The sequence below is a fragment of the Thamnophis elegans genome, chromosome 2 (genome assembly GCF_009769535.1).
Source record: "Thamnophis elegans isolate rThaEle1 chromosome 2, rThaEle1.pri, whole genome shotgun sequence".
Taxonomy (NCBI): Eukaryota; Metazoa; Chordata; class Lepidosauria; order Squamata; family Colubridae; genus Thamnophis; species Thamnophis elegans.
This window is the reverse complement of record NC_045542.1, coordinates 34,703,320-34,847,498: the sequence shown is the minus strand read 5'-3', so window position 1 is coordinate 34,847,498 and position 144,179 is coordinate 34,703,320. Positions and strand designations below refer to the sequence as shown.

General features: G+C 39.2%; 4 protein-coding genes across 5 annotated transcripts; 3 read left to right on the top strand and 1 right to left on the bottom strand.

The window, feature by feature from the left end:
• The first annotated feature begins 4,559 nt into the window (after positions 1–4,559).
• CRLF3 (cytokine receptor like factor 3) lies at positions 4,560–40,060 on the top strand. Its single transcript, XM_032211883.1, has 8 exons — positions 4,560–4,765; positions 16,346–16,553; positions 20,895–20,982; positions 22,626–22,803; positions 24,374–24,596; positions 26,746–26,878; positions 36,113–36,225; positions 38,935–40,060. Exons 1-8 carry the CDS (start codon positions 4,649–4,651, stop codon positions 39,189–39,191), a joined length of 1,317 nt encoding a protein of 438 aa, XP_032067774.1. The 5' UTR covers positions 4,560–4,648; the 3' UTR covers positions 39,192–40,060.
• Positions 40,061–45,130: 5,070 nt separating this feature from the next.
• SUZ12 (SUZ12 polycomb repressive complex 2 subunit) lies at positions 45,131–69,846 on the bottom strand. Of its 2 annotated transcripts, XM_032210281.1 has the most exons (16): positions 69,257–69,846; positions 67,599–67,645; positions 67,448–67,512; positions 61,838–61,906; positions 58,459–58,508; positions 56,945–57,030; positions 54,908–55,139; positions 53,799–53,901; positions 52,269–52,374; positions 51,585–51,762; positions 50,754–50,845; positions 50,153–50,296; positions 49,691–49,848; positions 49,199–49,397; positions 47,635–47,714; positions 45,131–47,326 (listed from the first exon to the last, which is right to left on the bottom strand). In XM_032210281.1, exons 1-16 carry the CDS (start codon positions 69,618–69,620, stop codon positions 46,978–46,980), a joined length of 2,322 nt encoding a protein of 773 aa, XP_032066172.1. In that variant the 5' UTR covers positions 69,621–69,846; the 3' UTR covers positions 45,131–46,977. The 2 variants fall into 2 exon arrangements, with proteins under 2 accessions (XP_032066172.1, XP_032066173.1); XM_032210282.1 differs by lacking the exon at positions 61,838–61,906.
• Positions 69,847–75,719: 5,873 nt separating this feature from the next.
• On the top strand, positions 75,720–105,844 carry UTP6 (UTP6 small subunit processome component). Its single transcript, XM_032211383.1, is given in 19 exon segments — positions 75,720–75,906; positions 80,571–80,655; positions 85,192–85,233; positions 85,320–85,412; positions 87,267–87,314; positions 88,009–88,072; positions 88,924–89,042; positions 92,524–92,605; positions 94,413–94,494; positions 96,357–96,541; positions 97,914–97,993; positions 99,924–100,001; positions 100,133–100,312; positions 101,987–102,067; positions 103,265–103,374; positions 103,482–103,548; positions 104,320–104,392; positions 105,128–105,214; positions 105,217–105,844. Coding segments are annotated over 19 exon segments (1,716 nt in total). The 5' UTR covers positions 75,720–75,814; the 3' UTR covers positions 105,285–105,844.
• Positions 105,845–107,835: 1,991 nt separating this feature from the next.
• COPRS (coordinator of PRMT5 and differentiation stimulator) lies at positions 107,836–123,491 on the top strand. Its single transcript, XM_032211757.1, is given in 5 exon segments — positions 107,836–107,850; positions 114,175–114,259; positions 116,928–117,044; positions 117,047–117,142; positions 122,253–123,491. Coding segments are annotated over 5 exon segments (486 nt in total). The 3' UTR covers positions 122,426–123,491.
• Positions 123,492–144,179: the final 20,688 nt, after the last annotated feature.

Below are 144,179 nucleotides of genomic sequence, written 5' to 3'. Positions count from 1 at the left end.
AGACAGGTTCAAATCCACCCTCAGCCACAAACTGGGTGACTTCAGAGCATAATATGTTAGTTACATAGAAGAATCAGAGGAGGGACCATTATGTTCATTGCACAGTCAGCCAGATGCTCAGATTGGATTCTTTTATCCACCTATCCAATCTTTCTCAAAGACCTGGGATAGCCAGATATTGATGTTTGATGGTGTTTACGAGTATCATCACAGGATATAAACCTGTTCCAAGTAAAGCTGCCTTTTGCAATTGACTGGTGGTGAATTTGTTTCAATTATTGTTATATATACAACAATGTTGAATCAAAGCTGCTTGTTCTTTAGCTGGTGTTGGCCTTCATAGACATCAAATTATTCCCAGGAAGTTGGGATTTAGTATCAGCATAGTAGATATATAGATTCAACTTGTATAGCCTTTTGTAATTGACAGATGGAATTTTTTTTCAATGTACAGATTTTCTAAGTGCTGTCCAAGACTTTTTGGTAGGGCACCCAGTGTACTGACAACCACTAGGACCACCATAGGCATCATACCATGATCTTTCAGCTTTGATTTTTAGATCAAGAAGATAACAAACTTGGGGGTCACACCATGTCAAGTAGTCTGGGGCTCCCTGCTCAACTATCACAGATTTCAATGAAATTTTGTGTGAACATGCATACATGTTCCCAATAAACATGAGTAAAGTGTTACGTGTGCCAATGCAATACTTGCGGAGATATAGTCATTTCAAAAAGGCAAATCTCTGACTTCCTTCCTTCTTTCCTTAAGTTTTCTCCAAATAGAATAGTTTGACCCCATAACACAGCCTTCTACAGTATAACCTTGAGGGTTCAGCAACTTTGAGACATAATATCTTTGGCAATACTTAGTTGAGAGAAACAAAACTTGGCCATCTTGTACAACTTGTGTTTTATTAAACAAAATAATAAAAGCATTTTCATGAGCGATCTCCATCTAGATAAGTTGGAGCAAAGTTGGCCGAAAATGACTGCGGCTCGAAAAAAGATTAAAGTTTGGCTTTTTATATCTCTGGAAGGAAAGGTATGAGAAACATAAAACTGTGCATAATAACTTAGCAAACAAGGTTTTCAAACATAAAATTTCAATTTCTTACTGCTTTCCAATAGTTCACAAATTGAGTGTAAAGTTGATAGTTTTTGTAATTGTAGTTTTTGCTTTTACCAAAAAAAAAAACCCTTCTGGAAACGCTGTTAAATCATTTTCATTAGAGCATGTTTCAACCCCCCTAAAAAAGTAGGGTTGATTTTTCATCTCTGATGTATAAAGCCCTAAAAATAGGAACAAAGTTGAGGACGTATGGCAACATCACATGCATTCTATTATTGTTTCGTCTTTTTTGGTTTATATAGACATCATTACTACTATTATATTGCATTGGCCCATGGTGACATTGTCACTACCAGTTCAGGCACTTGAACTAGCAACCCCATCACCATTGTACGGCCCAATAGCCGTGCAATACCAGCCACAGGTGGGTTTCATAGTTCAGGATCCCAAGCCTGTAGTTTGATTTCTTCCTCAAGGTTTCAAAGCCTTATGTGGGTAACTGTCTGGTTCCCAAGCTGACAATTGGGCAGGTTATCCTAGGTTCCCAAGCCTAAAGTGGGTATCTTAATAAGAGCCGAGGTGGCGCAGTGGTTAGAGTGCAGCACTGCAGGCTACTTCAGCTGACTGCAGTTCTGCAGTTCGGCTGTTCAAATCTCACCAGCTCAAGGTTGACTCAGCCTTCCATCCTTCCAAGGTGGGTGAAATGAGGACCTGGATTGTTGGGGGCAATATGCTGACTCTGTAAACCGCTTAGAGAGGGCTGAAAGCCCTATGAAGTGGTATATAAGTCTAACTGCTATTGCTACTGCTATTGCTATATGGTTCCCAAACCAAAATCCGTACTGTTTGTACTGCCAAATTCCAATGATCCCTTATTTATTATTGAATGTACGCGCCATGTTCTTTAGTGTCGCTTCTGGGAATTGATACTGTTGACCTGACGATGTAACTGAAGGTGCTAGAAGCACGCAAATAAGATGTGGTTCTGGAACTCAACAAACACCTTGTCTTTTAGGCTAATAAAATGAATGAGCAGGGCCTCGTGGATGCATAAATGTTACCAATGCATCATTTTGTTTGATGGAAATTGGCACAACGTTGCCTACCTACCATTTTTTGTCATAAGTGTAGGCTACATAACAACCGGGAAATTTGGATCGACAGTATTGGGACATTTTGGACACAAAATTAATCCTGTCATTTGAAACTTTGCTGACAGAAATCGAAATCAACTAGCACAAACTGGTGATGATCTCTTGTGCCAGCTATTGTGCTGCTAACTTTCCATCTTTCTTCTTGCAGCATCCTGCTTTCTTTGATTTCTTTCTTCGGAACGTATATATATTTAATTCTGTGAAAGTGTCACCATGTGATTTTGTTTCACGAAATCACCATGCAATGGAGTTGGCAGCACGACTAAACATTTGGCTCTCGAGCCAGCCTCCAGCAATCATCAACCAATCAAATATTGACGCCAACAGATCAGTTCAACTTTTGCGACAGAAACATTCACATAATTAAATATATATACATTCTGAAGGAAGGAAGAACCCTAACTCCAACCTTAACCCATGTACCTGCATACTGGTAGTCCTTGACCTACAGGTTTGTTTAAAAAATGACTTATGACAGCTTTTCACAATTACAACTAGTGGTGGGTTGCAGACGGTACGCCCCAGTACGGGCATACCGGAGCCTGCCCGGAGCACCAGGTACCATTCCGGTACGGTGCTCCGGAGGGCCCATCCGCCCACCCAAGGTCCTTACCTGTCCTTTAAGCCTTTGGCGCTTCCGTGCATGTGCATGGCACGTACGGTGCCTGTGCGACGCTCCGCCAAGCAGCTGACGCGTCGCAGTGGCTTGCGGAGGTGTTGCAGGCAGGTATGATGCATGGATGTGCTGTGCACATTTGCATGTGCGCTGTGCGTGTCAATGTGGGTGACACCGGGCCCGTTCCAACCGTACCGGTTGGAACGGGATCTGGAACCCACCACTGCTTACAACCATTGCTGCATCCCCATGGTCACATGATCAAAATTTGGATGCTTTGCAACTGACTCCTTTATGATGATTATAGTGTCCCGGGAGTCATGAAATTATCTTTTGCAATCCTCTGGCAAGCAAAGTCAATGGGAAAGCCATTAAACTTAAACTATTTTATTAACCTAAAAATGCAGTGCACAACTGTGACAAGGAAGGTCATAAAATAGGACAAAGCTCACTTAGCAATTATCTCACTTAACAATAGAAATTTTGGGCTCCATTATGGTTGTAAGTCAAGGACTACCTCTGGGCATGTCAATTTTTTCACCTTTCGATTTCCAAACATTAGGGGTGTTCAAAAGTTGTGACATACCTTGGGGATTGTAAAGATATTTTGGTTACTTTAATGTTATTTAGATGTGCTTTGTAACTACCGGTAACTACATAAATATGAATACAAGGGAATATTAGGACAGGGATGATAGGCACACTGGTGTGCTTACACACGCCCCTTAAAGACCTCTTAGGAATGGGGTGAGGTCGACAGTAGACAGTCTAAGGTTATAGTTTTGGGGGTTTGGGGAAGAAACCAGTGTCAAGTAGTACATTCCAGGCAGTGGTGGATTGCCAATATTTTTACTACCGGTTTGGGCACGCTCCTCCCCGTGTGTGCAGAAGCTTCCATGTATGCACAGAAGCGTCCGAGTGGGTGGGCGGAGCCTCCTGCCACCGCTATTACTGGTTCTCCTGATCCGGGCCGAACCGGGAGCAACCCACCTCTGATTCCAGGCACTGACAACTCTGTTACTGAAGTCATATTTTCTGCAATCAAGTTTGGAGCAGTTTACCATAAGTTTGTATCTATTGTGTGGTCATGTGTTGTTGTGGTTGAAGCTGAAGTAGTCATTAACAGGTAGGACATTGTAGCAGATAATTTTATGTACTATGCTTAGGTCTGATTGAAGATGGCGAAGTTCGAAATTGTCTAAGCCCAAAATTTCAAGTCTGGTGGCATAAGGTATTCTGCTGAAAGATTTGTATTTATACTAATTACTTTACAGTAATTATTGAAAGCTAGTGATTTATATTTTCTCTAGCATCCTTCTCTATGGTAACATAACACTATTAGCTCTATAATGGGTTGATGGATGGTGCAAGTCCCGAGTGAGAATCATAACTGAGTCATGAAATAGCTTCTCGGAATGACGAGCCTATTCTTTTTAACATGTATCTGCCCATCATCTACCGTAATTTGGTTTAAAAATAGAAGTCCTTTTTGATGTAATTAAATACGTCGCTTCGGTTAAAACCAGTCCAGAAAACAGCTATGGATTACAATCTTCATTCATTCTTCAGAGTTAGGCAATTGGAATCGGTGATCACTCCGAAAATAAAAAAAAATTAAAATACGGGATTCCCCGCACGAGCCGAGGTCCTCGGAGACCCCGCCCCCTTTCCTGTCTCTTGCCCGACTGAAATGCCCGGATGTCCTTCGCTTCCGGTTCTGAAGCTGCTGCCAATAGTAGGCTTGGCTGAGCGGAGGGCCTGCGGCTCTCGCTGCCGAGTGGCGGTGGGTCGTCATCGGGGGTGGAAATGGAGCCGGAGCCGGAGGCGTTGTTGCAGGAAGCGCACGAGAGCATCGAGGCGGCGCGTACCTACAGCCGGGAGCTGCAGCAACGCCTCAAAGGACTGCACCTGGCTCGCCAGCAGGTAACGATGCGGGGCGTGATTCCGCCGGCGCCCGCCTGGAGAGCCCCTGTCTTGCGGCGATGGGTGTGTGGAGAGCGGATGTGCGGGGGAAACGTGAGGAATGTGCGCTGTGCGTTGCAATGCATTGCTCTCCTTCTAAGCTGGGAATAGCGGGCTCCCTGTTTTGAGTTTGCCAAGCGCTGCGGCGTTTTACTCGATCCGAGGGGCAGCTTTAGACTCCCTCTGCAAAAAAAGATTGGCAGAATGGCACGGCGGCGCTCCCCCTTTGGCGAAGCACATAAAGCGTCGATTGCCTTGGCCCTTCCGTTCTGCTTCTTAGCGAGCTAGTTAGCAGGGAGAACTCGCCTTGGGAGCTTAAGTATTGCTTCTTTTCGCCGTGTACAGTAGTAGAGTAGAATAGAATAGAATTCCTTACTGGCCAAGTGTGATTGGACAGACAAGGAATTTGTCTTTGGGGCATATGCTCTCAGTGTACATAAAGAAAAATAGAATACATTCATCAAGAATCGTAAGATACCACTCTTAGTAACCTATGACTATCACTAATAAGCCATCAAATTATACTAGGAAACAAATGCAATATAAATTGTAAAGATACAAGCAACATGGTTAGAGTCATAAGTGGGAAGAGATACTAGGAAGGAAGAGAAAAATAATAGTAATTCAGTCTTAGTAGGTAATGTGACAGAATTGTGGGAATTTGTTGTTTAGCAGAGTGAAGAAACTGTCCTTGTGTCTAGTTGTTTTGGTGTGCAGTGCCCTAGAGGGTAGAAGTTGAAACAATTGATGTCCAGGATGTGAGGGGTCTTTAGTTATTTTCACAGCCCTCTTCTTGACTCATGCAATTAAAATTCATGTAAGTAGTAGTGGCTGCTTCCAGCCTGACCCAGAAAGAGATATTCCGTACAATTCTAGAAAGTTAGAGTACCTTCTGTTATAATTTGAAGCATGCTTGGGTCCAAAGGAGTGGACTGGAAAGGCAGAAGCGTTATCTCCTAATAGATGAAGTCTTGCTATGATGCTGGCAAGAAATAATAGCACCAAAAGGAACTTCCCCTTCGGGGAAAAGGGCGGCATATAAGTGCAATAAATTCAATTCAATTAAACTTAGCTCCAATTTCAGTGGCCTTGTCTCTAAATGGCAATATACCCTTGTTTTTATTTGTGGGCTGAAACTTGCAAGCCTTTTAGGTAAGTTTGTGAGAAGGAGCATTGCAGAATGAATGATGTGGAAGGATAATATTAAATGAAGTAAAAAGCTCCAGTACTCCAGTATTGTTCTCTCTAGTTAGTTTAGATTTGTTTTTATATTTTGAAATAAATTACTTATACAGGTAGCTCTCAACTTAAAACCATTCATTTAATGACTGTTTAATTAAAATGGCACTGAAAGAAGTGACATGATAGGTTTTCACACTTACTACAGTTACAGCATCTCCATGGTCATGTGATCCAAATTTAGACTCCTGGCAACTGGCTCCTATTTATGAGGGTTATATTGTCCTGGCGTCATGTGATCACTTTTTGCAAACTTCTGACAAGCAAAGTCAATGAAGAAGCCAGATTCACTTAACAACCATGTTACTAACTTAACTGCACTAATTCACTTAAGATTTGTGGCAAGAAAGGTCGTAAAATGAGATAAACCTTAGTTAACAATTGATTTGAATGGAAATTTTGGGCTCAGTTGTGTAGTATTAAGGATTACCTGTATGTTGATTTTTATTGCAATGTGATTTCCAGGTATGATTGATACAGTTTATAAAGAGAAAAATGCAAATTGATTAAAATTTCTGTAGTTTATGCTAAGATGATTTCTTTATTAGGATTAACTCGTATTACAAAATACCGTATGGATACTTTCACTTTATGTTTAGGTACACAAACATCAGACAACATATTTTAAAAGTTTTTGAAAGTGCTCATATCAATCGAGAGTGTCTCAGTCTCTCCTTTACTCACAAGTTTTCATTTCCTTCACATATTTGTTTTACAATTGGATTTTCATTTCTTTTGTCTGATGAAAGATCTTAAGGTGCTTTTTCATGTGGTATTCAATCTACATTCATTCAGCACGCTATCATTCAGTCTTACCCAGAGGTGATATTCAGCCGGTTCTCTCCGGTTTCGGGCGAACTGGTAGCAGCGGCTGTGGGAGGCTCTGCCTACCCGCCCTGACATAATACGTGACATTCTGCGCATGTGCAGAAGGCGGTGAACATGCACAGATCCGGTACGTGTAAGCGAAGCAAGAGCGTGCGCATGCACGCACACATTTGCAAACCAGTAGGGAAGGTAAGTGAATCCCACCGCTGGTCTTACCCTCTTTCTTGTTTTAGGGCAGACATGCTAAAGCCATCCCCACTGCTTCCAATTTATTTTTATGTTTATCCTGATAACCAATTCTCCCTGCCATAAAACAGAACTTATAGAAACCTATGAAAGCCACTTTGCTTCTTTAACATTTATTCTGTAGAACATGCCACATACATACCACTGCCTTTCTACAAAATTTCCATGTTTCCATACAGAAACCTGGATTGATTTTTGACTTTGTATGTTTTCGTATATTTTTGAATGTATTTTTAAACACTGTCTATAACTTGCAGTAGTTCATTCTATTTCCACAGTCAAACATAAATATCTTCAGTCTTCAATATTAATGCTGAGATTCATATATTACAGATCTGAGTCTATGACCCATGAATTTAATATTTGCTGTAATCATTCAAGTTCTCAGTCAATATTATATGGCATAGTCATGTTCAGAGCTACATACGTATTCATACTCCTAGCCAAGATAATTTTAATCACAAACATTTTACATGTTATATTAAGACATTCATTAAACAGTCAAGGGGTATCCTCTATTCTTGTGTTACTCTATGTTTGGTTTTGAAGTATGAAAATCTGTATAATACTAAAGTCTGTTTACTCCTTTCTTTGAATAATTATCAAATATCCATGTAAGATACCAGTCTCCATGTTTTGGTAATACCAACTAAACAACATTAAAAATTATGTGGAGGTCCGAGGGAAACATCTTGCCCAGACACCCATTCTTACACTTCTTACAGTTCTTATGAAGACCAGGTAGATGGGTTCTTATGAAGACCAGGTAGATGGGTTCTTATGAAGACCAGGTAGATGGGTTACGTACAATTCGTATGAAGACAAGGTAGATGGGTTACTTACAGTTCTTATGAAGACCAGGTAGATGGGTTCCTATGAAGACCAGGTAGATGGGTTCTTATGAAGACCAGGTAGATGGGTTCTTATGAAGACCAGGTAGAGAGGTTATTTACAATTCTTAGGAAGACCAGGTAGATGGGTTTTTATGAAGACCAGGTAGATGGGTTACTTACAGTTCTTATGAAGACCAGGTAGATGGGTTCCTATGAAGACCAGGTAGATGGGTTCTTATGAAGACCAGGTAGATGGGTTCTTATGAAGACCAGGTAGATAGGTTACTTACAATTCTTATGAAGACCAGGTAGATGGGTCCCTATGAAGACCAGGTAGATGGGTTACTTACAGTTCTTATGAAGACCAGGTAGATGGGTCCCTATGAAGACCAGGTAGCTGGGTTCTTATGAAGACCAGGTAGATGGGTCCCTGGTTCGACTGAACTGGTAGTGATTTGGCGGCCTGGGTTGCTGGAACCAGCAGCGACCCAGGCCTGCCACATCTCCGAACTGATTCTCCTACGGGGCTGCCATTTTGATTTTTGATTCTGCGCACGCGCAGAACAATTGTAATTGCACAAATTTAATTCCTCCCCCCTTTTTTAAACATTTTGTCCATGTACAGATCTATTTTTGTTCAAAAAGGTGTGCACCAAACCGGCAGTAATGCCAGAAGCAGCCCACTCCTGCTATGGTTCTGAATGTTAGGTTTCCCCCCCCCCCCAAAAAAAAAATTATAATGGAATGGAATAGGGAAGAGGATAGAATAGACCACGGAGGTCTTCAGAGTTGGAAGGAACCAGGTTGGACCTCTCTTTGATTAGTTTCCATCTGTTGTTTCTTGCCTTGCCTTTCGGTGCTTTGGAAAATAGACTGACCCACCTCTCCTTGGAAAGAACTGAAATCTGCTTTCCGATAATTTTTACCCACAGGTTCTTGTTTGATTCAACTCCTTCTTCTGTGATGTCCTTCAGACATTTTATGAAATAAATATATTTAGCTATTTCCATTGTTTCTCTTAGAGCTTTTCCAGACACTCAGCATCCTGATGACTTTACTTTGAATGCATTCCAGTTCTCACTGTTCTTAAATTGTTGTGCCCAGTGTTTTAAATGCAGCCTAATTAACATGGAATACAGTGGCATTATTATTTCCTCAACCAGTGCTTCTAGGACTGCATAATGCTTTTTAAAAAAATAACTGCATCACACTGCTGACTCATATTCTCTCTCTCTCTCTCTCTCTCTCTCTCTCTTTCTCTCTCTCTCTCTCTCACACACACAGAGACTTTTAATGTCTAAAGTGCAAGATTTACATTTCTTTCAATTACATGTCGTTTTAATCACAAACATTTTACATGTCAGGAGTTTCAGCCCAGTGATCTTTTCTAGAGTCTGTCTTTTATTAGGTTGACTATCTCTATTAGTGTAGAGTTAATCTCTCTTTCCAAACTTTTTAATCTAAACTATAGAAAATGTTATATGAACTCTGCTACGTGAGTGTTTAAACTGTCATTTATGTCTAAGAACGCTGTGTATGAACTCGACCAATTTAAGATTATTCAATACAGTACACTGTAGACTAAATAATTGTTGAGTTCATGGGTCAACAGTAGGGCCAGAGAGATCCAGGTATCCCCTCTCAGTTATGGAGCTGATAGAGAGATTTTGGCCTAAGACATAATGTACATCAATAGTCCTCAATTAGTGACCACAGTTGGGACGGGCAGCTCCATCTTTAAGCACTGCAATCACTAAAGTCAGGTGACCATCATGGATTTACAAAATCATTTCCCATTTGGTCATTAAATTAATCACCCTGGTTGTTAAAACTTCAATGTTCTCCATCGTTGCATGCTGGTTGGGAAACATGCAAACTGCAGTCCTCCGACCATGGGATGCTACAATGGTCATAAATGCATGCTGGTTGAGAACTGTTGGAATGGCAATCATGACCATGGTATGCTACAATTGTATATAATACTATAATACTATATAATAATAAATATCAGGATTGGTTGCAAAACATTCTTTACACCCTTGTGATTTTGAGCGATCACTAAACAAGGCAGTTGTTGTACAGTTGTACAGACTTCCTGTACAACCTATTCATAAGATAGTTGTTTTGAGAACAAAATTTGAGAATGTCCTTCTTATGATGGCTGCCTTAAACTCCCAGAGGCTAGATCATGGGACATATATGCTATAGATATTATTAATTTGTTACATCTGTATCCTGTCCATTTCACCAGGAACTCAGATAGTGTATATGGGTATCTCCTTTATCCCTTAGTACAGTGATGGCAAACCTTTTCGGCACTGAGTGTCTAAACCAGAACGTACATGCATATGCGTGTGCTGGAAACCCAAAGACCAGGTGGCTGGTGTGCATGTTTGTGCTGGAGCACCAGAAACCCGAAGACCAGCTGGCTGGCGTGTGCATGCCTGTTTTTTGGGCCATTTTTCAGGCTGGTTTTAGGCTGGGTTTTTTTTGGGCTCTTTTTGGCCGAAGAAACAGCCTGGAAAATGGCCCAGAAAAGGCCCGAAAAACCGCCTGGGTTTTTTGGCCATTTTTCGAGCCGTTTTCAGGCCATTTTCTGGCACTCTGGTGCCTGCGAAGATCAGCTGGCTGGAAACCAGAAGAGTAGCTGGCGATGGTGGGCGTGCCCATAGAGAGGGTTCTGCGTGCCACCTCTGGCACGCGTCCCATAGGTTTGCCATCACGGCCTTAGTAGATTGCCTACAACAACCATTAAGGCTGGTCTAAGAGAGAAGAAGATTGGAGCAAAAACTTCCATGGCTTAGGTAGACTTGAATCCGAGTTTCCCCATCCCAGTTCAGATTTTAACCATAACAGTAAGTGATTTTGTGAATCTGATGGGTGTTTGTCTGCCTGGTTTTCTGTGTGCAAAGCAGAGGCTAACAAGTTCCGGTTGGCTGCACCTCTTCCAACAGCAACCATTTTCTGATTAGTTGTGCCCCACTTCTCCACTACGCTCATTTTGTGGTTGTACCCATCATAGTTTTTCAAAACGCAAAATGCACTGATTGAACCCAGTGTTTTGGCAGGACTTCTCATCTTCTGTGTATTAAATAGTGTTGCAGCATGAACTTCAGCGCAGATTGCACTTCTGATAGCCTTTGCGATCTGCACGGCGAGTAAAACCAAAAATTTGTGTTCCGTGTTATATAAAGATGTTCTGATCTAAGAAAGGGCAATGATACGATCCGTTTTTCATATAACTTCATTATTGTTATGTGCTTCCTTGGTGGTTTTTCTAAGGGGAAGGAAATACAGTGTCAGCTTCTTAGTAAAAAAATAAATTGTCTTCATTTTGCCTTAATTTTTTAGAGAAGAGATTGGCTATGCTTGCTGACAGTTTTAGCCCCGGTACATACTGAGGACGCCAGACTGAGGAAGGCTGATTTAATAAATGAATTTCAATAAGTCTCATCTCTGGCTAATGAGCCCGTTCTGTTTTGTGTTATAGAACATTATAGATAGAAGGACGCTTACTTTTATTTCAATATCAGTATCAGAATGCATACTGTGTCTGCAGATAGCCTTAACCTCTCTGGCATCACCCATCCGCTTCCAGTCACTGTAAAAGTTTCTTATAATCATTTACAAATAGTCCTCAACTTACAATGGTTCATTTAGTACCATTCAAAGTTACAAGGGCACTGAAAAAAAAGTGACTTCTGACTGTTTTTCACTTTACAACCATTGCAGCACCCCCATGATCATATGATCAAAATTCAGACGCTTGGAAACTGAGTCATATTTATGACGGTTGCAATGTCCCAGGGTCATATGATCACCTTTTGCGACCTTTTGACAAACAATGTCAATGGGGAAGCCAGATTCACATAACAACCGTGTTACTAGCTGAATAACAACAGCGATTCACTTAACATTTGTGGCAAAAAAGGCTGTAAAATGAGGCAAAACTCACTTAACAACTCTCTACCTTACCAACAGAAATTTTGGGCTCAGTTGTGGTCCTAAGTTGAGAACTACCTATATATCCATGTCTACATTTCAATAATAAGGCTCTATTTGTATTTTGAGTATGATGTGTGAGCATATCCTTCCAATTTGAGCAAATCAGTCTACAGAAAAAAATCTGAGTATCATATTTTCTATCAGAGTGGTTTATACTTGGATGGAAAACCACAGGAATTTCAAGGCTACAGATAGGCCAAAAGGTTAAATAAAAACAGAGAGGAGATTGGAAACAAATAATTTCTGTACTGCTGCCAGAAAATTGGATGTGTTATGAAATCACCAGGAGTCAGTCTTGAGTCATCTTTATCTTCTATAATTTTACCAACTGATTGATCAAGGTTGGGGTTAAGGATAGTTGAAATTCTGGATTTTCATTTTTAAGACTGCACATATATTTTGTCTTAGTGTTACATGCAAAAACACACAAAAACCACTAGTACTAGTAGTTTTAATCAATTGTATGACATGTCAGGACACTTTTCAAAGTTTTGTAATTAAGTGCCAATCACTTGCAGTAAGCAGAAGATGAAAAATCAGAGAGAATTGGAGAATGTTAGAATGTTTATAAATGTGACCTGTCTCAATTCTGGTTACTTACAAAGAGTTTCTTCCATGATGCCAATTGGCATCCTGTTCTTAATCATTATCTTGTCATCTATGAAGAGTAGTGTTAAAGGTAAAGATTTCTCTGGTCAAGTTATGAGCGGTGCTCACCTTCGTTTCCTAGCCAAGGAAGATGACATTGTCCAAAAATGTTTCCGTGGTCATGTGGCCGGCATGACTACATGCTAAGGCACACGGGATGCTGTTACCTTCCCACTGAAGTGGTACCTATTCATCTACTTACACTTGCATGCTTTCAAACTGCTAGGTTGGCAAGAGTGGCAGCAAGTAATGGCAGCTCACTCTGTTGCAGAGCGCTCAGGTCTCCAACTGTCGACCTTCTGGTTGTCAAGACCAGTTTCTTAAACTATAGACCACCATGCCCTCTAGGAAGAATATGTACATACATGCATACTATGAATACATACATGTGTTTTCAGATGATAATGATGGTGTAGATCAATAAGATCCTGATCACAGTTGCTAGCATAACTTTGGTTGTTCTTCCTCCATTATCTTTAGTCCTATCTCTGCATTGTAGTCCAGTTCATTATGACTAATTCCTGCATCCTCATACTTGCTCCAATCACAACTTGCTCCTTAATGTCTTCTGCTGATGCTCCGTAGCAATGGGACAGGGATTGATAGCAATTAGAGAGAAAGGAAACCTAGCTGTACTTTTCTCTCCCACTCTTACAGAATGCCACTGTCATACATGCCCAACCCTATAGCTTTTGTTATGTGATGCTCTATTTATCCATCACAGTGTGAAGACTTAAATTCATGCAGTCCAGATCTAAGTCCCCAGTGAGTCCTCCAGGGGTTCTAATATCCACCCTTCCTAGCACCCGTTTCATAGTCTCTCTTTCAAGACTTAAAGATTCATTTAAAAAAAAAAAAAAAGAGAACATAATTATTTTATCTTTCCTGCCACCTCTGTGGGTTTTTTTTTAACGTACAGAGGCATAGACTTCCTTCTTTGAGTCATGGAGACTTGAAATAACAAAACTAACTGCAGAGGGACTACAAAATCTTACAAGTGTGACATAAAGAGGAAGTCAGTTTTGCATAACCTGACCAATGCAATGTATCCTGGGTTGTTTGTTAGTACTTAAAAGAGATCAAGGAGCTACTTCTGGTTGGTTTTGCTCAGCTTTTCATTCTTTTCCTCCTTGTAACTTTTCATGACTATTTCCTTTTTAATCAGAATTTTTAAAATGGACTAAACCTTATGATGCTGACATGCCCTGCCTTTGCACTTCTGTACATGCTCTGATTTTGTTTAGGTTCCTTCAATTTTTTTTTAAAAAAATAGATATATGAAAACTTTTCAGGTTGCAGGACACTTAAGTACAGTCCAGTATGTTTATTTTTTTCTTTTATCCAGAGCCCCACATATATCCTCTTAGGCCAGGGGTGTCCAACCTTGCCTACTTTAAGACCGGTGGATTTCAAGTCCTAGAAGTTCCCAGCCACAATAGGCTAGCTGGCTGGAGAATTCTGGGAGGTGAAATCCACAAGTTTTAAAGTTGCCAAGGTTGGATACTGCTGCTCTAGGCGTTCTTTGAGTTTGGAGGGGAATGATGAATGACTGCTCAGATAAAATGACAATTATAAGTTGAGATGCTGTAGATGTAGATGTTAATGTATCCAGAACAGTCAATGGGGAGAAAACTTTGCAGTTGCAATTATTCATCCTTGTAGGCATTTTGTGATAGCAACACAGCATGCTGGTGAAGTTCCAAATGGTAAGAAAAGCAGCTTAATGTGTATTCTTTCTGCATGATGGCCTTTTTGCACTAAGTTATATCAGGTCCATAGATAAACATCTGGGGGGAAAAAAACCTGACTCATTTTCAGATATACATGTTATTGTTACCTGTACTCCTAGGTTTGATTTATGGTCACTCACTCACACACTCACAGGTTTGGCAGCCACTCTCAAATTACTTTCAACCCAACCCTGAGGCACAACCCTTTTTTTTTTTTTAATACAAGGAGATCTAGTGAATTTAAAATAACACCAAAATTTTACTGGTTGCATTATACATTTGCTCTTTCTGACATGCACACACACACACTTACCTGTGTCCTTCTCAACTAGGTATTAGCCAGAAGGATGGAAGCCACCAAGCTAAGATCCAAAGATGACTCAAAGAGTGGGCTGGCTTCAGGATGCCTTTTATCCCCCCAAATCCTCACATTGTTGATTCTCAAGATTGGCAGCTCCACTTGACTTGATTTTGAAGTTTGGTGGCTGTTGATGGGATTTGGGGAGAGAGTTTCCCATCATGCTTAGGCCCAATTTCTTTCCAGGTGATATTTTTCCTCTGTTTCCTTAATGGATTTGATCTATCTGCTTCTCACCTATCTCTTGATTCCTGGCATAGACTCTGCTTATATTTCTGCTTTATCTTTAGGTATGGCTGCTTCAGCCTAGTCTCACACTATGAAATCTGCTTCCTTACTTTTAAATTGTTTTGGCATTAGATGCTACGCCACAGGAAAGAGTGAAGGCCGATACTTGGGCCACAATCTTTCCCTCCCTTTTCCCAACCGAGTGTGGTCCATTAATTAGACTTGGGGGTTAACATGAGTTTTAAAACGGCTCCTTTTTTGGATTTGCAAAAGTTGGACTTTGAAGCATTGCTTTCTTGGAGGTTTCAGTTCTGATTTCATCTGAAGCTGTACTGAGTTCAAGGCTAACTCTGGTCCACGAGAAATGCACAATAACTCGTTCCTGTGGTTTATATGTCATGAGAACCTGGCCTTGCTAGACTGGATCTAAAGGAGCCTGTGGGAACCTGGAACTGACTCTAGGATAGACATTCTTTCTGGAAGATGTTTTCCAAACAATAATGAAAAATTACTTCAAAATACTTGTTTTGAAATTAAAGTATTATTGGAATTCATTCCCTGTTGTTTCCTACTCTGCATTATCTGTTTGCTTCTTGAGTTAATATTGAGAGGAGAAACATATGGAATCCGGCATCATGCCAAGCTAAAATGTGATTTATTTGGAGGGGATTTTGGGATGCAAGTAACAGCTGTTGTGATGTATAAACCATGATTTATAGCTTAAAGTGAAAGATCTCCAAACTTAGCAATTTTAAGACTTGCTGGCTGGGGAATTCTGGGAGTTGAAGTTCCTAAGTCTTGAAGTTGCCATGCTTGGAGACTCCTGGCTTAAAGCATGGCACTGCCAAAGTTGTTAAACTGCATCTTAGAACAATAGTAGTGAGGGATGTTGGGAGTTGCAATTCAACAACATCTGGAATGCTAAAATTTCCTAATTCCAGGCCTAAGTTGTATTAATTATGTGGCTTGTTTCAGTAAACAGATAATTTTATGGCTGAATTCACACATCATGCAAACCCCCAAAAGTGGTTCATTTGGTTCTAAGCTTAAAATGTTAATCTGACCTTTATTACTTGAAAATGGTGGGTTACAGCAAGGCTGTTATAGAAAAAGCTTACTGCTATAATTGTGAATATTTTTCATGTGATAAACAAGGAGGCAGTTGGAGGAAACAGTCGAAAGAATTCAGACTTTTGTAGGGTTGTAGAATTTTTGGAAGAATCTGATTTTCTTCAGTTACTTTATGAGGCCATGGTTTGGTGAAGCAAACCCATTCAGTCCAAGATACGTTTAATTCACCTGACGTGAAGTGGTTGATAAGATCAAGGAGGCTGAGCAGTCTTCTTGCTAGCAAATTGAGTGTGGCAAGAGTCTTCTTTGAGCCATTCTCCCTCAAGGCCTTACAGATTCCTTTGTCTCCCTTCAGATCAAAAACAGTGCTGCACAAACCCGGGAAGTGCTGGAACAACATTTCAGTGACTTAAAAGGGACCTTGAAAAAGTTGCTGGATGAAAGATTGGCCTCCTTGCTCCAGGAAGTAGACAACATAGAACAGGAAAGCATCAAGCCCTTGGATGAGTGCCAGAAGCTCATAGAACAAGGAGTTGGGACAGCCAATGAACTTGTCCAGGAAGGTAGGAGAATCTGCTTTTAAAACATTTTTTTGGGGGGAGGGGACCATAGAGGATTTCTTTCAACCTAATGGCCACTGGAAATACCGTATTGTATTTAATAGTTCCACCTATCTGCCAAAGATATATTGTGTGTGTCTAGAGGTCTAAATTAATCCTTTCTGCATAATGCTTCTACATGTGAAGAGGTATGGTTAAGACTTGCTTGGACAACAAAATGGTTTATACCCGTGATGGTGAACCTAGAGCTAGGCACCCCCCTAACGCCCGTTTTTTGGTTTCAGGAGGCTTCAGGGAGGACTAGTATGCCCAAAATGTGGTCCAGGTTTTTTTTTTGTCACACACATGCTTGGGGGGGGGACGACGCAGGGGAAATCACGCACATGTGCGGGGGGCAGGGGGAATACAGGGGGTCGTGTGGGCATGCATGGGGGGCACATTGCATTATGCGTGTGGGCACACACACACACGTGCAATTTTGGCACGCAAGGAGAAAAAGGTTACCCATCGCTGGCTTATACTTTAAACAAATAAGATGTTAGACAAGGTTGAGAAGACTCAGTTCAAGTCCACCCTTGAGGTGTAAAAGGTGGTTTGGTAAAATTGGTCAGGCTGATATAATTTAACTGATCCTTTCTCATGATTGTTGGTGTGGGGCAATCAAGCAGAGAATACTGTGTTTGCCAGTTTGAGCTTTTGTAGGAAAAACAGGACATAAATCAAACAAATGGTAATTATGCACAGAATGAGCATGCATATAAAGCACATTCATGAATCATTGTTCAGAAATAAATTGCAGATGATATGTCTATTGTTGATCCAAAGGAAGGAGCTCTTGATGCATCTCTCTGTCTTTTGTTTTCCCATGCATACTACACATTGCCTGGTCTACATACTATGGTTTGTTGTAACAATATAATGTCTGTGAATACATATACACAGCAAGATGTTTTACAAGCCATAGTGTCTTGGTTTACATAAATCAAAACTCCATAAAGCATGTTACAGAACCATGGTGGTGCAGTAGTTAGAATGCATTATTGCAGGTTGACTCTATCCACTGCCAGGAGTTCGATTCTGATGGGACTCATGGTTGACTCCATCTTCCATCCTTCTGAGGTTGGTAACATGAGGACAGAGGTTGTTGGGAGCAATACGCTGATGTTGTAAACTGCTCAGAGAATGCTGCAAAGCATATGATTATAAGTCTAAGTGTTATTGCTATTATGGCTTCACATAATGGGTGAACCCTACTCTTCTACCAATATGTTCATTTTAATTCAGTGAGATAAGTTTCAGAACAATTTGCTGGGTGCGCAGAACATTATCACGACTATCACTATACTGAGAAATTGGAGCTGGAATATCTTAATCCCAAAAACAAATTAAAGATGTCTGTTGAATTGTTTTGACTGTTGAATAAGATTGCAAGAACCACAATGAACAGAAATGGGATAAGAATGGACTATGTAACTCAGAGCCGTCAGCAGACTTGCAACCGCTTGTCATAGCTGCTCCTGGGCCGCCTTCTGAAAGATACACAATAATACTTAATTAAACAAGTTGTGATGCCATCCTAGTCAGCATTTTCTTGTTCATTTCTTCCTTCACCCAACCTCAGGGATGAAGGGTGGGGAATACTGAGCATAAAGAGATTGTATCACGTATCTTGCATAGCTATTGCGGAGATGAGAACCAGCATGTTGCTTCAGTCTTGCAATTTGGTAGTGGTGAAATGATTTAATTGAAGATATTTACTATTAGAACTACAATATCAAACTAGCTAAATTTGCTTCTTTCTGTAAGTAGAATCTCCTTGTCTAAGAATGAACTCAGCGAAGCTTAGCAGTTGCTCTCTGGTCCTAGATCCATGATGGCAAACCTATGGCACATGTGCCACATGTGGCACACGGAGCCCTCTCTGCGGGCATGTGAGCCGTCGCCCCAGGCAGCTCTACCACACATGCACGCGCGCACGCCTCTCACCAGCCAGCTGATTTTCGGGTCTCTGCCACGCATGCGTGGGGGATGGGGATGCATATGTGAGCCGCGCATGCAGGGGGTGAGGCACATGTGGAGGCATGCATGCATGCACAGCGGGCAGGGGGAGCATGTCCCCCACCCTGTTTTAGGTCCCAGGAGGCTGCAGGGAGGTCTGCTAGGCCCAAAACAGGGCAATGGGTTCACGCACAAATGCACGGGCGTGTGTGTTGCGCGTGCATGTACAGGGGGGCAGGGAGTGTGTGTGGGGTGTCACGTGTGCATTGCATTATGGGTGTGGGCACGCACGCATACGATTGCACGTGTGTGCACACTTTCGGCATGCAGCAACAAAAAGGTTTGCCATCACTGTCCTAGATGATTAAATAAAGACTGGAAGTTTTCATTTGGCAAAAAAACCCTGCTTTTGTGAAGTCTTTGGTGCTCTCAGGACACCTATGCGTGCGTACAGGGCAGCTGCTCTTCCGGTATCCAGTGCGCGCATATGCACTAGCCAGCCAGTCTTCATGCACACATGTGTGCCAGAAACTGGAAGACCAGGTGGCCGGTGCACATGCGTGTGCAGCCGCTCAGCGCATGCATGCACATCATGATGGCTGCTCTCCTGGTTTCCGGCATGTGCACCTGCGTTTCCATTTCGGCACTAAGCGCCAAAAAGATTCACCAACAATGCCCTAAATTCTTCCCCTTTCTCAAATCTTTCTGAATTGTTTGGAAAATGGTGGCAGAAGATAGAAGGGAGGAATGAAAAAAACGATTGAGAAACCTCTGGTTTTTGGATGTAGAGCAGCAGCTTCCTAAGCTTGACAGCCTTAAAAGAAAATTGTGGATCGTTGGGTGAGAGAAACAGCCTCACCCTGCTCTTTATGGCAAGGCAGAGGACATCGTAAGACACTGGCACGTTTTTTCTTCTTCCTTCAGCTACGTCAAGAAGTGTAGACAGAGATGTAGGAGCAAAACATCAACCCAGGTTTTGTAGAGGGGGAAGAAATTGGTAATCACCCATATGAGCCCATGGAATCACAGAATTGTAACCTTCCAAAAGAGTTCTTCTTCAAAAGTCCTAAAAACCAGCCACCAGTAAAGCAGAATTAATAACAGAATAAAAGAGTTGGAAGGACTTTGGAATCTTCTAATCCAACCCAATGCACAAGCAGGAGACCCTACACCAAGGGTGTGAAACTCAAGGCCCAGCGGCCGGATTCGGCCCACCAGGTGCTTAGATCTAGCACAGGAGCCGCCCTGGAAACAGGGAAGGACCAGCCCACAGTGCCTCTGCCAGCAAAAATGGAATGTGGCCCTTTTGAGTTTCATTTTCACTGGCAGAGGGTCGCAGGAGGCCGTCACAGCTGAAAACGGAGCTCAGGTGCCACAGGCGCCCCCGACATGAGTGACATCGAGATGGCCATGCCCACCCTGGCCACCCCTCCCTCCCAGGTCAAACACAACCCTGATGTGGCCCTCAATGAAATTGAGTTTGACACCCTTGCCTTACACCAGTGATGGCGAACCTTTTCGGCACCAAGTGCCCAAACCGGAATGTGCATGCACACATGCTCACGAGAAACCTGAAGACCAGCTGGCCGGTGCACATGTGTTTTCCGGCCACCTAGTTTTTGGGTTCTGGCGCATGCATGTGCGCAGACAAGCTGGTCTTCATGCATGCCGGAGTCCCAGAAACCCAAAAACCAGCGCACACATGCGCATCAGCGAGCTGATCTTCAAGTTTCTGACATGCATGTGCGCATTCTGGTTTGGGCACTCGGTGCTGAAAAGGTTTGCCATCACTGTTTTATAGTGCAGCCCAACAGTGATATACAGTATACCTACATGTACCTGTTTTCTATATTCTGACTCAAGACACTTGACTAGATGATGCACTTGTGCACCGGCCACGTGGTCTTCGGGTTTCCGGCAGTCCGGCATGTGCAAAGACCAGCTGGCCGGCATGCTTGCGGGCCTCAGAAACCAGAAGAACAGCTGATGAGGGGCGCATGCCCACAGAGAAGGCTCTGTGTGCCACCTCTGGCACGCATGCCATAGGTTTGCCATCATGGCCCTACACCATTCTAGACAAATGGCTGTCCAATGTCTTCTTAGAGACTTCCAGTGCGCTCACCACTTCTAAAGGGCAAGGTGTTCCACTAGTTGATTTGCTCTGTGCTCTGTCTCCACTGTGATCAGAATTTATCTAATCATCCATAGCATTTGGACCTCATGTACTGTTAAGGTGGCCGATATACAGTTTGGATGAATGTCTGCAAAGGAGAAGTGAATGTCACGGAAGCCTGTCCTTGGCTGTGACTCCCTTCTTAGTAATAATCGCCTGCTATTGCATTACAGGTGAAAATGCCATTTGTGGAATTACAAGGGACAACAGTGACAAGCTCTGCAGTTTTGCAAAAAAGGCTTTGCATATTCAGCTGGACAGGTAAGAGGCCACAAATTGGGGCTGGATTTTCACAGTCGGTGGCTGACAGACGTATCCTTGGGTTGTAGAGGCCCTTTCCCCACTTAGGATAATTTATGTGAATGACGCAGAAATTGCCGTTTCTAAGGTACCGTTTAGACAACTTGATCTATTCAGATAGCAGGATTGAGGCTCATAATAGCAACTGTCCAACCTTCAGATAGCATTATTAGGCGATTGACTTACATTGGAAAGTTTTCCTTTGAAAAGGGTAACCCTAAACTAATCTTCAACTAGAGTTCCTTTGGATAGTGAGATCATTATAAATCTAACAAACAAACCAAACAAACATGCAGAACTATTCCAATGGAAAATCTGAGCACTCAAAAACAAAAACTCACAGCAAAGCTGAAAAGAATGTTCAAGTAGTCCTTGATTTATGACTATAATTGAGCCTGGAGTTATGGTCATAAGTTGAGGCATCAGCTAACCAGACCTGGTTTGTTTGTTTTTTTTTTTACATTTTTTGTGGTGTTTGCTAAAAGAATTTATCCTCAATGGGCATTTTTTTTTTGCCAGCAAAACACTTGCAAATTGCAGTCATCGGATGGTGTGCAAATGACTGGTGTGCAAATGATTGCAGTCATCGGATGGTGTGCAATATGAACTGGTTTCCAAGCACTCCAAATACTATCACATGAACACGTGGTGTGCTTGCCTATTGTAACTTTAAGTAGCTTTTGTGTGGGGTGTGTGGGTGTTATAACTTTGAATGTTCGTTAAGTGAGCGATCGTAAATGAAGGATCACCTGTGTAAATTTGTGAATCTCAAAATTATTATTTTAAGGGAGAAAATTGTCTTCATGGTTGGGATAGACTTCAATTAAACCAGCCCAATGAATTTTCTGAATATTTCCTTGGTGAGAAACTTAATGAATCCAGAGTTTCCTTCATTCCATCTTCACCACCTTTCAAGTTTATATTTTTCTATTTGGGAAACACCAGGTGCAGAGCTATGGGTACAGAGGAGGTGGTGCTAGAACCCTGCCTTCAAACTTATGGAGGTAGGGTTGGTGAATAGAAATCTATAACCATCATTTTATACCTGTTCTGATGTGCTTCTTTTTATGATATAAAACTAGTTGATAACCCCGCATTGCCCAGGTATTTATTTATAGGGGGAAAATGTCTGGACCAAACGTAATTTTTAATGTTGGATTTCCCCCTTACCAGAGGGAGCCCTCTTGTGGAGTACAGTGAAACCGTTACCATGGCAACTCCAATGTGCTGTACAGTAGAATTCATTTTAAGGTACAACAGGCTGTATCTTAACAGAACACTGCCAAGGGTATTAGGGGTGTCTTATCCCCACAACATTTGTTTCCAGAGACTAAGCCATCTGTGTACCAAGTTTGGTTGAAATTGCTCGAGGTGTTCCAGAGTTATGCTGGAACACACACACACACACACACACACACACACACACACACGTTTTTATATATAGATGATAAAGAAAACAAGATATGGATTGGAGTGGATAGAGAAATTAATATAAGACATTTTTCTTAAAAACATCAAATCAAGAGTTCCAAGCGTCATTAAAGATTCTGAATGAAAAAAGTTCCTTGCCTGCTATGTATATTGATTATGTTTTCTCTCTTTAGTTTACCTGAAGTGCCATCGCTGGTTGATGTGGCTAGCTTGTCTGCTCAGTGGGATGACTCCTTTTTTACAATTATGAAAAGCTACATCTTCAGCCACGGAACAGTAGCATCTCGACCGCCGATACAAATAGAAGAACTGATCGAAAAACCTGGAGGTATCTTAGTACGGTGGTGCAAGGTAAGTTAGCAGCCTTTTCAGGATCAGATGCCACCTGGGCTTTTTCTTTTGCCTTGGGCTTTAACCCAACAGCCTGATGGTGATTTTACGATGGACAGAAACACATTACAGGTAGTCCTCTGCTTACGACCACATTTCAGCCCAAAATTCATGTTGCTAAGCGAGACAGTTGTTAAGTGAGTTTTGCCCCGTTTTACCACCTTTCTTGCCACAGGTGTTAAGCGAATCACTGCACTGATTAAGTTAGCAACATGGTTGTTAAATGAATCTGCCTTTCCCCAAAGTCTGACATAGACTTTACTTGTCAGAAGGTTGCGAAATGTGATCCCATGACCCTGGGCCACTGCAAATGTCATAAATATAAACCAGTTGCCAAGCATTTGAATTTTGATCACATGATAGTGGGGATGCTGTAAGTATTGTAAGTGTGCAAATGGTCATAAGTCACTTTTTTTTAGTGCCATTATAACCTCGAAGGGTCACTAAATGAAGTTGAGGACTAAATATAAGTGGTAGAGCAAGGATGTCAAACTTTATTTCATTGAGAGCTGCATCAAGGTTGTATTTGACCTCGCGGGGGCCATGGCCAGTTTGACATCACATATGTCGGGGGTGCCTATGGAGGCCCGAATGCTCTGCTAACAAAAACAGGCGCCTGAGCTCCATTTTCGGCAGTGACGGCCTCCTACAACTCTCTGCCAGCGAAAACGGAGTTTGGGAGGGTTACCTGTGGCCCTTCTGAGCTCTGTTATCACTGGCAGAGGCACCGCAGACTGGTCCTTTGCTGTTTCCAGCATAGCCCTGTGGGCCAGATATAAGCAAATCCTGCCGGCCCTTGAGTTTGACACACCTGGGGTAGAGATTTGGGATATTCCCCATCATATGAAAATCTCTTCCTTGATAATAGCATGCAGATAGTAGTTAATACAACGAATAGTGGTTATTATGTGGCTTATTGGTTTCTGTTTGAGATAGCATTCTTTTTTAATTGGAACTCGTTTAATAGCTATCTGATAGCTGGCACATTGTGAAATGGATTCTATGTGATTGTTCCTGCCTCTTAATATTTATACCCTGTTTACCCCAAAATAAGACCTCCCTGGATAATAAGCCTGCCAAAAATATTGCAACACAGCAGCAGCCATGAGATGACCACACTTGACGCCTCCTGCACCTCAAAAATAATAACACCTCCCCGAAAATAAGGCTTATTTTGGGGGGTCAAAAGAAGCACTTATTTCGGGGGGTCAAAAGAAAATAAGACCATGTCTTATTTTCGGGGAAACATGGTATCACTTTTCCAGATATGTTTGAACTGGAATTCTCAGGATACCAACACATCTGGCTGGTGTAAGACTGGAAAATATGATTTGTGTCTAACCACTTGCCCCACAATAGTAATTTTCCGATTGTGTCCTTTGCACTTCGTGATAATGCCCAGTGTGCTTCTAATCCCAAAATCCTGGGGAGTTTCGAGCCTTCGCCTTTTTAGAGAACAAGTCAGTTAAAACAAATGTTTAAGGAAGGAAGAGTTTTAAGATATGCGATAAGGTAACTTATCTTTGCTCAGGTTGAGGAGGACTTCATCCCGCAAGACTACAGGCTTCAGTATCGCAAGAGTACCACTTGCCATTTTGAAGATGTCTACGTTGGTTCCGACACAGAATTCATGGTGTTGCACATCGATCCCAACGTCGATTATCAGTTCAAGGTTTGTGCGCGGGGAGACGGCCGTCAGGAATGGAGCCCATGGAGTGTTTCTCAGACCGGGTGTTCCACATTGGTGCCTCATGGTATGCATTTCATCATTTTATTCTGCGATTAAAAAATATTTCAGTCTTGCTTCATCTCCTTTCCCTGACCTGTAAATCTAGCCCAGTGATGGCGAACCTTTTAGACACCGAATGCCCAAACTGTGTGCACGCACGCCCAAACAGAAAAGTGTGCACACGCGCATCCATGAACATCTACGTGCATGCACAGCCATGTGCACATGACAACAGAGACCCAAAGACCAGTTGGCTGGTGGGAGACGGGGCATCCCAACACTAGCAGCGCAGCAAGAGGTAAGATCTTTTTCTTTCGTGAGCTTCTGTTTCGTCATTTGCAGGGAAACAGAAGTTCACGAAAGAAAAACCATGGAGATCTGACCTGGGGCGACAGTGCGCATGCCCACAGAGAGGGCGCTGCATGCCACAGGTTCACCATCACGGATCTAGACTATTGCTATCATGTAGTTTGCTCTGTATGATAACTTTTCATATTCAGGTATCCTTGTTTGATGCTAAGGCCGTTTCTTACACAAACGTTTAACTTTATGGAATGTTGCTGCATTTTCAACTGTAGAGCATATGAAATCAATTAAATTAGGTTTTAAGTAACTCTGAGTTCTCCTTTGAAAACATAAAGTTTATTGATCCTAAGAAGGCTTGTAGGTTTGTATGTGATCAGACTGTTTGTGAATTACAATTAGTCCTCAACTTATGACCACAGTTGAGCTCAAAATTTCCATTGCTAAGCAAGATGGTTAAGTGAGTTTTGACCCATTTTGCGACCTTTCTTGCCACACTTGTTAAGTGAATCACTGCAGTTGTTAAAAGAACCATCCAGTCATTAAGTAAATCTGGCTTCCCCCATTGACTTTGCTTGTTGGAAGCTGGCTGGGAAGGTAGTGATCACAGGACCCCGGGACAGTGCAACTGTCACAAATACATGCCAGTTGCCAAGCATCCAAATTTTGATCACGTGACCATTGGAATGCTGCAATGGTCATAAGTATGAAAAACAGTCATAAGTCATAAGTCACCTTTTTTCAGTAATGTAACTTTAAGTGGTCACTGAACAAAATAATTGTAAATCAAAGATTACTGTGTACAGGTAGTCCTCAACGATCACAATTGAGCCCAAAATGTATGTTGTTAAGTGAGGTTCCACCACAAAACCGCGTTCGACTAAACCGCGCTCGACAAAACCACGTAGCTGACGTCATCAACAGCGCGGAGACAGAAGCATGCTGTAAACGCTAAACCTAAAATTAACCCCTAAACCTAACCCCCCTAAACCTAATCCTAAACCTAACCCTTAACCTAACTCTAAACCTAACCCTAAACCTAACCCTAAACCTAACCCTTAACCTAACCTAAACCTAATCCTAATCCTAACCCTTAACCTAACCCTAAACCTTAACCTTAACCTAACCCTAAACCTAACGCTAACCCTAAACCTAACCCTAAAGCTAACCCTAACCCTAACCCTTACCTTAAGTTGAATCGGCTTGCTTTCAAAGCGCTATTTAAAGCGCCCTTCTTTCTCCACGCTCGCTGTTGTCGCCCTGTTGATGACCTCAGCGACGCGGTTTAATCAGGCGCGGCTTAGTCGAGCGCGGTTTTGTCGTGCCACGGTTAAGTGAGAAATTTGTTAACTGAGTTTGCTCCATTTTACGACCTTTCCCACCTCATTTGTGAAGTGAATCACTGTAGCTCTTAAATTAGTAAAAGAGTTGTTAAGTGAATCTGGCTTCCTCCATTGACTTTGCTTGTCAGGCAGTCGCAAAAGGGGATCACACACGACTCCATGACACACCGTAACCCTCATAAATGTAAGTCAGTTGTCAGTCATCCTAATGTAAATCACCTAACCACGGGGATTTTCACACTGCGAAATGTGAAAAACGGTCCTAAGTCACTTTTTTCAGTACCGTTGTAACTTTGAACATTCACTACATGAATTGTTGTAAGTCGAAGACTACTTGTACATTCTTTGCACGCTTTTCCTATCTTGGAATGTATACAAAGCCATAACTAAAAATTGAAGCAAAGCATATTTTCTGAGAAGGCTGGGCCTGTTGGTGTCAGCAAACTTAAGAATATAATGTTACGTTTTGTAGTTTGTTCAAACTGGGCGGGGCCCCTGCATTATTACTCTTGGTTCTTCTTTCCTTAGAATGGACTCCAGGTATGGAGGGCTACAGCTTGAGCAGCCGAAGGAACATAGCCCTTCGAAACGATTCGCAAGCGGGTGGTGTGCTGTATTCCAAGGCTCCAACTTATTGTTGTGGTCAGACACTGACATTCCGGTAAGAAAAGGTGGATCAATCAATCATCTGGTTGTATTTTCCCAAACTAAATTTTGATGCCATTGATAGCAATAGCACTTAGGCTTATATACCGCTTCACAGTGCTTTAACAGCCCTCTCTAAGCAGTTTACAGAGTCAGCCTATTGCCCTCAATAATCTGGGTCCTAATTTTACCCACCTCGGAAGGATGGAAGGCTGAGTCAGCCTTGAGCCTGGTGAGATTCGATCTGCCAAAGTGCAGTCAGCCAGCAGTTAGCAGAAGAAGCCTGCAATACTGCATTCTAACCACTGCGCCACCGTGGCTCCACCTGTGATTTCTTCTTTTGTTGAGCTAGGCTGTGTTCTAGTTACTCAGGATTGACTCACTAGGTGTCACTTCTGGTTTTTATGCTCAAAATAAATGAAACCTAGACTTTAAATTTGAAGGTTGAAGAATTGTGTGTACAGGTCAGGGGTGGGTTTCTTGCCCCGTTCCAACCGGTTCGGTTGGAACGGGGCCGGCGGCGTCCTCGTGCACACGCGCAGTGCACGCATGCATACTAGCGTCTGATCGCGCAGGCGCTGTATGCGTCCTGCGCATGCGTGGAAGCGCAGAACTCGTCAAAACCGGATAAGAAACGCGGGCGGGCGGGTGGACCCTTTGGCGTTCCCGGAAGTTACTTACTTACGGGTTCGCCGACCAACCGGTTCGCGGGGACCGCCGCAAACCGCCTGAAACCCACCCCTGATACAGGTAGCCCCATATGAAGGGTGTTCATCTGACAACACATAGTTAAATGGTACAGGAATAGGAAAGGATTTCCAGAAAAAAACAATTGCAGACTAAAGGATTCAGGTGATTCTGAGGGTACAAATAGTTCCAAGTGAACCCCAGCGACACTCAGAAAGAGGGCTAACAAGCACACGACTGCAAGGCAAGGAATAAAAATCCTTCCATTCTCCACCATTCAGTCAGAACTGAAGAAGCTTCTTGGATGAGAAGCAAAACATCTTCTAGCAAAACAAGAAAGTCCAGTTGCCTTTTGAAAGAAAGCACTTTTGGGACAACCTTGACCTGGACAACAGAATCTCCAAAGATATCTGGGAAAAGAGTGAAAAGTGGAATCAGCCTAGAATCCCTATGTCGCCACAAGAAAACTACTGTATTTTTTGGAATATAAGACGCACCTCCCCCCCCAAAAAGAGCGTAGAAATGTTGTTGCATCTTATATACCGAATACAATCATTTTTTTGCCTGAAGCCCTGCCCCCGCATCCCATTTTTACAAAAAATGGACTGTTTTTCACAAAAACAGAGATGTTTTTGCCTTCCCCAACCCCCAAATGCACTCTGCAGACTTCAGCAGGGCTGGGGAAAGGCAAAAATGCCTCTGTTTTTTGCAAAAACGGGCTTTCTGCCTTCCCCCAGCCCTGCTGAAGCCTACAGAGTGCTCCTGGGGGTCGGGGGGGGGGGAAACTTTTTTTTCTTACTTACCTCTCTTCAAAATCTTGGTACGTCTTATACACCGGTGCATCTTATAGTCCCAAAAATATGGTAAATCCAACCTCTCCCTTTGTGGGCCAGACCATTGGCTGAGAAGATTCTTGTGCATAAACTTTTAGCAATAAGCCAGTTTAATTGAATCTTCACATACAGGCCTGGTCTTTTTCACTTGATATATTTGCAGCTTTCACATCAGGTGCTCTACTCTCATAATCACTTCCCATGTTGCTGCTACTGCTTAGAGCAGGGGTCTCCCAACTTGGCAACTTTAAGACTTGTGGACTTCAGTTCCCCAAATTGGCTGGCTGGGGAATTCTGGGAGTTGAAATCCAATAAATCTTAAAAGTTACCAAGTTTGAAGATTCCTGGCTTAGAGGTATCCAAGGCCCCCCAACCAGGGCATATAAAACTGGATGACTTTTTAAAGCTTTTTTTTTAAAAAACCTACCCGATACCTTGATTGAATTTATTTTTCCATTTAAAAGAAACTACCTACAAAATGCCGAATTTCTTATTTTAAAATGGAGTCAAATATCATTATGAATATACAATACCTCAGTTGCGTTCTTTGAGTGAATTGTTTGATCACTCAGATGCAGGAAAGCTTTCTCTTTCTTTGGAGAAAGTGAGCTGGCTTTCTGAATCATTCCTCTGAATTAGATCTCCTAGTCCCGTGATGGCAAACCTATGGTGTGCATGCCACAGGTGGCACACGGAGCCATATTTGCTGGCACACGAGCTCTCTGCTCCGATGTGCGTGCCGGCCAGCTGATTTTTGGCCTTCCAGAGGGCCGGGGAAGGCAGTTTTTGCCTCCCCTGGCTTCAGGAAAACCTGGAGCCTGGGGAGGGTGAAACATCCTCCCTGCATGGGGGGGGGGTTTTCTCAGGGCTGGGGGTCACATGTGCATGCGCAGGTGGGTGGGATGCATTGAATTGTGGGTGTAGGCCCACGCATGCGCGCAATAGCACGCGCGCACACAATTTTGGCACGCTTTTACAAAAAGGTTCACCATCACTGTCCTAGTCATTCAAAGTAGAGTGGGAAACTGGTGCATTTCCAGCTTTGGTTGAATGACAAGTCTACCAGCCACCCAGCAGCCACTGGGAGTCCAGCAGCATCTGGAGGGTGACCAATTTCTCCCTTCCTAGGTGGCCTCTTCTACTATTGGGGTGCGCTTAATCACTTGAAATCAAAACATTCCTAGTTCAAGTGAAGTGCATTTCCTGTTTCTTCGTGGAAGAAAGATAGGCTTCGGTTACTGGCCAGATCATTCCAAGCTGACCCATCCCTTTGGTCTTAAATGTTGGCTTTCTCTATTACTTGGCCTTGAGCTTCGCCCACCGCAAACTTTGTTTTCCAGCAAAGAGGAATGTCTGTCCTTGAATTGTCTAGATTTCTCTGGCCAGGCTTTTTCCTCCTCCTTGTCCCCGTGGACTTGACTCCTCAAGGGCTGCCCTGCTCTTCTTTTGTGCTGGGGGTTGACAGGATGTGTGTCTGAAAAAAGAGGGAAGCCATAGCCTTTGCCAAACTCCAGAGAGACAATGAGGTCAATACTCAACTGAAGGAGGAAAAGTCTCCAGGGAAGCCAACGGGTCAGATTTCGTTTCAAAATTGGGGGGGGGGATATCAAAGGGAAATGCAAGAGAGTTGTGGAAAATGGCTAGAGAGATTTTGTCACAACCTAAGCATACAGCAGGAGTGGAGGCAGTCATTTTGCTCTTTTGTGGGTCTTACTGGAAGAGAATGATCAATGAATTGAGCCTCCTTTGTAATGATATACTGGTAATTGCTTTTGGAAACTGGAAAACACTTTAAACTGCCACTTTAAAAAGGTTGGAGGAGTCCGAAACTTTTAGCCTAAGGTTTTGTCTTGCCAAAGCTTGCGTTGGGATTGTAAGGGTTGTGTTTAGATATTGGATTGTCTAGTATTGGATGATTTGGTTTTGATTGGTTTCTAGTTCGTTTCTGCAAGACATCAACAAGCTTTTCTGGTTAAATGTTGGAAAATGCCCAGCCAGGCAAAGAGGAGAATCAAGTGGGGAATTAGTCTTGAATCATTTTGCAGCCACAAGAGATCCAGGACTGCCCTATTCCAAGCTCTATGAAACCTTCTCTATCTGTTCCCAAGGGAAGGCAATCTCTGGGGAGATTCCTGTATTATTAGGCAGAATACAATAGAAGAATTAGCTTGAACTCTTCCTGTGTGGCTCTGGTTACTTGTACTGCACAATAGGTCTGTTTGTGTGTGTAAGATATTTTACTTAACCGTATTTTTCGGTCTATAAGATGCACCGGAGTATAAGATGCACCAACATTTTGAAGAGGTAAATTTAAAAAAAAAAAGGTTTTGCACTCTGCAGACCTCCCAAACTCTCTGCATGCCTCTTTTTTTGAAAAATGGGGCATGAGAGTTTGAGAGCCCTGCAAAGTGCTCCTGGGGGCTGAGGGGAGGGGAATGAGCAAAAAATGGCCCATTTTCCGTGAAAATGGGCCTGTTTTTTTTGCAAAAAAACAGGGCATGCATAGGATTTGGGAGGCTTGTAGAGTGCTCTTAAGGGCTGGTGGGGGCAAAAACGGCCCGTTTCCCACTAGTTTTTGCCCTCCCCGGCCCCCAGGAGTACTTTGCAGGACTCCCAAACCCTCTGCACGTCCATTTTTTTGCAAAGGGGGCAGAGTTTCGGGATGCCAAAAATGCTGTATAAGACGCACCCAGATTTTCACCCTCTTTTTTGGGGGGAAGATGCGCCTTATACTCTGAAAAATACGGTACTTTTTTGAAGTACATCATGGCTCTACTGTAAATGCAGATTCCAAAAAGAAAGATGCAGAAGCTTGATGGAATCTGATTTGATATTTGGGTTTGTTTTTCTAGTAATGAAAGTTCTTCTTTTGATTAAGAAAGTTCACACAGGTCATAGAAAATAATTCTAAACCTTGAAAAGAGAAGAAATATTTTGTAGCGCGGCTGAGTCAATAAGCAAAAAGATGAAGTGGGTTGTAACTGCTTTGACATTTCAATAAGAAAGAAATGTTTAACAGCTGATTTAGTGGGCCACAACTGCCCGTAGCCGTTGCCACATGGCTATGCTGCGAAGAGGTTGATGGAGGTAGCAGAGAGCTGCGTGTTGTGTGGAAGTGCACACCTTGCTTGCTGATTGGTTCTGACTTCCTGCTGGGAGGTGGGAGGGAGGCAAGGCACATTCAAGCGGGAAATGTTAACATTTGCTGATGTATAAAAAGAAGGTCTATGCAACCATTCCCAGATGACAGCTGCTTACATTCTGTGCAGTGCTGTGCAGCTGAAGTCTAGTCCAACTTTTGTAATGTACTTAATCAGCCTCAATAGGAGTTGGAATTTTTGTGTCTTCCTGCCCCCCTAGAAAAGGCTGTGATAGTCCTTGCCTGCATATCTGGGCAGCATTGAACAGAAGATCGTGACAGTCCCAGCCTATGTATCCGGTTCAAACTCAGTCTCGTATAGGGTGTCCTATTTTGTATTTCAGAGAGTGTATTTAGTTGTGGTTCAACTTCACACAGGTCTGGAGTTCCCTTCCTCCTTCTGAATACTGTGTAAGCTACAGCACAGCTTTGTGAGGGTTCCAAATAGCATCCAAAAGTAAATCAGAGTCCAAGGCAAAATAGTGCTCAAAGTTCCAATTTATTAAGAGAGCCGTGTGGGCATATCTGGGAAAACCCGAATCTGAAAGCTTCCCAGTTTTCCCCACCTAGTTGAAAGTTCAAGATCCTGCCCCCACGCCCACAAGTCCATCCCATGGTCCAATTTCCCACTGTCATGCTGGCAGCTTCTACCCATCCAATTCCGGTCAGATGCAGAGGTGCAGAGACAAAGTATGACCTTGGCTTTCTACAAAGAATTTTGTTATGGCTACACAGCATCTTACTCCTTACAATTCCTCCCTCCCATTTTCCCACAATAGAAAATACATAGTAGAATATCAGAAAGTGTGGCAGGCCAAAGATCCAAAAGAAAAGATGACTGCAGGCCTGGCACCCCTGTTACTGGGAATCAAGCAATATCTAACTTCAATAAATAAATACACCTATATATACAAGTATATGGCTTGCTTTTCGGTTGCCATTTTATCCAGGGTTTGTGCTTTCTTATAAACTTGTAAAACATTCTATTTTGAGCTTCTGTATCTGCAAGAAATTGCTGGAGCATAAGTTAATCCATATAGCCAAATGGCATTTCCATGAACTGCAGTCATCCATCTAATAAAGATGCCAGGGTCACAGTTGGTAACCATTAGTTTCATGCTCTGCTTGGATACCTCCTAGAGACATCTAATCAGCTCCTTTTGGACATGAAACGCTAGCCTAGAGGTTTGTTCTCACAATGGATTTCTTATGTTCTTCCCAGCTAGAGTGGTAATAAGAACTAAATGTAGCATCAAAGGGGAAGGTGGGAAGGTGTCAAGCCTAATGCAAAATTTCCACACCAAAATATATTGAAGTCCACAGATAAAAGAACTTAACTTATAAACAGCCTTTTTCAAAAATGTATCAGCGAGCAACGTATAATTAAGGATGAAACAACTGGAGATTGTAAATCTTAGCTTTTGCTTGCTTTTTCTTTTCTTTTTTTACAAGTAACCTTCTCTTATGGATTGTTTCCAGATGTAGAGATTCCTCCTCCCTCTCCCCCATTTTGTAACATTAGCCCTCAGCTGAGTCTCTTCCTGAAGAAAAGGAAAACTGGCTAAAATATTAGCAGGACAATATGGTTCCTGTTTTGAGGTCTACTCAAAATCAAGGGGAAGAATTAACTCATTGCTGCCCAACCTGTACTCCTTAAAAACATGGGGAGGTTTTTTTTGTTTTGTTTAACATTTTCCTGTTTCTGAAATAATTGTGCTTAAATTGTTGGTGGTGCATATATTGTATCTGCTTTGTTTTAAACACAAACTGTTATAAATGCAATGGCTTCTAAAATAAACCTAGACACCTCCCCCCCCTTATGTTGGAAGAAAAATCTGGTCCGGGAGAAAGACATTGGAAATAAAATGGGGGGCACGCTGCAGAAAAGGTCTCTGTTTATTTGGTAGCCAGAAACTTCAGTGACAGCAGCATGTTTCTGGGGTAGCTGACAAAATGGGCTTGAGAGTAGGTGGGTTTTTATACATTCTTTGGGGCTTTGTGATTGAGATGCTTGTTCCTGTGCAAGAATATATCCTTCAGTATTTTAATGGCTGTTGTCAGATTTCAGTGGGATCATGTAGGGGTCATGGTGGGCTCTTCAGGCAAAAGGGGAAATGCAAATCCTAGGTCAGTGTTGGTGAACCTTTTTGGCACCGAACTACAGGGAACTGCTCTTCCGATTTCCGGAGCTTCCATGTGTGTGAAGACCAGCTGGCAAAGACCACCTGGAAGAGCAACAGGCGACAGCTGGCGTGCCTGGAGAGATGGCTCTGTGTGCCGCTTCCGGCACGCATACCATAGGTTTGCCATCATGGTCCTAGGTGTTTGAGTTAATCTTGTCTGCTTTGGTTTGCCTAATTGTGTTACTTATTTGGAGTCTCTCTGCTTAAACAAATTGGCCCAGTCTTTCTGAATGGATACAAAATCTCCATTTCTAAAGACCAGCCTCTTCAAAAGCTTCTGCTTGAGGCTGCTTTCCTATGGCAGGAAAACGGGGGCTGTGTCAGAGTGTGCTCATTGTGACTATGTGAGACAACCCAGGAGCAATAACATCAAATAGAGGTTTATAATAATAAATAGTGATTTATCTCTACAAAAGAATATACATGCACGTTCTAGGCAAAGGTCAAACAATCAATTCTGCCTTTGTTAAGATTTTTCTCATCTTCTCCTTTAGAAGAAATATTCCATCCTGCCTCTTTTTAATATTAAGAATAAAGAATATTTTAATCTGGGAGGGGCAGGCTTTCTACACTTGTACCAATATACCGGCCACTTAAAGGTTGGCTACCTTTAGGTTCTTATCTCCTACAGGGCAGATAACATTACCTTGTAACATCGAAAAAGAAGGAATAAATTTCTATCTCTTTCTCCTTTTTCCATTTTCTTTCCTTTTCTTAGCATTCTTTATGATTGCTACTTAATATAGGTAGTCCTCGACTTACAACAATTCATTTAGTGAAGTTACAGGGTCACTAAAAAAATTGGCTTATGACTGTTTTTCACACATGACTGTGGAGGTGTAATTATAGTCATGTGATCAAAATTCAGATGCTCAGCAACTGACATGTATTTATGATGGTTGCAGAGTCATGTGGTCACCTTTTGCATTCTGACAAGCAAAGTCAGTGGGGAAGCCAGATTCATTTTACAACCAGGTTACTAACTTAACAACTGCAGTGATTCGCTTAACAACGGTGGCAAGAAAGATCGTAAAATGGGGCAAAAGTCACTTAACAACCCTCTTGCTTAGCAATAGAAACTTTGGGCTCAACTGTGGCCATAAATCAAGGACTATGTCTCAGGGTTTCCTCAGAGTCATAACCATAGATTCCAAATGGTTAAATAAAACTTGGAAGATAATGCTTCCTGTTTTCCCTTGTGTTAATGTGTGTATGTTCCTCTGTTCAGGCCGTGACATCAACTTGTTTGAAATTTCTTCCCACATAGCAGGTTTCTGCACAATATGGTACTTCCGACTGCCACCGTTATTAATAAAGCATCTGAACATATTATCTGTTCTGGAGATTCTGACAGTAAATGCTTATTGGTTACCAATGAAAACTACTTTGAGTTTGTTTAAATAATGAAAAAGTGGGACATCTGTTCATAAATAAATAAATAAATGCAGGAGTGTTTAGTCTGAAAGTGGTACCCTGTAGAGAGAACTGAACAATTTCCCAAAGGAATGGTTGAAAGACAAATAAGTAGTTCTATTGAGAAGGAAAAGCAATAAAAGGTTTGACATGATAGCAAACATCTTATTAATTAATGCTGGCAGGCAGAATGTTACTTCTCCCAATATGACAGGAAGACGTAACTGCATGGCCAATAGCTAGATCAGGGATGTTTTCATTTGATTTCATTGAGGGCCGCATCAAGATTGTGTTTGACCTTGGGGGAGGGGGTGGGTGGGTGTGACCAGCTCGATGTCACTCGTATCGGGGTGCTTGTGGTGGCCTGAGTACTCTGCCAGTGAAAAGAGTTTGGGAGACCCGCACGCTGGTAGAGGCACCATGGGCTGCTGTTTCCAGGGACACCCCGTGGGCCAGATCTAAGCACCCCACAGGCTGGATCCATCCTGCGAGCCTTGAGTTTGACACCCCTGAGCTAGATAATAGGTTACATTGTTCATCTAGCTGTATTGTTCAGAGCATCAGGCATTGTTCTCCAACATCACTGGCAGAGATTTTCATTATTTGCTATGGTATCATTTTAGCTAAAGAGGCCACTGATCCAATGAAGGCCTTCCCTTATGCAAAACACGAGGGTGGTTGGTTTTTCCCCATCCTAGAAATTTTCCACCTTTAAGAAAGATAAATTGAGGCAAATTGAAGCTATCCCCTCTATGAGAGTAGCTTTCCCAAATCTGGTAAGTGTTATGAGCATCAAATACCGACATATATTGGGATGGTAGGATTTGGATTTCAGTATATGTGAGGAACACCAGATGGAAGAGAGCTGAATTGCAGATTCCTAGACTGTGAGCTTTAAAGGAGGGTGCATTAATCATCAAGGACGTGGTTTATATTAACATTTTTTCTAAATATAGCTGCTTTCCTCTCCCTTCCCCCCACCTTTCTCTTCACAGAATTGAAACAGTTGGCCAGCCGGACAAGAAAGATAGTATTGGAGTTTGTGTTGAGAAGCTGAATGGCTATGATTCTTTGCAACGGGATAGAGCTGTATGCATTAGTACCAATGGTGAGTTATAAAAAGATCTGATTTGGCCAACCCTTCCGATCTGCAATCCCCACTGTATCCTAATGTATTGTTATTTTAAGACCTACTGTATATAGCAGTGATGGCAAACCTTTTTGGTGCTGAGTGCCCAAAGCGCACATACCCCCCAAATGGAATGTGAGCCCCCCCCCACACGCGCTCCGTGCCCCCTTTTGGCTTCCAGGTTGGTGCAGGAGGCCTTCCAAGCCTAAAATGGGGCATGTGGTGTGTGTGTGTGCACTTGCACAAACCCTCAAAATGCAATGTGAGTTCCTCCGTGCATGCACTCTACATGCATGCGCACACCCCGTGCATGTGCAGTAGCGGCCTGGAGGCCAGCTGTGAGCAGGAGGTGTGCACGCAAGCGCAGTAGAGCTGGCCTGGGGCGATGGCTGGTGTGCCCTCAGAGAAGGCTCTGCGTGCCACGGGTATCACGGGTATCGCCCTCACGGGTATATAGTTTATGACATGCAGGAATCCTAAATAGGTGGTGGAAAATTATAAATGTGATTTCCCAAGATTGTCAAGGAAGGTGCAAAAAATCAGTATCTTGGGAAAGAGGTGGCACAGTGGTTAGAGTGCAGTACTGCAGGCCACTTCAGCTGACTGTTATCTGCAGTTCAGCGGTTCAAATCTCACCGGCTCAGGGTTGACTCAGCCTTCCATCCTTCCGAGGTGGGTGAAATGAGGACCCAGACTGTGGGGGCGATATGCTGACTCTGTAAAACTGCTTAGAGAGGGCTGAAAGCCCTATGAAGCGGTATAGAAGTCTAACTGCTATAAAGAGGCATGTCAAGACATGCTATCCATGTCCTAGCAGGCTTCTAATTTTCAAAAGCCTGACTGGGGCTAGAGCAAAGGTGCTCAACTACCCCTTCAATACGTACCATCATAATGATGATAATGATGTTATCCATTCAGTTATGTCTGACTCTTGGCATCTTCTGACCTTGCACTATTTCTTGGAGTTTTTCTATGCTCTGGCTGGTGTCAGCTTTGATGGTATCCAGCCATCGTGTTCTTTTGATGGCCTGGTTTCCTCTTAACATCATCATAATACACCCTCCTTTTCATTTGGCAGGGGGGAAATTATAAATACACGAAGATCAGTAAATCCTAACTTTTATGTCATTAGCTTCTAAAGATTATAAAAAAGGTGCCAGAATGCGTGGAAATTGATAAATTAATGATGGAACTAAGGGATAGAGAGGAAACAGTATTATAAGACATGGAATAGGTGGTATAATTGGCTAGAAAAGAGATACAAAATTAATGCATAATGAATACATGGAAAGCATAACAAAAGGAAATGGTATACATTTAGAGAGCAACAGAGGTGTAAATGTTGTATATATTATATAAATGAATAACTATGAAATAAGGAGGTATATGTATAAAACAATAGGCCTTAGAACGGAAAATTCAAAATTAGAAAAAAAAAATACCGATAACGGAAAGCTGTAAAAGTGTAACTGTGATTTTAATGTTTTAAAAATGTTGAATAAAAATTATTTTTTTAAAAAAGCTTTGTACGGAGAATGTAGCCCTTGATCACAAACAATTAGGCAACCCTTTACAACAACATTTTTTAAGATTTGCCATACCACTTGTAAATAAGAACTGTGAACTGAGAAAATAATTCCCCCTAATAATTGCTGCCAGTATGGTAAATGAGTACAATGGATGTGTGTGTCAGACACTATGTGGAATAGTGCAAAAGTCCTAACTATTTTGGGGGCAATGGGCACTCTTATAAAATGGTCTTTCTTGAGAGGTTTCATTATTAATAATTGTATTGGTCAGGAGACCAACTACCGTATTTTTCAGAGTATAAGATGCACCTTCCCCCCCCAAAAGAGCGTGGAAATGTTGGTGTGTCTTATATACCGAATACAGCCATTTTTTATTTCCCGAAGTTCCGCCCCCACATCCAATTTTTGTGGAAAACAGGCCATTTTTTGCAAAAACAAAGGCGTTTTTGCCTTCCCACAGCCCCCAGCAGCACTTTGCAGGCTTCAGTAGGGCTGGGGTAAGGCACAAACGCTTCCGTTTTTGCGAAAAATGCCCCATTTCCTGCCCATTTTTTGCAAAAACGGGGGCATTTTTGCCTTACCCCAGCCTTGCTGAAGCCTGCAGAGTGCTGCTGGGGGCTGAGGGAAGGCAAAAACTATTTTTTCTTACTTAATATGTCTCTTCTCTTTCATATCCAACTCCCCACATCAAAAGTGAATGGTGGAAACCATCCCGGGGAACTAGATACAGTAGCAGAACATTGTCATTACCGTATTTTTCAGACTATAACACGCACCGGTGTATAAGACGCTCTTCAAAATCTTGGTGCGTCTTATACACCAGTGCATCTTATAGGCTGAAAAATACGCTAATGACAATGTTCTGCTACTGTATCTAGTTCCCTGGGATGGTTTCCACCATTCACTTTTGATGTGGGGAGTTGGATATGAAAGAGAAGAGACATATTTGGGAATAATAAAATTGGAATGCCACCTTTGTTTTGCAAGCAAGCCAATTTACTGTCTTTAGTGACAAGAATGTAATTTAACAAGGTGTCCATGAAGTGTGTTGCAAATCATTAAAGAAGGTGAATTCAGAAAGCTCAGAAGTTTCATGGGAAATTGAAAACTCCTGTTATGTGAACAGGTAGGCTCACCAGCATTTTGTTCTCTATTGCAGGAGCTGTTTTTGTCAATGGAAAAGAGATGACCAACCAGTTGCCTGCAGTGACTTCAGGATCAGCTGTAACCTTCGACATGGAAACTGTGAATTTAGGCCCTTGCAATAATAATAATGGGGGGAGCTTCAAACTCAGAGTGACGATTAGTTCCAACAACAGGGAAGTGGTCTTTGACTGGGTACTTGATGAATGCTGTGGCTCTCTGTATTTTGGATGCTCCTTCTCCTATCCCGGCTGGAAAGTTTTGGTGTTCTAACTCTTAGACTGGGTAGTACTTGTCTTTCGGTGGCATCATTCAAAGGGTTTGGACTCCAATGACACAATTATTTGCTCCTTCAGGCTGTTCAATCTGTGTGTCTTTGGTATATTGCTCTTGGTTCAAGTGATCTGCTTGATGCCACTTTTCTGTAAGATAAACATTACTTGAACTCTGTCTTCTCTACTGGATTCACCTGAAATATTGGTGGAATGCTGAGTAACCTGGAAAAGTTATGTAAGTTGTTGTGTTTGCTATCGACATCATGCATTTTGAGTATTATTATTATTATTTTTTAGAACAGCTCTCTCTGTTTGGATGTTCTCCAGAGGGTCTGGACATGATCTTCCACAATCCCTAGTTGAGGACTTAATGAAAGGGGGATTATAGGAGTTGTAGTCCACCTCTGGAGATCTTCAAGAGAGAGAGCCTGGTTTTGGAATAAAAAGTAGAAATGGTCCTGCTATCAATGCTTGGTTATGCGTTACTAAAGTTTGCCTAGTGTTATTCTTTGGCTCAGGGTTAAAGGACCAAAATTGTACGCATGTTTTCCTCTTCATCAGAGTTCGGTACTGAAATGCTGTACCTCAACCTGCCAAAAGCTTTCTGTCCGCTGGGCAATAAGGCTTTTTGGCCTCTATGTTATCCTTTTCCTTCAGTGCCTTGCTATATTTTGCAGAAGAAATCTGAGCCGAAACGCTTGTTTTGGTGAGCCTATGATACCGACGTGCCTTAGTTTGGTGCTTCTGTTGAACAATATTGCAGATGTGAAATAGAAAATTTCATTCATGGCATTTGTCACTTAAGCCAGGGGTCTCCAACCTTGGCAACTTTAAGACTTGTGGACGTCAACTCCCAGAGTTCCTCAACCAGCAAGCTGGCTGAGGAACCTCTAGGAGTTGAAGTCCACAAGTCTTAAAGTTGCCAAGGTTGGAGACCCCTGGCTTAAGCGACATTTTCCCTGCTCCTCTGTGGTCATTGTAGTGCCTTTTACAGCTTGTGCCTTTTTCAACACAATATCACACAGTCCCAAGAGATATTTAGGGCGCAAATGTTTTAGATCTTTCTTGAATAACTTGTACGGAGCCTAGAGTTTTGTGTAGCAAGTAAATTGTCTTTACCTGGACTTGCGTTCAGATAAATTTTATAGAAACGGGGTCAGGCCAACAGGGTATACAAGCCAACTTGCAAACAAGGAGGTACCATGTAGAAAAGAATGCATTGTAGAAATCTCTTACCGTACTTTTTAGAATTTGGTTGACGTAACCAAGTTAGCAGGCAAGCCAGGTACTAATTTTAAGCAGAGAGTAACAGCTAAAGCATTCTTGCTCTCAACCTCTGCAGTTAATCTCCATTTTGCTCTTTTAATCTTGGGCACCTTTGTGTGATTAAACTAGCTGATAACTCGATCCTGTATTAGACAGGAAAAGGAATGAATTGTATCTATAGTGTCAAGTCAAAGTATTGCTGGAACAAACACACACACACACACACAAATCCAAAATACACACTATCATTGACAAAAATACTGTGATTTGACACTATAGATATAATTCATTCCTTTTCATTTCAGTAGCCCAGGCGTTCCCCAGTTATGCTGGAACACAGACACACAGACACACAACCCCGGTTGTCTTACCCCCACAGTATTTGTTTCCAGAGAGTAAATCATCTGTGTACTAAGTTTGGTTGAAATTGCTCAAGGCGTTCCAGGGTTATGCTGGAACACACAGACACACACTGCCATTTTTATATATATATATAGAAGAAGAAGAAAGAAGATTGCCTGCATGCCCATCTCCTAAAATAGGAAACCCAATCTTGGCAGCTGTTTCCTTGCAATAGGGGTATCCCGTTAAGTAAGATTTGCAACCAGTTTCTTTCTTAAACTTTAAGTCTTCAATCCTAGGCCCAGAGGCTTTCGCTGCAGTCCTTAGCTGCCATACCCCAGTCTGATAAGTTAGCAAAGAAAGGAACTGCTGATTAAAAAGAAGAGCAAAATTCCTCCCTTCCCTTCTTATACGGTGGGATTGCCAGCTAGGAGTTACTCTGGTTTCAGCACTAAGTAAAAGTTGTCACCCGGTGGTAGGTCCTTTGGTTCAGGAATATGTAACTGAGGAATATGTAACATAAGGAATATGTAACCTTATTTCATGGTCTATTGCGATCTAATGATTTCTAGACATATTTCGCTTCATTTCCTGTTGATTATCAGAATTATGGGGTTGAATTCCCAGTATATCTGGAGGCAGGATTTGGGGGAAGGCTAACGGAATACTCTGTGGAGCAGAATCTAAATAAAAATGGGTAGTCTCTTCTCTTTCCCCTCCGCCCCCCCGCATCTCAAGATATCCTGTAAGAAGATGGTATTTAAGGAATATAGAATCCTATCTCTGCCCCTCCCCAGTTTAAAATCAAGCCATACCAAAATTCTTCTCTTGTACTCAGATAAATCACCACCTTGCCTTATGCTTATGTGAATATACAGTGGAAAAGGATATTAATGTATCAGCGTTCCTCTTCTAGGAATGTCAGATGCAAACCAGATCATCCATATACTTTTTATCTCTCATTATTGATCTCTGTGAAAATGTATCCGAGCATAAAATAAAACTGGTACCAAAAAAAAGGAAGGAGATATTTTAGTTCACCTTTAGCTTTGTATGTTCATTATATAATGGTAGGTTGGAAGTTCTCCCTTCTTTTTAGAATGCTACACATAAATCGGGATTTGTGACGGTATTCAGACACGTATGTATGCAGTTCCCTCTTAAAGGATTGCCACAGGACAATTTGCGATCTCATGTATACCATACAAAATGCCCTTACAATGTTCTAAAGTAACTTTTTTTTAAACATACGGAATGGAGGACATAATCCAAATGTTCTACTTTTAGAAGATCAAAAACTGTAAATCCAAATTTAAAAGTCGGATTCTATCCAGATGTCCGGGTTTATAGTTCTTATCTTTCCCTTGGATAGAGTAAGATCTTCATTTTTGAATATACCACAGACCTCTGTCTTGTATGAGGAAGGCATGTTAATGCTGAGCTAATACAGAATTTTCCCCCTTAAAACTTTTGTAAAAGCTTTTTTGCTATAGCAATAGAAATTTGTTCCCCCAGCAAAGGCTGACTTTCTGCAGCAGGGGATGGAAGAGAAAGAGGAAATAGAGAGATTTTATCTCTTGAGAGTGTAAAGGCTGGTTTTTAAAAAAAGCTATGAAACAGGAAAGCTATTCAAAAGCTTACCTTGAACTTGATATGAGCAGCAAAAATGTTCAAAAGAAATCGAATCAGTATTTTAGAGCCGTAAGAATTCTGAAAAATTGGATTCTTTGTTCAGACAGTATTCATATGAGGTGGCAATACTTGGAGGCAAAGTTAGCATGGAATTATGTTTTGTATGCACTTGTATGTATTTACCTCAAGATACTTTGTATCATGACCTTTGAATAAAGATTTGACTTATTGTACCCTATCCAGTAGTGAAATCTTTTCTCTGGAGGTTCGCATTCATCCTGGTCATGGTTGCTCTAAAGGTGCTTTTATTTTAAACACAACTGCACTTTCTGATTTAAATTCTGCCTTTAAAATCCTTTGGGTCTTTTCTCTGTTGATCTTCAAGAGAAAAGAGCTGCGCTGGCTACCTGTTGATCTCCGTGTGCGCTTCAAGGTGCTTCTTACCACCTATAAAGCCCTTCATGGTAGTGGATCTGGGTACTTGAGAGACCGCCTCCTGCCAATTACCTCCTCGAGACCGATTAGATCTCATAGATTAGGCCTCCTCCGAGTGCCATCTGCCAGCCAGTGCCGGCTGGCCACTACGCGGAGGAAAGCCTTTTCAGTAGCAGCTCCGACCCTCTGGAACAATCTCCCCGTGGAGATTCGTACCCTCACCACCCTTCAGACCTTCCGCGCAGCCCTCAAGAGCTGGCTATCCCGTCAGGCCTGGGGGTAAAGATTTGATTCGCCCCCACCCGAATGCTGAATGAATGTTGTTTATTTTTTAATTATGTGTATGCTATATGTTACTGTTTGTATCCCCTCCCTATAAGTTGTTAGCCGCCCTGAGTCTCCTCAGGGAAAAGGGCGGCCTATAAATAAACTTATTCCATTCCATTCCATTCTATTCCAAATGAATAGATAACAGCAAATAGAAAACAGTTGCTTAAAATTATGCTGTAGAAAGCCCAGGAAAGGTTTTTTTCAAGAAAATTTGGTTCTAAATTTATTATTTTCGAAAGCCTACATTTCTTTAGAAATAGTAATGGTGTCATTGCCCTCATATCCATAAATTTTCAAGTTGTATAGTGTCAAAAGTTGGGACACAGAGTAAATCAGTGATGTTTTTAATATTTTTGGTAATTAGTAAATACAGCAACAGAAAAAAATGAAAAAAAAAATAGTGTATTTTGTTTCTGTTGTGCTAGGACCCAAATTCTTTGAAAGTGATTGAAACTACAGAAAATTAGGAGCCATTGTTCAAAACTATTAGTATTCCTTTCAATGGAAGTCAGGTAGACACCTGCCATCCTACTAAAAGTTTAAAAATAGCAAAGAAATTTAAATAATCATAATTATTTCCTTATTTTATTCGAAGTTTGAATACTGAAGAAAATGTTCCTTACCTTTTGCACCAAAACAAGATACCAGAGTAGCAATACACAGAACAAGCCTTGAGGGTTTAGCAGTTTTATTCCCCAGAAACTTTGTGCTTGAACATTGCATCAGCTCATAATGGAACATGAGTTCAGTAAATGTATGAACAAGAGGAATACTTATATGCCAACTTATATTTAACAAAGAAAATTGCTCTTGGAAATAGCTGATCACCACTCCTTAAAGTAGGGCAGTGTGGTGGTTCAGCGATTAAGGCGCTGATCTTGTCAGCTGGAAAGCCAGCAGCTTAGGTTCGAGACCTGAGTACCACACAACTGGGGGTAAGCTCCCATCCTCACTCTGGCTCCTGACAACATTATCACTGTAATTGATTTTCACTATGAACAACTTAAAATGATAGGTAAATGATGAAAGGGCATTATCTCTATATAGTTAAGCTAGAGAAGGAAGAAGCATGAACTATTGAGCAGACCAATATCAAGAAGTTTTTAAGCAATTACATTTTATGCTTTGAATTCAGCACATTACTAATAGCAGCTGAACTAAAGTGCTAGAACCATTTGCTAAATTCCCATTAGAAAAAATTGCAAAATAGTTGGTCCTCAACTTAAAACCATTTAACAACTGTTCAAAAGTAACAATGGTGCTGAAAAAAAGTGACTTGTGACTGGTCATCACACAACTACTGCAGTGTCCCTAGGTCACCTGATCAAAATTTGGGCATTTGTCAACCTGTACACACATACCTAGGCAAATGATCTTGGTAAAAAAAAAAAAAGTCAAAAAAATGATGTGATTCAATGACCGCCATCACTTAGCAAGGGAAGTTTGGGTCCCTCTTGTGCTTTCAGTTGAAGACTACCTATTACTCTGATTTCAGAGGGGCTGCACGTATGGCCCTGGTTGAATTTGTGTAGATCAGACATACATTTGGAAGTATGTTTTTACCATCTTAATTTTCCAAAAATTTTCTACTTGAAATTAATGTTGTGAAAAATAATTTTGCTTTTATATCTTAAAGATTGGCAGACAGGAAAAAAAAAATTGTTCCCTATCAGAACATTTAATCCCTTTGTGGTCAATCATGGCAACAGACTATCTTTGTGATACTATTGGTATGTTTTATCTTGATTTAACTGCAAATCTTTAAAAAAAGGATCTCCAGAATGTAGACAGAAAAAGGCCATTTCAAGTTCTATCACAGGCCACAATTAGTCCAAATGCAAATACAGCACACACACACCCCCTCCAACTAAATTTGCCTGCTTCTGAATTCACTTTGGCATATATATGAAAAGATTCAACATGACACCTTGGCAGATTTTACATATTGAACTTTATGTACAAAATTCAATTTCAAATAAACATTTAATGTAAAAACAAAAGGTTCATTAAACAATTCTTTATCTACTGTACCATTCAAATGTTCATCCAGTTTACATGATTTTTTCAAAGTCTCATTAAGAGTACATATAGAAAATCCATCTTTATTATAAATAGAAACAAAGGGATTCTCAGCTTTTATTATAAATGGACATGACATACAAAGTTTACTTGACAGAAGTAATTTGATTACTATTTTTGGGGGTCATCAACTTTTTGTGCAAAGAATGCTAGCCTCCTTTTAAGCATTGAGAGCGCAACTGCTTAAGTGACATAAGCAATAACTCTACATCTATGTCTCTCCTAAAATATTTCTTTACATATGTGCACAGCTTTAGCAAATTAAAGCCCAAGAGAAATGCTTGCCGGCTATTCAAAGGTGTAATTAGAGTTTGCTACAACTCAGAGCAGACAAAAGACATCTAATGAAAAACTGTAGTCTCCCTCTTTGCTATTGACACAAATCTGTGACTAAGAACTTAATACTGGATGACAAATCACATCCACACCATTAGTTAAATAGTCTCACAGTTAAACACACCTTTAGGGACCAAAGTCAGTATTTACAGTTTTTATAAAGTTTTGAAAATCTCCATTAGGAAGCTTCTTCCCCACCCATTCCAAAGCCAAAATCCAAAACAGGGAACTGCCTCCTTACGATGATGGAATGAAATAAAAACAAATGTAAATTGTATTTACATAACTGATCCTTTATAAATAAGGAATATGAAAAGTGAACTATTTAAGAATTTTTTTTAAAAAAATGAGGTGATGTCACTCAACCACAGTGCTTGCTGGAACAAACCCTTGGTGCTGATACTGTACCAGTAGTGAAGCTACTTTCCATTGGAAAAAAAGAAAATCTGTAAACATATGCTTTAATGTGTTAAGAGCAGTGCAAGACTGCACCAGACTTTTAGTTAGCATCTGTATTGAATGCAATACATCACAGAATACTTGCAAAAGAAGTGCAACACATTTTCTGGACCAATTTTACAGTGTATTTTCCCCCTTAAAAGTAGCATCTAAAAGTCCCAGGTTAACTGTGCTTTGATTCTGCAGTCTGTGTACATGCAAATATAGGCAAAAACGCCCACCATTACCTGAAGGTGTTAAAGCAGCATATTGTCATCTTCATCCACCCTAAACAGTCTGATCTCATATACCAGATGATATCAACAAATTCTTTTAGGCTACTGGCACAATTAATATAGTATATCCCTGTGTTTGCAATAGATAAAGCAATTTCCCCCCTATATGGACATTATAGAAGTGCAATATTACACTTGAATGTTTAAAAATGTATTTAAAAACTGCAGTCTTCTAATTTGATAGAATAAAAACAAAGGATCAAATTTAAATGAGACATTATTTTCTACAAAAAGGAAACAGAATTTTTAAGTACAAATGATAAACTGTTCCGATCTCTTCTCATTTTTAACTCCGTGGTAGGAAAGTCGACCATTACTGATGCAAAAATCTTTATATAAAAACTGGTTTACATATACTTAAGTTATGTAAATTCAGTACATCTCATAATTAAAATTTCCAAAAATTGTATTGCTCTTCATGCTCAAACTTTGAGTATTGTCATTACATCACTAGAACTGATATACATGTTGCACTTGCGTAATTATTTCAATAGGAGCCATATCAACACTATCTGTGATGAAATCCTTTGTTTCCAGCAGTGCCTGTTAAAATCTGTGTATCTTATTAAATTCCTTATCGAGTTCATGCATCTTAGAATATCACTTCATTTTTTTTGTCGGCTGGTCTTTTCAGATCTTCTGTTTTCTATTCTGTTTTGTCATACAAGATGTGTTATCTATTTCTGAAGACCGTTCCTTAGAATTAGCATCGCTATAGCCATTAGTTGCACCCGTCTGTTCTTCTGTAAACTCCTCAGATGAGGTGGCTGTAATGGACTCTCCTTTTTCTAATTTATGTTGCATTTCTCGGAGCTTAGTAACGGCTTTGTCTATTGACATAATGCTTATAAGATTAAAGTCGTGCATGCTGACTAGATGAAGCATAAAATTCCGACACAAGTTCTTCTTAATAATTTTGTGTCCATAATTTTCCACAAACAGCATACAGGCATGATTCATTTGATTGTCAGCAATAAATCTGTTAACATTAAAACATAAAACAAATTAGTACTATTTAGTTGGGCTCATAATCACAGCTGAAAAACAAAATTTGGATTGCTCAGAATTCTCAAAAGATCCAAGTTTTAAAAGAATCTTGCTTAGAAACACCATTCTTGCCCATATTGCCACAATTGCCAACATTTAAAAATTTTAAAAATTCTCAGTACATTAAAATAAGGACAGCAAAATATTTAATATTTTTTAAAATTTGAATTGAAAATATGAATAATTTTTCAGCCATATTTCTGTTGTTCTTGTCCATTTTAGATTTATTAGAACACATACCCATGTTTCATAACATGCAGATTCCATAATTTCATGACTTCTTTTTCTCCTTCATTAACATCAGAAAACTCTTCAATTTGCTACAGTGAGACAATTGTTGAAAGTTAGTTAAAGCAAAGGAAATAATAATTATAAGGAGACCACAACACTTGGTTGGATGGCCAATATTGAGGTCTAAGTACTAAGAACTCTAGCATCTCTGGAAACAATCACATCAGAAAGTTATAGAATGTAATATCTAATAAAAAGACCCTTTTCATCATGCTAAATTGATTTTATGGGGAAACCCAACTTTAAAAATTGGGGGAAAAGATGTAATATAGAAAATTGGATGGAAGTGGAGATGTTTTCACTTTGGACCAATTGACAGATGATAAAAGATTTTTAAATTTTTAAAATATGCTATGTTAAAACGTAAATAACATCTATCAGATGTGACCAAACAGCAATATTTACTGTTACATTTTTAACACTATTGGGACCAGTAGCATTTTCTAGAACCATCAGTTAAATCCTTAAAAAAAAAACACCCGCTACTACTGGTATTGGTTCTTATAAGTATTTATTATCAATAAATCAGTGATATGCAGATGCTAAGAAACAAGTGGAATTAATTATTATTGGGTTCCTATATTGCCTAGACAAATGAAAGAGTGTCTTTAACTCTTAATAGCAAGAGTGTCAGTGGACCTTGAATTATGACTTAAGCCAGCAGCTCTCAACCTTTTGGGATGCAGGGACTGGTTCCGTGAAAAGGTTTTTCTGTTGACTGGATGGGCTGTGATTTCGTGTGCTGCCTGCATCACATGAATGGGGTTCACTTGTTTACATGGACCAGTTCTGGTCCACGGACTTGGTGTTAGGAACCCGACTCATGCAACCAAAAATATTTAGAATTTATTGGACTCCCATTTACATTTGTACAAAAAAGGATGGTTTAAGACAGAATTTTGTTGGAGATGTAATAAAGATAATGTTTCTTTAAAACACATGCTTTTACAATGTCCTACACTTAACAAGTTTTGGGAGAAAATAGTAGACTACATAAACATAAGTGTGACAAAAGCTAAAACTTTCAAAGGATAACATTCTCTTGAAATATACACCTATATAAAATTTGACAATTGGACAATATAAATGGATTCTCTGGGCCCTTGCTATGGCAAAAAACCCTGATATTACATTTGAAAAATAAATGTATGGCCTCATTTTGTATCAAATACCTGAGTATATTTGCCATCTATGAGCCCCTAGTTGTAAAATATGGAAATCGTATGACCAGCATCCAACCTGAACATGAAAGGTTCTCTTCCCTACTATCTATCTATCTATCTATCTATCTATCTATCTATCTATCTATCTATCTATCTATCTATCTTCATTCATTCCTTCCATAGTAATTAAATTAATATAGAAGAAACATTTCAGAATCTGACTGACAATTTCCTGTTCTGTACATAATCCAGCTCCTTGCTATTTACATCAGCAATTGTACCAATCCTATCTACTAATAATATTAGCAGATTAAGAGAAGGCATCACAGTCTGCCGTGATACAAAGTTACCGTTATAGTTTTCTCCCGTAGCCATTCGGGATCTTTTTCATCTTCACTATCAACTTCCATTTCTTGTGGGCGTAGAGGTAGACAAGTATCACTGTGAAAGTATAATCGATTATGGCCACTGCTATATGTTCTTTGCTGTTCTACTTCTCCATCTTCAGATTCAAGAAATTCCGACATGCTGGCTTTTGTACGCTTTGGTCTGAAAAACCAAGTGTTAATTTTTTCAACCAGGTATTTAAACATCTGAACAGTACTGCAACCCTACAAAGACCACTTGAGGACTGAATGAAGCCTAGAAACCTACCGGTAGTTGTTTCCTGGCAACAATATATCCAGATTATCAATTATTGTTGTAAATTCATTTAAAAATACCAACATATCAAAACAGTAAGCTCTCATAATATCATAGTTATTTTCTCTAATGTAACGAGAGCATCACAGATGTGATTTTTACTCATATACATCTGCAGACGAACTCCATTTTCTACTGACCTGCATACAAGGATATGTGTTATTGGAGTTCGCTTGACTGGTCCGTTACGACTGAAGGCAAACCCAGGCTGACGATGAATATCCTGAGGGTTTCCTGCATAGGAGCCATCATAACACTCATTGATAGAAACATCTATCCTAGCACCTTTTGGATGATACTGCAATAAATAAAAGAACGAGTTTTCTAAATCTTGCTGCACAAAGATTCCAAATCAACTTTTAGCCACTATTTTTTTTTCTGAGTTACTGGGTACATTAAAAAGGATGATAGCACTTAATGTAGATTTTTCACTGTTGTAGCTACTATTGCTGAGTAGTATTGAATAAAAAGTATTAAATTTGTTCACTTACCTTCTGGGCTCCATTTACAACATAGCTTTCTATAATAGAATATTCTTCCACTAAGACAACACCAGTGGAAATAAAATATTAAATTCAAAGTGATTTTACTAGAATACTTACCACATAATTGAAAATAAACCGGCTGTGACAAAGCTTGAGATGTTTAAGTAAGCTGTAAAGCTTGCGACAGTTCAATGTACACCATGGGCAATGCAAGTCATCTCTAGCTTCAGTCTGTTGCCTTGTGTTGTTATTATAAAGAAACTAAAAAGAGAGAGATTGTTACCATGAGTTTGTTTAAAAAAAAAACTACATTGCAATTTGTTTTCTTTCCAGTATGCATTTTATGAATCAGTGCATATTTCTACTGAAAACCAAGAAGTGATAGCTAGTTCCTTCTTTCATAAAGAACAGGGGAAAAATTATTACAAGCCAGTTGTGCCTAGTGGTTAAAGCACCAAGCTAAAAATCAGATGATGAGTGCCAGTCCCACCTTAGGCATCAAAGCTGGCTAGGTGACTTTGGGCCAGTTACTTTCTCTCAGCCCGATACATCTCACTGGGTGGTTGGTGTGGAGAAAATAGGGGGAGGAACAAGTATTAGGTATGTATGCTGCCTTGAGCTACTTACAAAGTAACAAAAATAGAATAAAATTCTAACAGACAGATAGATGAAATAAAACAATGACCCATAACAAACAGAAATATTAGATAGTCAATACCTGATAAAATATTCTCAGTTTCTGGCGAGGCTCATTTGTAACATCTCTCTCTTTTCTTGTTTGTAGATCTGATGGCAAAGATTCCTTCACAGCTGAAATAGAACCTGAATAGTCAATGACTATATAAATAGTCTTAATACAATGTACAAGACTGAAGTCTTTTGAAGGCCATTTTTGCCACATATGCCAGTTACAGCAATTAGTAATTGAGCGATTTAGTTAAATTTTTATTTCACAAAGAGATGCTTTAACTAAGACAAAAAAAGATCAGCACCTGGCTGATTTTCTTTAGGCTACGAATCTAAGGAGGGTTCATCCTGATCAGTATTTTAATGGCAGCTCCCATGATTCCAGCTAGACTGTGATGTAAAAAAAAAATCTGAAATACCTACAATGGAGGATTGGTTGGTGAATTTGATAGAATGATAGACGATAGATCAGAGATGGCAAAAATTGATTTGTTTATTAGGGAAAAGTCTACATTTGATAGTGATTGGAAACTCTGTATGGACTTTTTGCTGAAAATGAACAAATAAAAAAGATAAACTCGTGTGATTTCAGAATTTTATGGTTAGAAAGGGTATAATGTGGAAGGGAGCCATTACGTAACCTTACAGAGAGAGAGGATAAATATAATTGTACAATATTTAAAACTGCTGTAAAGAAGATCAGAAACTTATTTATATTTTTTCTTTTAGTTTAATCTCAATATGACTCATGTAATATTTTACATTTACTTGAAATAAGAGAGTTTTAAAAATTATTCTGGTAAATTTACAGCACGCAAGCAGCACAACTTAACTAGTAATCCTGTTTCAAATATTCACCTACCTATAGTCTGTGTAGGTTTAACAGAACTTGACTTATTTTCTTGAGGGAGACTCTCTGAATTCCGTGTTGAAAGGGGCTTAGCTATAGGAGTGGCAGGTTTATCATTTGTTTCTCCTGTCCATCGAAGCGTAAACTGAAGTGTTGGTCCCTGAGAAAATGTTTCAAATGGTGGAAGCCTCTGAAATAAAACAAAAGGAATATTTTAAAAGAATTTTCCAAAGGAGTGTTTCATAAGGTGATACAATTCATCCATAAAAAATAATGAGAAAAGATCATTGTTAAACTGTTGTTAAGAGCCAAATAACCTTCACTGCAATACTGCAATAGTATAGGCTTATGTACTGCAAAGACTTATAGTGAAAACATACCATACTTTAAATCTAATTATATTCTCATGTAACAATTTGTAAATTTGATTTCCCCTTTAACTGTTCACTTTCAGCCAGCAAGACATTTCAAATGTGATCCCAACACACCAGTAATGGTCAGTCATTGTAGTGTAATCCTCTAAAGAAGTATTTATTTCAAAATATTTCATTTAGAGCATTGCTGAATTACAGAACTAAACTGTTTTTTCCCCTTCTACTCACTTGCCCTATTAATGAAATTTCCAGTCACTAACATCAAAAGCTAAGGAATTCATCAACTTTTGAGAGGAGTTCTGGTGGCGCTAGTGGTTCTTACCTTCCCATCAAGTATTGTTTCCCATGTTGCTCTTTTCTTGCTGATGGGGCATTCTTCCATTTCTTGCATGGCTACTTCATATTCTCCATCAAGAAGCTGCAACCGTCTGTTACAAAACATGTTATTATTCAATATTTAATTATGGTCACACTTCTTAATTTAATTTTTGTGTTTATTGATTTTTTCATTATCTCTAAATTACCCACGTTAATGTTGTTAAATAAATACAAATGTCTTAATGTGGAAAGGTAATAAACAATTATAATTGGAACAAGAAAAGGTTAAGAAAAGTAAAATGTCAAAATATACATATTAGGATAAAGGATGAAAAACCCTGATCTTGATGTGAACAAAATCATTCAGCTATTTCCAAAACTAAAATTAGTTTAAGGAATTCACATATTATAATACATTATATTATGATTCAACTGTTAATCATGTTTCTATGTTATTTGGAAGAAATATAGTATACTGAAATGTTAGCTGGCCTATTGTTACTTTCCATCTCCAAGTGTTTGGCCTTTTTCAGACTGGCAGAATTCCGGTATCAGAAATATCATAAACATTTTAAAAAAGATTTAGTGTTAGAAATGTGAACTGCATGCTATATGCCTTTGTCTGTGAAGATGATTTATATAAAATAACTTTATGTTTTAGAACGAAAAATGCTGATTCTTTAGTACACTGACCTCTGCTGTGTTAACTATGTATTCTAGACTGACTTATGAGTTGGCTTAATAAATAGGTTATATCCCAATAGTGTAAAGGATTCTTGATCTATTTTAGGATTGGCAAATACAGATAGGCTTCAACTTATGACCACAACTGAGGCTAGGACAGTTGTTAAGTGAGTTTCGGCCCATTTTGCAACCTTTTTGTCACAGCTGTTAAGCGAACCAGTGCAGTTGTTAAGAGAACCATATAGTCATGAAGCGAGTCTAGCTTGCCCCATTGACTCTGCTTTGTTAGAAACAAATTCAATGGGAGATATTTTCCAGTAACATTGTAACTTAGAACAGTCACTAAATGAATGGTTGTAAGTTGATGATCATCTGTATATATTATTGCTTCTATTATCTCTTGTATCAAGTTTGCTCTTTAAATTTGCTCCCAGATGATTGATATACACAGCCACCCACCCATGTTCAGCCTTTTCCTGCTTTTTCCCACCCTTACAACCGTAGATTTACTTCTCATGTTTGGTCCATTTGGATGAATTATATTGTTTAAACAACAAAAAAAATGTGATATTTCAAAATATACTACACATATGCTTTGTGTGGTCCTAACATAATACACACAGTTTAACACATCTTTTGCAGATATAACTTTTCAGTCTACTTAGTTGCCATAGCTACCATTGTAAATTGTGGTTAACAGAATTCTGGCAAAAAGATAACCCTTGAAGTCCAATAAAGGACCCTATTTTAAAGGTATTAAAATTAAATTTCAGGCTAAAATAAAATCCACATTTAAAAGGCTAATAGAAACATATGTCAGAAAAAATCCTCCTTTTTAAGAACACATTACCTATTTTTATCAAATACAGTCATTTGTGCTACAAAAGTCTTTTCCTCATCTTCACGGTTGGAAGAATTTCGTTTTCTTCGAGCTGGAAGCTCTTCATTAACATCTGTAATTAAATAGTTATATTAATTAATACATATTAACTAATATAATTCATTACTCGGGTAGTTGAGCTTGCTCATAAATAGCTATTTACAGATAAATAGTAAAAATAGAAAGCGATAAAAAACTAAAACCATACCCCTCCTTTGGTATAGAAATCCTTTCTAGGCAGCGAAGTTTTAATATGAAGATGATGATTTTATTAAAATAATTCACTGTTCCCAATTGCATATGCTCTAGATAAAGGGTACTAAGGTACCATAAAAGTAAACCCAATTTGAATTCTGCTAACATAGGCTCTTTGGATGATGCTGACAGGAAATCCAACTTCAAGCTATGTTAAAAGATAATTGAACTTGTAAATTTGAAGTCTTGTTCAGGTTGATCTTTCTTTTATTCAAAGTGTATCATTTCTCAAATATTAGCCAAAGTACTTTCATTACTCCTGTTTCAAAATGCGACTTACATATGCTATATGTAATCATTCTCTAGGGCAAAACAGATTTTAGTCAATATAGAAACACCAAACTACTTAACTGAATTGTATTTATTATAGCAATATGTTAAACTTTCTCAAACTACCTGCAATAAAATGATTGCATCAAGAACTGAAAACCTTGCCCTCAGGAAGTGGATTATTCTCCATTTATGTCTTTTTCCAAGTTGCTGTTCTCTCATGTTTAGATTTATAATACACAAGGCCAAGGCCAAAAAGCAAAGTTACGTTAAGTATTAGGTTTTTTAAAATATGTTAATATTCTATTGGACAGCTATAACAACGAATTTAGGCTCCTTTGGAGAATGAAAGATAGGAATAAATAGTGATGTGAGAATCTTTTACAATCTTTCCTGAAAAAGAAAACCTTCTCAAGGACACATGGGGCTGAGCCAAAACTGAACCTAGGCTGATAAAAGGCATGCATGAAACCTTATGCAATGAATGTCTACACATTCAAGAACTGGCTCCATCTTTTTATTTCAAGTGAAAATGAAATGGACTACACTCTTACCAATATTTTCATTTGTTTCACCATTTATCATTCCATTAAATTCTCTTCTTCCTGGACGAGTTACTCTGAATAATAATGAATAAGACTTCACCATGTGGCTGTTACTGGGTTCAAATTCATTGCTGGAAACGGCCAATGATGGAAAGTTGCCTGGCTTTATTTGGTTGGTGTCTGGATTCAAAGGTACCTGCTTTTTCCCTGTAGGTACTTGTCTTATGGGACAGCTAACATCCTGCAAACAAAGATAAGATGATTTGCTGAACACAACAGAGCAAAACCCAAAGCTACCCATTTATTTATTTTACAGGATTTTATATATTGCCACAATACATAATCTGAGTGGTGCACATTACTTCCAATCCACATTAAAACAAAGTAATAACTAGATGGTGTTCTAGAACAACCCACTATGAGCCAAAGATAGATTGTTTTTCAGGACCCTCCAAAAGGACAGAAGGATAGGGGATACTGAACAGTACCTCTAGTGGCAGCAAATTCCAGAGTGTGGAGGCTATTATCAAAAAGGCTTACATTTTCTTTACCTTCCATCTCTAAACATTTGAACCCGACAGGAAGAATCTTACTTTGGACAATATTTTTTGTAGTTAACATTGGTCAGGTCAAATACAAAAATGAAAACATTTTTACAGACTCTAAAGATCATTATTTTTAGATCACTTAATTTGAGCTAGCTCATGTTTGCAACTTTCCCAACAGATTCAGAAGAGTAATATTAGAGATGCACTGCATCTAAAATTCATTGTAATAGACAAACAAACAAGTTTTATATGGAAGCCTGAGGACTACTTCTACATTATGTCAAACACTAATTAGCAATGCAGCCCCATCTTTTACACTATCAGAAAATATATTTCATTTTAGCTAAAAAGAGACTCCTGCAATCAAGATTTTTTTTTTGCATTCTGACCCTGAACTATATTAACATTTCATGTTTCTAAGGAGAACAAGGATGAAATAATACACCAGCAGCATATTCACAATATTCAAGATAAAAAGGAGAAAGAAGAAATGAAACTGCTGATTTGTAAAACAGCACCTGAGGCTGAGCTAGGATCCATTGACAGGTTTTGTATCATTTACAAAATATAAATGACCAAAATAAAGTTATTAAGTTCACACATTTCACAATTTAGCTTTAACTAAAAATTTTAACAAAACATTTTCCTAACTTTATTATACCTTTCATTTTAAATATAAACTTGTAGCGCTATGCCTGAAATTCTGTTACATAATAATCTTGCTGAAATTCTAATTAACTTTAAAAAGTAGAATACCATGTTCTTTCAAATTAGTCAAAATGTTGTCTTTATTACATTCCTTCCAAGCGTAAAAGTAGAGAACTTGGTGAAAATCATCACTTAGTTGCTCATCACGTGTCATCATTCTTCCAGTGTTAAAAATTAGGTGGCAGTTTCTAACAACCCTTTCCCAATGTGTCAAGGGTTCTAAAGAGCCACAAAGACTAACAAGGAGGTTTTGGCCCTTCTCTCATTCTTGATCTTTTGTTCAAACCACCTTTTTTAAAATGTTAAATCATAGGCATTTTTGAGATTGCAAAGCAAGTAGTTTTTTAAAAAATTGTAAAAACCTTAAGCTACATTTTTAAAAAAACCAACAAAGAGAAAAGGCCATCCATCAAAAATGTTAAGTTCGAAGTTTTTAAATTAAGTCTTTATAATGTATATTAAACTCAAGAGTTTCAGGCAAAATGCTCCTTCTCCTTATAATTCAACTAAACAAACTGAAGAAAGTAAGAACTAATTAGAACTTACTATTTCATCTGGCAGCAAAACGTAAGAAAACCCAGTCCTTAAATGAGATACACGAATAAAACAACAGTAAAAGAGAAACTTGATAAAGCAAACAAATGGCTTACTTATTTGGATAATTTACAGCTTCTCATAAGAAACGGCCTAGTTTTAATAACACACTCTTCCTTTACCAACTATAATTTTGCACACATAATTGTCTTTTCTATTTTTTCTGTTATTTTAACATTTGCCTTCTAGTACTTACTTTTCGTTTTTTGTGGCAAACTTTTACGAGCAATACTTCCAGAGTTACAGAACTTTGTTCATTTTCTGAATTTTGCAATGGCTTATCTAGACAGTCAATATAGAAAGAGAAAGATTTAAAATCCTGAAAAGATTAAGAATTGAACTCTGCATGGCCAAGATATATTTACAATAAGATATTTTGCTGGATGCCTTAGAAATGCTCATTCATCCCTAACAGAAGGCTCTCATGTCGATAGGAATTGCCTAATGTAACTGCCATTTTTTTTTGCAGAGGAATTTCTCAAGACACGTTGTTTAAAAAACGCAGAATTAGGCAAACAGAAAAGCATTTGTCTAGTGATGTTCGTTAGTATACATTCTATATTTTAGAAGAGCCGAGGTGGCACAGTGGTTAGGGTGCAGTACTGCAGGTCACTTCAGCTGACTGTTATCTGCAGTTCAGCAGTTCTAATCTCACCGGCTCAAGGTTGACTCAGCCTTCCATCCTTCCCAGGTGGGTGAAATGAGGACCCGGATTGTTGGGGGTGATATGCTGACTCTGTAAACCGCTTAGAGAGGGTTGAAAGCCCTATGAAGCGGTATATAAGTCTAACTGCTATTGCTATTGCTATTTAAGCTTGACAAAAACGCATATTATTTTTAACTGCCTTAGTTGCAAAGCCAGACCTTTCTCAAATTCAAAAACATCCATTTATTACCCGTAAATAGAGCTGCCCTTGTTTTCCATCATCTATATTTTAAAATACTGAAACAAAGTCCAGTGAAATCTACAATATTCACCAACTAAATACAATTGAAACACAAAGGCCCAGAAGCTTTAGATTTAGGGAAATACCATAGCACACAGCATTCTTCTTGCAGCTCAGTTTCAATCCTGGGTACAGGTAGGCCTTAACACAATAGAGCCCCAAATTCCCATTGCTAAACAAGACAGTAAATGACTTGTGCCGCATTTTATAACCTTCTTTGAATATGAGTAACTTCAGTCGTTAAGCAACTTGTGTGTTTGTTAAGTGAATCTCGCTTCCCCCCATTGGGTTTGCTTGTCGGAAGCCAGCTGGGAAGGTTACAAATGGTGATCACACGACTCCAGGACGCTGCAACTGTCAAAAATACATGCTAGTTGTCAAGCGTCTGAATTTTAATCATGGGGATGCTGCAATAGTCCTAAACGTAAAAATAGATCATAAGTCACCTTTCACAGTGCCATTGTAACTCCGGATGGTCACTAAATGGATGGTTGTAAGACGAGGACTATAACAAATGTTTAGTACTCCACACTAATATACAGAAATAAAATCATTAAGATTGCCATTAACTTCAAGCTTTAAAGCCAATTAATTTGTCTGACAGATTGGACATAACCCATATTTTGCAGAACACAATAGTGTTGTATTAGTCAATTTTAAAAAGTATTTTTATTGTCTTTAGTTTTATTCCCCAATTCTATAACAAATCCAATTTGTCAATTGAGAGAACAGCACCACAAGAGGAAAAGAGAAAACTACTTACCATTTTTATGGAAGAAACCAGTAAAGGTTAGATGTAGATGAGCAGACAAGCTAAATTGAGAAAATAAAAATTTACTGATATGAAGATGTGACATTTTAAAATATTTATTTAAATAGTTTATGCAAACATAAAAAATTACATTTTATCCACTATAACACCACATTTACAAATAACACATGTACCACTATACAACTACTTATACGAAACACAGCAAGTGTTTTAAGTAATCATTTCGGCTCCTTTGCTAATATAACACATATATTATTCACTGGACATTTCAAGTAATTGTGATTAGATGTACAGATAGTTCTGAATGAGATTGCACTTTTCCTCTAGAATCTATTTTAATTATTGTTTGAGGTATGCTTAGTTAGCTGCAAGTTGGCATTACCTCATGAACTGACCTAGCATTAGTCTTTAATTCCCTAATTGTCTGGATTAATATTGTATTCTACATTAGAATGCTTAAATTAAGAATTTCTCATGCTTGAAAGTGTACTTTACTAATTATGAGTGTACTTTACTGTATTTACTTCATAAGTGCCAAAAATATTCTGGGTCCAATTCAAAGTGCTTGTTTTAACATTTAAAGGCCTCACCAGAGAAGACAAAACCTGGAAGATTCACTCACAAAGCTGGCAATATAATAATAGGATGGGGATGATTGGAGTTACAATGCAATATATCTGAAGTTATTAGTTGACCAAGTTGTTCCAAAAAATTTCAGCCAAAATTTCCCTTCCCTCTTCCCTTTATTATCTGGCTGTTTAGATTTTGAATAGAGTCAATTTGAAAGAACAATGTCATAAATTTATTTTGTTAAAATATTTATAAACATTTCTAGTTATGTGAATCAGTCAAAGTATCTTACAATATTTTAAAATTCAGTTTTGTAAAGGCTATACAATAGTAAAGTTGCTGAATAAGGAGACAGAATCAATAGTATCTAGTCAAAACATTAGCTTCAACAGCCTGCTGAAATCAAATGACCCTTAACAAGTACAAAACCACTGGAGGGGAGTCAACCTCAAGGCATTCCATGAGATGGTACACCTTGTAAAAACAGGTGACGAGTTGGGCAGTAATTACAAGAAAGTTATATGGTGGAAGTATTTTTACCCTAGCCATTAAAATGACTATGTTGTATACTAATAAGAATGCACTGCAAATAATTTTTAATAATACAGAGTTTTAAATTGGCTGGTAATTATATGATTTATTAGGTTTGCTTTGATTTCTTTCTAAAAGAAGCATATAATACTTCCTAGATAAGAAGTATTAATGATTGAAAGTCTTGTTTACTGAAATAGGATAAACTGGGAGAAAAGCATTGTCAGAATTTACTACACAATTAGTTTTTCTTTTCTTACAGTACTCATCAAAGCTTCACCCTTTCACATTTACTATAATACCAATGTTGATGATTTCAGGATAAACACTTCAAGAACCATTTTAACAAATATGATAAATATCTTGTTCACTGAAATTTAATCACTGGCATCTAAAACTTACAAATTTAACATCTTAATACTTTAATATTTTAAAGTATGTTTATACTTTAAAACATATAACAATCTGGCTGAAAATTTTATTTCAGAAGGACAAATAGGAAACTATCATCAGTTCCTAAAAACAAATAAACTCATCAAGAAAAGCCATTAGAATCATAAGTTATTTAAGCAATTCTTCACTTGGATTTTATTTTACATTATTATGTGTATGTCATTCTATGTCATCCAGGAAAATTGAACTGGCGGTGGATTCATGGAAAATAAAATTATTTCATTAGAAAATCAATTTACAGCCCTACCTAAGAAAAGATGTATTTGGCTTGAGAAATTAAAGACAAGCCTATGGTTGCACCTCTGCATATAATGGAGTATCTTTTTGTCCTTGAATTCAAAACACTGTACTGCTTAGCTTCAATGTAATCTAATCTGCCTATAAGCAAAGTTTGAAAACATATTCTGTACATAAAAGTACATGGCTCATTTTTGCGTTTTTTTACTCCCTAAAAAGCAGCAATTTAGGCATTCTTGGGAAATAAATTTCCCAGAATAGAAGCAATTTTCATCACTATTATAGGTTTGTACAATCCTGATAGCCTATCCTACATTTGCCATATTTTTTCACTACATAAAGAAATGATAAGTTATTTTGAATTAAATTCAAATTTCTAAAAACAATTCATTAAAAGCTAATAAAATATATAAAACAAGTGGTGTTTATTTCACAACCATTTCTTCAAGTGAACCATTTTGCTGCGAAGTGAAGCCAACAGGAAGTCAGAGATTATAGTTACATGAGGTCCTTGCTTAACAATGACAACTTAGCTAAGCAACACAGTCACATAATTTTTTGACTTATAACAATATTGCTGAATAACAGACTTTCTAATCCCATTAGCATCATTAAGCAAGAACTACCTTTATCTGGTTTTTTTCCTAACCTGACAAACCCAAATTAAAAAATGTATAAAGACATTATTGAAGTAAATAAAATTCCTTAAAAGAAACAGCAAATGTCATAGCAGTGTATACCTATCAATCTCAATCAAAAAAATGTATTGCCTTCCTAAAAAAAATAATTCATGCTGTGCCAAGAAACCAGAGAAGTCAGACTAATTTCTGAAAGATAAATAGGCCACTCAACAGACTCCTTCTGCTCTTCCAATAAACTGAATTTCTGATTATATAAGAGTTTTTCAAATACTGTATTATTTCAGCAGGATCACATCCAACCCTTTTTGAAATATGGAAGTCCAAAACTATGTCAATGTTCTGTGGGTAATAAAGTAGCACTTTAAACTGGCCCCAGAAGTCGGCTAATATAGCTATTTCAGGACGATGTAATATGCTGCTGAACATTTTATCTGCGATGTCACAATATTTTTGAACATTTAAAGGCAGCCAAAAAGAGTACATAGCAGACATGCAGGTGTGATGTAATTGAGACTTGTTGTTATCATTCTCAGCTTTGTTTTTTTGAGGAACAGATACAAATAGTGCATGGTAAGTGGAAATTGGACTACATAATGGAAATCAATGAAATTTCAAAAAAATCAATCAATGGATCCAGCCTGTATACTACCCAAAAATAAATGTCAACAGAAGTTTCCTTCTGCAGATGCAACATTATATATAATTTAGTGTTAACTGGGACAATACACTATCAAAGTACAAAACATATACAACTCTTTAACATAATTAATTTATTGATATTTTATTGTGGGAGAAGCCGATGCAAATTATCTTCATCTACATCACATTTCACTTCCATTTCTGCATAAATTTTATTGACACATTATTTAATCTATCATGTATTCATCGCAGTTGAAACATTGCTACTGAAACACATTGGTTGATAAAACAAATGTTACCTTTGCAAGTCGTGTTCTCCCTTTGTTTTCTCTACTTTCGTCAGCATCCCGTCTACTCTGAAAGTTTTCCTGCAATAAAAGTTGGCTTTTGAAATTGCACTGATTTCCATTATGTAGTACAATTTTGTTGCATAACAAATTTCTTCAAAAAAGTACCATCCTTCAGGAGCCAAGTCTCGGGCATTTCCCCCCCAAAATCATACTGAATTTATAAGGAGCATCCCAGCAATCCATGTTATTTTAGATTTTTTATATATTATTTTGTGAATGCAATTAAAATATCACGAGTATAAAACATTTACAAGATTTTAATCCAAAGAGAGAGCTCTGGAAACAGCTAAAGTTACAACTAAAATTCAGTTTTGCATTGATGCCTTTACACCATTTTACATTATCTACCAATTCCCCCCCCCCTCATTTTGAATAGCCCCCAACAGCCCCCCCCTCCAAATTTTGAAGTAAATATAAATAACTGCAGATAACTGTATTTCCTTAAGTAAGCAATCTTAGCATTAATTACCACAGGAAAATTATTGGAAACCATGCTACATTATTTGGGAGACTGATGCCAATGGCGAGTCACCAAAAACTGAGAAACATTGGCTCATCTATAAAACAAAGAACCAACATAGAAAGCAATGCTGTAACTTCCTTTAAGGTTTTACTTTTTCTATTAGTTTTGTTCTATAAATGATATAATCAAGCTGAATTTGAAAACTGATAGAAGAAATATTTGAGTTTGAAAATATTCACACAAGACCATACTGAAAAGTAGTAGAAAATGCTCCAAACAGCCTCCTTATATTCAGGAAATTCCCAGCAACAAAGTGGCAACATTTCACATCTTATCAGAACTGATGACATTAAATCAAGAATTTTTAACCTTATGAAATATTTTTTATTATCATGTACAGGATATTAAAAAAAAATCTAATATATCATACTGCGGCCACTGTTTTGAGATGCAGTTGTGAAAAATTACTTGCTCCTTAAATGTTTATATAGCTTTGCTGCTGAATGTTATAAGAGTTTCATATAGAGCCACTGTTATGTTATTGCTTAAATCTTTTTAAAAATATATATTACTTGATACTCATAAAATTATATATGAGTTTACTGGCATTTTTGAAACACTTGAGAAATTTTAGCTTTTTTTAGTCACTGTCTTTTTAGGTCTTGGGCTGCTGTTATAGATTGTAAACTGCTTTTTGGTTACTAGTTCTGAATGTGTTTCATGAAGAGAGACGATAGGTCTTTATTATCTGAGAATATGGAGAACAGGCTTTATTGTTGAAAAACAGCAACTGCCTTTTCATGATATAATGCCCTCACAACACAGCTTGCAATTCTTTTAACACACATAAAAATAGAAACCATAGATTAAAAAACAAAGAGAAAAGCCAAGTTAATAATCATCCTTCTCTTCTTCTGGCTCATGGAGGTCAATCTACCTTACTTTGTCTTGAGGAATTTGAATGGTGCACATCAGAAGTTGCTGAAGAATTCATTACTACAATAATGTGAACAGAATAGTTAAATCTGGCTTTATGTTCTGGGTAAGAAAAATTTGATTTAGAAATGCTAGAATTAGATAGTGGTTCCTTTGACAATCCCTTCAAGCAACTGTCCTTCACATTGTGAAAACTAAAAATATAGTCTTGCCTCTGAATTGCAAAGATCCACTGAGAAATCCACTCAAGAACATGATTAGCTTTTGGGAATCCTAGCATGGGGAGAGCTTTCAGCTTTCTACAGCATATAGAAACAATCCTCTCTATCAGTAGCCAAACTTAGCTATCAAGCTTAGTTAGTCAAACGGTGGGAGACTGCCTGAATCAGACTACTTACAAGTTATGGTTTCTGATCTATGTCCTGATCAAGGTCTGGGAATTAGTTTTACTTTGATCACACTGTATCTATTTAAAGGCTACTTACAGCCTAGCCAAAAGGAAAATAAATTGGATACAGTATTCTCAGTGTCCAGTTCATTAGCACAATTGTTCACATTCACTTTGATCAATACAATACAATAGCAGAGTTGGAAGGGACCTTGGAGGTCTTCTAGTCCAACCCCCTGCCTAGGCAGGAAACCCAGATACCATTTCAGACAAACGGTTATCCAACATCTTCTTAAAGACTTCCAATGTTGGGGCGTTCACAGCTTCTGGAGGCAAGCTGTTCCACTGATTAATTGTTCTGTCAGGAAATTTCTCCTCAGAACTGAGTTGTTTCTCTCCTTGATGAGTTTCCACCCATTGCTTCTTGTTCTACCCTCAGGTGCCTTGGAAAATAGTTTGATTCCCTCTTCTTTGTGATCAATAGCACATATTTTACAGCTGGTCTTGAGTAACACTAATGTTCTACCCCCCCATCCAATACATCTAAACATGTAAAATAATGAAAGATTTATACTATCTGAAGAGAATCCAGATTAAATTTGTACAATCTAACAATGGGTGTACAGTTTTATGGCAGAATATCCACATATACTTTTTTTGAATACTACATTATAAAACCACTGAAATTAAATTACAGTGGAAAATTTGTATTTGAGAATGACTGAGATTCTGATACTATTAAAACTGTTGGAAATATCTTTTGAAAACATCTTACTCAATTTTGTTCATATCAAAAACCAACTGACCTGGAAAAACACCAAACATGCTGTTATTTGGGTCCGAGGTAGGTCTAGAATGTACTGCTTTGCAACAGATGTACTATCTATTTAAAGGTAGGCTTTGATTTATGTGATGCAATTTGGCCTCCCATACTGTTAATAACTAGAACAAATTCCTGGATGAGATAATTCCAACAGCTAGATCAGGTACCACAATTATTTGAATACCTGACTATATTTCATGTACAATTTTTTGGGCACAATAGTGGAAAGCTAAACCAATGCTTGGGAATAACTGAAAATAAATTAAGGTATATTTCACATAAGGTAGAATTTTGTTCAAGGAATCTGGAAATAACTTATTCTGCATAAGAATATATTTCAACTAAACATTTATAGCCTGACAATGGGCTCTAGATCAAGCACTCGGGAAAAAGCTAAGGTAAGGATTCTTTCACATATATAATGGTAAGCGAGCTATGGTAGGAGTCATACAATCACCTGACATATTTTGGTCATAATGAGGTTAGGTCACTATAATGGCTATTGTGCAATCACTCCAAAAACTAGAATATGTTCCAGCAGAAACCAAGAGATCATCTCTTTATCATCTGTTATACAGTACTTGCCAATTTCTAGATTGAAAGGTGCTAACTTAAATCCTAAAATGTAGAACCAAAAAGCACTGAAATCCTATCAAAACCCATTCTATGAGTCAAGGTCTTCTGTTTCTCTGCTATTTAAGATAAATTGAATTGATCTTCTAACCACAGTGTTCAAAATGTATATAATATTTCCTTATCGGAATATATAGGGAAAGTTCATTTTCAATTTGTCATTTATAAAGGAAGTTTTATTTCAGTGAGGGTATTCTAATTTTATTTTGGTAATAATCACTTCGTATTAATTCATTAATCATGAAGCATCATATTACGTTTGACAGAATAAAAAAATAATTTACAGGACAAAAAATCACTTATGAATATTTTATTTTAAAAGAATATGGCTAGTTAAACTAATCATTTTTCAATACAGATGCTTATTGCATTATTTTGTGTTGTATCTCCCATAACTATTTAAAAACACTTTTAAAAAGTTTGTCAATAAATAGCTTTCAAAAATTCATCAGGGTACCTATGGTATCAATTTTTTTGGTTTATTAAAAAAGACATTTTATTGGGATTTATGGACAATGAATTAGAAAAGACTTAAGGTAGACAAGTTTTGTATATGGTAACTGCAGCAAGATCATTTATATGAAGAACAATGGAAAAATAATGAAATTCTCAAAGTGAAGAAAGAGATTGTGAAAATGTCAGAATTCACAGAAATGGCAACGCTGATTTGTTTGATCAGAGGGATTTTTTTTTTAAAGATTGGAAACCTTATATGGACTTTTTGCTGAAAGAAGAAGAAATGAAATGATGATTCATGGATTTGAAGATTAAAGTGGACTTGGATGAAATGAAGAGCTGAAGGAATTTGTATATCATCTAAAGGGGGGGGGACAGATAATATTGTAACTATCTTTTGAAAAGAAGTTCCGTTTATTGAAGTTTATATAAAGAAGTTTATATATTCCTCTATTTATTTTCTTTCCATTGTTCCTGTACTTTTTTCTGTTTTCATTTGTCTTTTATTCTATTAAAAATAATTTAATAAAAGTTATTAAATTTATGAAAGCTTCACTATCTAGCATCTTTGATTTGATTGCTTGTAGGTCAAATAATTACTTAAAAATATCTTTTAAACCAGAGTAGAGACCCTTGGATTGAAATAATTTATGATCCTCTCTAACAAATACTTTCAGAGTATACCACAAAATAGAAGGAGAGCTACACTAATCATGATGCACTTTTAAAGCAGAATGAAATAATTGTGTTATAGCAGTACAGGCTGGATACAGACTTTATATATATCAACACTCATTAGTCATGCTTTTTAAAATACTTCCAAAACTTTCAAGACTGATAATTATATTAATCTATACATCACATATGTCACAGATTCAAAACAAAAAAGTTAAATTATGGCTCAATAAAATAGACTCAGTCTCAATATTGAGAAAAATATTCCAAAAAATTAGTCTCTAAGAACGAAAACAAAGATTCAGAAGAAAAATTAAAGTCACTAACCAAGTTTTAGTTACATTGAATATTAGAAATTAATCCAAAAAATATTTCAGAATTAATCAGTGATTGTGTACTACCTTACACAAGCAGCCATTAAGTCATGCTCCAACATGTCTACATAATTTTGTCCAGTAACAATAGTGTGAAAGTATTAATTTTAAATTGCCAGAAATCGTTTTAATCACCGACACCTGTCTATTACGTTTGAAGAATTCACACTGTAGCTTTTTCCCTACTAAATATAACCCATTACTTCAGACTGTGTCTTCTTACATTATAATCCCTATATGTTTTTCATCATTGCCTACCATGTTACCTTATGTTATTTAAATGGCACTGCATCATCAATGCCATGTAAGTTACAAAATATCTGTAGCTTCTTACTAATACCACTGCAAAGAATCTAAAGAAAATTAAACCCATTAAAATACATTAAACCCATTAAAAATAAAGTTAGAAATGCTTACTTTAAAATAGCCAGATAAACTTTAAGATGTTTAAAAGTCAGCCACAATAAAACAGCAGAAACTAGTGTTATAAATGTGCAAAAAAATAATTAATGCACAACAATTGTTATTCAGCAAGCATTTCGAATTACATGTCTTGATTACTGGAATTCTATTAATTTATAAATAAATCACTGAGACAAAATACCCCAAACTATCACATAAAATATGGCACTTCAACAAGCAATAAATATCAAATTTCCTCTGGATAAATGCCTATATCAAGTTCATCGCATCATGTCAGAAAAATTTTAGTTTCAGCTTCAACTTCAATGATAGTTATTGATAAGACACATATACTATTTTGTCATTTATTGGAAAACAAAGCCCTTGTTTTAATTACTGCTTAAGTTACCTTTTAATATTTGTTCTGGAGTTTCTGTGAGACATATAAGTGAGAGTTCTATGCAAGAATATTGGCTGCAACAAAAACGGAAAAAAAAATCAATTCAATGTTGACATGAGAGAATCTACAAAGTTAAAGACAAAGATGAATTGTTACTTACAGCTATAAGATTGCGGGTACGTAGAAATCTATATATTTGTGTTGGTTCTGTGAGGACAAAAATGAAATATTCTTTACTCAAAGCTGCTAATCTGAGACTTCAGCAGCTTTTGTACAAGCACTACAAAGTCATACATAAAACATTCTCACTCATATCAAACCTGTGTGCATAGACTTCAAATATGAGATGGATAGGTGTTTTCAGATGGTAACCTAATAAATATCAATATCACTTTGTTGCAAAGTTCACAGAAAGTCTCTGGAGATTCTCAATCAGGCAGTCATGGTTGTCCCAAAGGTGTTTTTTCCCCAAAAGAGGCAACCGGATTTTCTGAGTTGTTTTTTTTTTTTTTATTTTACTTCTCATCCAAGAGGTTTTTTCAATTCTAACTTCTGGGATGAGAAGTGAAACATTAAAAAAAAAAACACTAAGAAAATCCAGTTGGCTTTTGGAAAAAAAAACTTTGGGACAGGTCACAGAAAGCTACCAGTTGGTAAATATCCTACTGTACAGCAATCAGGGACCTTAACATACACTTAGATTTATATGGAAATAAGAGCATATACCACCTTGTATATTGGAACCTGTGGTACAACAACAGCTAGAAGAGCCAAGTAATGAGCAACATTACTCAAGTAATGAAAACAACGATTCTAACAATTATTTTAAGCAGTTTAAACTTTTCAAAACCCAAGCTGGGTTCATAGATCACATTATGCATAGCAGCATGGTACTGTAGTTTGCACAAATAACCTAGTATATTATTTACAAACTAATCAAAGCTGTTAATTGTTCTATTAAATAGCTGGAATTGTTTAGGTCTAAAAACCAGTCAACTAAAAATACTAATCTTTCCATATTTTGGCTACTGTATGTCAATGTTATAAGGTATCATACAGTGGATACTCACCCATCTATTTAATATGCTACAATACTCTTTTAACAAGTTACTCTTTTTGTTTAGCTCAGAAGTGTGGACCTCTGCAATCCACTTCCCATGAATTAGATTATATCCTTAATTAGAGCACGTTATAAACGAATTGTTATAAGGCTACATTTAGTACATGAAATCGATTTACTATACAAAGATACCTATATTTCTATTTCTTAAGGAATATTCTCGAGGGTAGGAAGACGATACTGGAAACAACACAAGTGTCGCCCATACAACACCTCCTCAGCTCTATCCCTTTGAGAGAGAGAGAGGGGGACCCCAAACGCAACTCTACACCGCGGTGCGCAATCCCACGGGTCACGGAGTGGGCGTGCGTGCGTGCCGCTGGCTCATTAACGAAAACGATTAGCAAGGCACGAGTTTCCCCTAAAGAGACCTCCTCCCGGACTGACAAACCAGACACAGGAGCCGCAGCAGCGTTTTCCTCCAGCAACCGCCTCCCGCCCAAAGGTCCACGCAGGAGCTCCAAACATCCAACATCGACGTTGTCCCCAAAGGTGCCTCTCCAAAAGGCAAGAAAGTCCAGTTGCCTTCGTGGAAAAACACCTCGGGGCCCGATGGTGGGTCGCGGGGAGCCAAACGCCGCGGCTGCCACCAGCCCGCCTTGCCCCGCGCTCCCGGCGGCGGGAGTGGGGGGGGGGCAGAAAGCGGCGATTGCTGTGGCCCTTCATCCCCCCCCACCCCCACCAGAGCCCACGCTCACTCTCGAAGGCCTGAAGGAAGAGCTCGTGGTCAGCCTGGATCTGCTCCATCTTCGGTTTTTTCACCGGGGGCAGGGCCGCCGCCGAACCGGCCGCCGCGGAAGATGCCGACGAGCCCCCGCCGCCGCCGGAATAACTGCCTCCTCCTCCTCCACCACCGCCGCCTCCTCCTCCAACAGCACCGCCGGATTTGCCGCCCGGCGCTGCGGCTGAGGTGAAGCCGCCGAAGCTCCCGCCGGCGCCTCCGCCCGTGGCGGTGGCAGCGGCGGCGGCGCCTCCCCCTCCGCTCGGAGCACCTGAGCTGGGCCCCGCGTTGCCCCCGCCGCCTCCTCCTCCTCCGCCGCCGCCGTGCTTTTGAGGAGCCATGAGGCCTTTTTTTTTCCTGCGGGCGGGAGCTGGACGGCAGGTGCGGACCGACCGCGGGAGGGGAAAAGGACGCCGGAGCGCTGGCAAGGTGAGGTGGCGAGGAGGAAGTGGAAGCGCTTCAACTCTTTCGGAGCAGCCCCGCTCGGTTTCTCCTCAAGCGCCCTCTCTGCCCAGCCGAACCCGACGGCGCCGCCACCGCCGCTCCCGCCCCCTCCGCCGCCTTCCTACTGGCTCCCGCGATGGCGCCGTCCCGTTTTATTGGCCGACGGAGATCCCGCCCAGCCATGACGGCAGAATGATTCTGCAAGAGTTTGGTTGGACCGCGCGCTTCACCACCGGGAGCTTCCCTTTTCCCCTCCCCCTCGCTCTTCCTTTGAACTGAATTCGCGGGAAAAAGAAGCTGTTGCTGTTTCGTCTCTTCCTTCCTCCACCCCCCCACCCGGAGTGCATGATGGGAAAAGAACGCAACCGGGAGGTCTGGTTTTGCTCTTCTTCGAACCAGCGGCGCGTGTCGGATGGCTAAGAGAAGCGGCGGCAACGGCGGCGTGAACATTCCGTCCGTGCCTCGCGGAACGGATTTGAAAATCTAAGCGCGCGGAAAAGCCATCGCGCGCTAGTAGAGCTGGTCCCGCACGTGCTGCGGAGGGTAGTTTGGGGTGCCATCTTTGAGATTTTATCTCTTGGTCAAATTCTACCAGTAGAAATTAACATCTCGTTGGGAACGATCGATGATCCTTCCCCCCCCACACACACTCCTTGTTGCGCACATATTCTAGTTGCAGGATACCGTTTAACGCATCTATCCTTCCATTGTCTGGTGGAGAAAAAAAATACACTGAGGGGGAAAAAATTGTATTTGAGCCCTTTCTAACCTTCAAAAGTGATGGACATTATATGTAAAGGTTACTCCTTAGCATTGATGCTATGAAGCTTGAAAGTTGCAAAATGTTTCTCCTCACAAGATCTCTGAAACACAACCAAAATGCAAGTTTAAATAAAGCAATTACATGCCACAAAATGATTAAAGGATGCAATTTCTGTCTGGGGCAGGTGAACTATTGATAATGCTCAAACTACCATAAGGTAGCTGTTCTTTTTAGAGTATAAAACAAACACATTGGAAGAATAAATATAAAAATAAAAAATATTACAAATGCAGGATATGATTCACACCTTGGTCAGTATCTCTTTGCACTTCTACCATAGGGCAGAACACCTCAAAGCATAGCTGGCTGAACAAATAGGTTTAAAAATAGTTTCTATCCTTGGGCCATCAGACTCTTAAACAACCACAATCACTCCACACACACATGGAAATGTATGACTAGTTTTCCTTTTCTTTCTTTTTTCTTTTACCCTAATTACTTGCATTGGTATTATTCTTTATACTATTTATGTTTGTATTTGTTGTCATGGATTGCACCAGTGAGTCTAAAACTAATTTTGTTGTACTTGTACAATGACAATAAAGGCTATACTAATACTCATACCTTTACCCATAGCATACCATAGCATACCATACTATACCATATTATACTATACTATATGCTTTGAGTTTGTCATAGTGAAATTCCATGGAAGAGATGTGATTGCTCACTATGATTATGAAATTAATTTTGTCAACAGGATTGAGCTTTTGGATACCTGCATAATAAATAAACATTCAGATGTTTTTACTGTGGTGCTTAATAAATTTGGCGTGTTCTACGGACCTCTTACCTGGAGTGATTCTGCAGCTAATTAATACATGATAAGAAATAAAAGCAGCAAACGGTTTTGATCAAGCTTGTAATACAATAAATGTCACCTGTCATTGTCTAGTTTTTAAGAGGCTGGACTACAGCCCATGCTTGCCTGAGGGAATTGCTGAGTCTTCTGACAATCAATTTGTTTCAGCCTAATTTACCTTACTGACTTGTAAAGAAAATTAGTGTAGGAGGTGCAGTGTGTGTCACTTTGAGCGCTCGGAAAAAGATGGGATAGAGTTCCAAGAAATAAATATGCCATCTGCCTGATTTGGAACCTTTTTACCATCCATTTTAGAAACCAAGTATAGGGAAGATGATTCTTCACAATGAGCTTCTTTTTCTTTTTTAATGTGTGTATCATTGAGACAGTTTTTAATTCCTGGACTAGTTTTCTTGCCAAGATTTTTCAGACTTGGGTAGTCCTTATCTGCTTCCCAGGGCTGAGAGAGAACTGCCCAAGGTCATCCAGCTGGCTTTGTATGCTAGTTTTTATCCTGTTGTCTTAACCCTCACAGTACAGCAAACCAGCTGTCTTGACTTGATATTATGAGAGTATATAACTCAGAAATTTCCATTTTCTCCAATGTAAAAAAACTGTAATCAACTAACTTATGTATTCATACTAAAAGCTTGTTTTCCATGGAAATTCTAAGGTGTTGGGATAGTTCCAAACATTCATTATTTTGATTACATAACAGGTCTTTTATTGGAATAGGAAGATTAATTTTAGATACTTTATTGGGAATTATAGTGAAAAGAATAGGATTGGCAACAATATTTAAGTTAAAGGTTTAGGAGCAAGAGGGAAAAATACTGATTCCATGTAGATTAACAGAACATGAAATTTTCTAATATATATTAATATTAATGAATAGATAAAATAACAGGTCTCAGTGGCTTAATTCATTTGTGGCTAATATGAGAGATAAAATCTTACAAGTACATTTTACTGAATTCAGTGAAAACTGCGCTCATTTAAACAGGTATAAGATAACATCCTGTATTTCAGCAGTTAATACATGAATGATATTTGATTGGTATTTAAGGGAAAATTGACGTCATAACCTATAGAAAATGATTCGCCTACATACAGTACTTGTCCTCCAGATGGAACCAAGGCACAGTTAATTTTGGGTCTGAATGAATAATAAGAAAGATGACTCATAAAAATCCATGCTCAAGTTGTTAATATATAGTATTATATTATGTAAGATCTCCTGAAATCTAGTCTGTTCAAAAGGAGAAAAATCCACAATTTTTGGACTTAGCATTTATCCTGTCAGGATAGAAATAAAAAAAAACCATGTGTTATAGATTTCTGCTGCTGATATAAACACAAAGCTTGCTAATTTAAGTAAATAAGACATCATTCTCTAGAATATTTTTTTTCCATACATTTACTGCTTTAGAGTATTTTAGTGTTGCCTCTTTGAAACTGCTGTTGATAAGAGAAGCATGTTTCGACTAGAGATTACCTGATGCTTCTTGAAGCAGGAGGAGATTTTATAAAGAAAATACTGGGCAATAACAGAACTCTGTTTATATGATTATTTAGGAATATTGGCCCACTAATTCTTGTACCAGAAAAATAGTTAAATTTTTATTTCTCTTAATATAAAATGTGATATCTTGAAATAGTTTATATTACATTCAAATGGGTTAAAGTGATCATTCTGATGCAGATTAATATAGATAATTCATATTATTTATTTGACTGTGGACCCATATTTTTGTAACAGCTTAGAGTAGTAGACAGATGTACTTTAAAAAAATTGTACTGTAAATATCACATAGGTCTTGATACATTTGTCCAAGGTAAAAAAAAAACCTATTCTAAAATTAATATATGGTTAAAACATTGTAATAACAATAATGAATGAAGAACAGCTACTGCTATCTATTCATTATTTTTTGTCTAAGACTTTAGTCTCTGCTACTTAAAAAAAAAGATCCTTCACCCTATTAATTTTTGTTATATGTTCAAATGGTGAACTTAAGGGCACATGGGAAACATTTACAGGAGATTTTCTGAAGGAGGCAGGAACAAAAGACATGTCAAGTTGCATTTTAGTTTGCATTCCAAATCTACCGAACAGGGTTCTTACAAATCAAGTTCTTTCTTGCCTGCCGTACACTGCATTTGTTATTCAGGTCTGAATACTTTTGACAGTCCGTAATGTTAATTGTGTTAAGATAATTAGAAGCAGAATATTCTTCCCAGTTCTCAGGTACACTTAGATAAGTTATATAATATCATCTATATATTTGTCCCAGCATTTTCAACATCTTGGTTGTTGCTCATTATCTCTGTTTTAGCAATTTGCATTTATGAACTTCCAGAATAGAACATTTTAAAGATTATATTGTTTTGCCTGCAATGCTTGCTTTCTAACAATTATGGATCATATAGAATGGTTTCAGCTTTGCTATGATGGAAACTATGCCCCAGTTGTGGAATTGTTAAAATTCTGACAGGTTTTCACACATGGTTTTAATAGCCAATTGACCAACATTGCAATGTATTGCAATATAGAAAATATATGAATATAAAGCATTAAACAAATTTACTGAAGCAGGTTGCACAATATTACACAGAAAACATATACATATCTGGCCTTACAAAAACTTATGAGTAAATAAATAATGGAAACATGTTTATTGAATTGGGATATTTGTTAATCATGTTAATTATGGATAACTTATTATTGTGGAAGTAATATGGTCACTTGAATCAGTGAAACAACCCTAGCAGGGAAAATATATAGGTAGTCCTTGACTTATAACCATTCATTTAGTGACTGTTACAACAGCACTGAAAAAAATGACTTATCTACACTTAAGACTGTTGCAGCATCCCTGTGGTCTTCTTTTTCTTGTGCCATATCCGTCATCAGACATTGTCGATCATGTTGGCAATCCTATTTTTGTCAACAGCCGCATGAATAAGTGCTGCTGAGTTTTGTCCAAACCAGTCCCTTAGGTTTTGAAGCCATGATGTGACCATCTTCTTCTGCCTGGACCTCATTTGCCTTCAATTTTTTTCTGGAGGATTAAGTGAAGTATGCCATATTTTTCTAGGTGCTGCATCACATATCCAAAATGTTCTTAACTTTTGCTTTTTAATGGCTTTGATGATTTCCCTTTGCTTTCCCGGGTGGCTTATTACCTCATTTGTGATTTTGTCAATCCAGTTTATACAAAACAGCCATCTGTAAATTCACATTTCAAATGCTTCTAGTTTCTTCAAGTGATTTTCTGTCAGAGACCAACTTCCTGTGGTTGCATGATCAAAATTCAGGTGCTTGACAACTGGCGTGTATGTATGGTGGTTGCAGTGTCCCAGGGTCATTTGACCACCTTTTGTGAACTTCTGACAAGTGAAGTCATTTGGGAAGCTGGACTCAGTTAACAGCTGTGTTACTAACTTAACAATTGCAGTGATTCACTTAACAACTGTGGCAAGAAAGGTCATAAAATGGGGCAAAATTCACATGACAATTGACTGGCTTAGCCATGGAAATTTTGGTCTCAATTGTGATGAGTCTGGCTATCTGTAATGTATTAAAATTATGTGGCTATTGGTTTGTCCAAGTACTTTTTCTAATCTATGTTTTATATGATCAGAAAACCTCTCGCTTATCTTCCTCGAGCAGCTTCAGACAACCAACATGGATTTTATTCGGCTTTACCTGGCATGGGTTATTTTTGGGAATCCTGAAATTGGAGTTTTGCAATAATAAAGAGCATTGTCTGCTGAACATTCCTTATGATTTTGCCACTGAAGCAGAAGGGTGACAAACACAGTTTAGGGATGCTCTCTGTCTTGAGATAAATTGACTACAATGGATGCAACATTTGCTCCTAGCCTAGAACTGCACCAGTGCATAAACCAAACAGGGTTTTGACACTCAGAAACACAAAGCTGGAAGTGGAAAACATCTCATTGGTATGCCATTTTTTTTCCTTCCTGTAAGGAAGCGAGTTTTCTAAGAAAAGCATTAAGGATCGATTCCTTCACTCTCTGTCAATTCTATTAATAGTACAGAGAAAGTCTCAAATTCAAGCCCTGGTGGGACCGCGAAACTCTCCATCCCAAACAGATAACAGACCCTGGAAGGTAAAGCTGGGTTGTTCCCATTTCGAATTTTAGTGCCATTCTTTGCAACAAGTATTTTTTTCTTTTTCCTAATAACTTATATAGCCAGACATGCAGCACAGACGGCGTATCTCTGATATTTTTTTCCCCGTCCGAAACCAGAAAGGCTGCAATTATTCCAGGGGCCGCAAGGTGGAAGCACCGTAGATCCCGCGCCGCTTTTAGACGGAAGGGTAAGGAGCGGTCCGGCCCTTCGAGGTAGCTAGTCGATCGCTACAGGAAGCGGAGGGCGAGCGGTCCACGTGGGTTTTGGTTCTGTGTAGGGCTACGCAGCTCGCTTCTTGCTGGTTATGGCTGAGAGGATCGAAGAACGCATCGAGGACCGAATCCCGGAGCTAGAGCAGTTGGAGAGAGTCGGGCTGTTCACTCGTAAGGAAGTCAGGTAAAAAGCGGAGGTCTGTGGAAGAGGGGCGTTCACAGTACCTAGGGAAGGGTGGGAAGAAAGCATGATTTGGGGGGAGCGGAGAAGGAATCTTTCTGATTAAGAATAAACCATCACAAGGGTGGCTTTATACCCTCTTCTCCAATCTTGTGTCTTCCAGGTGGATTATCATTTCTTTTAGTCCCAATACAAAGGCATAAGATCACTTTAATGGAGGCTTCTTGCCGGACATCCTAAAAGTCCTCCATATACAGGTGGTCCTCGACTTAGGGCCACAATTGAACCGCAAATTTCGGTTGCTAAGTGAGGCACTTGTTAAGTGAGTTTTGCCGCATTTTATGACCTTGCTTGCCACAATTGTTAAGGGAGTCACAGCAGTTGTTAAGTTAGCAAGACTGTTGTTAAGTGAATCTGGCTTCCCCAGGGACTTAGCTTGTCAGAAGGTCACAAAAGATGGTCACAGTGTCCCCTGAAATGGTCATAAATATGAACCAGTTGCCAAGCACTTGAATCACATGACTATGGGGAGGTTGCAATAGTTGTAAGGGTGGGTTCCACCACAAAACCGCGCCCAACTAAACCGCGCCCGACTAAACCGCGTCGCTGACGTCATCAACAGAGCGACAACAGCGCGGAGACAGAAGCACGCTGTAAACCCTAAACCTAAAATTAACACCTAAACCTAAACCTAACCCCCCTAAACCTAATCCTAAACCTAAACCTAACCCTTAACCTAACCCTAAACCTAACCCTAACCCTTAACCTATCCCTAAACCTAACCCTAAAGCTAACCCTAAACCTAACCCTTACCTTAAGTTGAATCGGCTTGCTTTCAAAGCGCTATTTAAAGCGCCCTTCTTTCTCCGCGCTGGCTGTTGTCGCCCTGTTGATTACGTCAGCGACACAGTTTAATCAGGCGCGGCTTAGTCGAGCGCGGTTTTGACGGGTCACGGTAAGGGTGAACAGACATGTCACTTTTTTCAGTGCTATTGTAATTTTGAACAGTCACAAAATGAACTATTGTAAGTCAAGGACTGCCTGTATTTATATGTGGATACCCTTCCATCTTCCACCTATATTATGCCACAACTTGTCTAGGGTAATTGGTGGCATTAAAAAAAATCCATCAACTCAAACAATTGAAAGAAGCTGTGCTTGACAGGGGCGCATGGAGAGCATTTGCCTATAAAGTTGCCAAAAATCAGACACGACAGAACAGTTAAAACTGCTATTAATATAAATCAGAATTTACGAACACTGTCGGCTCCCCCCCCCTCCCCCGGACATGTCATCTCCCTGTTCCATCTCCCCATGATGTCATCCCGTTTGGTTGATGCCACACTCTCCTCTATTTTATACTGCAACAGAACTTTACTCCCTTCGGGAACCCCCCCTTTCCTGGGGATGGCCTTCTTGCCTATCAAGACACTTTATTAATGACGGATCTTGGGATCCCGAGAGGAGGCATGCGAAGAAGAGACTTCTTAGGGATTTCTTACAGGGGTTTTTAAATCAAATTTTAAGGGGAGGGGTGTTTGATCCAGATGGCTCATACAAGCTTTGGGGGGAGGGGGAGTCTGCCAGGGCACAGGCCAGAGCTAACTAATGGGCACGGGGTGGGAGTGCTGGGAAGGGTTGGGATTCCGGGTGAGACATTAAGCCATTCCATTGGGGGGTTTACCATCTCTAATGTTTGTGGGAGAGGCAGATATGGTGGGGGCCGAGGGCCAAATTATGTTTGGGGGATCGGGTTTGCTGTTTAAGAGCGATCGCGCGTTCCGACCCTCATTGCCCTTCTTGCACCCCCGGGTGCTCGGGATTACAGGATCCTGGTCTCAGGCTGGTGTCGGTTAACGCCAGGTCTGTGGTGCATAAGGTTCCCCTCATTTACAACCTCATACAAGAGGGTAGAGCAGACCTGGCATGCATTATGGCCTGGTTGAGCCATGAGGGGGGTGTTCCCCTTGGTGAATTATGCCCACCAGGCTTCCGGACATTTCACCAGCTGAGAGCCCAGGACAGGGGTGGGAGGGGTGGTGGCAGTTATTAGGGGAAGTCTCGGACCTCAGGAGGTCACTGTGCCTCAGGCGGGTGTGAGACCCTTTTTGTGAAATGGGGCCTTGGAGTTCAGGTGGGCCTTTTTGTTACGTACCTGTCTCCCTGCTACCTTTCATCGGAACTGCTGAATGTGTTAGCTGGATTGGCGGTTGTTTTCCCCAGGCTGATGATCCTGGGGGATTTCAATCTGCCTTCCATTGGCGAGACATCCAAATCAGCTTGGGAGTTCATGGCTTCCATGATGGCTATGAACCTAACTCAGTTAATTCAAGACCCCACCATAACATGGGACACACGCTCGACCTGATTTTTGTCTCTGGGCAGTGAATGAATGATCTAGATTTAGGGGATATTTCTATCCAATCCTTGTCATGGTCTGATCATTTCCTCATTAGGCTTGACTACCATACTGCTACCCTTTGCTGCAGAGAGGTGGAACCAACTAGATGGTTCCACCCCAGGCGCCTGATGGACTCTGAAAGGTTTCTGTTGGAGCTTGAGACTTTTCCTGAATCCCTTGCTCACAGCTCGACCAAAGCCCTAGTGGAAGCCTGGGATAGGGTGGCCACTGGGGTCTTGGACCGCGTTGTGCCTTTGCGGCCTCTGACCCGGTGTCGATCCCTGGTTTACCGAGGAGCTCCGGGAGATGAAACGCCGGAAAAGACGCCTAGAGAGTGGTTGGAGGGCCAGCTGGTCCGAACCTGATCGAACACTAGTAAGAATTCATATTAAATCCTATTTAGTGGCGATAAAAGCAGCAAAACGGCAACATTTTTCCGCTCTTATCGCGACTGCAGATAACTGCCCAGCCGCCCTGTTTAGGGTGACCCGCTTCTTACTTAACCAAGGAACTGGGAAAGACCGCTTGCAGGGTAGGGCTGAAGAATTTGTTCAGTATCTGCAGGATAAAATCGCTCGGATTCGGACAGGTTTGGACTCTGACTGGGTAGATTTGGGCGAGTTGACGGGGATGAATCTTGTGGAGACTATCTGGGATGAGTTTGACCCTGTGACCCCCGAGGGCATGGGCAGGATTATGGGGAGACTCAGTGCTGCCACTTGTGTGCTGGACCCATGTCCCTCTTGGTTAGTTTCAGCTTCCCGGGAGGTGACACGAGGCTGGCTCCAGGCGATTACCAACGCTTCATTGAGAGAAGGGTTCTTTCCCACCGCCTTAAAGGAGGCGATGGTGAGGCCCCTCCTTCAGAAGCCTTTCCTGGACCCAGCTTCTTTAGCCAACTATCGTCCGGTCTCCAACCTTCGCTTTGTAGCGAAGGTTGTCGAGAGTGTGGTAGCACATCAGTTTCCCCAGTACCTGGATGAAGCTGCCTACCTGGATCCGTTTCAGTCGGGTTTCTGGCGGTGATCTCTGGCGGGCCTGGAACAGGGGCTGCTCCTCTGTCCTGGTCCTATTAGATCTCTTGGCGGCTTTCGATACCATTGACCATGGTATCCTACTGTGATGACTCGGGTGGGTGGGTGGGTGGGAGTGGGGGGGCACTGTTTTGTGGTGGTTCTCCTCCTACCTGTCGGATCGGTCGCTGTTCGTGTTGACGGGAGGACAGGGATTGATCCCGAGGCGCATCACTTGTGGGGTGCCCCAGGGGTCGGTTCTCTCACCCCTCCTGTTCAACATATATATGAAACCACTGGGTGAGATCATCCGTGGTTTTGGGGTACGGTATCATCAATATGCTGATGATACCCAACTTTTCATCTCTACCCCAAACCACCCAAACGATGCCCTCGATGTGATGTCCCGATGCCTGGAGGCTGTGCGGATCTGGATGGGGAGGAACAGGCTCAAGCTCAATCCCTCCAAGACTTAGTGGCTGTGGTTTCCATTATCCCGATTTGTGCATCTTGTACCATCTTTGATGATAGAGGGAGAAATTTTAGCCCCCTCAGAGAGGGCCCACAATCTGGGCGTCCTCCTGGATACGCGGCTTAGTTTAGAGGAACACCTGACGGCCGTGACCAGGGGGGCCTTTTACCAGGTTCGCCTGATATGTCAGTTGCACCCCTTTCTGGATCGGGATGCTCTGCACAGTCACTCATGCCCTCGTCCTTTCTCGCCTGGACTACTGTAACGTTCTAATTATGACCTTTAAAGCACTCCATGGCTTAGGCCCAGGGTACCTGTGAGACCACCTACTGCCACCAGTAGCCTCCCACTGTCCAGTGCGATCCCACAGAGTTGGCCTCCTCAGGGTGCTATCAGCCAGACAGTGTCGGCTAATGACCCCCAGGGGGAGAGCCTTCTCTGTGGGAGTGCCTTCCCTCTGGAATGAGCTGCCCCCGGAGCTTCGCATAATCCCCGACCTTCGATCCTTCCGACGCACCCTAAAAAGTTGGGTTTTTCAGCAAGCTGGGCTGGCCTGAATAGAATAAAATATAGGATTAATTTAGTTGTTAATTTTAATTTAATTTTTAAATTTTTATTGTAAATATCAATTGGGGTTTTTTTGGATACTTTATTTAATGTCCCTTTTAATTTTTGTAATATGTGTTTTATGTTGTACGCCGCCCTGAGTCCTTGGGAGAAGGGCGGCATATAAATCCAATAAACCTAACCTAACGAAAGGATTCTGCCTTTATTTTTGCAGGGCTGTCATTAAGAAGGTCTCAGCTCTTGAATATAAGATACAGCGGAGAGCACTTCACAAGAAAGACTTCATTAGTTATATACAGGTAGTTTTCTCACACAGATCTTTTTCTGTGTATTTTTATCTGTTGATATGAATGCATCTATGATACATTGTTTATTCTGCCACTAACTACTTCAAATTGTTTCTTTCTTAAAGTGAACCTGCAATGGGATGCGATAAAATGTTACTTAGGGGAAAGGTAAACTTTCCATTAGTTCAGATATGTCACAGGAACCTCCCAAAGCATTTAAATTTTTGAAAATAGAAAACATATTTGAAATCAATTACATTTCATGAGATTTTAGGAAAATAAGGAACTATTGTAAATTCAGACTATTTTGCATGACTTTTTTTTAAGTTAGAAGTTTGGCACTCAGTAGGGAGAATGCATACGGGTAGTCCTCAATTTATGACCACAATTGAGCCCAACATTTATTTTCCTAAGCAAGGAAGGTGTTAAGTAAGTTGTATCTCATTTTAGAAAATTTTTGTCACAGTTGTTAAGCAAATCACTGCAGTTGTTAAGAGAATCTTGTCCAAAGCTGGCTGGGAAGATTAATGTTGATCACATGACCTGTGCAAGTATTATAAATACATGCCAGTTGCCAGGCACCTGAATTTTGATTGGGAATGCTGCAACAGTTGTAAGTGTAAAAATTTCACTTTTTGCACTGCCATTGTAACTTTGAATGGTCATTAAATAAATGGTTGTGAGTTGAGGACTACCTATATCAATCACAGAATAACGGATATAGAAGGGACCTTGGGGTCTTCTAGTCCAACCACCTGCTCATACAGGAGACTCTATATCCCAAATTGTCAGCTCTAGATTTAGATGGATTTTTTTGCATAATCTGCAATATCTGTTTGTTCTGACCTATTTCAGAATTCTATTGCATTCTGTCATTAGGATGTTAAGGCAAATGACTCCAATCTCAATTTTGTGGTATTCATAACTTTGCTGATCTTTGCTGCAACAAAGTTCTATATCTTCAGTGCCGGTTCATAGATTTGTGCACAAATGCTTGGTTTGTCAGAAATTAGAGGGAATGTTGCCTCCTGCCCTCTAAAAGCAAATTTTGTGAATAATTGATGAGGGCTCTATACCGGTAGTCCTTGACTTACATCAGTTCACTTAGTGACCATTTGAAGATACAGTGGCACTGAAAAAAGTGACAGCAACAGCACTTAGACTTATATACCGCTTCACAGTGCTTTACAGCCCTCTCTAACTGGTTTATAGAATCAGCCTATTGTCCCCAACAATCTGGGTCCTCATTTTACTCACCTCGGAAGGCTGGAAGGCTGAGTCAACCTTCAGCCTGGTGAGATTTGAACTGCCAAATTGCAGGCAATCAGCAGTAGTATCCGGCGGTACTGCATTCTAACCACTGCGTCATCAGGGCTCATAATCACTTATGACCATTTTTCACACTTATGACCACTGCAGCATCCCCAGAGTCCTGCGATCAAAATTCAGGTGCTTGGCAACTGGTTCATGCTTTAAGACTGTTGCTGTGTCCCAAGGTCACGTGATCACATTTTGCAACCTACTGACAAGCAAAATCAATGGGGAAGCCAGATTCACTTGACAACTGTGATACTAACAGTGTGCCACTTCACAATTATGGCAAGAAAGATTGTAAAATGGGGCCAAACTCAGTTAACAAATGTGTCACTTAGCAACATAAATTTTTGGCTCAGTTGTGGTTGTGAGGATTATCTGTACACCCATGAAGATAGGAGGTAGGAGAAAGCAACTATATTAGAATGGGTAATGTGTGACCCATCAGATTTTTATTGAATTCCAAATTCCACATTTGCTAGGACTGTTTGAAATTCAGCAAGATCTGAAGGTGTGTGAAAAATGTAAGAAACCTCCACCCAACCAAACCGTTGGCCTACTTTGCTGAATATTGCTTAATGTTACTATTCTCCAGACTTTCAGTCCTACCTAGAGGTATTTCACTGGGAGTTTATGAAGAGATTACTTGTCACTCAGCTATGATCCTTCCTTATACAAAATAGATTATTTGAGATGTGGCAGGCCTAACAGATTATTAATTGGATAAAATGGTATTACATTAAATATACTTATTAGGAGAGGAATACAGAAAATGTACATCCATTCATACAAATGAGCCACGCTGCAGACTGATGGAAGTAGATTGAGGAAAGCAGAGCAAAACTTGCCTGCCAGGGAATGATGGGTAGACCTTATTATCTTCTCCCTTACCTCCCCTTTGGAGAATCTGTTAAGTAGAGAATCTCTTGGGGACATGGACAGTATATAAATGTAATAAAACAAACAAAGCATGGGGATCTAAGCAGGTGAGTAACCTGAACAATGTCAGGGTTCCAAGTAACACCCCCAACAAAAGAAGACTCCGAGGTTTGACTTTCCTCAAAGTTCCATTTTATTAGAGATGTCATATTGGCACATCTGGGAAAACCCAAATTTGAAACCTTCTCAGTTGAAAGTTCAAGACCCTGCCCCAACACGCAGAAGCCCATCACATGGTCTAGTAAATAATTGCCACGAAGGAAGAGTCCTTCCATCCACATCCGTCCAGGTGCAGGGACAAGGCGACCTTGACTTTCTGAAAAGGAATTTTGTTATGGCTACATATCACCCATACTCTGTATAATCCCCCCTCCCATTTTCCCACAGTAGAAAATGTGGCAAGCCTGAAATCCAAACAATACAATTCAATATAAGCTGAATTGTTACACTTCTTTATTTTAGAATTCTGAATGATTATAAATGGGGGTAACAACTACATCTTACAGTGTGAATTACAGGTGGTCTTCAACTTACGATCACAATTGAGCCCAAAATTCATGTTGTTAAGTGAGCTTTGCCCCACTTTACAACTTTTCTTGCCACATTTATTAAGTGAATCACTGCAGTTGTTAAATTAGTACGGTAACATGGTTGTTAAGTGAATCTGGCTTCCTCATTCTCTCTGCTTGTCAGAAGGTTGCAAAAAAGTGTTCGCATGACCCCAGTCACTGCGACCGTCATAAATATGAACCAGTTGTCAAGTATCCCAGTGTAAATCATGTGACCATGGGGAATGCTGCAACAGTCAGAAGTGTGAAAAACGATTGTAAGTCACTTATTTCAGTGCCGTTGTAATTTTGAATGGTCATTAAATGAACTGTTGTAAGTTGACTACCTGTACTTTTGATCAGGCTGTTGATCACATAGTATCTTTTGAGACTGCTGGTTGATCCCCTCATTCCATTTACTTCTTAGCCTTCTGCAAACTTTGGGGTTTCCCAAATGGTATTAGTACTGGCCAGGAAAGATCAGGACAGTAAATCTTGGGCTTCTCTCCATCTTGCAAATACCTTCATTAGTGTGGATATTGTTCTGACCGAGGCTTCCCAAGAGCATGAAGCAAGCTCCTGGTTCAGACAAAAACCCCTTTTATTAATTTACTGTAAATTCTGCTCACTTACATCCAACAAATCTTTCAAGGGAGGATTTAGTCACAGACAGTATTTGGCTTAGACAGCTGACAGGCTGATATCTGCAAAACTTGTCAAAGAGTCTCAGAAAGTTACAAACCAATTAAGTGAACTAATTGTTTCCTGCAAACTCCACTCCCCTTTCGCTCTTCTTCTTTTCCCTCTGGAAGGGGCCATTCATTGTCACCTGTGGCCTTATTCCCAAGTCGACCCCTGTTCTTCACCTGTTCCCTTTTCCTGACAACTCTGCACATGTGCACACTGGGAACAGGCTCCAGCTGTTCATCTGCCTCACTGATGTCTGACTGTGAAGGCAGCTGATAACTGTCGGACAGCCCTGGCCCCATCTCTGCCTCCAACACAGAGCACTTGTAAAAGCCTTCCCCAGACTCCAGGACTGGCCCATGTTCCTCCCCAACCTCCTCACTGCCTGAATCTGCTGCCAGCTCTGCTGGCTGCTGACGGGCCACAACAGATAGTACTTGGCTGCCTAAGAATGAGCATTCAAAAATTACTTTGCTATTAATTTATTGGATGGGGGATTAGAGTAATTCTTGATTAATTGCTTGTGTTATTGGCCGTGGCACGACAAAACCGTGCTCGTCAAAATCGCGGTGATAAAATCGCGGCGCTAAAGCCGCGACGTCATCACCACTGCGACAACAGCGCGGCAACAGAAGGGCGCTTTAAAACGGCGCCACGGCAGAAAGCCGACTTCAATTAAGGTAAGGGTTAGGATTAGGTTTAGGGGTTTGTTTTAGGGTTAGGTTTAGGGTTAGGTTTACCGTTAGATTTAGCGTTAGGGTTAGGTTTAGGGTTAGGTTTAGGGTACTGAGTGCTTGGGAATGCGCGAATTTGCCCTCCGCGATTATGTCATCGCGGTAGGGTCGCGTTTTTCCTTAGCGCTTAGAACGGCGCGAATTAGTCTTCGCGCTTATGTCTCTGCGGATAAGGGCTTCGCGGATTTGTGGTGGAACCGTTATTGGCAATGTGCTTCACTTGTAGCTGTTATGCATTCAAGAAATGCTAAAAATGTAAAGCTTGGCAGTGACAATCTATTCAGCATGGTAATTCTTGAATTATTGTTGATCTTTTTTTCTCGCAGTATGAAATCAACCTCTTGGAACTGATTAAGACACGAAGACTGGTAAGTTATCCAGGGACTGATCATTTGAAAAAGCGTATGGAGATTTTAAAATCTGTACCCATGACAGCTCTGTTCTTTTCCTTTAGCGCATTGGATATTCGTTTAAGAAAGAAGAGATTGAATATTCAATTGTGCAAAGAATCCATGGCGTTTTCAAGCGTGCTACAACAAAATGGAAGGTAAACCTATTGCTATTGCAGAAATTGCTTTTTTCTAATTTTTGGATGCTATTAAAAATAAGCAAATAGAGTCATTTCTTTATGTATGAATCAAAATTCAGCAAGTGCACTCTCTCCATGTTTAGTGATTGAAATTAATTTCTTATCTCAGAAACAAAATTGTTGTTAAGCGAATACATTGCAGAGAAAAAGAGAGGCTGCAAAGGCTGGTTCTTGAGGTCACATTTAGATAAAGTTTTCTTGTACAGCTCACCAGTGTGTGTTATTGGCAGACACATGAAATTTGGTCAGAAAGTAAGTACGCTCATTGGTCAGAAAAATGATTATTTTTTTGTTATTATCATTGTAGTTGTGAACAATTGCTAAACAAGGTAGCTGCTAAATGGCTGTATCTAGTTTTTAGTACTGAATTTCTTGTTTTTCATTATAAAATATATGACATGGGATAATACAGGTATATAGCTAGTCCTTGCTTACAAGTCACTCATTCAATTACTGTTTAAAGTTGTGAATGAACAAGTGGTATTTGCGACTGGTCCAGATGTTTTCAATCAAATCGTGCTTACAATAGTTGCAGTGCCCTGCAGTCATATGATCACCATTTGCAACCTTCCCTGCCAGTTTCCCACAAGCAAAATCAATGGGAAGGCGGACAGGGAAATTTGCAAGTTGCTCTGGCAATTCCCCCTTTGCTTTCCTGCGCATTCTGCTATGCCTCTTTCCATTGGCCTCCTTGCACTAGTGTAGATCTCACATTTCTTCCCTTGGCCTCCTTGTGCTTGCGCACCACTGTTGCATCCCCCTTCCCCAATTTACATGAGACCAACACAGGACCTCCTCCACCTGGGGGGGGTGTGCATTCCCATGCTTCTTACCTGGGATTCCCATTGCTTTCCACTTAACATCCTGCATGTCTTGGGGTGACAATGGCAACTGGGACTTCCTGGATTACATCACTTAGTGGGGTCAATCCTGGTCTCAATTGCCATATTCTCCTCTCCCCCTCCAGAATGACAGGAGCGATGGAAACTGCAGTTTAATCTCATCTAGAAGTTTTGTAGAGTGTTACATGACATTGGTTGCCTTCCAGCAAGACCTGGGTGAAGCATGGAAGAGAAGCCTTAAAAGTACAGCAACTTCTATATAGATTGTAAACATTGTTAGACATTTTCCATGAGCAGCATAGTGGCCTAATGGTAAAGACTCCCACCTCCCATTTGGAAGGTTAAGAGTTCAATCCTAGGTAGCGGCACGTTTTTCTCTCCTAGGGTGCAAAGAAAGTGGTGGGAGTCCCAGGTAAGATTGCGGGAAGGTGGAGTGAATTTGGGAGGCATGGCATAGGCCACACAGGAGTCAAGGGATATTGGTGAAGGACTGGAGAAGCCCAGCATAGGCTGCCTGTGGGTCAAGGGAGGCTGGGGGAGGGTTTGGGAGACCCACTGCAGGCCACACAGACTTACCAGAGGGATTTGTGACCTTTCCTGTTGGCTTCTCCATTGACTTTGCTTATCAGAAGCTGGCAGGGAAGGTTGCAAATGGTGATCACACAGTTCCCTGTGAGGTTATAATCACAAGCAGGGTGCTATAGTGGATCGTGATTGTGTGATAGCAGGGGCTGGAGCTTTGAATATTGATGATGCTTTCATTTTTTCAGCACCACTAATTTTGAATGGTCCCTGAACAAATGGAAGTAAGCTGAGGACTACTTACATCTGCATAGACACCTCCCATTTCTAAATGCTTGCTTGGTTTGCTTCTTTTCCTCCCAGTTCCTGATGATCTAGAGAGCATTGGAATGAACGAGTGGTCATGAGTTCTCAGCTGATTCCTTTTCCCTTTCTCTTGCTCCAACAGGATGACCTTCAGCTGTGGCTGTCTCATATTGCATTTTGCAAGGAATGGGTGAGTGGATATAATTTTATTGTAATCAGCTTGTATTTTATTATTTGAACTGAGCTTCCTCCTTTTAATTTTTTTATACAGCGGTGCACTGTCCCATTTATTGGAATATGCAGCTTGAATGTAGCATTTGCAGTATAAAATGTTTTGGCTCTCCAGAGGAATTAGTTAAGGGCAGGAAGCAAAACCATCAGGTGTGGGCAAAATAGTCATTCAGGACAAAATACTTAATTTTGATACTCCATTTATGGGACTTGCGCTGTTAGTGAAGTATTCCTTTTACCCTTCTGGAAATTATATCAAGTATTGCCGTAGAATCTTTGCCATATGAAAATTGTAGAATCAAAATTGGTTTGTTTGTTAATTAAGCTAAGTCAATTAACCCATACAATCTGCCAAGAAGGAAGAGAATATGTACATTTCTGGGTGAAGGAAGAGAATATGTACATTTCTGGGTGAATAGGGATATTGTTTCTTTTACTTTCCAAATTTAGTGCTATTTAATTATTCCCAACCATTCCCAATCTTAATTATGGAAAATGTAGATATAGTGAGTTCAATCCTTGCTTCAATCCTTCGAAGGCTTGCATCTGTCTCTACTCTTGTTAGATCAACAAAATTCAAGTCCTCTGCGGTGAAAATAATTTGGTTTCATATTGAAATGCATAACTACAATCAGGTTTCTGTTTCCTTATAGAACAAGAAAATACAGTTGAGCAAGGTGTTTTCTTCCATGTTAGCCCTTCATCCCAACAAACCAGGTACATGGGTTATCTTCATGTTCATAGTTCTTGCAAGAAGCACAAATCTTTTTAATTAACAGAATTTAAACAGAATTTGGCTGATGAAGTTGAGGATATCTGAGAGGTTTTTCTGATATGTTTTTAATTACAGTTAGGCCTCAACTTGTGACCATAATGAAGCCTACCTATGGTCATAAAGCAGATTATAGAACTAGACCCAATGTTCTAATATGTTTTTGTGGCAGTTTTATTAAGTGAATGCTGTGGTCATTAAGCAAAATGTATTGTTCGCCATGGGGCTTTTTTTGCTGCAAACTGGAAGTTAACGCTAGTTTTTGACAAATCTGCGGTAATTTATAGCCATGTGATCGTGGGATGCTGCAAACTTTGGAACTGGATTGTAAGTATCTTTTGGGGTGGTCCGTTGTAACTTTTAATGGTTGCTAAGTGACCAGCCATAAGTCAAGGACTACCTATATTGTTTTAAATGTGGTTTAATTTCACATTTTTTAGACACATACAGACACACACATAATGGGAATTTTTGATAATTCTAGCTTTTGCAGAAGAGGCTTGACATGAATATATTTCAAGTGTTATGAAAATGAAAGACATGACCCATGCTGAAATATGATATTGGATATACAATGCATCATTTTGTCTAGGAATCATAGTAACATTATCTAGCACGGAATAGGAACCTCTGACTTTCCCACATTGCTGAGTTACAACTTTCCTCTTCCTTGGCCATGCTGGCTTGGCTGTTGTAAATAGCAAAGATTAAGCATTTCTTTTTGGGTTGATCTCTAATTTGATGCCCCATTCTTGTATTGGCTGTCTTCTATAATCTTTTCTGTCTCTTTGATCAGCTTTGTGGATCATGGCTGCAAAATGGGAGATGGAAGACCGCCTGTCATCAGAAAGTGCTCGGCAGTTGTTCCTTCGTGCATTGCGTTTCCATCCTGACTCTCCTAAACTTTATCAAGAGGTAGGCAGGTGGTTCTCCCTCCCTTCTCTCTCTGCAGTAACGTATAGGAGAAATACGATGATCTGTTCCTTGTCACGAAGAATAAAATATCATCAGGGTTGTTCATCTTTGCTGGGAAATTTTATCTTTGAGTTATAGATTACAAGGTGTTCTTGGGTGTAGAGGTAGACCTTGCTTAACTGCCTTGTTTAGCAGTTGTTCAAAGTTACCACAGCACTGAAAAAGCAACTTTATGACCTCACATCCACGACCGTTACAACGTCCCTGTGGTCATGTGATCAAGGTTCAGACGCTTCACAAGTGGTGGGCATTTACCACCATCACCGTGCCCCATGGTCATGTGAGCACTATTTGTATGTTTCATAAATGTCTTCTGACAAATAAAGTCAATGGTAGTAAAAACACAAGTTGTGGTAATGTGGGTGATTTGTTTAACGATCACAGCATAAGTAATGTGGCAAGTTTGGTCATATGATGTTTTGCTTAGCAACCCACATCATTTAATGGCAGAGTTGCCAGTACCAGTTGCAGTCACTAAGGAGGACTTCCTCTATGCTTATATGTTTCAGGAGAAAAAGAGGTAGATTAAAAAAAAAAATTCATCCCACTTTTTTTTCTTATACAACTCAAGGTGGCAAATATAACAGTCCCCCTTCCATCTCCTATTTTCCCCACAACAGGTCTGTGCTGTGAGTTGGGTTGAGAGGAAAGTGATTGGCCCAAAGTCACCCAGAGGTTCTTCAGTGCCATTTTTCATCAGCAGCTTGAGAGTATTTTTGACAATTATCCGATCATTGCTCTTCCAATATAGTACTAATAGAGACACACACCTTATATTGCCTCAGTAATGGTTAGGTAATGCTAGTAGCTGCTATACGTATAATGAAAAAAATATATTTTTTAGCAAAAATGAGGGGGGAGAAACCATGTTTTTCTTTGCCTAATGGAAATGCAGAAGAAATGTTAGTTTTTTTTAAAAATCCCACCAACCAAAAGACAACACATTTGCATTTGGAGTTATGTTGTCAGGTTGTCTTCATGCTCTTAACATTTGAACACCATGTACACTGTCCATATATGGCAGGCTATTGGCAGCAGTAAATTCCAATGATGTATTCCTATCTTTCAATTATATTATTTTTTCTGAAGGCTTTTTCTGGTTAAATGACAGTAGTTGGAGAAAGAGAGGCAGTCCACAAAACTGACCTAATTAATCAAGACAAAATGTGTGCTGGGGTGCATATATAATTTTGAGTCCTTGCACTCATTGTTAAAGGATGCGACTTGGTTAGTTACAGGATACAAATATCCTGTGGCATAACTATTTAACAGTGCTTTAAGCACAGTATTAATAAGGGCTGCTTTTTAACCAGGAAGCTATGATTGTGTTCTTTGTAATGTTGAATATCTTGATACATTATTAATTCTCTTCCCCTTCCCCATTTTCTTTCTTTTCCCTTCCCTTTTTCTTTTGCTGTGTCCTTTCCTAGTATTTAGAATGGAGCTGAGCATGTAGAAAAGCAAAGGGAAAGAAGAAAGAATTTGAGCAAGCAAACATAGATTTAGTAAGAAATCATTGTTAGTGGAAATATTCTCCTCTCTGTGTTACTTATTAATTTAACTTGTCAAGTGGAAGCATTCAGGTTAATGGTGAGAACAATTATTGCATATTGTGCAAATGGCTTTCCTGCACTTGCTATAGTTTAGTAAATGAATCCAATAGCACCTATTTGTTGTGTGCACTTGGGCTTCAAAGCAGATTGCCTGATTAAGAAGAAACTCTCCCACATTCTTCTTTTCTTGCCCAAGTTTTGATGTCCTTCCATTGCTAAATCAGAATGTGAAAACACAGCAGATAAACAGTGGAAGACTTTTATCCGTAGGCAGTGGTTGTTATGAAGGTGGGATGCAGACGATACTACAAAATTCATTGCTTCCATTTGCACTTCTAGAGATCATAACCTGTATAAACATGTACCAGGTGTTTGTTGTTTTTTAAAACCTATTTTCAACCCTCCTTTCATTGAATTAGAACCCATCCAATTCCAAGATTTGTAGCAGGTTAGCAATATGGCCTTTCCAATGCCTAAGCACCAAAAACCAATGAGGAAAAAATGTTTTACAATTGTTGTAAAAGATGTGTGGATCTGATCCTTAGCAAGGGCTGGAGTTTTGTGATAGGTCTTTGTTTTTAAAGCCTTTTTCTACCCTCAGTTGCTCATTGAAAGCAACTGTACCAGAAAGGTAAACCATGACTTTAAAATTAGATGTGGTAATGCTGTTGTTGGGCTATGTTAGAAATATTGTTTAAAGAAGAGATATTCATTTTTCTTAACAATGCCCCCCAATCAATTGCAATTGATTCTCATGGAAACACTGTAATCCCCCCCCCCCCCCGCGCTATTTCAGGCATGTTGTTTTTTTTTGAGGTATATATGGCAATGCTAATAAATATCAGGGAAAGAAGAATATGATGCCTTGATTTGAATCTCACTGAAAGATGGAATTGATTAGGAGGTACTTGAATATTAGAGTTCAAGATCTGTACCACCATTTGCTTTTATTAAGAATGATAGATCAAGTTTGACAGAGTATGATAGAAAGATCAGAATGTCACAAGGCTTTCTACTAAAGAAGAAAGCCTTTTGTGGATTATGACGTATGGTTTAATTCTGCCAAATCACCTTTATTTAAAAAAAGACAAAGGAAAGAAAATGACTATGCCAATTTTCAATATATGTAATCAGTTTGGAATATTCTCTTCAGTTCTGAGCTCAGTTAATTGTTTTGTATGATGGCCTTCCCCATAGATAGATAGATAGATAGATAGATAGATAGATAGATAGATAGATAGATAGATAGATAGATAGATAGATGATAGGTAGATAGATAGACACACACACAGAGAGAGACAGACAGACAGACAGATAGAGTTAGTTCTATTTTCCACAGCAGAGAACTTTCAGTATGAAAATAACTACTCAGAAGCCACAGCTGGGACAGAAAGCAATGGCTGGCCTGCTGATATATAAGAGCAGTTCCTCCCAAATTCCACTGCAGGCATTGTCACTGGGGTTATCATCCAAAATTTTGGGTTTGACCCTTAGAGTACCCTAAATGGCTTGGCCTTGAGGTCCATTCAAGATTGCTTTCTCCAGTAGAACTGGTCTGTGTATATGCTCATCCTAGATGGGAGCGTTGGGATTCCCATGACCCAAGAAATTGAGGTTAGTGGGGGTCTGGTTAGCGCTTCTCAGTTTTGTTCCTCCCCACGAACACCCCCCCCACTTCTCCAGCAACCATTCTGGCCTCATTCCAGAAGATAGCTGAGGGTTTTTGAAATCCGAAGTTGTCTTACATTTGTGGGTTACCTGTAGGGTGATTGTGTTCATGTTTTCAGACAATGCTGTAAAGTTTTCTCTGGAAAAATCCAAGAAAAAAACTGTTAATCATAAAAGAGTCGTTTTCTCTTGATTTGTAGGGTGAGTTCAGTTTTTCTGAGGACATCCTAATGGTGAACTGGCTAGAATTGTCTACCGAAATGCAGTTGAAAAAAATCAAAGGTAACCTATTACCCTTTAACTGTATCATACCCGCTTGTACGTGTGTTGTTCTTTTACTTTTCAAAATGAGTATAGTTCATCTCAATTTTTTAAAATATTTGATCACTTCAAGTCATTTTTGACTCCTGGCAACTTCCTGGATTGGTCCCTGCAGTTTTCCTTAGTAAGATTTCAAAAGTGGTTTGCCATTGCCTTCTCCCTAGGGCTGAGAGAGAGTTGACTGGCCCAAGATCACCCAGCTGGTTTCCTGTCTAAGGCGGGATTGGAACTCAGTCTCCCAGTTTTTAACCCGGTGCCTTAACCACTACACCAAACAGCTCAATGGTACCTTCTTGATGCATCGAAATCTGGTCACTCAGATGGTTGGTTAGACAAATTAGCTAGTCAGCTATCTATGAGTCCTAAAACTGCAGAAATGTGTAAGTGAGCAAATGCAGGTAGTCTTCAACATCAACAGTTCATTTAGTGGACTGTTATAAGTTACAACATCACTGAAAAAAAGTGACTTATGATCATTTTTCCCATTTATGTCTGTTGCAGCATCCCCACGGTTATATGATTACAATCCAGATGCTTGGCAACAGACTCTTATTTATGACAATGCCAGTGTCCCAGGGTCACATGAACATCTTTTACAACCTTCCGGCAAGCAAAGGCAATGGGGAAGCCAGATTCATTTAACAACTGGATTGCTAACTTAACATCTGCAGTGATTCATTTAACAACTGAGTCAAGAAAAGTCTTAAAATGGGGCAAAGCTCATTTAACATCTGTCTCACGTAGCAATAGACATTTTGGGCTCAATTGTGGTCATAACTCGAGGACTCAGTTTTTTCAAGCACTGGGGAGATACCTTTTCTCTACGCAATATTCGTTTAGGGTAAAAATGCTCTTACTTCCTTTTGTGGGTTTAGGTAGACATGCTTTAATTTTTTAAAACATTGATGTTCTTTGGGCCAATAAGCATATCTGGAATTTTAAGCATATGTCATTGGTTGGTTAATAAAGTGTCTAATGCTGATGAGACTTGGAGACAAGTAATTGGCTAAGAAAATGAATAGGAGGAATAGACAGTGTCTGAGGATAATAACTTGCATATTTGATATCACAAATTGCAACAGAATATTCATTTCAAAGAAAATCTAGTTACTGACACTTGATTTGCATCTAAGTAGAGAAAAATACCAATGTACCCGGTCCCAAAATGTAGACAGCAAACATACTTTAGATCCGTGATGGCGAACCTATGGCACACATGCTAGGTGGCATGTGGAGCCCTCTCTGCAGGCACACGAGCCGTCGCCCAGCGCATGCATGCACACCTCCAACCAGCCAGCTGATTTTTGGGTCTCTGCTGCACATGTGTGAGATGTGCATATATGCACGGGGGGAGCGCAAAGGGGTGCGATCCCCTCCCCGCACCCAGTTTTTGGTCCCAGGAGACTTCATGGAGGCTGCTAGGCCCAAAATGGGCCACGGGGGGGGTGGGGCACACACGCATGTGCAGGGGGTAAGGTGCATTGCATTATGGGTGTGGGCAGGCACGTGTGCACTGTCACACACGTGCTTTCAGCACGTGAGGACAAAAAGGTTCGCCATCATTGCCCTAGATAAAAATCACAGGGCCTGAATATGTTCTTGACAGTACGCACAGGGAGTTTATTTTGCAACATGCCAGCACCCCATTTATGTTAGATGGGACCAGGAGCCTGGGAATACCTAAGGAGGTAGTGGTACAATTAGGGGAGCTGCAATTCTGATTATGATGCTTAGAGTGCCCTGATTGATATATCCTCCTTCATTATAGGTCCAGAGTTTGCACTATCGCTTTTGTCAATTGCAAAACGTTTTGATTTTACACAAGATCTTCAGAAAGGAATTCTTGAAAAGTAAGTTCTGGGTGCGGTTTACACCCTCTTACCATTCAGCAGCCATTATTCTATCATGTGTTAGTCTATTCTACATGTTTAAGATTTACAATTATTTCACCATATTCCAGAAGTCAGGATTAGATTAATCGCATAAACCTGGTCTCATTTTTGGTTCGGCTCTAGCAAAATTAAATCCTGTTTCTCTTCAACTAAGATGCTCCAGTGCAAAAATGCAAGTGTTGTTATTATCTTGGCTCTGCTTTTAATTTATAAGATTGTAATATGTGTTTAAAAAGTAGAATTATTGAGTCCTTGGCAGTGGCTTATGTTGGGGCAGATTTTCATTTCTTAGGCTGTAGCCATTTTTTTAATTCCCCCTTTCCGTGAAAAACTCAGCTTTGAGAACTGCAGCATCAGCCTTGCTCCCTTCTAGGGGAAAATAGGTTAAAAGTGACTGGGCTTTGAAATATTCTATTACCACTCATGGTGCTCAGTTGTTTTTAACGATACCTTTGCTATTCTGGTGAATATATGTTGATATTGATTATTGTGAATGTTTTCTAATGCAGCTTTTTAAACATAAGCTGCTTTCCAATCCTTGGAAAGGAAGACAGGTTTAGCATACCCTAAGAAAGGAAAATGTCTTCAAGTCTAGGCATTTATTAGTACTGCCTTCCTTTTAAACAGATATCTAACAGCCGATGTAATTTGTTTTATTTATTTTCATACATGCTACATATATACTGCCCATCTTGCTATCCGAAATGGACAGCATCTGCCATTTATATCCATAAACAGCAGTCTCTTCAGGCCACAATCAATGGTGTGAAAATATTTATTTGCCCGTTTAATTGTCTGGATTTGCCTTATGTACCTGTGTGAATTATGTGACTTAAAATAAAAATAGTAGTAAGAAACAACATAATTTAGGAGCTGCTGTTCAGAAAAGAGCATGTCTCTCTCCTCAAACCCCCCCCTTTTATCTATTTGTATTTATTTTTGTTGGCATCCTGCCTTTCACCTGGTAGCTCAATGTGCCCTAGCTTACTTTGTTTATTCTTACAACAGTATGATGGTGAGATTTGTTTGGCTGAGACAGAAAGTAGATAAAATTATCAAATAAGTTCTGTGGTCAGATGGGCCTCCCGAATCTTTTCATTCTGGGTCCACCATCTTAGCTGTGAATACCATTGAGTATAAACAACTGATAAGCATAAATCTGTTTGGATTTATGGTATGAATCTCCCTTGCACTAAAAAAATGTCCTTGATCTTCATAACTATGTTGTGTCTACAGAGGTTTTGGTTAGGAGATAACTGGTGTGTACAAATTCCTTTTAGGCTTCTAGCATGGGAAAAGAAAATGTGCTCTCTAACCCATTTCTTGCTGTACCAAGTTTCCCGTTTTCTGGAATGGGTGGGCAGCTATGGCCCCTTTACGACCTGTGGATTTCAACTCCCAGAATTCCTGAGCCAGCCATCAATCCTCAGAGCTGAAGTCCACAGGTCATAAAAGGGCCATAGTTGTCCACCACCCGTTCTAGGAGGTATTTAACATGTCAATGATAAATTGCTGCCAGTCTGAAGGGATGTAATTCTAAGGTAGAACACAGAAGGAGGAACATCTCCTTCCCAGATCACTCCGCTCGGCTTGTGTAGAGTGCGTGGTAGTTTCCCAGTCTTTGGAATATCCAAAGTACTTCTAGCTGAAGGCCTATTCCTGTTTCTGTGCACGCTGTGTGAGTTCTGTTAGCATAAGCAAAATGTTCCCGCTTATGGTTGCTTACCTTTTATGGAACAAAAGCACTCGCAATTACGCCAGAGCTTTATAGGAAGGGAGTCGCTCACAGCTAATACTGCAAAATGCAACTTTTCTTTTAGCTTGCAGGCAACGTATGACAATGATCCTCTTGTGTGGGATTTCATGGCACGGCGGGAACTGGAGATGGAATCCCTGCCTCCTTCAGAAGCACCTAAGTCGAAAGAGTCCAAGGCTTTAGAGGTTGCCCACAAAGAAGAACGGTGTTGCGTTGTATTTGAGGAGGCAATCACACACCTTCCCACTGGTTAGACTCTTCCCCCCCCCGCTAGATATTAAAACTTGTTTGTTTCTCCTCTTTCTCTGCCCCCCCCCCCAATTCTTATAACTGAGTTTCTGGCTTCATTCTGAAGCTATGGACTTGAGAACAGCAAATGCAGGTAGTCCTCGTCTTACAACAGTTCATTTAGTGACTGTTCAAAGTGACAGCGGCACTAAAAAGTGACTTATGACCATTTTTCACACTTACGACCTTTGCCGCATTCTCATGGCCATGTGATTTACATTCAGACCCTTGGCAACTGACTCCCATCTGTAACAGTTGCAGTGTCCTGGAGTCATGTGATCCCCTTTTGTAGCCTTCCGACAAGCAAAGTCAACGGGGGAAGCTAGATTCCCTTAGCAACTGTTTTACTAACTTAACAACTTTGGCGATTCACTTAAAAACTATGGCAAGGAAGGACATACCGTGTAGTGGGGCCAAAACTCACTTAAGAACCGTCTCACTTAGCATTAGACATTTTGGGCTCAGTTGTGGTTGTAAGTCGAGGGCTACCTGTAGTGCAAAATGATTTCAGCTCCTCTTCACTGTCTATATGGGAATTAAGCTGGAATTTCAGCAGATGTGAATACCTGTGAGCACTTACCTAAGAAGGACGGTGGATAAGCACTTTCCGCCCATGTCTTTGTGTGTCCACAAACTCTGCTTATCTGAGTCTCCTACTGTGAGTCCTTTGAGGTAGTTCAGGGAAGAAGCACAAACTATGAATACAAACACCAGCTTTATTGTAAGACTTAGGTAATAGATTCCTGCACCTCTCCCCTCCCTTTATTTTTATTTTTCAGAAAACTAGGGAGCATCCTTTCCTAAATACTTTCTACACCTCTTTTCCTCCCACGGGCTACTTTTTGCAGACTGGCTCTTCCTGTCATTAAGGCTGCAAATGGCTTTATTTCAATTTTGTACCTATAGAACCTCTCTAGCAAAGGCCTTTTTTTTTCTTCCTAAAGTCCACACATTCAAATCTTCTAGTACTCGTTTCTAATGTACTCATGCAGTGAAATGAGAAGGAACATGAGGAGGATATGGCAGTTTGCGCCCTTAACAATTCCCTTGTCATACTTTGGTATTGTCTCTGTAAGTCAAATGGTTTCTACAAGGAAGCCCAGTGGGCTTTGTATGCTGACTTATGAGGAAGATGCAGAGTGCCATAGCACCCCCTTGAGGCTTAATGTGGCAATGCCACATCTGCTGAAAGAGGAAACGAGACCTATGATGAATTAGCAGAACTGATGGCTGATTTGAAACAGATTATTCAGAAGTTAGACTCTGCTTCGTAAATGCAAGTATATTTGACTTTTGTTTTCAGAAGAAATAACAAGTATTTTGAATTCCACAGAGGAAATGTGGAAGTGTTATGTCACTTTTACCTTGGAGAGATGTAATCGGAAGACCAACAGTGAAGAATTAAGGCAAAAGGTAAATGCTTTGCCTTTGGATTAATACAGGTTTCTTCTGATACTGATGCTGCTATTTCCCCTGGAGGGATTTCACTAGGATGTCCCTCAGTTCCCAGCTTGAAAAAGCTTTTAGAAAATTGATTTATTAAATAGAATATTAAGGCTTGATTAAGATAGACAGACTTTAGTGAAGTAAACAATGATCTGAAATGTTTGTGGCTTCGATTTGTATAGTTTGCCTGTGTTTATCTGTTCTTATGATTTTAGTGAGGCATGGTCAGAATTGCCATCCAATGTCTACAATATGCCCACACAGGCATGTTCTGACCTACCTACCCTATTCTGATGACTCAATAATATAGTACTTCACTTAAACAAAGAGACAACTAGTCTCATCTTGAGAGCTTATATGATTGGCTCCTAATTTCTAAGGTTGGACTGCAAAATGGCTATATTGCTCCAAAATCAAAAGCAAGTAAAATTTTGACGAATGGCTAGTTGGTGGGGTTTTTTTAAAGGAAGCTTTTGCAAAGAATCTTGTGATATACAGTAATATTTATTATAATTAAGCTAAGTTAATGAGAGACGGTTTGGTCTAGTGGTTAAGGCAGCAGGTTAAAATGTGGGAGACTGAGTTCAAATCCTGCCTTAGCCATGAAAGCCAGCTGAGTGACTTTGAACTAGTCACTCACTCTCAGCCCAATCAGCCTCAGGGGGTTGTTGTTATGGGGAAAACAAGAGGAGGAAGGAATATTAGGTATGTTTGCCACCTTATTTGTAAAAATAAATGATACAAATGAAATAAATAATATTTAAATTATTCATTATAACATTTTACAACTGCTGGGAACTTTAAAAAATGATGCAAGGATATTAAAGTAGACTTGGATTCTCCTGTTTTTAGTTCAGCTTGTGATGCAATCATAGATGTAACATCTAAGTATTCAGTTGTTGGCCGCTTTGCAGAAAGACTGAACAGTCTTTTCAGCCCTGAGGGCCACATGTAATAATACATACTGTAGTTAGCTATTAATCTGGCCATAGATTCATGCCCAGTACTGCACCTCCACTTCTCAAGTTCAAGGGAGTATGGAGGCAATGGCTGCAGTAGTGTGGAAGAGAATTTGCATTGAGAAGACCCAGCAGAGGCTGTGGAAGAGCAACTGAAAGATTGTGGGCTACGTAGCTTCTGCGGCAAAATCTTATGGTATGCTCTACAGCAGGGATGTCAAACTTGATTTCATTGAGGGCCATATCAGGGTTGTGTTTCACCTTGCGGGGCCAGGTGGGCGTGGCCAGCTCGACATCGCTCATGGTGGGGGGTGCCTTTGGAGGTCTGAGCGCTCTGCCAGTGAAAAACGGGCTCCTGAGCTCTGTTTTTAGCTGCAATGGCCTCCTGAAACCCTCTGCCAGCAAAAACTGTGCTCGGGGGGCTGCTCATGGGGACCGTCTGTTTTTTGCTGGCACTGTGGCCTGGTCCTCACTGTTTCCAGGGTGACCCTCCGGGCCAGATGTAAGCACCCCACACGCCAGATCCAACCCCCGGGCCTTGAGTTTGATACCCCTACTCTACAGCGTTAGAGCAGCAGCCTGATAAGCCACTTTTCAGGATTTCCAAATTTTCATTCTTTCTGTTTTTCCCTTCTCTACCCATCAAGTCAGTTCAAGATTCATTGTTCCCTAAAGAGACTGATTTGATCAGCGTGGTGGGTAGATTATTTTTCCCCTTAATTTTTTAAACTTTTTGTTGGTATTTATCCAGTCCTTGAAATTCTCTCAAACCCACCATTTTTTCCTTTGGTGCCACAAATAATCATTTTGACTACACATGGTTCCGGAAAATTTAGCCATGAGTACTCAGCATCATGACTTCAGAAGCTCTGTGATATTTTATGAAGACTCATTTGTACTGCAGTAAAAGTGTTTTTATTCCGTCCATCTTGTTTCAGAGACTGGAAAGGGTGCAGAGTGTTTTCAGCCGAGCTCATGAATCACAATTGCTGCCAGCTTCCCTCTATAAACAGTGGGTAAGGAAGGATGTGGTCCTTGCCCTTGAAAAGCTCCTACTCACATAAACCGGAAAGGGTGGGTTTGGAGCTTAGAAATCCATTCCTGGAAGCAACCCTTCAGTGCTTATTTTGGTGTGGCATCTTTTCAGATTCAGCTCCTGCTGGAACTCAGTCATGAAGACAAGGCCAGAGAGGTGGCTGCGGCAGCCACAAACCGTTTCAGCCAATTGGTGGATATGTGGGAAATGAGGCTGCAGTTGCTGCTGAAACTGAAGAGCAGTGAAGTGGCTGCTTGTGCCCAGGAGGCTTTCAAAGTGGTTAAAGCGAAGGTAGGAGCTCTCTTCTGCCCTTGAGTTGTAGGAAGGAATACTTGGAGCCTGGGAGTCCTTACTCACAAATGAAAATCATCTGAAACTAGCCATAACAGTATCACATTGAGTCATTGACCAGCAAAGTTTACCAAATATACAACACCAAAGTCAAATCAATTGGGTGAGATTACCATCATAACAAGGAGTCTTATTAATAAAAGTGCAGCACAAGTTACTAAAATAATAGTAGTAAAAACTGTGCAATTCTAAAATATTACAAGTAAAAATGCATGCAAAGTCCTCACTTATTGACTGCCTCATTTAGTGATTGTTCAAGGATATGGTAGTTGGGGGGAAAAAAGATTTTCAACTAGTCCGCACATCTTTGGTATCCTGCTGTCATGTGATTGCCATTCAGGCACTCTGCAACTGGCTTCCAACCAGAAAAATTAATAGAGAATGTGGAAGTGAAATTGCAAGTGGTGATCAAGTGTTAGCTCACTTAATGACCTGTGCAATTTGCATAAAGACCAAATGTGAAGTAAGGTCATAAGCCATCGTGGTCATATAATTTTCTGTGCTTGGTGATAGAGTTGCCACTCCCAATTGTGGTCAGTAAACAAGGACTGTCTGTATTGTCTAAAATGAACTAACTAGCACATTTGCCGAATCTGCTTAGTGATCTGAAATGCTCTTTCCATTCATAAGATTAACTGTTGAGTGGCATTGACAAAGTCACATTTTACCACCTTCTAGGGAAAGATGAATTGATAGTGCTCCTGGTAGAGGTCAATGAAAGAGCTTTTTCATTGGCTTCTTGCACCTAACAGTGGGCTGTCCCACTGTCCCTAGTGGCCGGTATGAGTACCTGCTTATGTTTGTCCACGGGATAATGATCACTTGTTATCAAGGCCATGGCATTCCAGTGTGGCAACACCTTCCAGTACTATTCCAGTTGCATTCCCCACACCTCTTATCTTTTAAAGATCCCCGAGATAAACCATGGAAATAAGCTAATAAGATAGCTCATTTTCTGAGTTCCCCTTTTGTTCCTTTGAAAGCTGTTTGCGTAGCCTGTGTAATGGAGGACTTCACTTATTTAGTCTGGTCCTTTTTAATAGGAGAGGCTCCTTAATTTCATCAGTATATTTTCTGATAGACTACAGGTAGCCCTCAGTTTACAACAGTTCATTTTGTGACTTTCCAAAGTTACAGCGGTACTGAAAAATGTGACTTATGCCTGTTTTCCATGCTTACAACCATTGCAACATCTCCATGGTCACATGATCAAAATTTAGATGCTTGGCAACTGTCTCATATTTGTGACGGTTGCAGTGTCCTAGAGTGATGTTTTTTGTGACCTTCTGACAAGCAAAGTCAATGGGGAAGCCAGATTCACTTAACAACCGTATTACTAACTTATCAACTGCAATGATTCACTTAACTGTGGCAAGGAAAGTCGTATAATGGGTCAAACTCACTTAACAAATGTTTCACTTAGCAATATAAATTTTGGGCTTAATTGTAGTCATAATTTAAGGACTACCTGTACTTCAGGAATTTTGGTGCCTTTTAATTTTCCTGTCACTAAATTTGCCAGCCATTCTCCAGTCTCACATTATTACAAGTATTTTATACAACTCATATCCAATATTTTCTTCTCCTGTTTTTTATTATTATTCCTCCTTGTAGGACACCTTGCCACTATGGAATTTATGGCTAGAATGGAGTGAAGGTGCAAGCAGCAAAGCAGAGACTGAAGCCCTCTATCAGGTATCACATTTTTCATTAAAAATGAATCATACTGTGAGATTAATTTGGGAAAGAGAGTAAGTATGGTTCCACCATTATTTCAAAAATTAATTTTAGAACTAATGATGTCCTGTGCATTAAAAATGAATATATTGCAGGATATAAAACTATCATATAAATCATATCTGTAGTCAGAGGCTGTTGTAATGCTGAAAACGTTTTGCTGAAAATATATACAGCCGTGGTGGCGTAGTGGTTAGAATGCAGTACTGCAGGCTATTTCTTCTGATTGCCGGCTGCCAGCAATTTGGCAGATCGAATCTCACCAGACTCAAGGTTGACTCAGCCTTTCATTTCATCCTTCCGAGGTCGGTAAAATGAGGACCTTGTTTGTTGGGGGAAATATGCTCATTTTGTAAACCACTTAGAGAGGGTTGTAAAGCACTGTGAAGCGGTATATAAGTCTAAGTGCTACTGCTATAAGATCATAAATGGTATCCTGAAATGGAGTAACATAAACATATTGAAGCATAGTTTTTATTTACAAATGAATTATTTCAGAAGTATTGGTTGTCTTGAGTTAACAAGGGTAATTAGGACCAGAATTTCTATTGCTAAGCAACACAATGGTAAAGCACAATGTTACATGACCATGCCACTTAGTGATGCAGTTCCATCATTTCCGGTCACTGTTGATAAATGAATCCCAAGCCATTGTTTAAGTGTGATGTCTCGTGATTGCAGCTTGGAACCTGCTGGCTTCCCCATTGATTTTGCTTGTTGGAAACTGGTAATTAAAGTTGCAAATAGCAAACACCTGACCATGGAATGCTGCAACATTCTAATTGCAATCTGATTGTCAAGAACCTGGATCTCAATCATATGACCACAAGAATCTGATACAGCTGCAACTACGAGGACCTACCTAAGTTCCCCTCATTTTGCTCCATTATAACTTCAAAAGGTCACTGAATGAGTGGTTGTTAAGCAAGGGCTGTTTGTAGACTCTCCAGAGAAGGCTTACTAAACTATATGAATAGGAGATTGCCAGCCTATGTATATCCTTTAGCCGAGTCAATAGATCCAATTTGGTGTGGGTAATTATCACAAGGAACAAAGTAACCAATCTTCTTGACTTCAGCTTCAAAGTCCACTGTGGATGCTTAAAAGGTTTGTATCATTTAATGGACTTCAAAATCATTTACATTTAACCGGCAGAGATCTTTCGTTGCCACACTTCCTGCTGACTCCACAGCCCTGAAAGAAAAGTACCTTGAATGGGCTCATAGGACCGGTGGCTATAAGAAAGCAAAGCAAGTCTTCACCAGGTTAGGACATTTCCTTTTGAAAGCATTATTCAATCACTTTTTTCTATACTCTTCCATCCCCATTTATTATTAAAATCAGGTGCCTTACCCCATTACTTCTCTCTTAGGCTGCAGGAATGCCACCCATTTTCACTCCAGTTTTTCAAAAAAATGATTCAGATCGAAAAGGAACAGGTAAGTAAAGAAGTATTATGAACGAGTGCAGGAATCTATTTCTTGGTTGTGTTAGTCATTATGAAATATATCATTTTCTCAGGTACCATGTGTTTTAATTTATGTATGGTTGCATTTTTATTTTAAATTTGTTTGCCACCTAGTCTCACGAGATGGATAGCTAAACAATCAAATGAATGAATAACAGTGATATTTGTGGAAAATTTACCAATTTGATAGCACAAATAAATGAATGAATGAATAGTGTGCAATATTTGTAGAGGTATTTACCAATGTGAGGTTTCTAATGGAATTAGTATTTTTTATTCTGTAAAAGCATGCTCTGCTAGGACTGGGCCACAGTAAAATACTTGAGCTGATTTTAAAAGCCACCTGGAAATAGTAATCCTTAATGTTACAGGGAGATTACTGGTACATGCCCAGTTTTTTGAAAATCCATCATTGCAGAAGTGAGTTGCTCCCGGTTTAACCTGGTTCAGCTGAACTGGTAGTGGTGGCGGGAGGCTCCCCCATCCGTCCAGACACTTCTGTGCATGCAAACCAAGCAAACCGGTAGTAAACCGGTTAGCAACCCACAATTGGCCTGGATTGTTCGCATGCAAACTGCTCGAGGAAAGTGGGAAGGAATGCCCAAAAAAGATTTATGTATCAAGGCAGCCTAAAGTTTCAAAAGATTGAGATTGCATGACAAATGTGTTTTATTCCTGTCATTTTATGTTAAGTTCAGCATGTGTTAAGTTCAGCATGGTAACCACCCACCATTTTTTAAAGGAATCCAGTAAAATATTTAACATCCGAGAATATTATGAACGTGCCTTGAGAGAATTTGGTGCTACAGAACCTGGTAAGAATTTTTACTTGTTGGTTTCTAAGACTATTCTCAGTTGTCTTTCTGTTATAACTGTGGCAATCACCTAATTCTTTCTGCTAAAAGATATCAAGTCTCCCAATGTACCAAGCAGAGCTTATTGTGGCAGTTGCTGATTTTCCTTTCTGTCTATCTTGGAATTCTACAGAATACTGTGTAGTTGAAACATTCCATCATTTTTAAATTCTATTCAAAACATTAAAATACAAATTCCAAAAAGAAATAAAAGGAAAAATACAAAAGCAAAGCAAAACAAGACTACATAAAAATGTGCATGAAAAACTCCAATACATATACATAAATTGTCGCCCCCCCCCTTGAATACTGATAAATATATTTCAGAGATAATAACTCCTCCCCCTTTGTGAAGCAGACACACCATTTATAAATGTCTACAATTTACAACCCATTTGGCCTGACATCTATCTACTATATGGAAACATAGTTAACATATAAAAAAAGCAGCCAAATTTCAAAACCCTCTGTTAACAGTCCCTTATTGTAATTTATGCAGAAAGTCCACAACAGCTTCTGATCTATCATAAGTCACCACAGTCATTGTCTCTGATCCGTCCAGGATCATTCTACAGAATACAGTGTAGTTGCAACATTCCAATCAAATACATAGGCAATGTGTTTTTGCCCTGGGGAATCGCCTCTTTTGTAGCATTTCCTTTATTACAGTTGTAACTATGATTTTTTTTTTTGAAGATCTTTGGCTGGATTACATCAAAGAAGAGCTGAATCATTCTCAAGGCAAACCAGAGAATTGTGGCAGTATTCACTGGAGAGCTATGAAAATATGCAGGGAGAACAAGTGGAAACATTTATTTCCAAGTATACATTACTGCAAGCTGGGCACCTGTGAGAAATTATTTTTATTCTAATGGCAAATTATCCTGTTTGCTAATCTAACAACTGTGGAAACTCTTGGCTTTAAATTGAGTCAGGTGTATAGATGTTCCCTGGATAAATTACTTGCTCCTAAATAATTGCCTAACATCCATATTCTCTCCACATTACTGGAGTTAACAGAAATGTAAGTTTTAGATTTTAATTAAAATACATATAAATATACTTTCAAGGAAAGTGGAAGAACAAACTTAATTTTGAGTTTATTTTGCTACTGTTTTGTGATAGGATCTGTTTTATTTTATATTATTGTGATAGAACTGGATTTCATTCTGGCTAGTGAATAGAAATTAGTTGTCTGCCAAACGAATGTAAATAATCACATGTAGATTGTTCCAGGAACATGTAGTTTTGGGTGGTTTGTGTAGAAAGCAAAACATGTATGCTTGGTCCAGATGCAAACTGAAATATAGTTGTTCTAGACAAAAGTATTTTGGTGCATTTCGGGAGGAAGATAGAACAACAAAAAGCCTTACTGAAGTTAGGCTAATTTGTATCAAGTTAGGCACATTTCTTAAAAAAAAAAAACAATGCATATACATTATGTACAGATTCAAAATAAAAATCTGAATATTTCAAGTGTAAAAGTGTGGACATCATCTCTTTTAGGTTGGACATTTCAGCCATACAACAATCTGAAACTTCCAAAACAAACAACAAAGCCTTATAGAAAAAAAATATAAAGGTTCTGGAATGGTCTTCCATGCTTGCCAGACTTACTATTATTAAGACTGAAGGAAAGTCTCAAAGGCATGCAAGGGGATCTGTGAAAGTTACTGCAAAAGAAAATGGAGAAAAATTGCCTAAGCAAGAGTAGCTATCTGTAGAAAATATTTAATAAGGAAATGCTATAAAGCAGGGGTGTCAAAGTCACGCCCACGGGCCAGATGCATCATGTGCTGGCTTTGCCCCTGCCCGGTTTAGCAAAAGGGAAAAAAGTCCTGATGTGTCATGTGATGTCACCGTGATGATATGAGTTTGACACCTCTGCTATAAAAGATGACTAAAAAGTGGGTCTAAATTTTTCTCCTGGATATCTCTCAGAAGTTCTTTTAAATATTCAGAATCTACCTAGAACTAAAAGAGATCATCATCTGAACGCAGTCCAATTGCTGTGACTAAGATCTGGAGTGAATTTAGTAGATAGTAACCTGGAAGAAATATGGAAAGTGGTAATCAGTTAAGAATCATCCATTTAAACATTCATATAATGTGAACACTCAGATATTCCTTCTGGCTGACATTAATGTGAAATTTGAGAGATGTCTTCTTCCAACTGATAACATAAAGAACATGCTGGTTCCAATGTTTTCTTTTTCCTTTACAGGCAAATCAAAATGATTTAAGCACTTAAAAAAAATCAATGAACAATCTTTACAAGTTGTTGTCATCAGGCAATTAGTGAATGATCAGTACTAGAAAACCCATGCCCCATTGCATCCTTGTTTCAGAGGTATTTCCTTATCCAAACACCAACAGAATGACACAAGAGTAGACAAAAAAGCCATGGGTGCCAGTGTGACTTCCTCTCTGAATTTCTTTGTTGGGAATTAGGCAGGGGCATTTTTTCCTGGAAACTATTAATGGAAAATGGAGATTAAGTGATCACAGCAACAGTGCAGCAACAGTCAGTAGGACTGAAACAGTCATAGTTTCCCTAAATTTCATTCTCTTAGGAGTCATGGGTCTCATATTTTGGACACATTCTGTAAGTTAGCCCATTTGAAGTATTTTGGTTCAAAAATTGTTGCCTCGTGATGCACTGTTTCATCCAGTTAAAGGTCATGACAAGAGCTTGAGTAGTATGTAGATCGGGGTGTCAAACTCATGTTGTCATGTGACATATCAGGACTCCCCCCCCCTTTGCTAAATTGGGCTGGGTGGAGCCAGCACATGATGCATCTGGCCTGCGGGCCACAAGTTTGACACCCCTGATATACATAGATTATCAAACTGACAGTGTTTTATTTAACTTCACACATCACAAAGCAAGAATCAAATCCATTGTGGCTTAATCCAGTTTGTAAATTAGTGACTGAGTTCATACTTTGGCTAAGCTTGAAGTCTAAAACCCCACAAAATAACTAATTTGTGAAAAGACACCAAAATCACCTTTTACTGTATGGATGAATTCAAGTCATAACCCCTTTTGTGCATTTGAGAGAGCTGCAGGTAGTTTCTTTTGGGATAGACTTATAGTAGCATGTAACCTTGATCTGAGAAGTCAAATGGCCCTTAGAAGCAGTTGGGCGTATACTCTGATATTTTGTGACCTGATTTATAAATTCTAGTTGACTGAGGTTATATAACAATCTAGTCAAAGATACATATACATACATACATACATACATACGTACATACATACATAGAATATGCTTTATTACTAAGAAATAAAGACAATTCTTGCCTAAAATTTCTATCTTGAATTATTTTCCCACTCTTGATTTCTATCCCTGATCAATTATTTGTGATTATTTGAAATAAGTAATCAAGATTGTTAAACTGAGATGTCTGTTTGTGAGGTAAATGGCTATCAAAATGAGGATTTCGGCCAGGAAGCTCTGAAAACCTAATTTTTACATTGGGGGAAGACTTCAGAATGTTAACATCAGAAACTTGTTTTCAATGTCAGGGTTCATCTTTGAAAAATGAGCATTTCTGAGTATTAAATAATTTATTCAACTTCGTACCTCTGAAGTCGACTGACTTTGGGCAGCTTACAATACAAGGAAATATAAAAAACCATTTGCATAAACAACAAGCAAAAGATGAACATGGTCCACACATGTATCAAATATCAGGCACTCAGCAGAGATCCAATTGTCCTAGCCTAGCACCCAAGAGCACATAAAAGGCCATTTTTGTTGTCATATTTGAGGAAGCACAGCTGGCACCAGCTGTTTTATTGGACATGTTTCCCCTTCAAATCAAAGATCCCTGGATGGATCTTTATCTTACAGGTAACACCAAGGAATTGGAATTTTCATACATTTTCTCTTTAGCCAAGGTATTCTCCCATAAGTAATGGAAAGATGGTGATGCATAAAATGAAGTTCAATTCACTATCCTACTTTTCTCCAACAACACACACACACAAATTCAGGGGATGATAGGATTCCTTTGCCTGCATTCTTTGTTTAGAAAAGGGGATTTCAGTTAACAAAAGCCTTTCCTCCTGAAATCCTCTCAACCATTAAGTTTTTGAATGCATCCATAGGCCACGATTGTTCTACTGATAGATACTTCAATGGCCAGGATTGGCACTCTCAGCCCAACTCAGCTGACAGGGTTGTGGGGGAAATTGGAGTAGGATCTACTACAGGTAGTCCTGGATTTACAACAGTTTGTTTACTGACTGTTCAAAGTTACAACAGCACTGAAAAAAATGACCATTTTTCACATGTACGACCAGTGCAGTATCCCTCAGGTCACACAATTTACATTCGCACAAACGATTCATATTTACAACGGTTGCAGCATCCCGGGGTCCTGTGACCACCTTTTGCGCCCTTGATAAGCAAAGTCAAGCTAATAAGCCAGATTCACTGAACCACCATGTTAAACCAATTTACAAAACTGGCAGCCATTCCCTTAACAAACGTGGCAAGGAAAAGTTGTAAAAAAACCGGGATTAAACTCAACTCAAACCAATTTCTCACTTTAGCCCCATAAATTCTGGGCTCATAAATTGCGGTCGTTAAGTCTAATTCTTTTGCTTGGTAATGCACGTTGGGCCGTCTATGAGTTGTGTGCGAAAGAAGGCGGGGGGGGGGAGGAGGAGGAGGAGGAGGCGGGATTTAAATAAATAAATAAATGGGCTGCGGCAGGCGCGCGCCAAGTCAAATTGACCAGGCCGACGGACGGGGTGCAAAGCTTGGGCTGCCCACGGGAGCCTCGCCTTGCCCGAGTTTTCTCGTGGGAAGGGAGGAGAAGGAGGAAGGTCTGCTTAAGGTGGACTGACGGGGCGGGGGAATCGGGACAGCCCCGTCGGCCGGGCATGGAGACTGCCGCTCCTCAGGGGCGTAGCCTAGATTGCCGGGTGAGGCGGGAGCCCGCGTGAACTGGGGGGGGACGGACGGACACGTTTCATGGGCGCGAGGGCCGGGCAGCGGGGCGGAGGATTTGTCGATGGCAGCCGATGAGCGGAGTTGCAAGTTAGCCGCCGTGGGGGTGGGGGTGGGGGAGGAGAAGAGCTTTGCTTCCCAAGAGTTAGGAAACGCGTTTTAGAAACCGGTTCAAAATGAAACACTTATCCTTCAAGGGAGAACGTCGAGGCCGCTTTATATAGCGCCCTTGACTGGGAAGCTGCGTAGATAATGCATATATTTACCCACTAGATACGTGAGTCGGTTTGGTGGCGTTTCAAACTCGTGCTTTCGAGTTGATGCTTCTGTACTGACGAGGTTTATTTTTTTTTAAGCAGTCAGGTCGTCGTCAAACTCAGGAATATGCGTTATATGTTACCGCTTCTTGCTAGGTAACGAAGCGCAATGACTGAAATTAAAATAGAGCGTTACTGGGCTGTGTGTCAGGCGACCGTTTAACGCTATCCGTGACGAGTGGAATTAATTAAATTCGAAGCACGCTTATTTCACTAGGAGTTTGTTGTTTTTAAATGCAGTGGAAATGCTGCGTGAACTTTATTGAATAAGATTAGGCAGCCATGTATCTTTCCTGAGGTAAAAAAAAAAGGTTTAAGGAAACCTTTCCCCATTCTGGTACAGTAAGTCTCCACCTATGTTGGACTACATCTCTCATAGGTCTGTCACCAGGAAGGCATCCGGTTGAAAAATATGCATTAAGGGATCAGATCATCCTCCTTCCAAGCAGTGGCTGAAGAAACACTGCCATGCTCTGTGTGGCATCATATTCTAATCATATGGATCTTTGTATCAATTTAGTTTGGAATTTAAGGATGGTTTTTCTTCATACTTTTCTCTTTCATAGTTTCTTTAGATATATTTGAACCCATTCTGATTCTTTTTTGATCATAAGGCTATAGTATATGTGAAACTGGCGATACATACATACATACATACCTATGTACATATACATACACACAAACACACACACACACACATGAATCAAAGCTATTAGTTTTAATTATTAGCAAGGACCAAAAGGGATGTTTAACCATTTGTGCCTCATGTTGCCATATCAGTGGAAATTACTTCATGCATTCCAATTAGCTAAAAGGATCCCTGCCTCACTACTCTTAATTTAAAATTCTGACATATTAAACACACATACTGATAGGCTTCCTAGTGACCTATTTAGCATTGCATCTAACTTCCAGTTTGATATCTGTTCGGACAGTTTTGGCATTTATTTGGTGCATCACGTTTTTCTGCAATGCAAAGTATCCTTGTGTGATGAAGCATCAGACACAGATTGACTGAAGAACAATAATGGTAGGCAGTGTGTGTAAGATTTAAAATTCTTGGAAAAGCAGAATTGTCAGAATACTTAACAGCCCAGATTTAAAAAAAAATCATTTTAGTGTGTAATTAAATCTCTCATGGACCCTAGGCAATAGAATTGGATTTATTGAAAGGACTGGCAAAGGTCATAGATACAGAAAGGTAGAGAATCAAAAAGCTGGATGAGTGGAAGAAGGTTTAGTAATAGTATCCTGAGGGAGAATGATGTGAAATAGACAAGGAGACGTTTAAATAGTGGTTTCATTCATCTTTGAGGGAGATGGGTGGTTTAGAAATATGAAATATATTTTTAGATATATTTAGAAACTAAATGTTTCTAAAGAAGTAATACTAAGTTTAAGAATATGTGCAAGGGAAGGTAAGAGATGAAAGTATAGGTAGTCCTTGACTTACAACCACAGGTCTGTTGCTAAGCGAAACATTTGTTAAGTGAATTTTGTTCCATCTTATGACCTTTATTGCCACAGTTGTTAAGTGAATCACTGCAATTATTTAGTTACACAATTAAATGAATTTGGCTTTCCCATTGACTTTGCTTGTCAGAAGATTGCAAAAGGGGAGCACATGATCCTGGGATACTGCAACTATCATAAATATGAATGTGTTGTCAAGCATCTGAAGTTTCATCATATGACCATGGGGATACGGCAATGTTGTAAGTGTGAAAAGAGTCATAAGTCACTTTTTTCACTGCCGTTGTAACTTCGAACGATCACTAAATGAACTGTCTAGTCAAGGACTGACTACCTGTAGGGTAAAACTGGTTCCCAAGAAATAACATCATGATGATATGTTGAAAAAAAGATGTGGTAAGGGGAAATAAAAGGACTCAGATTTAACATAGAATAATTGGATGTTACAAGTTTAAAAGATTCTAGGTTTTAAATCTAGATTTACAGTTTTGCTAATTGTGACTTCAATTTTAGTACAATTAATTGGTAACAAATAAGGACAACAAGACTTTAGAAACAAGGAGCATGCACTTTATACAGTAGTTTGAGTTGATAAACCAGCTTTTTCCTAGACTGTAAGCTTCCTGCTGGTATTATTGCTCCTTTAAGAACTTCTCTAATATGCTTAGGCAAGCAGTTTTAAGATTTGCTGAAAACTCAAAAAACTTACAAAGGGTACTAGGTTGGAGTATATGGTGTTTATAACAAACTACAATAATGTCTTCATGACAGACAGTGCTATTGTAAAATATAATGTAGTTGCATTACAAAGCCTGATATGGTTGTTTAAGTCATGGCATTGTGTCATGTCATCATTCCCCGCCCCATGCCCATAAAATGAAATATGAAAATGCAGTCAACTGAAATCTTATAGTTTGGAAACTCAAGTATGTTTACAAGCAAATAATTCCTTTGAAAATTGCTAGGAAAAGAACCTTTACTGAAAATTGTCAGTATTTTTTTAAAAAGAAATTAGATGGACATCAGGGATTATTACCGTCAATTTTTGAATTCTAGATGCTAATGGGAGCAACCCAGTGAAAATCAAACTGCCATCCTTCAGAAATTATTGAACATGCTATATAATAAAATGTTTTTATTCTTGAGTACAGTTTTTATCCCTAGCAGCAATTACATTAAATTAAATTGTAGAACTGTTCTTCATATTCTACAGGTTAGCTGTCTTATATTTAACAAAATATTTTTTAAATCTATGCCTTCTGTTTAATGTTTTAGATTGTGTAATAAACACTCTAATTGCTAGTACTTTCAGAGATAAACATTCTGGTCTTATCATGATTCTTAACACATTAATGTTTTAGGTTTAGGAGATTGGATTTTGGAGAGCTATAGCCAACAAGTAGTCACTGTTTTGAATTAGACATGATTCCTTTATATGGGCATTCATATTTTGGGGAATAGTAGGAAATGGTGCCTCCTTTAGCCATGCTCTCTTTTCTTAACTTTAAAATTTTTTTAAATAAATACATGGGAGATACCCATATGGCAGAGTAAAACCTTAATTTCCAAATCAGATTTGTTTACATGATTGGTTATGGACCGTGAATCAGCCCCATGAGCACTTTTAGAAAGTCAGCATGGTGTAGCTCAATGCTGTCCTATCTAGAAAAAAAAGAGAAAGAGCTACTCTGAATTCATAGAGAGCATCCTTTGGCTATAATATAACAGAGAAATCTCAGTTTTTCTTCTGATACATATAGGTTTTGTGAATAGCTATAGGCATGCGACAACCATTTTGTGAAGAGACAATCCATCAATGGCCGGCATTTTATAGATGGACATAATACCCTTTTAAAATTCTAAAACCCAGGCAATCCAAAAAGTTGCCTGGTCTGGAGAAATCATCTATTGTGTGTTTTTTTTTTTTTTTTTTTTTTTTTTTTTTTTTTCTGTAGATTTTTTTATTCCTTGAAAAAATTTACATTTTAATCATGAATTTAAGTGTTATTCCTAAAAATTAGACAGTATTGTCACTGGGTCAGGTTCAAACTATCTGGGTAGAGAAGTGTTTGTTTTTCTTTTTTTCTTACTTTGGATCAGTGCTTCATAGCCATTTCCTTCATTATCCAAAATTACTTATCAGAAAGTATTTAAACATCTCTGTTGTGATGTGTTGTGCAGGGATGTCAAACTCAAGGCCCGGGGGATTGATTCGGCCCATGGGATACTTAGATCTGGCCTGCGGGCCTCCCTGGAAACAACGAAGGACTGGCCCATGGTGCCTCTGCCAGTGAAAACAGAGCTAGCAGAGGACTGCAGGAGGCAGTCACAGCCAAAAAAGGAGCTCAGGAGCCCATTTTCACTTACAGAGCACTCAGGCTGCCACAGATGGCCCTAACACGAGTGACATCAGCTGGCCATGCCCACTCCGTCCATGCCCCTCCCCCCCCAAGGTAAAAGACAACCCTGATGTAGCCCTCAATGAAATTGAGTTTGACACCCCTGGTATAATGGTTTTGTCGGCATTGCCCAACCCCCCCCTTTTACCCAATATTATTTATCCAGGTTAGGAAAGCATACATTATATATTAAAAGCAGAATTTTCGTTTCAGAATTCATGATTACATTATTTGCTATTCTGAACTGAGGAAACAGAATATTAAAGTATTCTTATGGCAATTGTCCCTGGTTCTTTATGACAAATAGAAAGATTGGTCTTACAAGCTTCACAAGATTTGTTTTTCAAGAAGATAGTTTGTCATTGTTAACTAACAAGTTAAGTTTTTATTCTCACTATGAAGTTAACATTAAAATACATTTACAATTCCATATTTTAACAACATAAGGCCAACCTTTCTCAAAAACACAGATTTAATCCAACTTTTAAGAGTTATATTTGTTATCCAGTAATTTCGGGAGCATTTATATAAAAACAATAGGAGATAGAAATCATTTATTTATTTTTATTAAAATAAGCATTTCTGCCTTGCAGATTGAAGTTAATGGCTCCTCCATTGCTGAACACGAGGAAGTTGAAGTAAAGAAGGCAAAGGCATTCATTTGGAAACCTGGGAAAGGTACTTAGAAAAAAGTAACTGCATTTCTAGAAGAGGAAACAGTAGCTATGTTGTAGAATAAATACACTACATGATAGTGTAAACATGAGTAGATTTGCATATTGGACTAAATCATAGGCCTTGTTCAGCTGTTGATTGTGTTGCACGAGGAAAATGAAGACCTAGATTGTTGGGGACAATGTGTTCATTCTGTAAACCGCTTAGGGCTATAAAGCATTATGAAGCTGTATATAAGTCTAAATGCTATTGCTATTAATTACTGAACAAGTTGGTGAGAGATGGTTTGCATTGTGTGACTGATTTGCTGGCAGCCTTTTTACGCATGTCTAGGCTCCCATGTGAAATGCAATCTGGCATTATTATGGTTTATTTTACCAATTTAGGCTTATTGTTGGTTTTTCTAATTTTGTTCTAATTTAAGCCTTTTACTGGCAAGATGAAGCACAGAAGAAATAGCCACACATAAAATGGAAGCAGTGAATTAGTCACAAAAGATTTTAAAAAATGGAATTAAAAAAAATCTTAAATAAGATAAACTGAAATAGAATAGAACACAGCAAATAAAAATAGAACAGGAAAAAATTCACAATGTCTCTGCTTCAATACTAGGATGAATAGAAAAAGAAAACAAGAATATAGTTCACCTCAGATATAAACATATATAATGTGGTTCTCTTAATTGTTCTGCCCGTATTAATCAGTAAATCCAGATATCATCTATTGTGGATTAGATAGTACTTGAAGGCACTTGATCATTGTAGGCACATACCTGTGAACTAGACAAGTTATGAAATAACTTTTAGCTTTTAAAAGCTTGATGGTAGCAATTACTGAACTACTCTCTTTAGAATGGAAAAAGCCCAGAATTGCCTTGGCACTATTGTTAGCTTAGGCAGCAATGAATCTAATTTATTCCCTTCAACTTCTGGAAGCTTAAAAATTATGCCAATCTATTTAAAATCTGGAACATGTTCATTTTTATTATTTCCTATTTGCCATAAATATCTGAAAGGATTTTCTTTCCAGGAAGACTAAATCTAGGTTTTAGAAATAGTTGCTTGTAAGACCTCTCTTTTTACAATATTTCTTTATTTATATTCTGCTGTTATTATTTTACTAAAGCCCTAAGCTTCTCTTAAGGGCTATCTAAGAAACAAAAGAATAGTTGGTTCATTGGCATATAGCGGCATTATTAAATGTCTGTCACTGAATTTAGATGGAATTTAGGATAGTTGGAGCAACTAGCTCCAACTAGCTCTGAAGTCCACATAAATATTGAACCACAGGGTGCTAGAATGCATCCCTATTTTGTGCCTCAGTGGATTGGAATGTCTGCAGTAAGCTAGCCAGCTCTATTCTCATCTGACTTGGTGATGGTGTGTTTTACTGTATCATTATTAGAGTGAGTGGCCACTTGTCAATGAATGGGACATTTTTCATCAGAATCTGTTCCTTGAAATAAAACTGAAGGATTGTTTTAAATAAGACTATGTATAAAGGGTGACTTTGCTCACATTTATATTTTTCTGTTAGAAATTGTAAATTGGCACACCTTCCTTAAGTTCTGCTAGAAATTTATCTTGATATATACTCATACTCAATCCAAAAACTAATAACGAGGAAATGAGCATGTGTTTTAAGCTCTTTTAGGCTAACTGTGAAGGATTTCTATTTTTGTCAATTTAGAGAAGGAGAATGGTTACAGAACTTCAGTCATCAAATGTTTGAAGTTTTTTATTTATGTGTTTAAAAAGGGACATCAAGACGGACCTATAAAGCAGCAATTCCCTTTAGCAGCTTAGGTGATATTAGATCACTGTTGGGCACTTTCCTGCTTTATAATTGGTCAATTTGTTTAAGAATCTCTGAATGGAAAAACAGTGGTAGAGGTGGAGTGAAGAAATATGTGGTATCTAGAAGAGAAAATGCCTTTCTCTTTTGATCTAGCATCTGAAATCCTAGCCTTTGAATATTGGTTCCCCTTATATAACTAGTAAGCAATTAGGTTCCAAAATAGGGAAGTATTATTTTCCACAGCCTGAAAAAAATCACATTTGTTGGGCAAAGGCTTGGTTTTTTTTCCTTTCAGTTAATTTTTTCTAAAGCTTTTTCTGAGCAGCTAATTGATTAACATGCGAAATTGCTCACTTGGTAGGTTTTAAAAACTGTTACTAAACCTGCATTATCATATAGTATATCATACCTGGGTTTCTGAGTGGTACAGGCAAATGTTCCCTTAGCATGTTGCATTAGCATTAATTAATAGTGGCTGAAAGATAACATCTCTAAGATGTTTATACATGGCTTGGGCCTTTTCTGGGTTTGGAATTGTTAGCAAGTTTTCCTGAAACTGATCCAGGAAATCTTGAGGGTAATGCAAAATGTATTCGTTGTATGTGCTTTGCAGTTCATGTGGTTAATTCAGGCTCCATAACTGCCATCCTTTCTCCTGATGTTTGTTGGTGAAATGGGCAATAAATGGAGGAAGTTGTTGTCTTGTCAAAACCCAGCTATAAATGCAACTATCATATTAAATAAATTGCATGGAGTCATCCTAACATTGATTGTATTTTATCTCTGCCCCCCCTAATACCGGTATATAAGATCATCCTTACGATTGTTTCCCCCCCCCCCCCAATACTTTAAATACTGGCTACTTTATTTGTAGAGCTAACAGAAAAAGTGGAGGCAGAAATAAATAATCTTGAGGACTCGGATGATTTTGAAGACTGGAAATCAGAAAATGAAGACTGGAAATCAGATGATGAAGATTACGATGTAACTACCCAACTGTTTTTCCTGAAATGACAACAGTTTCCCAATATGAAGAAGAGGACTGGGATAAGGAGATGGAAGACTCTGAAAACAATAAAAACTCTTATGGTAAGGGAATGCTTATTTATGATTTTTTCAAATGTTAGGAAACTTAATGACTGGGAAAATACATCATATATTTGTCAGACTCCTCACTTGAAAAATTAAAGCACTGATACATGAATTTCTTGGTACTTCGTATGAGAAAATGTAGAAAACAGTTGTATCTGTCATATGTTTCAGGAGTGTGGTTCTAGACTATCTAAATTTTAAATAGTTACTAGCATGTTACTGATCTCTGATATAAATAAGGATTATAGCATTATTCAAGCTGATTCTTTGGCTGTGTGTCAGAGATGAGCACTGCTCCCTAGAGTCAGATATGGTTGATAGGGGAAACTTTACCTTTTTTATATATTCAGGTTAAATGTGCATAGAGTTATATCTATTAAAGAAATCTAATTGTATGTAAGTGTGGCTCCCTGCAAGATATCCAGGTTACCTTCTTTCTGGTTCTAAATAATTGTCATGTTATAGTAGAGACAATTCTTAGGTGCAGTAGACTACTCGAGAGCTTGTTAAGAGAGAAGATAGGAGAGTAAGCACTTCCGTTATTGTTAATTTGGTGGAAGCTGTACTATTAGAATATAAATATATTAATTCTTAAAACTGTACTCTGGCCTGGGATTAAATAATAGAAACTCCTAAGTAGAAAGGCTAGTCTATATATATATATATATATATATATATATATATATATATATATATATATATATATATATATAATATATATATATATATATATATATATATATATATATATTTATTATGCTGATAATAAATAAAGGGAGACTAGTATAGATCTATTTCAAACTATTTAGTCTCATCAGCTAGCCATACCCAAGTTTTTGGGAATCGAACCTAAATATAGGTATATATTTATAAAATATAATAATATAACAAATGTAACAAAAAAGGCAACAGTAAAAAATATTGGGTTTCTGTCTGGATGGTCTCTTGTGACGAGCCTAATGACAGAGAGTGGAAGTGTGACCTTCCTCCCATACTTGGGCATACCAGGGGTTGTGACTTTAAGTATATGATCCGTTAGCTCTCAGCCTATTTAATACATTATCTATTGTTCTATCCAATCACATTATTTACAAGTTGTTCCACTCTTGTCACCTTGTCTTATACCAATAATAAAATCTGTTCCAAACTTCATAATATTCCGACTCCCCTTTATTTTTTAATTCTAGGGTGAGCCTGTCTGCTTCTGCACAGGCCCAGATTTTCCTAATTATGTCTGATTGGATACTTTCTTTTTCCAATACTGCGCATAGGTTTTGCGCCGCAGTTAATACACTGATAATTAAATAGAGCACATCTTTCTTATACCCCTCTGGTATTATGCCTAGGAGGAAAATTTCTGGTTTGAATAGAATTTGATCTACTACAATTTGTTCCAGCCGATTGTATCATTCTCCAATAACTTTTTGCCTCATTGCATGTCCACATATGGAAAAAGGTACCTGGTGTTGTTGTTTTTTTGCACTTCCAACAATTTGGGGCCAAATTTTTAAACATTTTGGAGAGCCGTGCAGGGGGAACATGCCATCTGTAGAACATCATGTACAAATTTCCTTATAAGCCGTGGCCCTTGTTAATTCTGATTGAGTGTCCAAAGTCTTTCCCATTTAGCCAATTCCACATTCTCCTTTTTTATTAATTACTTTTGAGATTTTTCATTAATTGTGAAGATTTTTCCCAAATATTTATATTGCTTCTTTAGTTTCTTTCCTTTGCACATTTTACAAATATCTGTCCCCCTGATAGTTTAATTTCATTGCCATTTTAATTATTGATGATGATTCTATAGTAATCCTTCAGTAATTTCTCTTAAATATACACAGTTGGGCTGAAAGTTTAGAATAGTTTGTAGTTTCAGTGAAGAACAGTTCTCTGCAAAACCCTATTTGAAAACACAAATTCTTTCTAACCAGAGCTGTAACTTTAGTTTTATAATTGTTTTGAATTAAAAAATCATTTATTCAAGATACAAACCATCCTTCATTCTATTAATCATGTAATGTAAATACAATATCTACAATAATTTTAGGATAGTAATATACTAACTTATTCTTTGAAGCGGAAGAATAGCATTGATAGTGAAAATATACAGGGTTATTGCCAAGAAACTCTATAAAGCATTAGTACATATACACACTCATTTTATGAATGTAAAAATTAACAGGCAGAAGTATATATGATACTTTAAAATTATAAGGTAAATGTTTAGAGCAACTGCTGCACATGTAATGAATTGCCTCCCTTTAAAAGGAGAAAAATAATTGGTAGGAATTTACTATATTTTACACTTAACAGGTTAGCTTGTTATACAGTAGTAGGACACAACCCTCTTCTAAAGATATGCTCTTAATGTTTATGTTTATGATCTAGCTTTATAAAATATAACATTAAGTGCTGATTTCCAATAATCTGCTAAATTTAGGATCCCAATATTTCAGTAATACAGTTATCATTGGGCTGTATCCTAGTGGATACTAATTCTCACTCTTAACTGTCATCATGATAGAAACAAAGGTCCTACTTTTCCAAATAGGATGTGTGGTAGGCATTCTATTTTAAGTTATTTAGGATATTTTCAAAATATAACACTTTCAATAACTTATTCTGTCTTCTACCCAGGTTCCTTCCCCCAGGTAAGAAATATAGTGCTCTATAAGAAATATAGAGTAATGTCTCTGCCTCTCTTTGAAGACAACTATAATAGTTCATTAACCATCTGTTCTGTCTATTATTTAATGGTTATATCAACTATGTAAAACTATGGTATTATAGACTAATTAATTAATTTAATATATTTATATGGCTACCTGTCTTGCAATAGTGATTTCTGGCAGTTAGCATACAATTCAAAAATTTGCAATACAAAAAGCCAACAATATAAAAAACATAATAACAATAATAATACTGTGTATTATTTTAAACATGCCTGTTACATATTATTTTCCGTAGATATGAGATATATGCATTTATTCAAGTTTATAGGGCTACCTATTTGTTTGGTTGACTCAAAAACATAAAAATGCAACTGCCATTAAAAAAAGAAAGGTCCTCTGGGATTCACGGGATGCTGTTCTACTGGATTATTCAGTAATTTTAAAAACATATATTAAATAGAAAAAGTAAGCTGAAGAGTTCACCTGCAATAAAATTGTATTTTCAACCACTTTTCTTTGCTTATTGACATACATGACTGTCACTTGCTGCCATCTTCCAGCTTACCAATGCTCTTGGGAAAAGCCCTTGATTGTGTGATCAGAGGGAGCCATTTTAAACAATACACACCGATAGACATAATGCATCTATTTATTTCAAACAAGTTGTCAAACACTTAGATTGTGATCATATGACCCTGGGAGTGGTGAAATGGCTGAAGCTTTGATGATCTGTTGTTAGTACCACTTGTTTAGCACCATCATTTACTTTGAATGGTCAATGAACAAGTGGTTGTTAAACAAGGATTACGTGTAGTGCCATTTTTATCCTTTGGCTCAATTAGCAAAAGAATAAACTGTTTCAAATACTTTTATTTTTATTATTTTTGAATTATCTTATTTCTTAATGTTTTAAAGAACAACCCTGTTTTTCAATAATTTTGTAGAGGTCGGAAATTTAATCTGAATTTTATGTAATTATCAGAAGGATTTGCCTAAAGGTAATGTAACAAGGATGAAATACATATTTTTTCTAAATGGTAAAGATTTTTCTTCTTTTAATTGCCGTTTTTCTTCATTTCTGTAAAATATTAAATTAATGATGTGATGTGGAGAAGAGTTGCATATTACCATTTAAGGAATGCACATTTTTTCTTTTTGTCTAGCATTATTTTTCTGAGTCTTATGCTAGCAAACATAGATCCTTTTTTTCTTACGAGAACTTGCTGAAGTTTTTTGGCAGCAAGTATGAATTGGAGGAAACAAGTTATTGACTATTGCAAGATTTCACAGTGTGTCAATTAGTAGCACTTCATAAAATATGGCCTATAAATTACTGTATTTTTCGGAGTATAAGACGTTCCGGAGTATAAGACGCACCTTAGTTTTTGGGGAGGAAAATAAGAAAAAAAATCTGCCCCTGCCTACCAGCATCCATGATATTCAGCTGACACCTGGTAACAAGGTCAGCTAATGAATAGGCATAGCAACTAAGTCTGTCAATGGGGGCCATTTGGACTCAGAAATTGCTGTGTGAGCAACTAGGAGATAGGAAGGAGCCTGGCTTAACCTAGAACTGAAGTGAAATTGCTTTGTGTTTTGCTTGTATTTACTACTACCTTGGAAAACCTGCTTTTGGTAATGTATTGTATATTATTATTGTTATTTTGAATCCTGCTGAATCAGTTACTGTGCTTTCTAAATGTGATTGCTGCTGCAAACTCTGACCAGCCATGTCAGCTTCAGCACTTATTGCAGCCTGATTCAGCGCAGCTGATTGGCAAGTGGATCAGACTGCCTGAATACCCTCAATCAGCTGTTCCAGGCTGCAGGGATTGCCACAGACCATGCTGCCTCCATGCCTCACGTTTTTGGCCTTTGGTGGGGTGTGGTGGGGTGGGGCTACATTCGGTGTATAAGACGCATCCAAATTTTCACCCTCTTTTTTGAGAGGAAAAAGGTATGTCTTATATTCTGAAAAATACAGCATGTGTAGTGTTTACCATATATTGAAATTAAAAACAATTTTTTGTAAAGTTAATTTAGTTACATTTTTCTGTAACATGAAATTTTATGACTTCTGTTCCTGGTTTAACTGAATGAAGATGATTATTGAATGAATGATAGGTTTGTTTGTAGCTGCTGTAATATTTACTTCTGTGTTTAACTGAGCTTTATAATCATATTGGTCAAATAACACATTTTGTTTACTCTTTCTTTTAACAGAGAAATAGCATGTTCCCAGCTTAATTAGCTTAAGCTCCTTGGTGGAAGGGCTGAGTATAAATGAACATAGTAATATTTATAATAAAGCATTTCTTCATAAGTTAATAAAACCTTAGCTTGAGTAATTTTGCAATCTACATATATATTAACTTCAGCATTGTACAACAATATATATAGTGCATTTTTACATTGTTCCCAAATTGCCTCTTTAGATGTAGACGATATTATCTATTGTGGAAGTTTCTGGGATGGCAATGGACAGGCATCCTATTCAGTTCAAGAAGAACCTCTGTATGACCCAAGTTTACACCATGTAGCACCATTGACTTTGATTCACTTAAAAGCTGTGACAGAGGACGGCCAATTTGAAGATGCTATTGACTGAAACATTCCCAGCAATGGGACAAAAACACTTAAGTTCTAAATCAAATTTCTCTATTCAACTGCACAAAATGGAAATGACTGGATACCTTATAAGAATCTAGAGTACTGCAATATTACAGATTGTATGAATGCAACGTTGTATCACCTTTTGTTTTAAACAAACTTGAAATGATTTAGGTTTAATTTGTATATGGCTATTGCTGTTAAAGTGCTGTTAACTATTTTGTGTTATTTCAGTTTTAATTTTGGGTTTGTCTTGCAAGTCTTAACTGAAATGTCAGTACACATTTATTTTCATCTCTTGACACTCAATAGGAGTTCTGAAGCTATAGTTCTATGTTTTGGTATGTTGGAGGTTATTGGGACGCTGGTGGGATGGATAGTAACACGATTATTCTTCAGGAATACAGGCTATTTCATTTTGTACAGCATATGTATGTTTTATTTAACATAATAAACATGCAGAAATGCTAGTAGAATATACTGTTTGGCTAGGGTCTGGATAATTATGATCACATCTGCTGATTTATTTTTAAAAATATTACTTTTAAAATAACAATGGAAAAAAACAAACACAAAAGAAATTAAAAATACATTCTCGTATTTAAAAATAAGTGAAATAAGATACAAGATAGAAAAAAGATTTAATGTTATTAGAACATTAGAATATACAGTTACAATTATATAATTATCTAATGCAAATAATATAAAGGGTGTGTGTGATTCTAATACACTTATATGACTACCATGCTTTTTTAACATTCTGTACTTTGTATAAATGGGTCTCATTTCCTTATGTTTGTCTATACGAAGTCTATATCTGTAGGCAGTCTTCTCATAGATAGCAAGTCTTCAATCCATTGAGTGAATGGGGGCTATACATATATCTTCCCAATATTGCAATATTAGTCTTTTAGGTATAATAGAGGCACGGAAGAATCTATTTTCACTGTATAATTTCACTGTATAAATATATGTATATGTATGATTTATTTATGCAAACTTAATAGAAATCTAACTGATAGTGGCTATATGGATACATAAATAAGACTGGCTGCCAACGTTAAGTCTAAACAATTATAGTTCTAACTGTCCTCACTTTATTAGGATAGTAGAAAATTTCTTTGGATTTAGGATGGAGGAATGGATGGATGGATGGATGTGGATGATGGACGGACACAGATAGATAGATAGGTAAATATTCTGAAAACGCAAGATACATGTATGATAAAATTCCAGAAACATTATAAACTTAATCTTTTAATTAAGAACAGCACCTAGGGACTAGATTATTTGGTTCTACTCTACAAGTCCACAAGGCCCCAGTTGGGAGCTGGGGGAGGGCAAGGTATCTCCCTCCTGCCTCTCTATCAACCACCCAGGTTGGTGCTTCCCAAATTAGAAAGTTCTCTTTTTTGGAAGAGGGTGCCAAAGTATACAGTGAGATGGGTGGGGTTGATGAGCCACAAGATCTACTGCCCCTGCAGCATTCTTGCCATGCCTCATGACCTCAAGGTTGAGGGAATGTAGACAAGCCTTTCAGCTGCTCTGAAGAATTTTTTTTGTTGCTTGCAAAGGCAGAGAATATTTTGTTTTTATAAAAGCCCCAGAAGAGACCAGTAAGAGGTTGAATTTTTTTGGAATTCTAGGAAGAGAGCCTTGAATTGCTATTTATGCTTATGGTTAGTTATAATTTTAATTTCAAAAATTATACGTTTTGGCATAAGAAATTACCAAACCAAAATATTCAGATAAACCCAAGAATTTTTTACTTGATTTTGTAGGATGGGGTAAATAATGCACCTACCCTCCTAACCATGACACACTTAAAAATATTCCATCTACGTTTCCCTACTAAGAGTGTAGACTCTATGGACTTGTCCTCATGTTCCACGGATTGCTATCCAAAAATACTTTGCTAACCTGTCAGCCTGGTAACCTGAAGCAGCTTGAAATCATGTTTAGTTCCATTGTTAAAATGGTGTGTTTTGTTTCCCTGGCCCAAGTCTTGCCATAAAACCCATCTACAATGGACATGGGAATGGGAATAATACAATCAGAGGTCTGTCCAGCTCTAAATGGCCACCTAATTCTGATGTATCTCCTTTTCTGATGGCTGGGCTTTGTCTTATGCCTATTTTGTCTTGGCTGACACAGACCACACTCAGGGCTTCTAGTTCTTTCGTCCCCACAATTTGTTCTTTTTCAATAGCAGTATTGACAGAGGACTGACACCTCTGAAATGAGGTTCATATACCCGTGAAAGTTCCGAATTCACCCTACTAGCTGATATTTCAGTTAAGAGATTCTGGTTGAAGTGTGAAGTAAATTTGTGTATCTTCCTCTGAATTCCACAAGGATTACTGTATATGTAAGGTTTTTGATTATTTTTACTGTAATGGCTCCACCAATGTCCTAATACTAATATAAGATATTATTTTAAAAATCTATAGAAAAAATCAGTAACTAATATGTTATACTAGTATTAATTTTTCATTTATTTTTTTCCTAGATGGACATATTTGCCCACCTCATGTTTTATGCAACGGTGATGTTTTGGATGGGGAGTATGATATCTATTGTGTAAGATTCCCCTCTGTCCAACAGGTCATAAAGTTGAGTACAACGTACTTAAAACTGCTTTGCTTAGCAATGGAAATTCTGGTCTCAATTGTGGTTGTAAGTCAAGGACAACCTGTATACATATTTAGGAACAAATTTAGGTAACTGAATGCTTCTCTCTACTATGTGTTTAGCATTCCGCTTCCATCCATAACATTTTTGGTATTTGTTATTCAGTCTTTCAAAACATCTATAGTATATGTGCATGCATAGGCAGAGTTCTGCTTTTTGTATTATTTTAGATTTTCATTGTTGCAGTCTATGTAGTAAAACCTATAGAGGGCAGCAGTCCCAGGCCATAGCACCCTTGTGCCTTATTTTCCCAAAATATGGCTGTGCAAAAGTTATGCATTCTACTCAAATGGCAAAAGCTTCTAAAAAGTTGAGATGAAATGAGGCCTCCTTCAGCTAAATATATAAAATATATGCTTTTGAAAGATGTATGTTTTGTCCAACTCCAAAGATTAATAGTAACAATTTTAAGGTCTGTCTGTATTAGCTTCAGAACAAATGTTGCATTTCCTTGTTTGCACAATCCCAGGGGCCCAGGTGCATGTTATATCTTTATTTCTAATACACAATAGCTCAAAATTAACTAATTGGAAATTAGAAGCAGACTGAATCTTGTATATCAGTTTCCCTTTATTATATTCTAATTGTACCTGCTATAATACAAAAACCTGCATAATTTGCTGCTTCTCTTGGACCACGATAAAGGCTTACCTTGTATAGTATTTTTTTCAAAGTGGTCCAATAAAGCCAGTACACAAGATGTAGGATAATGTGGATACATACATGTTTTCTCAATAATTAATCACAGGTAAATTTCTGATATTGGAAATAGCATAAGACATTAGGAGTAATGAAAATGATTGCTTTATTCTCCATGAATTTTAAAGTTGGTGATAGTAAAAATCAACGCTTAATACTAAATCACACATTTGTGGAGAATTTAAAATATTTATGAGACTCCCTTTCAACTTGAAACAAAAAACAGAACTTTTAAAAAACAAGATGATAAACGCACAATGCAGAAATCCCCACAATTAACATAAATATATCGAGAAAAGCAATACTCTACAATGTAATGGTTGAAATATTGGACTTTGGAGAAACTCGGTGGGTGACTAAGTCAATCAGTTCTTTTAAGCTTATCTTTCTTCATAAACTTCTGTATAAAAGTCAAGTGTGTATGTATATCTCTGTGTGTGTCTTTGTGTATTATAATTTAAATATATGTATGTGTGAATTACAATTTATAATTTAAGTAATTTGTATGTGTATACACACAAACACAACATACACATACATATACACAATATTTAATTTTTTTTATCCTGGCATTCAGCCTCTTTGTCCTGGTGTGGAGTTGCTTCTCATACTGCCAAAGGATGTGCCCTCACAACATTGCCTCTGTCTCATCTTCAGCCAGCTACCAAGGCTGTCCAAAGATGACTTTAGTTGTTTCAGAGTGGATATCTTGGCACAGGACATTCCAAGCAGACTGTGTACCACAAAGGAAGAGATGGTTTGATTTCTTTTAATAGTAATTTTATGTACAAATAAAGCTACAGCAATAAAAAGTAATACTTAAAAAAATACTAGGGGTCGGTATGAAAAATAGGAAAAAACTCCTTTGATAACTTTCAGCACTTTACCCAGCAGCTGCACAAGTGATCACTAGATGGCAGTAAAGTGATGCAAACACCAACGTTTTGGTGCCATCTTGTGGTCAACAAATCAACTAATAAAACAGTTGAAAAGTTTGTTGATATTTACAAGAACACTCCACAGATTCACATGGCTTCTCACGTTAGATTGCAGTCAAAATATGTAAACCCTTTCTGGCCATCTTAGTGTTCATTAGGTCAATAGGTTGGGGAAGTGGGGGAGGGTATTAAAAAAGATATTGAATAGAGTGCCCAGACAATACGAATAGCTCTGGCATAGTGTGGCAGTTGGTAGTGGCTTTTCCTGCTGTTGGTGATATCTGAATTTCAGCCAGGGGAATGCAACAATGTTGTTCTTTCAGCATTGTGTGGTACAGCTGAAGGAACAATGGCACAACAGAGTCCCACTTGAGATGCATGGCAAAAGCATGCTATAGAGACAGCAAGATTTAGAGTGACAGGAATCCTCCTTGACTCTGAAACAAGCAGCTATATATTTCAAATGACATAGTAAGATTTTTTATTTTCATTTTTGGGAAGGAGAACTTAGGCCTACCTTTTAAAAAATATGAAGAGTAGAGCTGGCACTTTTTGGAAATGGTTTGGAAACTATGACATGGATAAAAATATGTTTTGCCTGGATGTTTTCTAATTAACAGTAGCATGTTCCATTCAGTAAAAGTGATTCCCAATTTTGGGACAGTAATTGTAATTGCCTATCATGCTAGTTATAAATAATGAGAATCATAATCCAGGCTTCTGAATGACATTAGGTTGGGGAATAAGTATTATGTAGTAATATTCAGTTTCCAAGCATTGATTTTTACATAGCCAGTATTACATATTCAGCAGGCCGAAAGGAGTTACAGAAAATATTTCCTAAATTTTATATGATGAACATACCAAAGAAGAACAGTTCATGTTGTATCATTTCAATGCAAGACCAATTAGTTTTGAATTTTTGTTCCCAAACCATCTTGAAAGGCAGCCCTACATAGATCACTGAAATGATCTAATATCAAGATTGTGAAACAAGGTTAGCAAGATGAAAAACGGAGCCTTGGTGCACAACTAAGTCTAGAAGCCCCTCTAAGGTGCATGATTAGAGGATAAGAGACAGAGAGCTAGCCATGTGAGGCAACTTACCCATTCCTCAATAAAGGGAACTGTCTACTCCAGTCCAACATCTGGAGGATCACACTGGGTTGTTTTAATTTCTTTGCCCTTATTTATTCACCATTATTACAAGAGATCATTTCCTCAGTATTGATTTATAGTGTAGTGTCACCTAGCCATGCTGTGATGATATAAAGCCTGTCTTCATTAGTGATTTGTTGCCAGAGCAATGGCAGGATAATGCTATAAGTCACAGTAAATCTCTAACAAGGAAATATTTGGAATTGTGTGGGATTTTTGCTACTTTACTTCCCCCTCGCCCCTTTTACACTTGCTTGCTTGATTCTAGACTGCCCATTTCTCTCAAGAAGGGCTGATCATCTAGAGAAGAAAAATATTCAAAAAAGGGGTGATCTGAATACTTGCAAGTCTTTTTTCCTAACCTTATTACATATATATATATATATATATATATATATATATATATATATATATATATAATTATATATATAATTACATAAATATATACAAATAAAAAGAGGGAAATTGGGGAGGAGATGGGATCAAAAAAGGCAAAAAGTGAAAAAAATGACAAGAGAAAAGGGAATGACTTCAGACTTCCCTCAATGCAGGTATAAACATATACAGTAAACAAACCTCTTGCTCTTAAGTTAAAACAAAAACATGTAAAAATATACACATTAAACAATCAAGATAACATTAAAACCATGCAACGAAAATCCATGAGTTGGTTGCAACACTGGATCCTGCAAAGGTTCCTTCAGCCATCAATATTTCTATTGAAATATTCAGCTTCATTCAGTAGCTGAATGTAGAATGCAAGGACATCAGCTTTAATGCTGTCTAGCTTTCCAGATGTAGAATTTAATGTCTCCTGCCCTCATTCCAAGTTTTAAATCTTCAAAAATACACAACAACCTTTCCCCCTCCCTTCACAGTGTCCAGCATCCTCTCTCCTTCATGTACATCACTCATGAATTTATCACTTTGTGTGCATGAGTATATTAAGCTGGTAATTGGCAAAAAGCACCTGAGGTGAAAGTGGTTTTTTTAAAGCAATCAAGCAAATCCATGGAGAAGCCCATAAAGCCTTCTCTATGTAATGCCACATCAGCTCTGCTGGTGGGCTACATTACAAATCGTAACCAACCCAGGAAGTTTCAAGCCAGAAAAGCAGTTTTTCCAGGACCAAGTCAAGCATGGTGGTTCACTGCCAAGAGGCCAGGAAAATAAATTGTGTTTCTCTGGTTTCATCCACATCTTTAGAAACGGGAGCCAATGAAATGTTGCCATCTATTCCTGAAGTGGGGTGAACGGAGGGGCAAAGTCTTCCTTTTGCAAGGAGGAGGAGGAGGTGGTGGAGGAAACAGATAATTTGAAAGTTTGCCAGAGGTCAGCTGGTAATGTCTTGAGCCATGAAAGTTGCATGTTCAAAATACACGAAAAACTCATTGTATGACAGGGTTACATGTTAAAGAGATAAACATGAGTCAACACCCACAGAGCTGAAGTCCCTAAGGCATCCTTTTCTAGAACCTATTATGCAGATAAGAATTTGTGGAAAAAGGATGCTTTCATTCCTATCCCTAACATCCTGGTCCCAAAGGATGTAAAACTAACTGGGAAGTCCCGGAAGATCAGTGAGATCCAGTTCCCCTGTCCACATCATCCCACAGAAGGTCATCAAAGGGATATTCTTTATGGGAAACTGGGACTGAAGCCAGACCGATAAGCTTTCTACGTAATCATTGATGTGCAATAGTTTTTTTTTTAAAAAAACTATCCTGCCAGCATAGTTTTCTCACCTTTCCTTAGACTAGTAATGTGGAGAACATGCAATCATTCCTCAGCCTTGGCTTTTCCTCTCCTGATTTTTAAATTCACAACCTTTCAGTCAATGTGCTATTTGTGCTTTTTGTTAATAAGATTAAATGCTAGAGTGTTTCTAAGTAAGGTGTTCATTGCACCATTGCCCTGCCTGATTCACTGAATTTTATGAGGGGCCTCTACTTGAAACCCTTCCATTTTTCTATTGCTTCTTAATTTCCATTTATTAAAGAATAAAGAAATTGAATTGCTGCATCTTGTCTTTTGACCAGTTAAGGTTAGCAGCCATCCATCTGAAAATGCCCCTAATGTCCAGAGATAATTATGCTAGGCATCTGTTTCAATTTAATTTCCTACCCTTCAAAGAAGCAGAAGTAGTAGTTTTGTTGTTGTCTGCTGTTAGTTACATCATGAGTCTGCTTAACTTGCAAATGTCTCAGTGGCTATCTGCATCTCTAGCTGTAAATAGGGCATGTCAATAATTTCAGAGACGGGAGAAAATGCTGAGCACAGCAGCTCTCTGAACCATCTGCTGTGCCTGGAGTTTCCAGGCTAAATCCCAGAGTAGTCAGAGGTCACTAGATTGAGGAGGAGGATAAGTTCCAGCATTCTGTATGTCTAAGAAAAAATACTGTTTGCAAAATACTCTGGGGAGCCTGAACAAAAAATGTGTAGTTGGCGGCCTGGAGTTAGCTGGGAAACTAGCTGTGTTTGCATGTGTTCAGGTCCCAACACTTTTTTCAGATGCAGGATGGAATGGCTTCCAAAATCAGCCTCTGATTTGTAGACAATATAAAGCCTCAGGATTGGCTAGGACTGGTACAGATACTGGAAGCCAGGTTGGGAAAGTGTTATTGACTGTCCTTCAGCTTCCAACTTTCAGTATCTAAATAGCCTCCAGCTCTTAACAAGATCGATTGATTAATTGATTGATTATGTGCCATCAAATTCTGGGTGAGTCTCAGTGATCGCATAGATTTTCTCTATGACAATTTGCCCCTAATCTGATGATCTTTCTGGTCTTCCAAAAGTGCACTTATCACCACTGCAATGAATTCATGCACCTTGCTGTTGGTCACCCTCTTCTTTCCTTCCACCTTTCCCAACATTAGAGTCTTCTTCAGATATAATGGCTGTAAGTCATCCAATAATATCGTCTGAATTCTAGCCTCATCCTCCCATTCTTTATTGGGAAGATTCATAGAGACAAAAATATATCTTTGTCATAGATTTGAAAAGGGCTATTTAGGCCCATAAGGCAAAGTTGTGCTAAGTGCTGATATCCAGAATAAAGCATCAATGAATGATGATTCAGTTTGTTCTTGATTCAGCAAGGGATTTCAATGTACGTCATGCGGACCTGTCTATGAAAAATAAATTACACTTTTGAAAAGGTCAGGTTTATATGTCTGTTTAGTCTAGTTTTCCTAAGGTTGGAATTTGCAATTTTTAGAATTCCTAGGCGGCAGGAAAGTTGGCTAAACTGATCAAAGTTGCTGTAACTCTATCATCCAGTTATTTTCCCATTGAATATTTCTGTCAGTGTAATATGCAATTAAAAAAATCTGCATGGGTTTAAGAAAGCTGGCAGAGAGAGGGTTAAACTCTCAGATAGTTCACCTTTCTAGACTTCAGAGGGCTTCTTTCATTAATATAGGTAGATAAAAGGTTATTTGATCAATGGGTTCATTCAGAAGGTGAGAGCATGGTGTAGGTTCTGTGGAGATAGAGTTGATCCATTCCCAAAATCACATTCTCCTGGGGTGGCCTGGCTAGTCTCATGCCAGATGGGATTTGAATTACAAGGTGGCAAAATAGATACCTTCAGGCATATGTTGCACCACATTGAGGAATTCATAACACTCAGTTGCTCTTTAGTCAGTAAAAGGAATCCTACCACAGGCCATCCATGCAAAAACACTGTATGTAACATCTGTGAATCAAATAAAGTCAGTTTACAGCTTAAAGTTGCTTAAAACTATTGCAGTTTTGATTAAGCAGCTCCTCGTGCAAGTTGAGGGCTCTATTGCAAGCTAACTATTACAGCTAACACTATCATTTGACAACTTGCTGCTTGAGGTTTTATTTTAATGAACAGTTCTCACCTCTTCAATAATCCCAGTGATCTTTCTAGAGAAAGCCCAATAGTAAATTTAGCCCAACTTATTTTCCTCGTCCCTCCCATCTTTTCATCCCTTCCATTCTTATTTGGTGTCCTGTTGACATAGAAATGTATCAGAAAATCGCAGTAGAGTGGGTGCTGAGTGGGAGAAATTGAATTGTTTGCAGCAGGCTCTCCTTTCTATTTAAAGGAGGCCCCAGTGCAGAGCCCACTTCAACAGAGGTTGGCTACTGTGCAGTTGGAACAGAAAAACCGTGGAAGTGATAGTTGGAGTGGGTTCATGTCATATGAATAAGAGAGTCTAGAGAGGGAGAATGGGTAATATGTGTGCAAGTTCTGGGAATAGATTAAATGGGAACCTATAAGATTTGGGCAATGCCTTCTGTTAAAATCAAAGCAGCACCAAAGCCCTGTTTCTTTAGTCCATGTTTCTTAAGCCATTCATCTGGATGGCATGACATGGCATAGAATAGAAAAGAATAAAAAAGAATAGAATAGAAACTTTGAAGAGGTGCTTTTGTTCAATCAAGTTTCAGTCAAATCACTGCACTGAAGCATTCATAAATGGCAGCAGATATGTACTTTAATACAGTAGATTCAATTAGATGACAGCAAAGCACTTTGCAGAATTCCCAACTTTTGGGTCCCCCCCCCCGGGAATTGTGCAATGTTGCAGTATCAGAAGACTGGGTTGGGGGTTAGAGGAGTGATAGAACTCTCCGACAATAATGTGAATAGCAGACCACTGAGATTTGTCACCTCTAGAAGAGCATTTAACGGGTGTTTAGAAATAGCCTGACCAACAGGTGCTCACAGAGAAGTGCTGCATGAGTGACAGGAAGCATCCCTGTTGCAGCAGGATAATTCCTCCTGGTTCATCTTCCATCTCTCCCTATGCCTGCGGCCTGTCACTCTGCAACTTGAAAGGTGCCTTAAGCTGCCATTTCAAGTACTAAGCACTGCTGGAATCCCATAATCCCTTCCCAGAACTCAGCCCACATTAAATTTGTCAGGGCAGAATGAAACTCAAGATAATTTATGTTGGCCAACTTGAAAACTGGTAGAAAGCACAGGAGGGAAAGCCCATAGAGTATTGTCATTAAGCCTTAACTCTGTCATAGTCACATCCTGCATATACCAAGCTTTGCTATGGTGCCCTACCAAGACTGCACACCCCGCCAAATCTACTAATGAGGTTAGATAAGATAGATAAGATAAGATAACCTTTATTGTCATTTTCTATGTGGGCACACTGGCACACATTAAAAATGAAATTCTCTTGCCTGCTCTCAAATGTGTACACATACATAACAAACATATAGAGGTGCTATATACATATATATGAATATACCTATACCCTAACATTTAAATACATATAAATATTAATTGCTGTCTAACTTAAATACATAACGGAAAGAGGAAGCTTGATAGTTCACAAGGTTGATACTGTATGGAACAAAACTGTGACTGTTCCTTCTGAAGGTGGGCCAGACTTCTTATGTACTCCCTCTGTGTATGCCTATTATCTGAATGTAGTAGCAAAATTCTAGGCTTTACTTATTCTTATAATTTAGTTCTTGTAATCTTTCTGTCATTATTATTGATCATTGCCTAGTCAGCCAGATGTTCAGATTGGGTTTGGCATTCTACCTATCAAGTCCTTACCAAGGACCTGGGATAGGCAGATCACAATGTCTGATGGTGTTACAGACATCATCGCAGCTGTCCCCAGTAAAGCCGCCTTTTGCAATTGATGATGGTGAATTTGTCAATGCCGATGGCATTCAAGTGGTGCTCCAGTTGTTTTGGGACTGCATCCAAGGCATCTATTGCTATTGATACTATCCTTGCTTGCCTTTGCCACAGTCGTTCTATTCTATTTGTACGTCTTTGTATTTTGTTATCTTCTCCAGTTCTTTCTCTTCTATTATTATTAAAGATTTAATCTTCAATTCGATTCACGGTCTGGGATTGGTAAAAATATAATAGCAAGTCCTAGTGATGCCGATGATGATGAATTGTTTAGATCAGATTCCCTCTCAGAAATGCTCACATATACAGAGAATACCTCAACTTCCATTACAAGCCCTTCAAAATACAATAATCAGAAGCAACAAAGCTAGTTTTAAATGCTTCCTCAACTGAGGCCTGGGGCTGGAGCAGAGAGGATGTTATCATCAATTACACTTTGAAGGCTTTTGGAGGTTCTGCTCCACAGATAACTGGATGTGAGTATTCTGGTTGAAGTTGTGTTTGCTATGGAAGTATTGTCCTCTGTGCTACCCAGTGACTTCTCTGCCTGAGCTGGGCTGATGTGGGATACCCAAGGCTTAAATTTGTCACTTTGTGCTATTGTATCTGGAGTAGCTCGGAGGTTTGTGACTATCATAGCAACCATGAACTTGTCTCAAATATCACTGGCCTGACACATACCAAAAGCCAGCATCCAAAAAAGGCCTTTGCACAATTCCATCTAATAGGCCAGCTGTGACTTTTCCCATATCAGGAGGCCCTTTGGAACATATCCTAATCACCTTACGTTTCAAGGCACTCTACATGTGGATCAGAGGTGGGTTCCTACCAGTTCACACCTATTCGGTAGAATCGGTTCGTCAAATCTACCGAACCGGTTAGAAGAGGTTCCACCAGTGGACCCAGAAAGCAGGCCACATCTACAGAAGAGGTTCCAAAATTTTTTGAAACCCCACTGGTCCTTGGATATGATTATCTACACTATCATGCTCATTTATAAAACTCAGTGTCTCTGTGAAAGGTAAGGATGACTACTGCATTTGTGGTGCAATCAGAACATTGCGTGTATTGAAGTTGTTTTAACGCAAACCAAAGATGCCTTTTAAAAAACAAGTTTACACCATATTCTTATGCATGCCAGTGCTGTGTGTGAGGTAATTTAAAGTGGTTCTGACAAGTGTCGTCGGCATCTTCATATCCGGTCACATGGATGGCAAGCCACTCCCATCCGGTCACATGGGTGGCAAGCCACTCCCACAAAGGAGGCCACACCCACAGAGTAGGTTCGAACAATTTTTGAAACCCACCACTGATGTGGATGCCTTTGAAGACTCCTTCAAGTTTCAAATAGCCCAGAATGCAACACACACACACACACACACACACACACACCCTTTCCTGCTTTGCAAGCCGCACTATCTGCCAGTGTGTTTCAAAGTGCAATTCAAGGTACTGGTCATCTCCTGTAAAGCCTTACATGTCACAGAGCCAGGTTATCCGAGGGAGTGGTTCAGTGGTGGGATTCAAATTATTTTACTACCAGTTCTGTGGGCATGGCTTGGTGGGTGTGATGTGGCTTGGTGAGCATGGCAGAAGGTTCCTGCAAAATCCCCATTCCCTCCCGATCAGCTGGGACTCGGGAGACAGAGAATAGATGGGGGCAGGGCCAGTCAAAGGTGTTATTTACCGGTTCTCTTAACTATTCAAAATTTCTGCTACCGGTTCTCCAGAACTGGTCAGAACCTGCTGAATCCCATCTCTGGACTGGTTATTTCCTGTGATGTCTGCCCGGTGCCCAACCAGTATAAGCCATCAGGGTTGGCAGGTTCCAAGTCTCTTTGATGAAACAGTGTTATTTATTGAACCTCAGGAAGCGTGCCCCCTCTGTGGCAGTGCCTGCCTTCTGGGATGGAGTTTCCCCCCCGATATCCATGTGACTCCCAACCTGTTGACATTCTGGAAAGCCTAAAAGACCTGGCTGTTCTCCCAAGCTGTAGGTTATGATGGGGCTGCTGTTTGGTATGTTTGCATATGTGGGTATTTTTGGCCAGACTCTTCATCTTGTTCTTTTATTATATATTTATTTTATATGGTATATTCTACCTTGGTTGGCTTTATTGTGAGCCACTTAGAGTCAGTCTGGAATCAGTCGGTATCTAAATTGAACAAATTAAATTAAATTAAGCTGAACTAAACTACATGAAATTAAATTAAGCCACACACATAGGAAGTGAAGGGCATTCATTCTTACCAAGTCTTTAAATGGGAAGATAAGTATTTATCTATTTATAAATCATAATTTGTACCTCCTAATCTAAAAATTCCAGATGATAGAAGATAGTAATAGGAATAACCATACCTCATAATTAGAACAACATTTATATATAGCTCGCTAGCATAACTCTAGTTTTAAGAGCTCTATTTTTATATTGTACACTTCTGCTCTGTCTCACTAAAAATAACTTGGTCTCTTTTGCTGAATAGTTTCGAAGTTTCTCTGAGGTCCTCCTGTCTTTGTATTAAGAGAAGTGACACCTTGTTATCATGAAACTTTTGCCGTATCTGCCTAAGAAAACCAGTTTAATGTTCTCTAAAAGGTTCACCCTCCCTGCTTACTTTCCTTCCATCCTGTCTAAAAACAAAGCATCTGCAGATGTTTTCTTTTGTACCTTTGAATACATCTCCCCCCCCCCCCAGTCGAATCTTTAACTGTTCAAATCTAATTGGATGCTTTGAATGCAGAACTCAAATGGAAACGAACCCCATCCTGTTTGAACATTACATCTCCCTTTCAAATTGAATCAGAGCTGGTTCTCATGGGTCGGGTGGGGGGATTGATCACGTATGAAAAATGGCCTTACTAGTGAGATTTTAAAAAAAAAACTTGTCGGATGTCATGGACATGTTATGTGAATGAATATCCTGTTTTAATTATTAGTCAAGGCTCCTATGGTCTTCCTGTGTTTCCATTAGACCGAAAGTGAAGATGTAGGGAAAGGACTTCATGCAGGCCTCAGGGGGCTTCCTCCAGTTCAAGAAGCAAGTTATGTATCCTTGGAGGATACATAACAGATCCGAATAGCACTAGCAGCATTTCTTTTAAAAGTAAAGTGCATTCAAAATCATCACAAAGGGTTTCTAAGGAACCTTGGGAAAAGTTCTTTTGTTCAGAATAAAGCCACCAGGGAGTTAGTTTGGGTGCAGTGCCTATTAAAATTTACCCTGAATGAGAGAATATTGGATTGAGTAATGGTTCCCTTCTCCTGACTCTTATTAGCAGTCTTATTAAATGTCCAAATAACAGATGCATTAATAACATTTACCAGAACAGAAAATACCTGTGAATTGTGAAAACCACTTAAAATTCAAGGTATAGTTGAATAGCTATCGTAGTTTTTTAATCGGTTTCATAGTTGTTTATTCCTAAATCTGTTCTATTTCTGCATTAATTCACAATTTGTCAAAATATCTACTGAAAAATTAACACATAAGTACTTTTTACAGTCTATTTTCGGGGTATTTTCTCATGAAATGTAAATTCAATACATATTGCATATTCTAAATACATATCCTTGTTTGCAGAGCTTACTGTGCTTTACATATTGGGATAGAGCTGAGCAATTGGGGGAAGTGCAAATCTGATGATTAACTTCTTTCTGGGTACAGATTGGGTCCATTGGTATGGGAACTGGCAGAACATCAAGCTTCTCTGATTCTGATGGTTTTTATTTTTTAAACTCTTGGTGCTTATATTCTTACATTTTTTTTCTGTTTCTCCCTCCCTCTTTTACACAGACAAACCCACAACCCACACAAACGCATAAAGTGTCCATACTCTGTAGGTTTGATATGTAACACTGAAGATGACCAGTATTAGTATTTTTGAGGATATTGGAGGAAGTGTTATTTCAGTGAAGAACAACATACATATTTTTTTTGGAAAAAAAGAAGGAAAACCCTTTTAGAAGAATATAGTTCCTTTGTAAGACCCACATTTGTCAGTAGGGGAGGATGTTTAGCAATAGCTTACACAATTTTCAGGAACACTGAATATATCTCTACAAGAACAGCTAGTATTATCTTGGTATAATGATCCTGTAGAACAGACAAATTGAGTTAAAGGAAAATGACAAACATCTCCTAGTTGTCCTAGTTGTACAGGGCAGGTATGAAGCAGAAACAAATTGTTTCATCTATAACTGTTGTTATCAGTAGTAGATTCATTAGGAACTTACATTTCCTCCCAGCTAAACACAGTGAATGCTAATCCAGAATGAATATAGAAAAAAGCTACTTAACATCCCTTCCTCCAATCGTTTAAATATATTAGGTTCTCTATATGAGCTAACTTCCTCCAGACTGAATGCTTGTGCTCAGATGTCCAAAAGCATCTTACCCAAATCATCCTTTTTGGGGAATCCATGCAGATGGCCTTCAGCAATTTGTCCTTCCCTCAAAGTAGAGCTGAGTACGGATTTGAAGGAGAAAAGCGACAGCTTCCATCCTAGTTGGTCCAAACACTAATGGGATTCAAAAAATTTCTACCCTTTTTTTGGGTGTAGCTTGGTGGGGGTGGCATGGCTTGGTGGGTGTGGCTTGGTGGGCATGGCAGGGGAAGGATATTGTAAAATCTCCATTCCTTCCCCACTCCAGGGGAAGGTTACTGCAAAATCCCCATTCCCTCCGGATCAGCTGGGACTCTGGAGGCAGAGAATAGATGGGGCAGGGCCAGTCCGAGGGGTGCTTACTGCTTCTCCAAACTACTCAAAATTTTCCGCTACTGGCTGCTCCAGAATTGGTCAGACCTGCTAAATATCACCTCTGGTCCAAAGCTAGTCCTGACTGCCACTTTCATTGGTCAAACTCATTTTGCCAATTAAAATTTGTCCACTTCTATTTTAGACAAAATCTTCCAGGACAATTGATTTGAGACTTTATCAGTGATGTAAGGAGGGGACATTTAGATACATTGGATATAATTTCTCTGATTCCCAACCAATGTAAATGTTGGCCTTGCTACGCAAGACTTAGAAGTCAATATACAGCTGATAGGACACCACACTTGGAGGAGGGAGGATGGGAATAATGACATTTAGTATTACTTAGTATTATTCATGGTCAACCATTACTGTTTTCCCTCCATGTGAAATTGGCGTGTAATCTGCTGTAGAATATGGATTTGGAATATGGAGAACAGGGATGGACCCATACTAGTATTTTAGCCAAGTGTCCTGGCATCTGTCCTCACTCTTAATTCACATGATGCACTCTGTAACCTGTCATCTTGAAACTATTTTTCTCCTTATTTATACCAGTGTACTTGCATACTTGAGTTATAATCACAGTTGCAGTTTTGAAACCAGGGATATTATAACACCTTGGTATGCATGGCTTCTGTCAACAGAGATAGATAGATGGAGATTGCATGTGTCGCTGAGACTGGGGAATTCGCATCTCCTTGGAGTGTCAGTATTGCTAAGAGGGAATAAAAAGAAGCTTGATCAGGGCAATCAAAGATATATTGCTTTGACTCCAGCAGGGAGGAAATGACTGGGGAAGGAACAAATGGTTGAAAGTGCACAAGCACATAATAATTATTCACTTTTTAAGATTTCATTATTTATAATTGCCAAAAAAATATTGGATTGGACTAAGCAGTGTTATGGATCATAAAACATTTGACATTTCCAACACCTCCTACGTCTCCTGTAGCTATAAACATTTGCTTTGGTTGTTGCTTTAAAGCTCATGTCTTAAATTCAGTGGATGCTGCCTTTTATTTATCATGTTCCTACTGAAGAGCAGTTTTGAAAAGTCATAGCATTATGGGCAGGGGTGGGCTGCTGGAGGTTTGCATGGATTTGGGCGATCCTCTAGCTAGGATTCTGCCCAGTTTGGAGAACCCCCAAATGCCACCCCTGGCTGGCCATGCCCTCCCTTCCCAGAAGTCTCCACGCAGCCTGTTCATCATGCCAGGTAGTGAAGGGCCACGCAAAGGCTCGGGAGGGGGATGGGCCTACTGGAGGTTCTGGATGTCTGGAATGAGCCTGTTTCCAGCCTCCAGAGCCTGGGGGAGGCAGTTTTCACCCTTCCACAGGCTCAAGAAAAGCCTCCAGAGCCTGGGGAGGGTGAAAAATGCCCCCCCTCCGTGGTTCAGGAGGCTGACTAGGCCACCACCCACCATGGCCACAACCTACCCAGCAATGGGGCAGTGAACCCATTGCTGCAATTCTTGAAGCCCACCCTTGATTATGGGTCTTGAAGTCCAACATATCTGAAATGCATCATCTTGGCAAACTGGCTAAATATTTTTGTTATGTTACATCCATATAAAACTTCACAAGGGGGATGGGAAAACCTAGAGATTTCCAAATACTGCCGAATTACAGTTCACAGCATTCATTACTGATGTCCATCCTGGCTGGAATTGGCAACTGAAGGATCAATATATTTTATTGATTCGGGTTGCCTCTTTTTAATTACCCGACGTTAAGCATATCGGCAAAGTGTTGGTAAGAGGCAGTGTGTGCCTGCGTTTGAATCAAAGAAATGGTGGTGGATACATTCCTAGATAACAGAGCCTGAAGACAGAAGTGCCAAGCCTGCAAGAAATGGGAGCCGAAGCTAAACGAGAATAAAGAGAGTTTGTCTGTTAATATTATTAGCTCACTATCGATATTTGAGAAGGATGGGAGGAAGGGTGGCCCCAGCGGTTCATGCAGCTTTAAAATAGTACTGGATAAGCTTCAGGAAGAAGTTCTAGAAATACCCATCTGAACAAGCATTAGCATAGCTTTGCAAGCAGGTGCATAGCTACAAATCAAGATATTGCAGATCAGATGGGCCTGAACCGCTTGGACTGCGGACTTCAGTTAATGTTATAAAAGTGGACATTATAACTCTGGAGCAGGGAACACAAACGGCTATGTCATGCCTTGAAAGTATGCCTATTGAGCAAAGCACCCTTCTCATTCCAGATTGCCCGAAGTCCCAGCCCTGAAAGGAATATAGCACGAGCCATATTTTGCATTTGTCCCAGATCGAACTTTGGATTTCTGCATGCGGAGCATATGTTCCATTGCTGACTTACAGCTGTTCTGTACAAGTGTTGCTGGCTGGTAACTGTTCTTTATCTCTTGTTGCTTCTGCCCCGGCTAATCTTCTCTAGCATTTTGGAAGGGAAATTGCAAACAACATCAAAAACAGAAAGCAGGAAGGGGATCCTGGCAAGTCTTTTCTCCTTTCGGACTAGGAGCTTCTTTTGCTCTGGATGAGTGATAAATCTGAAGTTCTCTCTTCTCCTCCTTGGCTGTAATTTATTTATTTAAGCTGGCCAAAAGGGCTTAGAGGAGGGGGAGGGATATAAGTAGGCGGAGGGAGTTGAAGTGCCCTTGCGGTTGCTCCAGCATTTTGATCATGTGACTGCAGGGTCATAATTTCAGATACAGGTCATCACTTCATTTTTTTTCAGCACTATTATCACTTCAAAAGGGACACAGTGGCTCAGTGGCTAAGACGCTGACCTTGTCGATCAGAAAGGTCGGCGGTCAAATCCCTATTGCCACGTAATGGAGTGAAGCTCCTGTTACTTGTCCCAACCTAGCAGTTCGAAAGCATGTAAATATTCGAATGCAAGTAGAAAAATAGGAACCACCTTTGGTGGAAAGGTAACAGCGTTCCATGCACCTTGGGCATTTAGTCATGCTGGCTACATGACCACGGAGACGTCTTTGGACAGCGCTGGCTCTTTGGCTTTGAAGGAGATGAGCACCGCCCCCTAGAGTCAGGAACGACTAGCACATATGTGCGAGGGGAACCTTTACCTTTATCACTTCAAATGGTCACTGAATAAATGGTCATAAGTTGAGGACTACCTATAACAATCAGCCTTGCAAAACAAAGATACCCATGGCTTATGTAACCATTTACCTCAGTTACTCTGGTGCCTGGATTCATATGATACATGGAGCCATAAAGTTTACACTTGTAAGATAGTTCAGACAAGAAGCATAGCCTACTAGTTAAATCTTTATTGTAAATTCACATTAACATAATTTGCAAGACTGAACCTATTTCTCTCCTCCTTGCCTTTCAATCTGGAAAACTAGGGATGGGCATTTTTGAAATGTTTCTCATGCTATTCTCTCTTCTGTGGAGCTGAGACATCTTTTACATTCAAGTTGTATAGATTGCAACTCTTTTTCCTGTCTGCCAAAAGTGCCCTTGCACCCATAATGCAATGCATGTGCAGCCCCCTGCACACCCCACCACTAATGCAGGCATGCCCCCGCAATCAACCCACCCCTGTGCATGCACGTGTGACCCCCCACTGTGCTCCCCTGCCCCGCACACATGCACCCTGCTCCCCCCGGCCCATTTTTGGCTTCCAGGTTGGTGAAGGAGGCTTTCCATGCCCAAAACGAGGCACAGGGGCGCTGTGCAAGGCCTCAAAATGCAACACGTGCCCCCTGCAAGTCCCCCCTGCACATGCCTGACACCTCCCCTGCATGCGCCCTGTCCCCTGTGCATGCATTTCAGAGACCCAAATACCAGCAGGCTGGTGGAAGGCACACGCGCATGTGCGGTGGAGCTGAGCTGGGGCGACGGCTGGTTTGCCCGCAGAGAGGGCTCTATGTGCCATCTGTATCACGAGTGCCTTAGGTTCGCCATGAGGGTATAAATGCTATTGCTATTGTTATTATGCAACATAGGCTGGGCTTGCACATCATGTTAGATTAGATAAGAATATGATTGGTTTATTCTCAATCAACTTATTATGAATATAGCAGCTACGTCTAAGGGCAGCTACCGGGAGGAGCTTGGGAGTCTTAATAAGCCAATTAAGGACTAGAAGCAATTTTATATAGCAGGTACAGGGTTTTTCAAAGTTTTAATGCTGGAGACAATGTTTCCTCCTATAATATAGTTCAGAAGAAATTTCCCTCTGTTCTATTGCTGATATTTGATTTGGAGGAAGAAATTGTTGGTGTTGGTGGAGAATGTATTTCTGATACAGATATAGAAATATCTAAGAAGGGGTGTTTTCAGGATTGTAATGGAGGAAAAAATATTATATCACTATTCTCCAGGTTACAGTAGGAAGCATAAATAGAAGAAAAAAAGACGATGATAGAACATTGCCCGTAAATATTCTTCTTGAGAGAAAACATGGAGTGACTCTGGAACTATTCCTGTTTGTAGGTCTCTGAGTTATTACTGTTTTTGTATTTTGCACATTGCTTTCAGACATAGTTTTTAACATGGTTTTATTGAATAAGCCCCAATTGGCTGAATTTGCAGAATATATGAAACCATAGTCAAATAAGCAACATTGTGACTTAGTGGGATGTTTGAACCCAATCATAATTAACACAGTAATCCAATGCAGATTTCTTCTGTAGTAACTTAACTTGAATCCAGTAGGACCTATTCCAAGTGAGCATGTGTGGGATTGAGTCCTTCTTTATTTGTTTAAAATCTGTTTTAAAAACTCTTGCAGTGCCATGCAACTCTTTTGATGAATCAGGAAGTATGATTAGAAAAGCTCATTAACAAATTATTTCTCCTCCTCTTCTTTCTCTTCCTCCTCCTCCTCCTCCTCCTCCTCCTCCTCCTCCTCCTCCTCCCCCCACCCCCAAGGTCAGGACCACTAGATGTTTCCATTATTTTTTTAACTTTATGACTTTGGAATTAACTATACCAACTTCGCTGTTGGCAGCTCTTGCTGCCAGTGGTTCCTGCCAATTTGTATCTCTTACCTAAAGCAAACATATCAAAACACTTTTCCTGTTAAAACATTGTCAAGAGTGCTGATGGCAGAAGTGGGAACCATTTAGCAATTTTTCTTTGTCAAAGTTGATAGGAAAATTATATTTGCAGAGCAGCTTCGTGCTGGAGAGTTTCAGATGTTACAGGCTTCAGCAGCACAAACAACTCCCTGTAGAAAAAAACCTGACATCGAACTCACTTCTGTGGTTGACAACCAGCAGAATTCCTAGTTATTCAAATTCACCATTTGCCTCCCTTGTGATTCTAATTTGATATTCGTTACCATTGTTGCTATGCTAACTCCAGAGATTAAGATCACACATATGAAAACAAACTTATTCAGAAGCAGAGTCTCACTAAGCAATATGAAAATGTCAAACTGCAATAAGTATTGCACTGTCAGGCAACCAAGTAGTAAACTCTCTTTGAATCAGTTACTATACCAAACCTTTATTTTTTTTAACCATAGCTTGCTGAAGAAGCGATGCTAGGCTTAGTTCAAATCTTCCTGCAGTTGTAAGCTCTTCAGCTTTTTAAATATTCCAAACTGCCTCTTGTTTGCCTGCTTAACTGCCACGCGTGTAAATAGTAAAGTTTTTAAAAAAGTCTTTAGATCCAAAGTAAAAGTTGCTGTAATATATGCAGGAGTATGGATGGAGTCCTCTAACTACAACTCCTTAAATCTGTTTCCTGGGATTGGGTGGCTGTCCTCTGCGGTTGTTACATGATCACGGGACAAGTTGTACAAGGTTTCAGGAGTTGCAAGCAGGTGCTGTGTTTGTACCCCAAAGCAATCTGAATCATTTTTTTTAAAATTCCTGTATCTTAAATATTGCCTTTTCCTTTTGGCTGTGTCC

Coding starts and splice junctions, on each gene's coding strand:
- CRLF3 (XM_032211883.1), top strand. CDS start 4,649: ATGGAGCCGGAGCCGGAGGCGTTGTTGCAGGAAGCGCACGAGAGCATC. Junction 20,983..22,625: donor TTGCATATTCAGCTGGACAG/GTAAGAGGCCAC, acceptor TTCTCTCTTTAG/TTTACCTGAAGTGCCATCGC. Junction 26,879..36,112: donor GGTCAGACACTGACATTCCG/GTAAGAAAAGGT, acceptor TTCTCTTCACAG/AATTGAAACAGTTGGCCAGC.
- SUZ12 (XM_032210281.1), bottom strand. CDS start 69,620: ATGGCTCCTCAAAAGCACGGCGGCGGCGGAGGAGGAGGAGGCGGCGGG. Junction 67,646..69,256: donor CTTCCTTCAGGCCTTCGAGA/GTGAGCGTGGGC, acceptor TTGTCCTCACAG/AACCAACACAAATATATAGA. Junction 49,398..49,690: donor ACACATATCCTTGTATGCAG/GTCAGTAGAAAA, acceptor TTGGTTTTTCAG/ACCAAAGCGTACAAAAGCCA.